At 39.8% G+C, this 144,179-nt stretch overlaps 1 protein-coding gene across 1 annotated transcript; it reads right to left on the bottom strand.

Annotated features, from left to right (window-relative positions):
• Positions 1–1,797: 1,797 nt before the first annotated feature.
• Positions 1,798–120,928, bottom strand: NXPH2 (neurexophilin 2). The gene is made up of 2 exons (XM_044768978.2): positions 120,760–120,928; positions 1,798–4,289 (listed from the first exon to the last, which is right to left on the bottom strand). Exons 1-2 carry the CDS (start codon positions 120,808–120,810, stop codon positions 3,546–3,548), a joined length of 795 nt encoding a protein of 264 aa, XP_044624913.1. The 5' UTR covers positions 120,811–120,928; the 3' UTR covers positions 1,798–3,545.
• Between the last annotated feature and the right edge of the window lie 23,251 nt (positions 120,929–144,179).

Consider the following 144,179-nt stretch of genomic DNA (forward strand, 5'->3'; position numbering starts at 1 on the left):
TTGGATGGAGACAGAATTAGCCAGTTGTGGAATGTTTAAAAGGTAGCAGTCATGTGTAAAATGTAGCATGTAGTTCCTGGGTCATATAACGTAAAGAAGAAAGGTGTCGCAGAATAAAGATTAAAGAAAATAAAGTAACATATATCAGGTGCTCTTATGAGTGGTCATGTCAGAGAAGCACACTCCTTATTGCTATGTTATTCTATTTTTTTGAGGAAGATTAGCCCCGAGCTAAAATCTGCCACCAATCCTCCTCTTTTTTGCTGAGGAAGACTGGCCCTGAGCTAACATCCTTGCCCATCTTCCTCTACTTTATATGTGGGACACCTGCCACAGCATGGCTTATCAAGCAGTGCGTAGGTCCACACCCAGGATCTGAACCAATGAACCCCGGGCCGCCAAAGCAGAACGTGTGAACTTAACCACTGTGCCACCAGGCCGGCCTCTGTTGCTATGTTAGTTTAGATCATGAGGATGTGTTGAAATTTCAAGTACACAGCAGTAAGAAGAAAATTGTTTCTTTTTTACTGATTGCTGCTTTGCTACATGCTGTCCACAGGTTCTCTTCTTTCCCTTCCAGATTTTACAGTACGTAGCTGCTGTGATGACATTGTTCTTAGTCATGGAAATGTGGTCTCTTTTCTGATTCTATGTGTTAATGAATAAAAAGATTGTTTCTGCTGAGGAGTGAAAACATCTCAAATGAGTTTGATTTCTAGTAAACAGCAGGCCTACAGAGACCCTGAGAAGATGCTGGACATCTTCCTGGAGATTAAATTTTGCTAGTTTTTTTTTTTTAATTAAAAAAGTTTTTTTTATTGAGATATAATTGACATATAACATGATATTAGTTGTGGGTGCTCAATCTATCAGTCTAATTTTCATTTTTAAAAGGGTCTGTTCCTTTAACTTTTGAACAATTCCTGACTGTAAAATTAGCTAACATGAATGTCCTTTTCCTCAACTGCAGCACTCCAAGGCAAAAATGGTTTTGCAGAAATGTGTGCATTTGCATGTTGAAGTGGGACCTGATTTATACTGTGCCAAATACCATTACTGACAGTCATGTAGGCTTTGAAATGAAATTATGACTTAAAAATATACATGGCATATGTTCTATTCCAATTAAAAAAATGTGCCTAGGGAAACTTTCTTTTATTTTTTTAAATTCCACAAACCCTGCTAAAACCTAAGAATTGTGTAGACTGATTTACAGGGTCTTTTTTCTTTGTATGGACGTAATGTTTACATCACTCAACTTTTGAACATCAGATACTTTTAGATGGCATTTCATGTTGTCACAATAACAACAGCAATCATAACGGTAGCTCACACAGAGTTCTTACTTGATGAGAGGTTACATTCAGAGGGCTTTATGTGAATAATCCTTTTACTTTACTTTATCATCTCTAAGCTGCTCTATTTAAAATGTACATACAGGGGCTGGCCCTGTGGCTGAGTGGTTAAGTTCGTGTGCTCCGCTTCAGTGGCCCAAGGTTTCACTGGTTCGAATCCTGGGTGCAGACATGGCACCGCTCATCAAGCCATGCTGAGGCGACATCCCACATACCACAGCCAGAAGGACCCACACCTAAAATATACAACTATGTACCAGGGGGCTTTGGGGAGAAAATGGAAAAATAAAATCTTAATAAATAAATAAATAAATAAAAATGTACATACAGAAAATCTTAATGTTCAGTCGATATTACACACACACACACACACACACACAAAACGCTTGTGAGGAAAAGAAATGAGAACAGTTTAAAAAAAAAAACCAAACAAACCCTGAAGTCATGTGACAGATTTACCAAATTCTTTTTATTTACATAGAAATGTGTACACATACTTTCTCTGTACACAGAAAATTCTAAGTATATATACATATATGGTTCCCACATATTTTACAATAAATAGTATTTTAATCTTGTTTCTAGATGAAAATAAAAAGATGTCTCAAAATATTTCACACCAACCACAAAGTTACAAAAGCACCCGATGAACTCAGAGCAAAAATTTCAAGCCTGTACTACCACACACTAAGCCTAGTACAATTTTTACAAAAGACAAAATCAAACACTGTGCAGCTATCAGCAGTCAGAGGAAGGGAATGGAGACGCAAACAGAGAACGGAGCTGTTGGCTTTTTGAACAAGGTGGTCAGAACATTTTTGTTGATTAGGACTGGTCTTCCTTCAGTCCTCAATTTAATGTGTTGCTTGAACCGATATTTTACAGAGAAGAAGGGGAAAAATGTTAACCTCTATTGTAAACAGAGTAGCCATTCCATGAATCTTACAAGTTCTAGAAAACTTTTACTGGTCAGCCAGATCCTCCTCCTGTGCTCATGCAAAGGGATCGTGCAGTTCTATGATACAGGCTGACCATCCACCGGCTCAGACAAAGGGACAAGGGCCCCGACTGTGCAGCAACAATAACTTGGAAGTAATCTCAAAAGCCTGGTAAGTCACGTATCTTGGTTATTAGCACTTAATAATAATTAGTCATCTTTAAATATAACTCTTTATTTCCACAGAAGTTCATCCCTCATTCAAATAATTAACTAAATGCAAGAACTTAATCCAGGAGGCTAGAATAATGAATCCATAATCTTGGAATTTCCTCCCTCCACTTCCAATTTTTTTTTTTCCATTCTAGCTTAGGAAACAATCTCTTCCTCTCAATTTCAGAGTAGTTTTATACATGTATATAAAATCACACTATCAAATTATAGAATGAGTTATAGGTTATATAGATTTTATGATATTTTTGACAATCTGACAGCACTGAATTTGGCAAAGAAATCTAAAAGCATCAGGATCTTCATTACTGTTGAACTGACATAATATATCCAGATTTGCTTTCCCGATACACTAATATTGCTACTCAGATGACACTGTTAAGGATGGTGACCAAGACGGGGCTAATTGTTTAAATCACATTCCACTCAACTTGAGCTCAGATAATAATGTATTTAGTTCCACAGTGGCACTGTAACTTCGCACAAGTTTTGAAACAAATTTTACCCCTTCATCTCTCCTATCGATAACAGCACAGACGTGGGGGAAGAGGCAGCAATGAAAAAAGAATTCGATGTCAGAAATCCAATTCATCTATCAAATGCAATCTTTTCAGTTTCTTTACTGAATCCGCTATTTCTAAGGTAACCTTCCAAAACATATTTCAAAGGCAGGCTCATCTCAAGAGCAATGTTTATCACATGCATAATTCGGTTCTTTCCTGTTACATGTTGCTACCACTGATGCTTCTTTTAGAGGAACAGCGTTTCGAGGACTTAGCCATCCTATAAGAAAGTGATGGCTTCATGAACAGTTTGACTCTTTAGATTAAGGTACTTAGGAATGAAACAAACACGTGTCACATTTAAAGATGTTTCTTTTTTTTTAATTTGAAAATCTTATAGGGAACTAAGGGTCACTGGCAGAAACAAAAGGGATCCTTTACCATGAAGAGATGGGCTTGGTTCTCAGTCATTCTAATTAAATATATATCCATCCTTCACTTCTACCACTGTGGAAGGACTCAGCCAGAAGATAAGTATGGAGTCTCACTATGGTAATTGTAGTCAGGACAGACCTTTTGCACAAGTTTATAATCAACACTGTAAAAGGCAATGTAAATGCAAATGACCTTGAAGGGTTTGGAGCACAACCAAGACACGTGGCTCTGAGTCTGCTCCTGGTAGCAGATCTTCGATGGGTCAAAGTTGCACAGGGCGGTCTTCTTCGCCCGATCTGTTTTTTCATACTCAATGCGACAGTTGAAAGATTTGGATTCCTTGGTCTCCAAGGTAGACTGCGGGGACACTTCAAATTCCACCACTTTGGAGGGGGGTACCAAACTCACTGAAACATTGCCCAGGCCTGTTGAATTGTGTCGGAAATAAACACTGAAGGTTCCATTTCCATGGTCAACAATTTTCCCCGTGATGAGGAGGTTGAGTTTTACAGTTTTGATGTTAGAATGGAAGTCACCCCATCCAAACATTTTCTTAAATTTTCCAGTTTTTACTATTGGCCTCCGTTTAGTTCTTGCCAATGGCTCCTGAACCTCCGTGATGTTGGCCAGCCAATCCCAAAAGTTTTCCATGCTGTCCGCATATGCCAAGTGTCCGGGCTTTGGGACTGGAGACTGCTTAACAAACAGGCGCAGAGGATTGATGATCCTCGAGTGCACCACGTTTCCGACCAAGGTCCCTGGAGCATCTTTGTCTTCCCAATCCAGCCCCTCTGTGGCATGCACCACTCTTTTACTGTCACAAAATAGCTGTTTGAAAAGAAGAAAGAGAAATAAACTTTAGATAAGGCTTTCAGCATAGACGTACTAAAGCCAAAGCACAAGGGAAATTCTTGCAATATTATTTGGATTCTTGCTAATAGCATTTCACACACACAGCTGGGCTCAACAGTGTAAAAAGACAAGAAGTGAATTCAAGCAAAGTAAAACTGTGAGTACAAAAATTAAAATGGTGAGATTAAGAGGAGAGTATTTCGTTTTAATGGGTTGATGTGGTTTTAGTTTCTGTTCCCTAATCTTTACAATTCTATCTTTCCAGATTGGGAAAAGTAGTATATTTTGGTCTCTCACTTGACAAAACCATTAAATTTGTGAGGTCTTTTCTTTCAGATAGAATTCAGCTCTAGAATGCTGAAGGTTTCTACTGAGGAGCTAGAAACCATCTGAATATAAGATATTGATGTTGCTTAAGTAAAATCTTAAGGATATTATTATATCTAAAGGCTTATATCATATAATTTCATAGCTTTTGATATAATTCCATCTGAAACTTGTAACCAAAAAGAAGCGTGGATAGAATTAGGAAGTTCTAAAAAAGTTTTAGTTGAAAAAATAAAATTTCAAATTTAGTTGCCTTTATAGAAACAAAAATAAATTGGAAACATATTTTGAATTAATTAACAGGCTGTACAGGATTTAATAAATTTTATTATAAGTGAATTATATCCTGAAAGATAGAATTTCTAAGAAAGAGTTATGTGAATGTGTTTTCTGAATTTCACAGTATTTTGGTTCAAATCATACCCACTGAAACATAGCATTTTATTTGTATTCGATTTTTCTTTTTCTTCTTTTTGTGGTGTAAGAGTCCCCATGATTTCTAAAAATCATTCAGTTAAGTGAATATGGATTTTGAGGGGCAGCATCATTATATATGAAACTGTTGCCTCGAGTGAATATTTATGGATAAGTTATAAAGTCTGGAAAACAGAGGTTTCTAGTGGAAACACACATAGCCTCTTATCTCTAACGGCACAAACCATTCCTGTAATGATTCTCTAGAAAACTGTCAGCGTGATGAAAAGGATGGCAAAGAAGTGAGGCTGTTGTTTATGGATTGTTTCTCCAATCCTTTCAAACTTAGCAGATCACCTGCTAAAACTAGTCTCAGATTACTACAAAAATTATTGCTTTCAATCCAATTTTGAAAGGAAAAAAGACATAGCCTGGATTATAAATATTGCACTCGACTATATGGTAGAGGTTAATAACATGAGGTTATCTTGTATATATTCATAAAAGTTTAGAAGTTAAAGCTTCAGTAGAGCTCTCTGAAAAGTGTTTTCACCTGTACCTCATCCTCAAGATCACCTGAGAGTAGGAATCCAGGGACTTCAACGTATGCGTGGGTTTTTCTTCTTTTACTGCTTGGGAGGGGGGTACATATATATATATATTGGCCTCTGATTAATTTCCTGAAGATTTATCTTCCTCATTTCCAGTATTTTTTAAAAATTCTTTTCTCTTCACTGAAATTACTGAGGTTTGGCAGAAGGGCAAATTGATATGAGGCACATGCTTACTATTTTGAGAAACTAAATCTGTACTATCCTTCTCTCAGCAGCTTACGCATTCCGAGTTGATACTTCTTTTTCACTCCTGGTGTTGAAAGGCTGGCATAGCCACCAGGAAAAGAGAGATCATTACTCAGGATTTCTAGCTCAAAATATTCTGGGTGTTTCTGATACTGTAACTAGTGCTTTCTATTTTGATCACTCTTAATTATGATGTGCAAGAACCTCATTCAGATCAATGGTAATAGCCCACAGAGTTCAGTACCAACTTCAGTAATGACATGAGATGCAGCCTGGTCCAAGGGATGTGTCCTGGCCCTGTCTCTCTTTCTCTCTCTCTCTCTCTCTTTCTCTCTCTCTCTGTCTCTGTCTCTGTCTCTCTGTCTCTCTCTCTCTCTCTCGGGCCAAGGACACATGGACAGATAAGAAGCCCCTTGCTGACCGAAGTCCAATTTCTCTTCCCTGTAATTATGACTCTTTTTGCCCAGAGTCTATTATCTATTTTTCACCTGTATCCCGTATTTCATGAGATGCTCCTTGCTTGGTCCCTGCTGACAGACAGACCTCCCACTTGCTGAGAGTCTCTGGTATGTAAGAGCTCATTTACTTGCTGCTCTCTCGCCCCCTATTTCATACAACTCCCTCACTTCTTCCCTCACTCTTGCCTTCCTTCCTCTCTTTCACAGGGTAAATTCCTTCTGACATTTTCTCCTTTTAGCTGCTGCTGCTGCTTTTTTTTACATCTCAATTCTTAACGTATACACATCACGCTGCCTATTAATACTGCATTAGCAGAACTAAGATCCATTTTCCAATAAAAAATATTTTTCACCCACAAGTATAAAAACACTCTTTGCTACCGGCAGCAACATGCTTTTCTTTTTCTTAAAATGTTTGTTTTACATTACACATTTTTCTGAATTTTTTCCTGCCTGGATCATTTCTCTTGATTTATTGCTTTGCCCAATTTTCTCCTTACTTTTTCGCTATTGAAAACCTATAAACATTGAACCCATCATTCAACAACAGGTAAGTTTTGCAATCATGCAGTCTGAAGGTAACTGGTATTGGTGCATTTTAGAATACATGATAGGCCTCTCTATGAGATGGACATTATGACATCCCTCTTTTATCTCAAGGTCTACTGTCATGATGGTTCTGAGGTTACTCAATGATAATGTTAATAATAATTATAATTATTATTTTTTTTTGAGGAAGCTTAGTCCTGAGATAACATCTGCTGCCAATCCTCCTCTTTTTGCTGAGAGAGACTGGCCCTGAGCTAACATCTGTGCCCATCTTCCTCTACTTTACATGTGGGACACCTACCACAGCATGGCTTGACAAGTGGTGCCATGTCCGCACCCGGGATCCGAACCAGTGAACTCCAGGCCACCAAAGTGGAAAGTGTGAACTTAACCACTGTGCCACCGGGCTGGCCCCAATAATTATAATTACAAATGGCTATTTACTGAGACTTTTTAAAAAATCTGAAGATTTTCTTTCTAATAATTTATGTTTTAACAGAATATTACCCAAACATATGTGACTCACCCTAAGAAATACGAGAGGAGAAAAAATCTTAGTGATTATTTGCTTTTAGAAAGGCTCTGTAATGCTTCAGAAAAGATTCCCTATACGAGAATTCAAAACAGAATTTGATTTCTAAAACATAGATTCTAACACAATACTCTTTGGGGTCAAATCTGCCCAAGGAACCCTTGATTTTAAGGTTGGTCTACAGAAAAAATAATAAAATTTAACTAAGAGCACAGATCTATAATTGTTCTCTCTGCCAATGAAAACACTGGCAGTTCTTTAGATCAAAAGATAGATGTGTATACATATATTTAAATTTTTTTTCTTTGCCCTAGACCATCACATTTTTAACTTGCTTTGGCAACAACATTAGCCAAGCTGAGAAAAGCTGTGTATAACTTCATCTGTTTATTACTTTAAAATACATGGACAGTTCTCACAAGGGCTGACTTCCCACTCTAAACCCAAATCTCAACAAGCTATCAGGTAATGATGTATTGGTAGAAGAGTATAATTAAAAGGGTAAATGTCTTTCTAGTTGTCTTAAAGAACTGACAATTGTACCTCCTCTCTCTTTGGTGTAACTTGTCCAGCCCTCCCCCTGGCTCACTATTTAAAAATGCATCACTGCTGAGAGGACACTCTCTCCTACACCAGGTCCATGTGGATGGTGGTATGAGCTAACTCCTCAAGGCTCAGGCTTAACCTCAGGAGTCCTAATCGGAGATGACTAGGTTTGGGATGAGCCACAACCCTGCCCCCTACTCATCCATATACTCCCAATATGGAAGCAGCATGGCGAACAAAGCACAGGATTTGGTGCCTGATGATCTCATCACCCTCACTTAAGTGTCTGACCTGAGCCCCTGTTTTCTCACTTCTATCTCCTTTGCTGGTTGATTATAAGGACTAAATAAAAGACTGGATGGAAATTACTGAGCCCAACCTGTGGCAAAAGGCATTCAATGACTGATGGTTCTTGCATGGTCCAATGGATAGTCCCATGTTTCCTATTCAAGAACGGTCTTCAAAGGGTTATATGAACTGCCAGGCCTCCAGGAAACCAATTAATGCTTAATCAAGCAACTTGTTCAGCGCCATACGATAAATTAACAACTGAGTAGAAATCAACCTTCTCAACCCCAGAGCATCAATCAAATGCTGCCTCGTGTTTTCAGTCATCTGGCATCTGAGTCATAGTCAGATCAAAGGCACAGGTGAGCTCTCTTTGCCAACAAAATATGTTTGCTGATCCTTGATTTCAACCAAGCAAATGAGTCAGCAAAGGGAGCTGTAAGTACATAGTGTCTGGCAGGTGCCCTCACTCCTGAACGATTCCCTGATACACATGCAGGGAGAGGACTGTAGGTGGCTGGGAACCTGCTGGCAAACCACTCTGTCCAGGGCAGGGTTGTTAGATGTTATCTACAAAACACAGGGCTGCATCCTTCCGGTTGCTTTTGTACTTGCTGGGGCTCCCGGTGCTAATGTCGATATCACTGCTGTCTTTTGTCCCATCATATTACAATAATAATGCAAAAACATTTAACCGCTAGCACAAAATGGAGTTTAAAAAAGGGTGAAAAAGAGGAATTGCTGTGCTTTATCTGTTTGAACATTCCTTGATTTCAACACATTTATCAAAGCTTAAGTAATTTATGTCTTGGCAGGGTGTATCCATTTCACAAAGCACACACATTAGCTAGATACAATGATATCATATTAGCTGTTTTTGCATCTTACAGAGGAGCTGAAAAAGATTAATAAAAGCTCAAACTTTCATCAATTAAATGAAGCAGGTGGAAGGAAGGGAGTCGAGGAAGACGACTATTTCATTCCAGTTCTTTTGTTTTTAGGGAGAAAAAGCTGACAGGTTCAAATCATTCATCGTAACAAGCTGGAGTCGAATCTCACTGATAATTAAATGCCTTTTTTTCCCAAGAGGCAGAGAAGCTGTGATGAATTTTATAGTAGCAGATGTGAGAATAGTCACGAATTATGGAAATAATTTATAAACTAAAAAGCATCTTCTCTGCAAATACTATATCAGGAGATCATTTTTTCAGCTGTATCTGTATATAATTTTAGTTTACAGAGAAGTTGTGTAGTACAAAGAGTGCCCATATACCCTGTCCCTAGTTTCCTATAATGCCAACCTCTTGCATCATAGTACACTTGTCGCAACTAATGAACCAATATTGATACATTATTATTAATTACAGTCCATACTTTACTCCGATTTCCTCAGTTTTTCCTTACTGTTCCTTATCTGCTCCAGGATCCCACCTAGGATCCCACATTACATTTGGTCTTGATGAATCCCTAGGCTTGTCTTGGCTGCAACAGTTTCTCAGTCTTTCCTTGTTTCTGATGACCTTGAACGTTTTGAGGAGTACTTGTTAGGCATTTTGTAGAATGCCCTTCAATTTGAGTTTGTCTGATATTTTTCTCACGCTTAGACTGGCGCGATGGGTTTTTGGGGAAGAAGAACACAGGGTAAGGTGCCATTTTCAACACTTCATCTCAAGGGTGCATGCTAGCAACATGACATGACTGTTGATGTTAATTTAAATTTCTGACTTAGGTAGAAAAGATCCTTTTTTTAAAGTTTTGCTTTCAGAATTCTCACAAGGCTTATACACTTTTGTTATCACAAGCTTAGTTTAATTTACATTTAATTTTGTGGCACTTGGTTTAGGATTGATTTTTTTGAAAAAGTCAGGAACTCTCAAGCATTTCAATTTATAATTCTTTACCGCATCACTGAATCATCTAAAATAACCTGAGTTGTTTAAGAAACCATACATTATTTATAAATTATTCTGGCAATATTACACGCTATAAAGGTGTCTGTCATTATTACCATTATTGCCATTTTATTTTTATTTAATATTCATTTCTTAAAAATTGGCCCCATTTTGATAATTGGTAGCTCAATAAAGAAGAGCTTATTCTATAAATATCTTACATAGGGTTGGAATGACTTGCTGACTGTATTAGATTCAAATGTCCCTTTTCTCAGTTTTGGAGCCAGTCCATTGGCCTTGATTCTACACATTCAGTGAGTCAGGATCAACCTTTAGATGGAGCTTTCTTTGAAGCTCAACCTGATTACCAAAGGGAAGGGAGCCAATGAGAGAAACCCTCATAAATGAGGGTTCTATATTCGTAGTCCTCTGGATGCTGCAGCACCATGAATGTTACTTGGTGTTCCTTGGGATCCAAGACAGTCAGATCTTGGCCGTAACTACGGGATAACCCTTTTCTATACATCCATTACTGTGATAGCTTCGCTTCTTCCCTGTAGCTTCATGTGGGGCTGTGTTGTAAACTGCAGAGTGGGGTGGGGAGATTTCTCTACACTCAGCGAATACTAGAAAGGAAGTGAAGGGCATTTAAAGTTTTGAGCTTCTGGGGTTCAAATTCCGTTCAATATATATCACACCATTGCCAGTCCAGGTAGCTCTATCCTCTAGCAATCCCACCAGGTGGTCTTTTTCTTACTGGAAGAGATACCAGCAGAAGAGATGTCACTCCCAGCCTTGCTGCCTCGGGCCGATGTTTCACAATTCTCATTGACACGGGTATTTAGCACATATTGACTCTTCACTTACATGGCACCAGGGGAGCAGGAGAGGCTTGAATTTCCTAAGTAACTGAAGCTTAGCACTTAGCTCTCCCGATTTAGTGAGAAGAGATTAGATGACATTAACACACCTTTTTTAAGAAAGTGGAAAGTCTAAGACAGTTTAGAAACACTTCCACAGAAAAATTATTTTATTTTTGCAGGAATAAGTTTTTTGCTTCACTAACATTTGCCCATACCTGAAATTATATAAAAGCTACTGTACTCTTCCACTATACTTGCAAATTATGGACTCGGAGGAGAAGCGGAGTGTCCCAATCAAGTCTGTGTACGGTAGAAAACAATCTGTTGGCACATCCTTCCGGTGGCTGAATTTATCCAATCAGAAGAATTGTGCCAAGAGGGAAGGAATGAATGAAAGAAGCAGCAGCAATGAACTCAGTCAGAACAGGTAAAACCAAAGTGGGAAGGAGTGAGAGGTGGAAACAGCAGTGCTTTGATTTACTGGAAGGAGTTGGGGTCAGGAACAGTGGAATGGAAATGTGGCACTGTCACTTACAGTCCTATCTCCCTGTGCAAGCCATGTCCCTTCTCTCAGCCTGGTCTTCTCAACAGTAAAATGGTGAAAAGAGAAGATTGGAGTTGCACTTCAAAGAGACAAAGGAGACTGCAAGGTGGAAAGTGAAATAGAGTGTGTGTGTGGGGGGGCGTCAATGGGCAGGAACATGTGTAAGGAGGTGAGTGCTGCAGTCCAGAGGAGGAGCGAGGAGACCCAGAACTGTGGTCACAAATAAATGTGTTCTTTCTTTCTCTTTTTTTTTTTTTGGTGAGGAAGATGGGCCCTGAGCTAACATCTGTGCCAATCTTCCTCTATTTTGTATGTGGGATGCTGCCACAGCATGGCTTGTTGATCGGTATGTAGGTCCACACTCAGGATCCGAACCTGCAAACCCTGGGCCACCAAAGCAGAGTGTGCGAACTTAACCACTATGCCACTGGGCCAGCCCTAACATGCATTCGTTTTTAATCAGTGATGAAACACATATTTATCAAATGCCTTCCAGGGGCAGCATGTGTGCCCTAGGCCCTGGGAGCACACTGCTGAACAGGGCAGATACAGTCCCTATCTTCATGAGATTTGCAGAAGAGCAAGGAAAAGAAAGATTAAATAATCACACTTTAATAATATCTCACTTAATTACAGTTGTCATAAGGGCCTGGAGATATATTCATACTGATATATACATATCAGTACAATAGCAAGCAAGGAGCACTAGTTCTAAACAGGGGAAGCAACCGTGCAGGGAGTGAACAGGATTAAGTAATTAATACCTTTATTCTGATGAGCAAAATGAAATCCAAGATTCACTAGCTGATAGTTGATAATGAATGAATTAGTGACAAGAAAACTAAATACCGACCTTGGTATTTATATTCCTTTTTTCTTATTCCAAATTGTATATCGATTTGTTTATAATTACAGAGAGTGTGATAACATTATAACACAATAGTTATATTTTTTCTAGAAATAGAGCCTAATTTTTTTCTTTTCTTTTCTCTTTTTATTTTTTCCCAGCTTTATTGAGGTATAACAGACAAACAAAATTGTAATATTTTTAAGTGTGCATTGTAATGATTTGATATATGTTTACATAGTGAAAGGATTTCCACCATCAAGGTAATTAACAGGTCCATCACCTCACGTAGTTACCCTTTTTTTCGTGAGGGCCCTTATGATCTATTCTCTTAGCAAATTTCAATTATTCGATACAATATTATCAATTATAGCCACCATGCTGTACAGCAGATCCTCAGAACTTATTCATCTTAATCTGAAAGTACACGTCCATAAAGAGGCTCCAGTGTTGGGTCACGTTGAAGTCCTGACTTGGAGGTCCAGCGCCTGGAGGAGACAACCTTGGCAGGACTCATCTTTCATCCTCAAACCTCCTAAGACCTGTTGAAGATTTATAATATATATTTCTTGGGTTCTGGGACAGTTAGACCTTTGCCATAATTATGGTAGAACTCTTTTCTATAATTCTATATAACTAATACAATATATATCAATGCTACTTGATAATGAACTAAGTATGCTCTGGGTAAATAAGAATATTCTGAAATAATGTAGGTTTGCCTTTATGTTTATAGGTGTGTTAAAATATGTGAATACACGTTCTGCTTTGGTGGCCCGGGGTTTGCTGGTTTGGATCCCGGGTATGGTCATGGCACCACAAGCCAAGCCATGCTGTGGCAGGCGTCCCACATATAAAGTAGAGGAAGATGGGCTCGGATGCTAGCTCAGGGCCAGTCTGCCTCAGCAAAAAGAGGAAGATTGGCGGTGGATGTTAGCTCAGGGCTAATCTTCCTCAAAAAAAAAATAAAACAAAAAATAAAAAAGTAAAGAATTTTAAAAATAATATGCGAATAGATAAAAAATCTGACCAATGTCTATGATTTTCACAAGAACTTATGAATGTTCTAAATGAAAGATAAAACAAAACAACCTAAAATTTTTTCTGTGATCATGATATTGAAGAGGCATCTATGCTTCAAGAGGATGTTTTCAGTTTTCTGTGTTTACACCGAATGTAGAATGTTTACAGCCTATACTGGTTTACCATGAAACACTTGCCGTAATAGATATAATACACAATGCATAGATTGAATAGATCACCTACTATTAACAAGGAAGGCCATACTCTTATCTATTTTATATTACACCAAAAATATATAGACCTCTATCCTGAAAGAAAAAAATTATGACTTCCAGCATCAGGAAGAATGAGCTGAATGCTCCAAACTTGTGGATTTGTAACAAGCTGGGAGAATTGGCTTTTCTTTAATAACAGGACTGGAATATGCCACAGGAGATAAATTGCTACAGATCTGTACAAATATTTTTTAAAGGCAGCTGGCTTGCCCTCCTTGGATACCCTGGAAGCATTTATTAATGTTCTTTCAGAGTGACAATTGTTAAGCGCCAGTTTGAAAGAATAACTGTTTGTTTAATAGATCTGTTTATGATGTTATTCATGATGGAATCCATATAGCTAGCCATTAATTATTTCACTGGGGGTATTAGTTTAAGCCAAGAACCCCGAAGTGACCAGTTATACAATCTAGAGGTGGCTTGCAGATCCCATTACAGCTGAAGAACTATAGAACCAATAATGAAAGGTGGTCTAAAGCCTCATTTTTGTTGCTTATATATAGCTTACATAATTGGATTGCTTTAACAATTCTCTCCTGTATCCTGTGGTTAAAACTAAAATGACAACCTGCTCAGCAGAAAACAAAAACAAAACAAAAACCCAACCTTGTCATGATTAACTCAGCATCCCATTACATTTTTTGCTTGTAAATGAATCTTGGAAAGCATTTTCTCTGGGTAGAAATTTTACAGAACATCATCCCTGTTGTCAAAACAGCAACACACATCTGCTGGACAACACACAATGCTATACTGATGATTAGCAGTATGGCTTGCCCTAAAGTCCTATTTCTTGTGCTCCATTACAGAACTGTCACAGCAGATTAAAAGAAGAACGACATAGAGGAAATGAAGAATGACAGAATCAAACATATATCAATGTATTAATTGCACCTATTAATAATTTGTGGCATAATGTGGCATTGTTTCAAAACTCATTTTGCAAGTCGACAAACAAATGATTGCTTAGGAGAAGAAAGCTAAACAGTGGATACCCTTTCTGCTGAGAACAGCAAATTCATTTTACCTTCCAGTTATCTTTGAATAGCTACCCTTTACATTTTTCTAAATTGATACAGGAACTAACAGGAAACATAAATGTGAAGACAGAAATCTTAGCAGTAAGAGCCAAAAAGCTAGATTGCAATGCTTGGCAGTAGTGTTATCGCTAAGGTTAAATTTGGCAATTCTTATTTTATCCAGATCACAGTAACTGGAAAATCAGTGACACAACCTCTGAAAAAAATCATACAGACACACATACTCTGACACACAGAAATGTCATATGTAGAAACACATGTGTGCATGCACATGCCATAATTTCTGTAAACATTTAAGGAAAATGGTGTGAAAGAAAACGTAGATTTCATTTTGTATCAGCAAGCTGAATAAAAGGGGCTCCTTAAGAAATTATGAATAGTCTAGAAGCAGACGGTAAAGATGCCTCATGGTAGGGGGCTGCTAAATGTTATGACATCGCCCAGCACTCCTGAGTAAAATGGGCAGATTGCAGTCTCATTTAATGCAAGTTTTGCAAAGTCAAACAAGGTATTCTTTTGATAATCTAATAGATAGAAACAGTCCTTTGGCTGTTAAGGAATAAATGACTCAGCATGGTAAGTGGCACTGTCCCCTGTCACCCAGGCGTCCTTACAACCCCGTCCAAGCTTTCGATGAGAGAGAAGAGCTTCACATGACAGGAACAGATAAATACTTGTGAAATATAATGGCCTGGGAGAGACAACATGGATCTGTGTCTTGACTTCTAAATGTTGGCACCTAAAAAGGAAAGTTGCAACAGAGGAAGAGCAGTCATGTGAGCCATGGAAATGCCAGCTATTGTTTTTCTGTTAGTTTAGGCAGAGTTTCAAAGTGGGATGAAGAAACATGGGGGTTGGGAGGAGGCAGGAGACAGGGGTTAGGAGAGGTGCACGTGTGTATGGCTTTGTATTTTACCAGCAAATCCATTTGATGCTTCAATCATCAGGTGCCATTAACACAGCAGTTAGCACATACTGCCTGTGATGGTTAGTTTTATGTGTCAACTTGGTTAGGCTACAGTACTCAGTTACTCAAACACTAATTTAGATGTTGCTGTGAATGTGTTTTGTAAATGTAGTCAACATCTACCATCAGTTGACTTTCTTTTTTTCTCCCAGTTCAATGTCAGCATTTATTGGTTACATTCTTTCACCAAACATGACATCTGTTAATTTAAAATGATTTTTCAAGCTTTCTTAGGCACATAGTATGATATTTCATTTAAATGTAAACATTCACAGTCTATTGGGGACTTTTACAGGATCTTACATAAATATGCTGCTTTATTATGATCCAACATAAATATGTTTTGTAAAATCAAGGACAGTTTACATGCTATAAAATATCTATTCAATAAAAAACACAAATGCATATTACTTGTGTATATGAAACTGATAATTGTGTTAAAATTATTTTTTAAATAATCTTTCCTGATGGTTATACTGAGAATTACAGAGTCTTCGTAAATCATCTCATCTGATTCTTACACCCACTTTGTGAGGTATGTAGGGCAGTAAATAGCCTTAGAGAGCTTACGTGGCTTGTTCAAGGTCCAAGTATCAAGAGGCAGCAATAAATCTAGAAATCAGGTCTTTCGTGTCAGGTCATTGCTCTTTCCATGCTAATACCCTAATGGACCTGGCACCAAAAACCCTTGATTAATATATATATGTAACATAATATAATATATTTGTCTTATAAATTTCTTCTCATTACAAAATTAAAAGAAGTTTATTCTAGAAAATGAAACTGGGAAAATTGAGGAAAATTAAAGTCTCGCAACAACTGTTAATATTTTAATATTAACTCATATTTTTCTCTGTGTAATATAAATAATACATATTTTATATATTATCTTTATTTTTAAGACAAATATGTTATACTTAGTTACAACATAATAGTTCAAGTTTCTGGAAGATAAAATCTTGCTATTACTAAGAGTAAAATCTAAATTCAAAGAAGTGCCAATTTCCTCTAGACTTCCTCCCTAGATCTTGAAGGACACTTCACTCTTCCAGCGTTTGTCATCAAAGTCTAAATCAGAAGGCTCTTGGATCATTCTGGGAAGGAGTAAGCTCACTGTTCCCTAGGCCTGCTGGGGTGGCAGCTCCGCCATGGTAGTTCAAGGAGGTCTTATGAGCCCAGGTCTTTGCATCCATGGCTCTGCCCTCAGAGTCTTTGTTTCTTCATTTTTACCCTTCTCTATGCCTTTCAGTCTAGGCTGGCAACATTTCTGGTGGTATGAAATTCTCAGAATCTTGTCAGTTTCCTGTGTAATTCATGGGGACCCAAGCCACGTACAGGAGCCCCCTCCACACATCTTTTCTGGATAACCTCATCTCTCTTTCTGATTTCTGCTCAGATGGTTGATTGGATCCATGTGTCACACACTCAATGTCTTTAGCAAAGTTGTCCAGCCACCCCTTTGGTGTTTTCTCCAGAGCAATCAATTAACTCTAAGTAAAGGAGATTGTTCTGGATAATGTGAGTGGGTCTCATCTAACCAGTTGAAATGTGTTGAAAGCAAAACTGAGGTTTCCGTGAGGAAAATAAAATTCTGCCTCAAGACTGCAGCATCAACTCCTGCCCGAGAGTTTCCAGGGCCTGCCCTATGGATGTCGGACTTGCCAGCCCCCACAACCGCAAGAGCTAATTCCTTGAAATACAGCTCCTTAGGTATCTGTTTATCATTCTCAATGCTACTGGTTCTGTATCTCTGGAGAACTCGGATACATTGCTTTTTGATTTTAATAATTGTGTTCACATGTGAAAATCTTATTTTCATGACTCAATCATGCCTGTTGCTTTCTTATATTCTCCATAGAACCTAATATAGGGATACTTGATGGTGACTTCATCACAAGTTCAGTGTCTCCATGATGTCCCCAGAGTAAACTGTGAAAGTTCAGATCACTGCACTTGTCATGTTGTTTACTAGTATTATTTATTTTTTACTTGACTCTCCCTCTTGTAAACTACTTGATGGCAGCTACTCTATCTTGCTCTCCTTTATGTCTCCAGCATTATCACAGAGATGGATTCACAATAAGTGCCCAATAAAAACTGAACACATAAATCTGACTGGCAGTCTGTAACATCCTGGACCTTTCACACCTTTTTATTTCCTTAGGCTTTACTCTTAGGCCACTTTGGGAAATGTTTTGAATCTTAAATAAAATTTAGTCCATAAAGTAGTCAAGTAGGAACAATAGTGGAGATTGGGGATGAGGAGTTTTGGGAGAATGGAACTGAATAATAGGTAATGATAATTTGAGAAGAATAATGAAGGCCAAATCAAAACATTTTAAAATCCTATTTGAAAGAGTTCGTAGTAACTATTAAAAGAATTAATTTACAGAGTGTTATAAAAAAGACAGAATTCTATTACCGTCAAGTAGTAATCATTACCATGACTTCGTCCACCACCTTGAAGCTGCTATTAGCTCACAGATCTCCACCCTTAGCCCAGGCTTTATCTGGAGTTCAAGATCTATATATCCAGCTTTCTAACAGACAGGTGCACTTCAATTGAATCATGAAAAGTATACAACACCAGTTTCACACTTTGTAAAACAGAGTATGATTCCTCCATGATAGTGTAAGAGGCAGTTAAAAATAAGGCTAAGAATTCTAAAAAATGGGAGAAGGGTTTGGAGGACATCATGACTTCTTTGCCATAACTCAACTGACTATAACTCTTCCTGATATAATCTACAGAGCTGATGTTCCGCTTGCACAACTCCATGAACTTTTGTACTTTGCTGACAACCGGCACAGCTCGGTATAGATATTGGGAGCTTTATTTCAGCCATTGGATACTTAGCTAAGATCGGTTGTGGATTATTTCTTGGTGTCTGCAATAATTTGCAAACAATGTCAAAATCGAAGTATCTTCTGTCGCTCTGGCAATCTCCTGGTAGCCTCCCCTCCATTCTCTGCCCCCAACACCTCTCCGCACACCTGGTTCAGAAGGCCTAGAAAGGTCAGACAGGACTGTTCTGGGATGAGGAGAAGGTTCAGGACCACAGGAGGTGGCCCAGGCTCTGCCTTGCAAACATTTCGTGTCAAGACGCACCCATTAGGCATGTGGCCCAGTGAATATTCTAAGATCTGATTGTGATCCAGTTGTGAGCCTTTAAACAGCTCCCTATTACTGAGAGCAGTGTTTCCACATTTTCAGAGCAGTACAACCTTTTTACCCTAAAGTAAGCTTTTGTAGGATCTCAGGATATATAAGAGATGCCAATGCCGATTATTAATGCACAGTTTTATATGAGTTCAAACATGTAACAATTATGATTATAGGCTTCATGAATGAGAGCAATAAGGACATTAAAATAAACATGAAATTTGAAATCAGAGGTGACAGATGATCGTTGGAATCACATCAACCTCAAAATAGTTCACAGCAGCATTTCCTCATGAAGTGTCTATGACAGTCTGATGCACTTGGTCACTCCCTACCTTTTGGGCCCCTACCACTATGCTCCTGAACCAGCTGGTCTCCTTTCATTAGGCTAAACTCCTCAAGGATAGTGACATTTTCTTATTCTTTGTTGTATTCCAAAGGCCCCGCACAATGTCTAAATGAAGTACACACTTAGTAAAATATGTTGCTGAAAAAGTGTAACCCTCCCCCATAAAGCACCAATCTCATTTCAATATTTACTTAGTGACTTGGTTAAATCTTCCCCTGAGGTTTTATGTATTGCAGAATCATTCCTGGCCTGTACCCAAAGGATGACATATTTTAAAATGATGGGGGAACAAATTCATGAAGTTTAACTGATTTTCGTAGGGAACCTGGAGAGAAGAGCTGTGCTTGAGCAAGGAACAAAGTGGGATGCCAAAAACAGCTCCTAAGGAGGTCCTGGCAGCTCTGGCCCTTGGAGACTCAGGAACAACCTCAGCCTCTGGGATCCAGGAGGGAAGGGTGGTTGGGCTTGGCTGAGGGGCATGGTCAGAGTCAGGAAGGGACTTGGAAAAAGTGGGGCTGGGGCTTATTCTATTTAAACAGAGACAGGGAGAGAAAGATTACTATGAAGAGTGTCCTCCAGCATCCAGGGGAGAATCAGCACAGCATCCACTGAATTGCCAAGGAGAGAATAAGCTTTTCCAGGAGTGTCCATGTCAAAGTAAAGGACTAAGGAAGAAGTTATTCAGGTAAGATACGGAGATCTGATTATTTCAGACTAAACGTGTTCTGGACCTAAATCACACAAGTGAATGTTCCATTTTTCACTGTACTGCATTTGGCTTTTGTAGACATATTTAAAAACCTATTAAATAAGCCAGAATACTTAATAACCAGTGGAAATCTTCTGAATGTGTTATTGGGGAAGGAGGAGCAATCAGTGCTTCACTAGCTCTTTATGTATAGGGGAGCATTAAGACAAGATCTAATCAGCCTGTCAATTAATCTTGGCTCACCTTGGTGCTTACTGAGCAACTATGATGTACAGACCACGCAGGTATCATTCCCTAATGTAAGAACTTTCAGTGGAATGGATGGGGCTGCTTGAAGTGATGGCAGAGGGAGGAAGTGGTCAGAAAACAGCGTTACCCAGAGACTCAGAAACTTGAAATATGAACTTATCCTCAACAGTGTCCACCCCTCATGTGATGATAGGGTCATTTGTGCTTATTTCCCTTCTGATTTCCCTCTTGCAAACACAGTCTCCTCCCTCTGTCACCTAATCTTTTCCATCTAGTGTGTCTCCATCCACTAGTAACTCAACCCAGAACCTTGAGTTATTCTTGAGCCCTCCCTTGTTTTCATCCTCCCACATTTAATTGATCACTAATTCCTATATTCTATTCCCAAAGCTATTTTAAATCTGTCTACCTCTCTTCACCTCCACTATCTCCTCCATCAACAATGGGAGCTCTCTCTTGGACAGTTTCAGAACCTCGTGTCTAACCTTGTCCTTTCAATCCACTCTCCACACAGCATCCAGAGTGACCTTTACACAACCAGGCCCTGTCCCTCCACTGCACAAACTTGTCAGGGTATTCCACTGCACTGAGAATAAAGTTCAGACTTCTCAAATGGTGAAGAAGGTCCTTCCAGCTCTGCCTCCTCTGCCTTTCCAATGTGTGCTCCACTTACTCCTATGCAGTAGCTTCTATGACCTTCTTTCAATTCCTCTTGAAAACCATCAGAGAACTTTGCTCATGGTTCTCTTAAGGCATATTAATATTCTGCCTGTTGTAACTCCTCTCACTAGATTGCAAATTGCTTTGAATCTCCTATAACATCCATTCCACACCTATCTTCGGGGGCACCTGTACGTTCCAGGCACTGGGGTGGACAATGGGATGCAATAGTGAATTAGACAGTCACGGCTCCTGCTTTATGGACCATAGTGTCTAGTGGAGGAGATCGACAGAAAATTTGTAAACAAATGCATTTACAAAATAAATACAAACTGTGGGGGATGCAGGGAGGAGAACTAATAGGAGGTGCACCAGCGATTAGGGTGGGTCACTTTAGAGCAGGTAGCCTGGGAAGATGGTCCTGAGGAGGTCTAAGCTCACATGGGGAGAATGAGTTGGAGCTCGCTGCAGGGACAGTACAGAAGGAGTGTTGTGGGCAGACGGGCAGCGTGTGAGAAGCCTCATGGCCAGATAAGGCTCGGTGAATCCCGAGAGCTGGATGAGGCAGTCAGTTTGGGGTGGAGGCACAGAGGGAAGGGCACAATGTGATACTGCAGAAGGAGGCAGGGTCAGATGATTTGGACATCAAGTTGAGTGTGTCACTTGTAGGAAGTGTTTAATGAATATTCATTTAGTTTTCATGAGGCAAATATACTCCAACTGCAGAATTATACAGGTTAAGAAATTGAGGCCCTTCAAATTAAGAAACAGATCTAGAACTGAGGTCTCCACATTCCCAGTTGAGTGCTCTTTCCAATATTGCCACAGACAGTTAAATGCAAATAAAGACCTGGAGGCAGACTTGTGACGTGATTACTCAGCATCTTAAGATGATCATGCCAGCTTCTAGCATGCACAGATTGAATGTGATTAATGTGTTCGTTGACATTAATTGTCTTTTTTGTGTGTGTGTGTGAGGAAGATTGGCCCTGAGCTAACATCTGTGCCAATCTCCCTCTATTTTGTATGTGGGATGCCACCACAGCATGGCTTGATGAATGGTGTGTAGATCTGCACCTGGGATTTGAACCTGCGAACCCTGGACTGCCGAAGTGGAGCATGTGAACTTCACCACCACCAAACCACACCACCGGGCCAATGTTGAAGTCTCTTATCAGAATGCATGATGGCTAGTCATAGGTTTCCTGAATCTATCTTCATTCTAAAAGCAAATATGCTCTCTGCCTGAATGCTCCCTCTTCCCCAAACTCCTTTTGTCTAAATACACCCATTATCAGGGAAGATAATCATCACTATTGTGACCAAATTATAACTCTCTAATATAGGCACTCGTGGAACCTGAGCAGCCAGGTAGGAAGCTGAATTACTCTTCTAGAGAGACCATATGTAGAGGCTCTGAAATTACATGGAGAAGGAAAGGAGCCCGGCTGAGTCCAAGTTACCAGCCACCCCTTTCCAAGTGGGTGAGTGAAGCCATCTTCAGACCAATTCAACTGGCAGCTGAGTAGCTCCAAGTGATCCCAGCGAATGCCTCTTGGAGCAGGAGAATCACCCGACTAAGCCCGTCCAAATTTCAGATCCGCAACATACACTAAATCAGCTGTCACTTGCAGACATCAAATTTTGAGGGTAGTTTTTTATGCAGTCAACAGCTGGAGCCTGGAGGACATGTGTAACTCTGTGAGGAGAGAGATGTAGCCACAGTGCGCAGGTGCTGAAGAGATCATGAGAACTTTGTTGAACAAAGTTGTCTCTGTGTGGAGAGATCTGCAGAATTAGCCTGGATGGTTCAGCCCTGAGTCATTCTGATTTATGGACCCCACACAAAGCCCTGGGGTCTGCCTAAACCCTGCCTGTAGGATTTCATAGCCCTTGTCGAGGCAGGTTCTTGAAAAGTCCAGACCCAATCCCTGGGCTCCCCTGTAGCCGATCACCTGAGTCCAGGCCGCTGGTGTGACTTCCACAAGATTCCAAGGTTGTGTTTACACCACCGAGGAACCAACGCTAGTTCCTCATCAGCCACCATACAGTTTGGTCCATTTATATATTTCAGTGACGTTCAAAATATGTGTAAGAGAAGCTTTAATAACTATACTCCAATGCTATGTAACCATCTCTCTATTGGCTGTGTCTAAGAATTCCTATCTGTCTTGGGTCTTAATCGGGCACCTTTGTGGCCTGAAGAGAATTCCTTTTTTTTTTTTTTTTTTAGGAAGATTAGCCCTGAGCTACTGCCACCTATCCTCCTCTTTTTGCTGAGGAAGACTGGCCATGAGCTAACATCCGTGCCCATCTTCCTCTACTTTATACCTGGGACGCCTACCACAGCATGGCTGGCCAAGCAGTGCCATGTCCGCACCCGGGATCAGAACTGGCCAACCCTGGGCCGCAGAGCAGCGGAACGTACGAACTTAACCGCTGCACCACTGGGCTGGCCCCTGAAGAGAATTCTTAAAGGTTAATCCTGAACGGAGGCCTAAAAAGTAGAAAATGACTGAGCACACACGGTTAAGCCAGACCAACAGGAAGCAGGTGAAATTCATGATTTCTGGGTTTTACTTACTTAATATGCACACAACAGACGTCATTTTATACATAGCTTATTTGATCTTTAAATATATCTCACTTCTCATCTTGATATGACCTAATTCTAAAAAGTGTGTGCCTCAGAATACTTGGAGATTTGTAATATTTATAAAGGAATCACGTCAAGAGCAGAGGAAGCAGCGGATGAAACAATTAGAAGAGAGCTGGTTTCTTTAGTCTGTTGTCAGAAGCTCAAGAAAGCCTTCTTTCAAATAAATTAAACTTTCTTTTCCTTCTTATACTGTGGATGTAAGTTATATTTCCATTTCATGCATATTCTCTTTTTTAAAAGAAGTTGCAAAGAAGGAATGAACGATGAAAACATTTAATACCCCACTTGCCTCTTTTCCATATTATCTCCTTTTTAATGTCTTTGCTTCATTTGCTTTCATGGTTTGCCCTGTGAAGGTACTTGTTTCTCATGCTTTGTCTCTTAACACAGCTGAAACACTTGGGAGCTGCCATCTGTTCTGGCCCCCGTGGTCAATTAAAAGAAGGTTAAAAAATATAAATGCGGATCACCCATTTCCTCACCAACTCACTGTCACAAAAGTGTGGGGCTCTTTCTGTTACTAGCCTTTGGTCAGGCTAAAAACGTAAGGTGAGGTCCACACCTGCAAGTAGGTTGGATTGGCTATCATAAAGATCAATTCAGATGCTCTGATGCCCTGTGAGTCTTCAGTATTAGGGATTATCTTCTGAGACAATCGATGAGAATGAGGACCAGGATGTTCAGAACTCACAAGTTCCACAGCGCAGCCTTACTGTGTGCGCCACTGAAGTATCCTCCATCAGTGGTGGTACTGGCGGTATGTGGTTGTCATATAACTTTGAGATTCTTGACTGCATTTTTTTTCATCAAAGGTGTACTACCTTTAAACAGTGAGCTATGAGAGCTGTTCTGGGATATCTGAAGGGCTGTCCAGCAGAAGCCAGGTGAGTTTCTTAGCGGGTTTGCTCTAGGTCTCAGTATGGAGATAAGAGGTAGGCAGACTGTGGCTTGGTAACAGGAAGGGATTTCTAACCATGAGGACTCCCCATCGACAGAACAGCCTGCACCTATGATCGTGTTATGGGTTGAAATGTGTTCTCCTAAAAAGATATGTTGAAGTCCTAACCCCTAGTACCTGCAAATGCAACTTTATTTGAAAATACATCATTGCAGATGTAATCAAGTTAAGATGACATCATTAGGGTGGGCCCTCATCCAGTACGACTGGGATCTTTCTAAGAAGAGAAGAAAAAACTCACAGTAAAATATCATGTGAAGATAGAGATACACAGGCACAATCTCCAAAGACAGAGGCAGAATTGAAGTTATGCTGCCGCCAGCCAAGGAGTGCCTGGGGCTACCGGAAGCTGCAGGAGTCAAGGAAACATCCTCCTTTAGAGGCTTCCGAGGGAGCGTGCTCTTGCCAACACCTTGATTTTGGACTCGTAGCCTGCAGACTGTGAGAGAATAAATTTCTGTTGTTTTAAACCACCCAGTTTGTCGTACTTTGTTATGGCAGCCCTAGAAAACTAACACAGATCGTGAATTTTTCTGTCCTCATCACTCAACACGTTGAAGCAGAGTATCTGAGGTTATGAGGGAAATTCATAAACCAACTAAGCGTTAACTCAGACAACTTCTCTATTTCTCCCAGTCTCAAGTTACTTTCATTTTTAACACACTTTTTTCTGTCGTTGTTGAGGAAGATTGGCCCTGAGCTAACATCTGTGCCAACCTTTCTCTTTTTGCTTAAGGAAGAGTGGCCTTGAGCTAACATCTGTCCCAATCTTCCTCTATTTTGTATGTGCAATGCCACCACAGGATGGCTTGATGAGTGGTGAATAGGACCGCACCCGGGATCTGAACCTGTGAACCCTGGGGCTGCCGAAGTAGAGTGTGTGAACTTAATCGCCATGCCACCAGGCAGGCCCCATCATTTTTAACATACTTTTGTATGGTCTGCAAATGATATTTGAGGTTTTAAGATCACATACCCACTACCACCATTATTATTTAAAATTGTTGCTGAAGTTCTGGCCAATTCAATAAAGCATAAAGAAAGATAATTGGGAAAACTCCTGGCAACAAAATGAGTAAATTATCATTACCCACTGAGAAAAATAAGTTGCATACATAGGAGATCCAAGGAAATCAAATAAAAAGGATTCCAATTTGAGACTCGTCCAGCAAAGTGGCTAGATAAAAGATCGATAAGCAAAAATAGTTTCCTATATTTTAAGTGTTAAGATGTAACTTGAAAAAGATACTGTTCATGGCAGAGACATAAAGTTTAACATAGGTAGAAATGACCATAACACAAATTGTCGAGGACCTCGGTGAGGAAATTTACAGAACTCTACCAAGAGAAACAGAGGCAGTGTACTTTAAATGGTGACACATCAGGTGTTCCACTGGGAAGAATGGCTAGTGTGAAGGTATCACTTCTGCCCAAATAAATGTACATATTTCATGTAATTTGCTCTAAAAATCACAACAGGATTTTTTGGACAATGTGATAAATGATTTTAAAGTCCATTCAGAAATATAATAAATATTAAACACCTCTTGATATCAGAAACCTGACTAATGAAGTTAAAATGCATACACAAAGGATAAACTATTTTGAGTAAACATGATTGAAAAAAGCCTCATAGCCTTGTCATATAAGGAGATTTTATGTATCATTAAGAAAAGTGGTAAAAATCACAATGGAAACATACACAAATGATAAAAATACATAATTCACAAGAAAAGACATACAAATAGCCAATGAATATGGTGATAAACAGATAGATATCCATTTAAAAATAATGATATAATATTTTCCAATAACTAAGTTGGCATAGATTTTTTTTTAAAGCGAAACAACCAATGTTGAAGGTTGGGTAAATGCCTTCAAAAATAAACAGATGCTATCGTTCTAGAGAGAAATTTAGGCATACGAATCAATAGTTTTAAAAACTGTGATACCTTCGAACCCAATATTCCATGTTTAGGAATTTGCCCTAAGGCAAAGTGATACTCTAAAGTACTGGCACATGGAAAGGCATATAGATCAATGAAACAGAATAGAGCCCAGAAATAAATCTCTATACATAGTCAATGGATTTTTGATAAAAGTGCCAAAGTAATTAAATGGGGAAAGAGTAGTCTTCTCAACAAATGGTGCTGGAACCTCTGGACAGCGACACACAAAAAAATAAACTTGTTACACCATACACAATAATTATTGAATCTAATAATTACATTATCATCATAATTATAAATTATATTATCTAGTTATTGGATCTAGTGGCTCTTAGACCTAAATGTAAAAGTTAAAAACTATAAGAATTCTAGAAAAAAAATAGGAAATAATCTTCAAGACCTTGACCAAAGCAAAAGTTTCTTAGCTGGGATATAAAAAACAGGAACCATAAAAGAAAAAAAAATTGGTAAAATTGTACATCTTCAAAATTAACGTCTGCTCTTTGAAAGATGCCGTCAAGAAAATGAAAGAAAAGCCACAGACTGGGAAAACATATTCACAACACATTTATCTTACAAAGGGTTTGTATCCAGACTATAGTAAAGAACTCATTCAACTCAATCTTAAAATTAAAACCACATGAGATAGCACTCCATACCCACTAGAATGGCTAAAATTAAAAAGACAGACAGTATCAAATGTGGTGAAGCTGTGGATCAACTAAAACTCTTGGACATTACTGGTGGGAAAGTAAATGTAAAAGGCAACTTTGGAAAACCATCTGGCGGTTTCATATACAGTTAAAGATAAACCTATACTGAGCCCCAGCACTTTTATTCCTAGGTATTTACCCAAGAGAAATTAGTATATATGTCCAAAGACTGTAACACAAATGTTTAAAGCAGCTTTATTCATAACAGCCCCAAACTGAAAGCAATCCAAATGTCCAAATAATGGACAATCAAATATGGACAATTAAATAAGGGATAATCAAATGGAAAATAATGGATAATCAAATTGAAAATAAAAACAATATAACTATTAGATAAAAAAATAATTCTCTATAGAGAAATATAAATGGATAATTTCATACAATGGAATACTACTCAGCATAGAAAGGAGCAAACGACTGATTCAGAAAATAAAAGAATATATACATACATACATACATACATATACATATATATATAGTATGATTCCATTGATACGAAATTCTAGAACAGGCAAACCTAATCTATAGGCAGATCAATGGTTGCTTTTGACCAAGGGGTTGGTTGTGGTGCTGGCCACGGAGGGAGCTCAGAGAAGTTTTCAAGGTGCCGGAAAAGTTCTATACCTTGATTGTGGTGGTGATGATACACATGTACACATTTGTCAAAACTCTTGGAACTGTATTTTTTAAATAGTTTAATTCTATTTTATGTAAATTATACCTCCTAAAATTCATTAAAAATTTAAAAGAAATGCACACAATTTATGTACAAGCATGTTAATTATAGCATTATTCATAATGGCAAAAATATACAGTATTTACATTTAATGGAAGTATGAAAATATAATTTATATGAGGATTCATTAAAATAATGTAAATAAAGAACATTTAATAGCATGAAAGATTAAATACTGCAAAGTGGGTAACAGTCATACACTTTTGCAAAAAGAACAATTTATACAAACATTAAAAATTATTGGCAGAACATACCAAAACACTGACTGGTTGTCTTGGGATAACGGATTCTTGGCATTTCTTATTTTCTTCTTTGTACTTATCTCTATGTTTTATTTTCTACATTAAACCTACATTACTAATTTGAAAAAATAAATAATGCATGCTATTGAAGAAAAATATAAACTAATAGACAATAAAAGTAATTTTCTGTAAAGAAAATATAAATGAATAATATTAACATTCGACAAAAAGTTCAACCTCATTACTAACCAAGCAAATACAAATTAAACAACAGATGCTTTTCTGACTAACAAATTAGCGAACATAAAATGTATGAAAAAAACAAATACTTTTTCAGAATAAGAATATCTACCACTGGAAAGGATATTTCCCCCACTTTGTTAAGACAATATAAATTAGTACAGTATTTCTGGGAAGCAATTCATAATACACACAAAAAGTCTGAAAATTCCTCATTCCGTTTGACGTAATAATTACACTTCTGAAGCATTTGCCTTAGGAAATTTTCCAAAATGCCAACAGTGATGTATGCACAATGATGTTCACCACAGTGTTATTTATACTATAATACACTGCAAGCAATTGAAATCTCTAAAAATTAAAAAAAAAATTAAATGATTTTGATATATTTATTTAATAGCTTATTAAGTGGTATTTAAAAATGATATGTGTCAATAATGTAGAGGGATGCTTACTTCTGTAATGTTAGGTTAAAATAGCTCCCAAATAAAATTCTGGAACTAAAATATGCCCAGAACAAGGTTAATGAATTCAGGCAACTTGCTATCTAAGGCAGAATCATTTATTCTTCTAGTTTCTCGTGAAATCGAAAAGGGTAATGAATTTTGCAAATCAGACTAGTTCAATGCCTGGACAGCAAACAAAAGGCATTTTAAAAACTTAGATTTGTATATTTGATGCCTAACATAATACCTGGGACATGATGGTTAATAAATGTTCATTACAATGAATAGAAATGAAAACAATATTGAAAATGTGTATGAACGCGTATGGACATAAACATATACACACATATATACACACCCGATATAAAGCAATCTCCCAAATTCATCAACAGTATGTAATGAAGTTTCAACTTTAAAAGTAGAGAAAATTGAAATGAATGCAAATCCATTTTATAATTGCCAATAAGTACAAATTTAATCTTTTGTGGGCAGAAGGAATAAAAGTGTCTACTGAGATGCAAGTACTGGCCTCTAGCCCCAGGAGGAAAGAGCAACAGAAGGTGCTTTCCCTCATCCAATCAAGACTGGCCCAAGGGTGGAGCTGTGAAAACAGAGAAAGTAAAGAAACAATACGACCCGGGTTCCCAGTTGATACCTTGTGAACAGTTCGTTAAGAAGAATTATCCTTAATAGAGCAGGGGAAGAGAGGGCGGGACATTCCCCTCTCTGCTTCGGGCTTTATCTAGAAGCTACTTCCTGTTAGAGCATCATCCAGTGGCTGGGCTGGCAGCTGGTCCAGGGCCAACAGTGAGAACAGGTGAATAGGTTCAAGAGGTAAGTAGGTGAAGGGAGCTTAGCCTAAGGTGGGGGCGGCAGCGGGGCAGATCTCACTGTGTCCAGTTTCTGAGAGTGAAAGATGCTAGCACAAGGGGCTATTTTCTGCAGGGTTTAGAAAGTCAGAGCTTTGAGGGAGCAAGGATCCTACCTGATCCCAGCCAGTTGCCTGCTGGGGTGCAAAACACCAGCTGTGGAAATATGTTCACGTTTATTTTCTAGTTAAAGGCAACCTTTAATTCAAAATCCTGCAGGAGGCCAAAATATCCTAAGATATAAATTGAGGCTTGTGTGCTAATACATGGTAGGTCGCCTCAATGCACACTCTGTGTAATCATGCAACCTTGTTCCATGCATGTGCTGGCTGGGTCCTTGTGCTGGCCTGCGCAGCTGGAGGACCTTACCGACTTCTGTTTTCCCTATTTCCCAGCAAGTCACGTAAGGCAAATGTAATAACTTCATTTTGCAGATGAGAGATCAGGGCACAGAGAGTTTAAGCAACTATCCAAGTTCCCCAAGCAAGTGAGCCCTGGAAAATAAAGAGAGCCCGGCTCCTTTTATTACCCCTACAGGGATGTGTGTAATAGTCCATTTAAATCTAGCGTTCAAACCATTGTTAACACTATCTATGGCTTTTCTTTTAATTGAATAGGTTGTATAACAACCAAGCCTTTAGTAAAATACATATTTAGCACTATAAACATTTAAAAGATCAACCTCAACAATTCAACGATCTTTTCATCTACTAACACCTGGTTTCCAACCTTTCTATTTTGCTGAAACAGTTTATGATATTGCTAACAATTACTGCTGGGTATCAGGCCACATAAATATTTAATGATGCCATTAATTTCTGAAAGGGAAAAAGAGAACCTTGACATTAGGTTTAAAGGGATAAGGAATTTATTTGCCTATATCTTGCACTGATATTTAATTTGAGGTTTTTGGATTGAAGCCTTAGATCCATGATTGATTAGGATTTGACATTGCTCTTTAGGCATTTCTGTTCACCTTTAAATATGGGCTTTGCCCTGTCGGGTGCAGCACATAAAAACTGGAACGTTCAACTCTCTATCAGATCAGCACCTGCTGACCATCCATCTGTTGGACCTGGTTAATACCCTCCCTCTTCCTTTCTTGAATGCCTGGGAGATTTCACTTTACATTTGCTAAGATTGGTTCATTAAAATACTAATTTTAAACTGTAATTATCTGTTGGTTCTCATTGGTGGTTGAACCACAGTGGCGCTGATATCTTCTAACTGCAGGAGAATTTCACATCTGTTCTCATCCCCTGGAGCCTCAAGCAAGAGTTACCTTGGCATTGGCAAGGAGGCAGTTTGAAAGAGATGCAGAGAGCAGTGTTTTAAGACAGCAACAAAGGCAGGCAGGAAGAATTGTAAACATGGTAAATAGACTCAATTGTAAAACTATTCATGATAATACCTTGTGGGGAAAAAAACAAAAGCAATCAAGTAGGAAGCATAGCACATAACAGTCCTGTTGTCAGGTTGGGAGGATTTTCACCGGCAAAACTGATCTGATTCCTGGAGGATTTGCAATCTGCTGGCCCAAGTGGGTGGGAAGTCGGGTAGGGTGGGTGATTCCTTGTTTTAGGATAAAGGTCAATGACATCTTTAGCCTGGAATGGCATCCACCAGCCTAGGAGTGCCTGTTGGTTGGCAGAACTGAGTTTGATTCTCAGACTTAAGGTATAAGTATGAAAGAAAGGGAAAAAAAAAGGTGAACAGAAAGGATATGAAAAAAAAGAATAGGAATAAAAAGATGGATAGGATAGAGGAAGAGAGCAAGGGGAAGAAGAAACATGTCCCAGGGAGGAGCAGCGGTATTCTTTGAGCTCGACTACACACAAGTGACTGTAGAAAGGAGATAAGAAGAAGGAGCGTGCACTGAATGTTTATTACCCGCCTGGTGGTTAGGGTCCTTGGATCAGATGGGTAATACCTGCATTGTACAGATGAAGAAACTGACGGTTGGAGAGATCAGAATCTGGGTTTGACCCTGTTGTCTGACTCCATACTCTATGTCTTTTCCATTGTGTGATGCTGCTTTTCAGTATTTCAGAGAGATGCAGAGAAGATTAAGACACGAATCCTTTCTTCAGAGCTCATGGCCTAGAGTACAAATTGTAAATTGTAAAGGAATTGTAAAATTCCTTATGCTGCAGAAACTCGCCTCACTCACCTGAGGGCTCCGGCCTGCTCACAGAATCTGTCTTGTGGCATTTGGGGGAATTCACTAGATAACATTTCACTTCTACGTGGATGCTGCACACAGGCACACACAGAGCTGGCTTTCTCACACAGCTGGCTTCCATAGGGCGCAGGTCCTGCCCGCCGCCCATTGGAGGAGAGGAGAGGAAGCAGAGAATGGTCTGTTACTCTGGTATAGGGCAAGACAAGTGTGGAGGAACGTCAGGAGAATTCTCTGAAACGTAGAGGTACTTTCATTTTCTAGAAACTCTTTCTTTATCTTTTAATATATTCCAGACTCCGGTCCTGACTTGAGTAAAACTATGAAGTTGGCCTTTAGTGTCCTATTGCCTCGTGGCTCCCACCCACAGCTTCCACTACCAGGAGAATTACAGAAGATGCAAAATTTTTCGTGAGTTACTTTCTTACTCCACCCGCTCCATCCCCCAAAAACCTGAATAAACTAACCTGAGGGAAAAAAAATCAATGATGGAAGCTAACAAGGAGGCCAGAAGGGCAGACTGCTTCTTTGACAGAGAATATGCAGTGCCTCAAATATGGTGTAAAATGCTGCTGCCTTTGTCTACACAGGAGAAGTCAGTCACCAGGTGCTAAGAACAAAAAAAGTGAAAGACCTTTAAATCTTTGAGGAGACAAATAAGAGGTTTAACAATGGCCAACCAAAGGGAAGATGGAGAAATTCAGCAGGGCCAATGCACTTCTCCTCTACTCGGAGCAAATGAGAGCCAAAGAAAGCTTAATGAGAGCTAAATCAAGGGGTGCTCTATTGACAAATTAATTTGGAAATCATTTAAGAAAAATTGAGCTTCAGCTCTTATTTATATCTGCTGGAGAGAAAGGGCCATGTTCTGTCTCCTGTGTTAAATAACAACTATTTAACCCAGGAACTTAAAGTCCATTTTTCTTTTATATCTCCAGGACCCAGGGACTGGGTTGTTAATAATTTAACTAATTGAGTAAAACCTAATACTTCAAATCTAGAAGCAGGGAAATAAAAATTCAAGATTTCTTGTAGATATGGGATGCATGATATTTAATGCTTCAGAGATCATTAGTAAAAGAAAATATTACAGCCATACACACCCTCTGAGAGTGTAACTAATGAACGTCTCCCAGCTGCTGTTGAAAAATCAGCAGCAGCATCAGTAGCAATTTGAAGACAAAGCACAGCTGACAGATGTTTGAAGGGATAAATCAGGTTGTACAAGGATTAAAATAATAAGTCCCGGGTGCCTTTTAAAGGCAGAGGTGCCACAGCAAACTATTTCCAGCCACTTGAGTACAACTGAGGGACGGACCCTGGGGGTCATTATCTAGCAGCCTAGTAGGAGTCTGAGCGGTACATTACTAAAACCTAGCACAGGTTCTAACCACACCAAGTTTTAAGAACTGCTTTTACTGTTACCTCTCTGTTTTAAGGGAGCCTCAAGAATTCAATCTCGGTTACAATGTTTGGGACTTGATGTGTCTAAATGAGAATCAGGCCAATTTAATGAAACACAAATGAGCGATTTTTACATATCTTGTAATGGATGCTTAGCATGGTGATACAGCTATCGTGAAAAAAATGGCAAACAACCTCCTAATTGAGAAACATGTATTTATTGGGAATCTATTATGTGTCTATTCTGACTTATCATTTAACAAGGTGGGTTGGGGGGGCTTTTTGAAAAATGTAAATGGTTAGGCTTCCTTCCAAACTTATGGAACCCTTGGGAGCTACAGGCTTTCCTACAGCAACACCCTGGATATGACTATCTTACATCACTTACTAAACTGCACTATAATAATCTTAATGCGTGCCAACGATATTCCCTTTGCCCATACCCAATGTGATCCTTCTGAGTGAGGGCAAAACCTGGATCTGAGTCACCTTGTGTCCCTCGGAGCCTTAGACAATGCCTGTGATAGAGCACATTTGATAAAGGTCTAGCATTTACCTATGTGTCATGATATGATGGTTAATTTTATGGTCAACTTGGCTGGGCCATGGGATGCTTAGATATTTGGTCAAACATTATTCTGGGTGTTTCTGTGAGTGTTTTTGAAGGAGATTAGCATTTAAATCAGTAGACTGAGTAAAGCAGATTGCTCTCTTTAGTTTGAGTGGGCCTCACCCAAGCAGTTGAAGTCCTAAACAGAACAAAAAGGCTGACTCTCCCCTGAGTAAGAGAGAACTCTTCCTGCCTGACAGCCTTTAAACTGGAACATCAGCTTTTTCCTGCCTTCGAACTTGAACCGAAATATTGGCTCTCCCTAGGTCTCAAGACTCCTGGCCTTTGGATTGAAACTATACCATGGGCCCTCCTGGGTCTCCAGTTTGCTGACTCACCCTGCAGATCTTGGGACTTGCCAGCATCCATAATCATGTCAGCCAATTCCTTATAATAAATGTCCTGACCAAAAAATGTCTTCAGGCTATTAAAGTGTGAAATATAAGTAGATATGTAAGAAGTTTCATGGAAGGCAGTAACTGACAGACCACTGAGGCTCTCTAAGCCATTAAGCTCATTACTCTGGGTTTGTGTTAGAATCAGTGCTCCTTAAAGTATGATCCACACACTGTCACCAGTCCAAGATAAAGACTTCTGTGTTTAGAAACTTTTATAGCAATTTGACATCGCAACAGCATTTAGAAACTTTCATGGCAATTTGCCATTGTAAAATGACATTGATGTGACATTGCATGTGATTTTTCATTCTACAAAAGTATCAGATTGGAACTTAAAACAAGCAACAACAACAGCAACAATTGGTCATTTACACAGATGGTGTGAGCCTAATCACTCCTTTCGCCCTCCTCCCTTCCCGCTTCCCCTCTGGTAACCACCAATCCAACCTCTGTCTCTATGTGATTATTTGTTGTTGTTGTTATCTTCTACTTATGATTCAGATCATATGGTATTTGACTTTCTCCCTCTGACTTATTTCTCTTAGCATAATACCCTGGAGTTCCATCCATATTGTCACAAATGGCCGGATTTCATCATTTCTTATGGCTGAGCAGTATTCCATTGTGTACATATACCACATCTTCTTTATCCATTTGTCCCTTGATGGGCACCTGGGCTGCCTCTAAGTCTTGGCTATTGTGAATAATGCTGCAGTGAACATAGGGGTGCATGTATCTTTACACATTCATATTCTCATCTTCTTTGGATAAATACCCAGCAGTGGAATAGCTGGATTTGGTAGTTCTATTCTTAATTTTTTTTTTTTTTTTTTTTAAAGATTTTATTTTTTCCTTTTTCTCCCCAAAGCCCCCCCGGTACATAGTTGTGTATTCTTCGTTGTGGGTTCTTCTAGTTGTGGCATGTGGGACGCTGCCTCAGCGTGGTCTGATGAGCAGTGCCATGTCCGCGCCCAGGATTCGAACTAACGAAACACCGGGCCGCCTACAGCGGAGCGCGCGAACTTAACCACTCGGCCACGGGGCCAGCCCCTCTATTCTTAATTTTTTGAGGAATCTCCATACTGTTTTCCATAGTGGCTGCACCAGTTTGCACTCCCACTAGTTGTGTATAAGAGTTCCCTTCTCTCCACATCCTCTCCAGCACTTATTTCCCGCCTTGTTAATTATAGTCATTCTGACGGGAGTGAGGTGATATCTTAGTGTAGTTTTAATTTGTATATCCCTGATAGTTAGTGATACTGAATGTCTCTTCATATGCCTGTTTTTGGCCATCTGTATATCTTCTTTGGAAAAATATCTGTTCAAATCTTTTGCCGGTTTTTAGTTGGATTGTTAGCTTTTTTGTTGTTGAGATGTATGGATTCTTTATATATTTTGGATATTAATCCTTTATCAGATATATGGTTTGCAAATATCGTCACCTATTTGTTGGGTTGTCTTTTCATTTTATTGATGGTTTCCTTTGCTGTGCAGAAGCTTTTTAGTTTGATGTAGTCGCATGTTTATTTTTTTCTATTGTTCCCTTTGACTGGTCAGACATGAAAATATGCTGCTAAGACCAATGTTGAAGAGCGTACTGCCTACATTTTCTTCTAGAAGTTTCATCGTATCAGGTATTGCATTCAAGTCTTTAATCCATTTTGAGTTAAATTTTGTGTATGGTGTAAGATAATGGTCTACTTTCACTCTTTTGAATGTGGCCGTCTAGTTTTCCTAACAACGTTTATTGAAGAGAGTTTCCTTTCTCCATTGTGTGTTCTTGGCTCCCTTGTTGAAAATTAGCTGTCCATAGATGTGTGGGTTTATTTATGGGCTCTTGATTCTGTTCCATTGATCTATGTGTCTGTTTTTGTGCCAGTACCATGCTGTTTTCATTACTCTATCTTTGTAGTATATTTTGAAATCAGGGAGTGTGATACCTCCAGCTTTGCTCTTTTTTCTCAAGATTCCTTTGGGTATTTGGGGTCTTTTGTTGTTCCATATAAATTATAGCATTTCTTGCTTTATTTCTATGAAAAATGTCATTGGAACTTTGATAGGGATTGCAGTGACTCTGTAGATTGCTTTAGGAGGTATTGACATTTTAACTATGTTAATTCTTATAATCTAAGAGCATGGAATACCTTTCCATTTCATTGTGTCGTCTTCAAGTTCTTTCAACAATGTTTTATAGTTTCCAGTGTACAGATCTTTCACCTCTTTGGTTAAGTTTATTCCTAGGTATTTTATTCTTTTTGTTGCAATTGTAAATGGGATTGTATTCTTAATTTCTATTTCTGCAAGTTCATTGCTAGTATATAGAAACAACTGATTTTTGTATGTTGATTTTGTATCTTGAAACTTTACCGTATTCATTTATTATTTCTAAAAGTTTCCTTGTGGATTCTTTAGGGTTTTCTATACATAAACTAATGTCATCTGCAAATAGTGACAGTTTCAGTTCTTCCTTTCCAATTTGGAAGCCTTTTATTTCTTTTTCTTGCCTGATTGCTCTGGCTAGGACTTTGAACATGATGTTAAATAAAGAGTGGTGACAGTGGGCATCCTTGTCTGGTTCCTGTTCTTCGAGGGATAGCTTTCAGTTTTTCCCCATTGAGAATGATATTAGCTGTGGGTTTGTCATATATGGCCTCTATTATATTGAGGTACACTCTTTCTATACCCATTTTATTCAGAGTTTTTATCATAAGTGTATGCCATATCTTGTCAAATGCTTTCTCTGTATCTGTTGAGATGGTCATGTGATTTTTTAAAATGATTTAATTCAATTCATTTGATAAATTTCTAATGTGTAGCAGTTAAGCTCCATAGTGCTTAGAGTGTGTTCTGGTTCCTTTTTCTTTTTTTTTAATATTGGCACCTGAGCTAACATCTGTTGCCAATCTTTTTTTCCTTTCTTTTTCTTCTTCTCCCCAAAGCCCCCCAGTGCATAGTTGTATACTCTAGTTGTAGGTCCTTCTGGTTGTGGTATGTGGGATGCCACATCAGCATGGCTTGATGAGTGGTGCTATATCCATGCCCAGGATCTGAACCGGTGAAACCCTGTGCCACAGAAGCAGAGCACACAAATGTAACCACTGGGCCATGGGGCTGGCCCCAATTACACGATTTTTATTCTTCATTTTGTTACTGTGGTGTATCACATTGATTTATTTGTGGATATTGAACGATCCCTGCGTCCTTGGAATAAATCCCAGTTGATCATGGTGTATGATCTTTTCAATGTACTGTTGTATTCATTTGCTAGTATTTTGTTGAGGATTTTTGCATCGAACTTCATCGGTGATACTGGCCTGTAATTTTCTTTTTTCGTCTTTTCCTTTTCTGGTTTTGGTATCAGGGTAATGCTGGCTTTGTAAAATGAGTTAGGAAGCACCCCCTCCTCTTCAATTTTTTTCGAAGAGTTTGAGAAGCACAGGTATTAAGTCTTTGAATGTTTGATAGAATTCACCAGGGAAGCCGTCTGGTCCTGGACTTTTATTTTTGGGGAGGTTTTTGATTACTGCTTCAATCTCCTTACTGGTGACCAGTCTATTCAAATTCTCTATTTCTTCTTGATTCAGTTTTGGAAGGTTGTATGATTCTAAGAATTTACCTATTTCTTCTAGATTAGCCAATTTTTTGGTGTATGGCTTTTCATAGTATTCTCTTACAATCTTTTGTATTTCTAAGGTGTTTGTTGTAATTTCTCTTCTTTCATTTCTAATTTTATTTATTTGAGCCTTCTTTTTTTCTTGGTGAATCTAGGTAAAGGTTTTTCAATTTTGTTTATCTTTCCAAAGAACCAGTTCGTGGTTTCATTAATTAATTTTTTTCTGTTGTTTTTTAGTTTCTATTTCATTAATTTCTGCTCTGATTTTTTTCTTCTTTTTTCTCCCCAAATCCCCCCAGCACATAGTTGTGTATTTCTTTTACTTGTGGGTCCTCCTAGTTGTGGCATGTGGGACGCCACCCTAAATGTGGTCTGACGAGTGGTGCCATGTCTGTGCCCAGGATTCGAACCAGTGAAACCCTGGGCTGTCAAAGTGGAGCGCACAAACTTTACCACTTGGCCACGGGGCAGGCCCCATCTGCTCTAACTTTTATTATTTCCTTCCTTCTACTGATTTTGGGCTTTGTTTGGTTTCCTTTTTCCAGTTCCTTTAGGTGTATTGTTATATTATTTGTGATTTTTCTTATTTGTTGAGGTAGGCCTGTTTTTCTATAAACTTCCCTCTTAGAACTGCTTTTGTTGTGCCCTTAAATTTTGGCATGTCATATTTCCATTTGTCTCCAGGAATTTTTTGATTTCTCCTTTGATTTCTTCATTGACCCAATCATTGTTCAGTCACATTTAGTTTAATCTCCAGATATTTGTGGCTTTTCTGATTTTCTTCCTGTAGTTGCTTTCTAGTTTCATACCTTTGTGGTCAGAAAAGATGCTTGGTATTATTTCAATCTTCTTAAACTTATTGACACTTGTTTTGTGTCCTAATATGTGATCTATCCTGGAGAATGTTCCATGGGCTTTTGAAAAGAATGTGTATTCTGCAGTTTTTGGATGGAATGTTCTATATATAACTACCAAGTTCATCTGGTCTAATGTGTCATTTAAGGCCAATGTTTCTTTATTGGTCTTGTGTTTGGATGATCTATCCATTGGTGTAAGTGGAGTGTTAAAGTCCCCTACTATTATTTTGTTACTGTCTATTTCTCCTCTTATGTCTGTTAATAATTGCTTTATATATTTAAGTGCTCCTACATTGGATGCAAAGACATTTAGAATTGTTATATCTTCTTGTTGGATTGTTCCCTTTATCATGGTAGTGCCCTTCTTTGTCTCTTGCTATAGTTTTTGTTTTAAAGTCTATTTTGTCTGATACAAGTATTCCTACTCCAGCTTTCTTTTCATTGACATTTGCATGGAGTATCTTTTTCCATCCCTTCACTTTCAGTTTATGACTCTCTTTAGGTCTAAAGTGTGTCTCTTGTAAGCAGCATATAAATGAGTCTTGTTTTTTATCCAATCAGTCACCCTATGCCTTTTGATTGGAGCATTTAGTCCATTGATATTTAAAGTAGCTATTGAGAAATATGTATTTATTGCCATCTTGTTACTATTTTTCTGGGTGTTTTGGTAGTTCTTCTCTGTTCCTTTCTTCTTCTCTTGTTCTCTTCCCTTGTGGTTTCATGGCTTCCTTTAGTATCATGTTTGGGTTCCTTTCTCTTAATTTCTTGTGTATTTGTTATAGGTTTCTGATTTCTGTTTACCATAAGGTTCATATATAACAACCTACATATAGAGAAATCTATATTAAGTTGATGGTTTCCTTAGTTTGACCTCTTGCTAAAAGCTCTACTGTTTTGCTCCCATTCTCCCACATTTTGTTTTTAATATCATATCCAACCTCTTTGTGTGTGTGTGTGTATCTATTACCCTCTTATCATTGAAATAGTTAATTTTAGTACTTTTGTCTTTTTTTTTGAGGAAGATTAGCCCTGAGCTAACTACTGCCAATCTTCCTCTTTTTGCTGAGGAAGACTGGCTCTGAGCTAACATCCATACCCATCTTCCTCTACCCTAAATGTGGGATACCCACCACTGCATGGCTTTTTGCCAAGTGGTGCCATGTCTGCACCTGGGATGAAAACCGGTGAACCCCAGGATGCCGAGAAGCGGAACATATGAACTTAACCACTGTGCCATTGGGCTGGCCCCAGTACTTTTGTCTTTTGACCTTCATATTATCTTCATAGGTGGTTGATCTGCTACCTTTACTGTATTTGCCTTTACCAGTGATTTTATTGCTTTTTTTAATATATAATTTTCTTATTCCTATTTGTGGTCTTCTCTTTCCCACTTAAATAAGTCCCTTTAGCATTTCTTGTAAGGCTGGTTTCTTGGTGATAAACTCTTTTAGTTTTTGCTTTTCTGGGAAACTCTTTGTCTCTCCTTCCATTCTGAATGATAACCTTGCTGGGTATAGTATTCTTGGCTGTAGTTTTTTCCTTTCAGCACTTTAAATATATTGTGTCACTCTCTTCTAGCCTATAAAGTTTCTGCTGAGAAGTCAGCTGGTAGCTTTATGGGGTTTCTTTTGTGTGTAACCCATTGCCTTTCTCTTGTGGCTTTTAGGATTCTCTCATTATCTTTAATTCTTTGCATTTTAATTATAATCTGTCTTGGTGTGGACCTCTTTGGGTTTATCTTGTTTGGTACTCTCTGCACTTTCTGTACCTGGATGTCTGTTTCTTTCCTTAGGTTAGGAAAGTTTTCAGCTATTATTTCTTCAAATAGATTCTCTGACCCTTTGTCTCTCTCTTCTCCTTCTGGGGCATCTATAATATGGATGTTAGTGCACTTGATGCTGTCCCAGAGGTCCCTTAGACTGTTCTCATTCTTTTAAATTCTTTTTTCTTTTATCTGTGTAGCTTGGGTTATTTCCCCTAGTCTTTCATCCAGCTCACTGATCCATTCTTCTATATCATCTACTTTCCTATCGAGTCCCTCTAGTGAATTTTTCATTTCCAGTATTGTATTCTTCATTTCTGATTGGTTCTTTTTGACATTTTCCATTTCTTTGTTGACGTTCTCACTGAGTTCACCCATTCTTCTCTCAAGATCAGTGAGCATCCTTATGACTTTCTATTGGAAATGTTTGTCAGGTAGATTATTTCTGTTTCATTTAGTTCTTTTTCTGGGGTTTTGTACTGTTCCCTTACTTGGGATGTATTCCTTCATCTCCTCATTTTGTCTCTTTCTCTGTGCTTATATATTTGTATTAGGTAGGTCAATTATGTCTCTCAATTTTGGCGAGGTGGCCTTATGTAAAATATGCCTTATGAGGCCCAGGAGTGTGCTTCCCTCTTGTTGCCAGTTCCAAATGTTCCAGGAGTATCTGCTCTGTGGACTATGTGTGTCCTTCTGTTGTGGCAGGACTGCTTTTGCTGCTGGTGCCCAGGAAGGGCAGGCTGTCCCCCTGGCCAGTTGGTTGTAATGCTCAGCTGTGTGTGGCTGCTATGGACCCTCCAGTCACTTTTTTGGGCATGGGCCCCAGCACAGTTTGCTGCAAGGTCTAACAGCACATTCTTGTTACAGTTTTTCTGTTAAGTGATTAGGCCCCCAGCATGGCTGGTTGCTAGGCTCAGGGACTTAAAATTGCTGTAGGCCTCTGGCTCGCAAGGCTATTGTCAGCTCTCTCAGGATTGCAGTTGAATGGGGCTGGCCCCAGGCATGGAAGCACCCAATTGTTTCAGGCTTTAGAAAGTGGGTCTGATCCCTTATGTGGTTGTTTGGGAAGCACAAGTCTGCTGCACCTGACAAGCTTCACCACCCATAGGGCTACACATCCTGTCAATTTAGCCTTGCCCCATGCACATGCCCTGATCCACTGAGGTGGACCTAGTCGCCCCACTGTAGAGGCCCCACATGCTCCATCAACACAGTCCCACCTCTCAAACACTCCCTAGCCCAAAGAGGCAGACACTCATCCAGCTGCTGAGGTTCTAGGCACCCCACCTATGTGGGTCCACAAGTTGCCCGAGGGCTTGCTGTTGGGTGGGGCCAGTCCCTAGGGTGGGCTGCCTGACCTGGCTGAACTGGATAAACTGATGCTCTAGTGGTTTGAGCCGACCTTGGGCTAAGAGGCCAGGGGAAGAACTCCAATGGCATCTGCCAGTGTCTGTGTCAGCATGCCTGTACTAGGTCACAATAATGGCTGCTGCCAATGTCTCAGACCATGGAGAGATCTTACCTCTCACCAAGATGCACTCAGAGCCTATCAGGTGAGTGTCTTTTCACCAAAGGACTGTGTACCTTTCTTTCTGGTGTTTTTAGGTTGCTTTCCAAAATGGGTGAATTAGTGTGTGAATTAAGAGTAGGCTTTTTCACCCTTAAGTCGGATAGCTTTTCTGGGGGTATTCCCTGCTGTTGTCGGTTGCCACCAAAATCAGATATTATGACACTCGTGTTGGTCGTGCTGAGTACAAAAGCTGCGTATAGTGGTAATGCTCCTCTGCTCAAATCCCCCATTCCTCCAAGGAAGGCTTTGTTCCTTAGGATTGCTCCTAGTCAGCCATGAAGCACCACAACTCATGAAGGTGGCATTTTTTTCTCTCCAGAAAGGAACTTCTGCCTCTTCCACCTCAGTCAGCACTGTCCCTTGTAGTAGGGTTCTTTTTACCCAGTTTTCAGTTCTCTCTCAGGGGTAATTCTTTCAAGAGTAGTTGTAAATTTGTTATGTCCATGGGAGGAGGTGAGTTCAGAGTCTGCCTATGCCACTATCTTGACACCGTCTCCAGAAAATGTGTTTTTTAAAGTTAAGACGAAGCATCAACATTTAGGACTGCCCTTATTTTGGCAATCTAAAAGCTCAAGGAATGTCTTCCACCTAATACTTCTCAGTAGAATTTCCTTAGTTATCGATTTCCCTGCATGGCCATTACAATTCAAGAAGTCACCATTATCTAATTGAATTCCTCACCGTATGCTAACTTTGTTCTACACCATCACTGACAAGTTGGTCACCCTGCCTGTGTTTGAACATGTCCAGTGACAAGTATCTCCCAAGAGAGCCTATGTCATCTTTAAATTCTCTATTGAAATTCATACTGGTGTGAGCTGAAGTTGGTCTGCCTATAATGTTACTCAGTGGTCTGTGTTCTCTCTTGCTCTCTCTCTCTCTCTGGGGTCTTAAGAGAAGAAGCTCAGTGGATCTTCCACATAATAAACCTTCCAACAGCTCAGGACATTCACATCACTGAATTAGCCTCTCTGTAGACTAACTGCCTCTACTTGCCTCAATCATAAGCCACCCTTCAACTCTCGTGACTTCACTCTGATTATGATCCTGTTTCATGGTACACTGACTGCTCACTTCTAGTAGGCTCTTCTCTAGCACCCGCCCACTTCTCTTGAGTTGTTTATGAGATGCTGTTTGGGCCCATCCTGTTTATGCCAGTTATATTGGTCACTTTAATTATGTAATTTAATAAAATATTACATAAGCTGGTAAATATGAGTGAGAAAAGACAGTTATTTACATGAAAATTCAGTTGAATGATTGGAGAAACTTGTGGCAGATGAGTCTCTCAAAATATTGCTGTTAACCTAAGTGAGAGAAAGGAAACTCTAAGAGGAGAAAAAATGTAAAAATTCTAGAAAGATTTGGATTGACTGGAAGACATTCCTCTACTTGCTACTTGCTCTATTAAAAAAAAGGAGCTCGAAATCTCATATAATTCATCAAGTATGGCATTTATTTGGGTGAGAAAATGAAAAAATCCAGTCAAGGGACCCATATTCAGATGGATGATATTCCAAATGTTGTTATACCCAGTCAGAACACATACCTAGCAAATGAGAATGGAAACTAGTCACAAACCACAGATATGGCCATATCACCATGTACTGGCTGAAGACCAGCTCCATCTTCAAAGGAAAAGGCTTGATCCTACATCAAAAGATTTGTCAAATAATGAACATTCATGGTTTAAGTTAAAAAGTTTAATGTGCATTTTATATTTTTATGAATCACTCCTAAAGAACTTCTACTACATGATGAGCTGGAGATGGGATCTGAAAAACAGTTGTCTGACCCTAAAGAGCATTTGCTTGACATCTATGTATATCGCCTGCAAATGCTTTACGCTACCACTTTCTCTTACTAAATACCATGGTCTATTAATACAGTCTAGGGTTGCATAAGCATTCTGGAACGCTTATGCACATTTGGAAAGCTTTCGCCATATTGATGACTCACAACTTTATTTTAACTAAAAGTTTTCCATACTTGCTAACCATATATCCTTTATCCTCTGGTGGTGGGGTTCTTTTTGTATCCAAGTGCCAGGCCTTAAAATTATCCCTTTTAACTTTCTTCTTTGTGGATTTGGCCTATCATTCGAGCCTGCTGAGAGCCTTTTGAATCCTGTCGGCCAACACATCCCTCCTCACTCTCTGAGCCTCATGTCATCAGCTAATTTAATAAGTAAGACGTGGTCTGCCCTTTGAAAATCTGACCTTGTCAGATGCCTCCCTGGGCAGTCAAGCTGATTACTATAGATGCTTCCTCCATTTTCTCCTCACTGGGATAATTTGTGATGGCAATCACAACTCTGGCTGTCCCCAAGGTGCCAGGGCTGTCTTCCAGCAGAGCCTCGTGTGTGGTGCTGGGCCTGTCTCATCCACAATTGCATTTAGTCTAATACAGAAGGTATTTAATAAATGTGTTTAAATCAGAGATTTTCATTCCTTTTCTGGCACAGGATGGCAAGGAAGGCCTATCTTGAAAAAACAAAAACAGCTGCTACTTCCCTTAGCCGTAGGGAGGGAACACAAACCACTTTGCAACTGTCACCAAAGCTGTGACCCTCAACTTGGGAGAAGAATGAGCAGGGACAAATTAAGATGTTTTAGAAAGTATCTGAACGTACAATGGAGCCAGCACTATTTCTTTATCAGGATTTGAATATTGCAACAGACTGTATTGATTGCCTAAATCTAAAAATAATTTCATTAATGGAGGCAGATGCAATGCGATTTAATATGCAAATTAATGCTGCATTCACCAAAAAATATTAAATCACCTCATTTAGCAATTTGACTGAAAACCACTAAGAAAATTCGAGACGACTTTTTTTTCCTTCACAATCTTACTGAAAACTCTTGAAAGACAATACATGTCTTTTTGTTCTGAATATTCTCCACAGCAGTCCAGAAATAGGTCCAAACTAATATGAGCCATAGTGCTTATTATTCTTTGAATGTTGTTCTAAATTAAGGAGACAAGTTGTAGAAAAGTTAACTACTGTGAACTGGAAAGCCTCCAATTAAGTAGCTGGATTCCAACCTCCTCTCAACACAAAGGTTGGAGGACATTTATCAACACGCAGGGAAACTGAGACTGAAAACAAGGGCTGGTTGAGATAACAAAAAACTCTGATTCACTCTCTCCATGTTGACAAAACATACTCTATGCCCACAAACCTAGGCTGTGTCCACGCATACACAAACCAATTTGAAACAAAAACAAGTGAGCGTTTAAATTTAGACCAATTATGGCAGCAAAAGCTGTATTCTCTGGCATTCTCCCAAACAAAAAGCGGCAGAAACCAACACTTCCAATCTTCCCCTGGTCCCCATGTGTATTCTAGCAGCAGGGACTGGCAGTGGAGCGGTGCCAACAATGAGGAAGCTAATCAGACCTCACAGGACTGACTCTGGGCGTCACTGTGGGGAAGCTGCATGTGGGCTGACACTTCCAGTGCGGTCATACAGCACCTCCTTCCTTCCTCTTAGGGCAACAGGGGAGGCTGTGGGGCCCAGAACACCAGAGAAGGAGGAGAGGGAGGGACCCTTAGGAACTGGTAGGCTCAAAGTGCGTTTTGTCTCTCACTCTTAATCCTTCAAGCACACTTTGCAGCTTCTTTTTTTTCAAAATATTTTTATATTGTGGTAAAATATGTATAACCTAGAATTTACCATTTTAATGATTTTCAAGAGTACAATTCAGCAGTATTAAGCACATTCACATTGTTGGGCAACCATCACCACTATCTATTTCCAAAACTTTTTCTTCAAAACAGAAGCTCTGTAACCATCAAGCAATGACTCCCCATTGACCTCAAGGCCCTGGTAACCCTCCTGGCTCTATAAATTTATTTGCCTCTTCTAGCTATTTTTATATAAGTGGATTCATACACTATTTGTCCTTTTGTGCCTGGCTTATTTTACCTAGTATCACGCTTTCAAGATTCATCCATATTGTAGCATGTATCAGAACTTCATTCCTTTTTGTGGCTGAACAACATTCAATTGTATATATGTACTATGTTTAGTTTATCTATTCATCTGTTGATGGACACTTGGGTTGTTTCCACCTTTGGCTATTGTGAATAAATTCTTCAATGAACACTGGCGTACAAGTATCTGTTTGAGTCCTTGTTTTCAATTCTTTTCAATTGTCTTGTTTTTCAATAGCTAGAAATGGAATTACTTGATCATATGGTAATTCTATGTTTAGCTTTCTGAGGAACTGCCAAACTGTTTTCCACAGGAATGCACCATTTTACATTCCCACCAGCAATGTACCAGAGTTCCAGTTTGCTGCTTATCTTGAGACCCAAGCAGAGTGGTTAGTTCAACTGAGATAACCTTGAAGTTTCCTTCAAGCATCCTTAGCATCCTTACCTCACCTAAGAGTCCATGGGTTAAATTTTACTATAACCACTATAGTTTGCCAGCCCTAGACCTACAGTCCCCCACTGGAGTTTCCCTCACTCAGACCTCTTTTTTTATGCCTCAGGCCAATGACTCTCCCACTAACATGGCCTTCACTCACTCACTCTCTGTCTCCCTCTCTGCTGAAGCCCTCTAATCCACCTCAGACTCTAACTTATCCAAACCACCCAGGCTCAACACCTATCCAAGATGGCGTCCCCACCAGCCCCTTCTTCAGTCCTTCCCTGACCTCATCAGGGCCACCCAGCATTTATGCTGATTTCCTCCCTACTCCTGAGTTAATGTTCATCTTGCTGCCATCTTCCTAGGGCCAGATCCCCACTCATTAAAATGAGGTGAGATGCTCCTTTTAACTCTGATATTGCACAATGCTGTCTTATGACGGGCATAATTCTATTTAAAAATCTTAGCCTCCAGAGAAAGGAAGCTGAGTAATTAATGGACACTTCAATAGAAATTTCCTTCACCCTTTTTCTAGCATTCACACTTTCCTTTCAGTCTTCCATCTGCCTCCATCCTACTTGACACCATAGTTTTCTCATGACAGCTTCCAAACTTGTCCAAACTTGTCTTTTTGCCTCTAAATTGCACCTCGGTCGAATCTATCTTGTCAACTGCGCTCATAGTATATCTCTTACAGCACAAATTCTTTTACTCAAACCCTTCAAATGTTCCTCAGTTCTTACTTAATATGATTCCAACACCTGATTCTAGTGATTCAGGTCTCCTGCAATGGTCCAACCCACCTTTCCTACACTATCTCCCACTATTTCCTAGCAGCTGCTGTCTGCCTAGGCTGTGCACGTGCCTCTGCAACTGCCTCATGACTTGGCCTTTGGGTTCCTGTTCACCAAGGGGCTTTGCCTAACGAACCTTTACATCTTGCTCAAGGATGGGGTTTTCCGTGATGACTCCAGCTAGAAGTAAAATGTGTATCCTTTGCTAGTCTTGCACAGTTTGGAGCATTTAGTTTATGTTTTAGCTTCATGTGAAAAGCACTCAGTGAGCTTGCGGTATCACGAGAAGAGGGCAGGTGCCTGGCTGCCCAATGATCTCAATCAGGTCACCCTGGGGCATTCACTAAGGTCAGACTCTAATCCTCAGTCTGGTAGGTGGGGAACTTGACTTTGAACAGCATATGCTGGGCTGAATTGTTTCTTTGGAATGGATGCACGTTACCTGAGCTCATGGAACTGGTGTGTGTGTCTGTGTGTGTGTGTTGTGTGTGTGCATTGCAGAATGCCATTACATTATGAATTTACAATGACAGTCACAGCCTACTTGGATAGAAGCATGTATGCCACATGGTAGAAGAGTCTCTCCCTTAAGGATAGACTTAAACTAGAAGCCAATTTATAACTAGAACATTAAGTGAGTATAGAATCAAAACAAGTTGCTGGCTCCATGAGCCAAAATGGGGATTCCTATGTCACAGGGTCTGAACTGCTCATCTCCTTAGGCCAATGAGCACTGGACTCCGGTGTTCCCTCCTTTCTGGGCTGACTACCTTCGGTTGATTCAATTTTACTCCAAACAGCCTGAGTACAATTCACCACAATATCACCCCCTACCCCCACCCTGCGCAAACACTGCCTGAGACATTCAGGCACCTTTGAGCGTAGTTTTACTTTTCGCCAAATCTGCAGCACCACCCTATCTTTGTTCTAACCTCAGACCAGACTCAACCACCGCGAATGTGTCTAAGTGAACCTTCCTAGTGTAATGCCCAGAAGGCAAAGCTTTTTTCTTCTTTCTCTACGTTCTCAGGAGTTACTTTACTGTTCCCCCATGCACTGATTACTCTGTGCCACTGAGCACAAACTCCGCTGCACTAAAAGTACTTGGGCTCAGTCGTTATTTCCATGGGTGAATGGAAAACTCCTTGAGGACTGGGCCAATGTCTTGTATGTCTGTCTACACCCTACACAGCAGGTAGTCACCTAATATTATCGAGAAAAGGAACAACCACAGACCATCCTACTAAATATTCTGTGATAAATTCCCTCCGGTTCTTCCTTCCCTCAGCTATGTCTACCATTAGTGATTGTCTTGAGACAATTTTAAACACTGGCTGTTCATAAAAATGCTCTGATATGCTCTGAATGAGAAAAGAAGTTAAATAAATTATTAATGCTTCCAGGCCTTAAATAGTTGACTGCAGAGAAACAGAGGCTGCTAAGTCCAAAGCAGCTTCCTGCTAGGAGAAAACTGGATTGCAAGCTACTCGAGATCTGCTTCCACACTGCCAGGTGGCTCTTTGACTTGGAGCTGCATCTGGGCCCTTGACTGCTGCCCTTCCCATTGGCGTCTGATCTCTCTCTATTCAAGCAGCCAGCCTCATAGTTCCAGGAGGACATGCCAAACTTTCTCAGCTGTCTTGCCGACCCAACCAGTCTGATGAGGAACCCTTATGTACTGAGAGTAACCGATTACTTTCTCCCCTGCCATCTTCAGAAGCCTCCAAAGGAAGGGAGACAAAACAAAAACTGAGTGAACTTCGCTTGCTGCCTTGCTGCACGGCGCTGGTTATCTCATGTGCTCAGTAGTTGTCTCCTGATTTCAACAAGGGAAACGGAATGAAAAGGAAAGAACGTGAGAAATATAAAGCCCTTTCCAAAAACTGGCTTTAACTGAACTTAAAGACAATTGTAGAAACCTTTTTTTAAAAAAAACAATTGCAAAATTGGTGCAAGCAAAATCTCTGTTTGCCCAGGATCCCAAGAGAAACGCTGCCACGATGCATGTTCTGTGATGAGGCCGTGGGCCCAGACAATAGGACTGGGACAGAACAGCGGGCACAGGGGGCCCTGCCCAGCCTTTTGTTTCACACAGACTCACAATGTCCCTGTCAAGGGAATCCAATGTGTTTCTTATCTAACCTTTCTGTTTTCAGTGTGAATAACCAAACAATCCTCCAGATACTGATATTTATCTCCTCACAAGATAAATTTTAGTTTCTATTGGCACATTCCTTTCCAGTGCACCATTCTCAAATTATGTAAAAAGAACACAAAAACACAAAACCACAGTTAGTTGGACAAAATAGGCCAGAAAAATCAGTGAGAAGGTGTCCTTCTTTGTTCTTGTTGTTATAAAAGTGTAGAAGTTTAAATATATGTCTTAATGCATAGACCACTCATTTGGACAATAACTATTGCTTATTTCTGGCCTCCAAATTCACACTGGAATAAATGAAATTCATCTTCCATCCCTGCTTCTGTCGCTTGCTCTGTGTGTGTGTGTATGTGATGGGGGTGGGGATTTGCTAAATAAAAGAACAGATAGAATCTCACCCTCAGATCACTGCAAGTATGATAGTTTTGCATTATTGGCTCCTTATTCAAAAGATTCATTCATTCATTTTTTTCATTCATTCAACAAATATTTATTAAGTGCCTATCATGTACCCCACTTGATAATGGATATACCCTCATTTAGCTGATCTTCGTATCCTAAATTTTTTTGAATTTCTAGAAATGGAGTAACCCTTCTCACATAAACCTAAGACTTCCCTATTCCCTGCATCTTAGGAAGAACTTTGGAGTATTTTTGAAGATGATGTTCAAGGAGAGTGCTGGACTCTCCCAAACACAGAGGCAGGAAGCAGGCTGTGTTCACTTCCCCAGAAACTGGAAATCACACACTTTGCTGCTAATGGTATGATGAACAATGAGAGGTGAGGTGCTGAAGAACTAGGTCCATCTCTGGGATAAGTGTTCAGTCATTTGGATTACTTACTTCCACTATGTCCTCCCACCAAATCATCTAATGTGTTTCAATAGATTTATGCAATAGATTATGCACAGGACCAAAATCTAGCACCTGAAAGAAATCAGACCATGGACTAAATAGTCTGACTTCATTTCAAATGTTATAAAACATAAAGGTGTATACACATACAATATAGAAAGACAGATAGATAAATAGATGCTACGTTTTTTTCAAATTGTTGATGTCCATAGCATTAGTTCTGTGATTCCTTTATCCAGAGAAACACACAGAAAATCAGAGAAAGTATTCCATATGTGCAATATAGCCAGTAAAGTTACTTGCAAAGTTAGTTAAAAGGCTTATTAGCACATTTTTCTCACACTTTTTAATGAACATCTGTAAAACACTGTGGCCAAGCAAATTAACTTAGGAATTAATTAGAGATGTTAGAAAAGAGACACTGGACTAATACAAAAGCTATCAGAAAGGAAGCTATTTTCACTATATCAATATGATAACCAGCTAATTACAGTTTATCCTATTTCACCAAACAACTTCTTTCTTCCTATGCTCATTTACTGTTGATACAATCACGTATGGCTCCCCAGAACATTGTTAAAAATATTTCACAGAGATAAGAGCTTCCAGCAACATGGTGGACCAGTATTGTGAGCAATGCTCCTGCTGTAGAAAAGACCCTAGTTAGGCCATGCTTCCTGTGATCATAAAAACCCAAACCACGAGCTGCTCAGAACTGGGAGTAGAGAGGAGCGGCCCGGTTGCCTTGAGGTCTTAAGCCTGCAGCGGTACAGTGAGTCAGATATTGAGCTGTGGGCCAACAACAACACAGGCAGGCTGAGCCTGAGAATCCTGTGTTGAATTGTGACTCTCAGAGGGACCAAATGGTCCCACGTTGTTGCAGACTTTTAGCTCCCCGCAGACGCAGATGCAAACACTCTCCCCCAGGAACGCAGCCTCTCAGGATCCCCACAGATGAAGAATAAAAAGCTTGCAACTGAAGACCACCAAGCACAAGAGAAGGCAAACTCCAGGAGTGAGTCAGAGGAAATGACAAGGAACAGATCTGGACCCTCAAGGACTTCAGGGACTGGAATTGTCAGATATAGAATGTAGAAGAGCTATGTGTGAACAATTTAATGAAATAATATAGGAATCAAAAAAACAAGCTGGAAACAAGGAATTATCAGGAATGATCATGTAGACTTGCAAAAGAATCAAATAAAAACTCTAAAAATGGAAAATATTTTTGTAAAGAGAAAGGCAAAAGTGCCATTAAATAGAGCTAAAGAGAGAATTAATGGACAGAGAGATTTGAGAAACATATCATCAGCATAGACAAGATGGAAATATGAAGGAAAAATTTAAAACTATGAAGCAACGGGAAAGTTCTAGCATATGTCTAATTAGACTCTCAGAAGGAGAGAAAAGAGAGAATGAAGGAGAAAAAATATTTGAAGAGATAATGCCTGAGAACTTTTCAGAACTGATGGAATGACATTAATCTACAGAAATAATCTAAAGAGGACAAATAAAGCAATTCCATGAGTAGACACATCATAGTGAAATTACCGAACACCAATGACAAAGAGGAGATGTAAAATCTGGAAGTGAAATTTGAACCAAAATATGAGTTATTCAGCAGTGATAGAAACACTGATGTTCTGCCAATTCTAGGTACACTCATCCAGACATGCTGAAAAGAATGCTATTTCATTATAGATCCACTACAGTCGTTTCGTTTTTTACTTGAATCTCTGTATATTTATTATAATTGACTATAAGCTAATGCCCTCTTGGCACAAAAGGGATCTACTGAGTAGACTTAGAATTTGATTTTTCACTCTAAACTCATTTTTAAAAGAACAGAGATTATTTTATACTAGACACATACAACTATCCAGTTCAGTTGTTTAGAGCAGGGTTTCTCAATCCTGGCTGCAACTTAGAATCACTGGGGAAGTTTTTATGATGCATATAACATTGCACAAATTCTATGTGCAGAGCTGGGTGAATTATAACATAGTGACACACCCCTGGTGCAGACTGGCTCACCAAATGCTTTCTCTCCTGAATTGGAGGGCAGAATTCATCTGTGGTGGTGCTTAGGTGTGTCAACAGGCAGGCTTCCTGGTAGCGCATGCGAGCAGACAGGAGGCTGGGAATCCCACAACGGTCAAGGAAGAAGGGCCTTCTTTGGGTGGTAGAAGGCTTTCCTGTTTTTACTCCTGGACAGAAGTGCTTCCTCTTTATTTTCCTTCACGCTCTGAAGGAGAGGTCTAGGGTTACCTAAATCTCCCTTTCTTTTCTCTCTTAGTACATTAACTAGGACCCTTCCCCAATCTCATCAGTCACTTATTCATTAGAGAATAGGTCTTCAACACTAAGGGCAAAACCCTCCCATGCCAGCTCTGTAGTAGCCTCTGAATATTGGGGTGGGGAGACAGGTAGGGAAGCAGCAGGACTGGCTGTTCTAAATTTAGTTCTTAACTTAAAAATCTTGGTGTTTGCTTGATGACCTCCTCCTGCCTTTGCCCTGACTTTGTACTTGGAGTTTCTCTGGAAGCTTTCTTGAGAAGAACTGCTTTCATTTCTGGTGTTTCTGGCTGTAGTTTTTTCTACCCTGCTTTCTCTCTCTAAAATTTCCTTAAACTTTTTGGCCCACTGCTAGTTCCATTTTTATTTTGCATGATTTATCTTTCTATCACTGTGGCACTGTCTTTACAATATATATCTTTTTTATTATTTCAATGAGGCCATGGGGAATTAGGCCTTTGCCAGACACCGTCTCACGATATCTTGAATAGCCTCTGATGATCAGTTCTACCAAATTACCTAACAAAGCTATAGACCCTGCTCAGAGAACACAGTGAAAGAGGTGTTACATAATGGAAGAAATACTGGGCTGAATGTCACAAGGTGATAGTTCTGCTCCCCATACTGGCATAAACTTGTTAGGTAACTAAGATCAAGTCACCTCCCTCACCTTTCTGGGACTGTTTCCTCATGTCTAAAATTGAAGGGAAATATGTCAATATTTATTAAAATTAAAAATATATTTAACTTTCTAGCCAGCATTCTATCTTTAGAGAATTTACCTTGCAAGTATAACTGCACATGTAGAAAATGACAGACAGATAAGATTATTCATTGCAGCATTAGAGAGAAGGATTCCTTGCTGTAGTATTTGAAACAACTCATGTGTTTCAAATCAATAGGGAAATAATTGAATAACTATAGTATATCCACACAATGGAATACTATGAAGCTCTAAAAAAGGAAGGAGCTTTTTATACACTGATAAGGAAAAGTCTATAGGCCATTTTACTACAATGAAAGAAGACAATGTGAAAGAGCATGCATAAGCATGCACCTACCCTATTACCCAGCAGAGAAACTTCTAGGTCTTCATCCCACATGAGAATCAACTGAAGAACTTTTAACAATACTGATGGCATGGCCTCTCAGGTCAACTGATACAATTCACAAACATGAACAGATAGCAGAAGATCAACAGAAACATGAGGAAACCAAATGGATCCAAACGACCCTAAAAACTCTAAATACTATCCTTAGAAAAATTAGAGAGGCTATTGCATCTACCAAATGAGAATGAATTTTTGGAAATTAAAATATAATTGCTGAAATAAAAAATTCAGTGGACCACCACATATTATAATAGAGTTAAAACCAAGTTATTGATTTGGAAGCTCGACCAAAGAAATTTTCAACAACCTCAAACAAACAAAAAAGACACAAGAAATAAAAGAAAAAGTTTAAAAATATGGATAACGGGCCCAAGACGCTCAATAGTTTTACTAAAAGAAGTGCCAAGAGAAGAGAACAGATAGGAAAGAAGGGAATAATGGAATAAAAATATTCCAGACTGAAGGAATGTAAGAGCCTTCATACTGAAAGTCTCATTGAGGCTAGGCAAGATAAATGGAAAAAAGACCCATACTTAAATATGCTCTGTTGAATTTTCTGGAAAGACAATTTAAAAAATTTCCAGAGAGAGGAAGAAAAAAAGGGTCATCTATAACGGAAGGAGAATCAGATTAACAGCAGATTTTCCATCAGCAACACTGGACACTAAAACTCAAAGGAACAAGACAGTCCAAAAAACTTGCTGGAATAATGACTATGAATTTAGAATTCCATATTTAAACTATTATTTGATGTAACATTTTAAGCCACACAAATTCTCAGAAAGTTTATCACTCTCACAAGAACTCCAAAAGCATTACTCAATAAGGCTCTCCAGCAGATCAAACAAAAAAGACATAATTAAAAAAGAGGACACCATGAGCCACAAGAGTAGCAGCTGAAACGACTTAAGAGAAGAGACGAAAACTCAAAAGAAACGAAAAGAGAAATCACTGGACCTTCATGCTTGGGGCATCGTCTTTTCAGTGGCTGAAGATGAGTGTCTTAACATTATATTTCTTTCTCTCTAAATCCAATAGCATAACTTGGTTCTGTGGTAAATATTTATAAGAGCATAATCTCATTAACGCCTCTTAAATTTGGGTTAAAAGCTTTGCACGAACCTATAGACTAAACATGTAATAAATAATCCTAGTCACAGAGCAGTAGATGTAGGGAAGCAGAGGAGATGCTAGACGGTATAAACTCATTAGATTGCAAAGTTTCCATATTAGGAAGTCAACAGTTACTCTCTAAAGTTGAAACAAACCACGAAAAAGAGGAAAATTTAATTTAAGTTGTAACGGTAACCCCAAAAGAACTACAACACAGAAACGTCTATGTGTTTATTCCTAGGAAAGAATATTGGAAATATGGTAGGAGATACCCTGACTTCTCATTTATGACCCTTATATATGATTTGACTTCCAAAAATATTTTAAAGACCTCCCTTATCAATAAAAAGTTACTTAAATAAATTGAAGTAGAATCATATAATGGAATACTGTGCATCCTTTGGTAAAAAAAGACTTGTGAAGGTTATCCACAATTACATGTTTAATGTAAAAAAAATAAGCCATTGCAGAATTTGCAAAATAATATTGTGTCATCTCCATTAAGGCAAAAAAAATATATATGTGCATGTGTATGTGGAAATGCACATAAAAATACCAGGAAGGAGAAACTATAAACTGAGGGTAATGGGGGAAGGAAGGGGACTCGCAGCATTTACTTTTAAACATTCTGAATTATTTTAATCTTAGGAATATGTACTATATAACATGTATATATTACTTTTAAAATAAATTCTATACTTTTAAATTACAAAGTTAATATGTATTGTGAGTCAACAAACATAAATTTATAAATGTATAGTGTTATTACTTCCTTACTTGCTTCATTTAAAACTCTGAATGTTTAAATACATCATTAAAATTCAAATTATTGTTCTTGTTTTGATAGCCAAATAATGCCAATACTATTTATTAAATAAACCCTCTATTTCCCATGGAATGGAAATGTTCTCATTATCATATAGTAACTTCCCACCTTTACTTATACAAGTTTCTTGAGTTGATTCAATTCCACTGCTCTATTTGCTTTTTCTTTTGCAAATAGCATTTTTTTTTATTACTTTAGCTTTAAAGTAAATTCCAATATGCGGTACTACCTGTCTCACCTCGTTATTCTTTCTCCCTCTTATATTTTTGAGAATTCTTGCATTTATTTTTCCATACGAACTTTCAAATCATCCAGTCTAGTATAAAAAACATATCTTTTGAATTTCTTTGAGATTACATGAAACATACATTATTACTGTAATACAAGTTTTTTCTAAAAAATAAAGAGAGGTCATTTCCACTATAGGAAGGACAATGCAAAGGTCTCCCACTGATTGTATGAAGAACACAAGCAATGAGTGTTCGAGAACCCGATCTTCATTCATAAAACAAAATCCTCACTAATGGAAAATAATGGGCCAGTAAACTTCCTCTTAGGCAGATCATAACAAAACCTGAATGTTCATGGAGGGCTGTGTTCACAGACCCCTGGTCATCATAAACTGAATGAACAAACTTCCACGAAGTGTGGCATCTCTTAGCTCTGAATGGGTGATGAAGGACAAGGCTGCATGGTCAAGACTGAGGGCTGACTGTCCAAGACGGCTGGTGTGGAGACATAATTCCCAGTCTGGTCTTTTTCACAATGAACCACATTTATGTAACTGCAGAATTGATGACCCAGGTCACTGAGGCACTGTAATTACAAAGAGAAAGAAAATGCTCTGCTGGTGAGGGGCTTGCACCTCTGGGGAAGAGATATAATTATAGGGGGAGATGTGTGACATCCAGCACAGTGGGAAGATATACACTGGTGCTGTGGTGAGCAAGTGTGGCTCAGACCTCTGCTCTCCCATTTCCAGTCAGGGGAGCTTGGGCTCTCAGCTTCAATTCCTCTATCTGTAAAATATGCCTACAAATGCTTGTGAGTGGGGCTGTTGTGAGCATTATATAAAGCATCTTGGATGAAGACTGACACACAGTAGGTTCTCAATAGATGCTAGATATTAACAATAATCAGAAATGTACAACAGACAGAAATTGGGCAGAGAGGGTCGTATTTTAGAGTATCTGGAGTAGAAAAAAGTGTTTAAATGTGAAACTGAAGGATGAACACAGGGCATTATTAAATACTTCTGTATTGCAAAATTAAAAGTTGCCAGAAGGGGAAGGTTGGGCAGAGGGCTGAGAAGAGCACAGGAATTCAGTTAGAAAGGGCCTCATCTGCTAGGATGCTAGGTCAAGGAATCCTGATTTTATGTTACAGCAGGTGTTCTTTTCAAAAATGGAGTAAAATAATAAGATTCATGTTTTTATAAAGACCCTCCTGGCAATTGTACAGAGAATGTGCTGGAGGAATTTGGAGGTAGGGCTTTACAGTAACACCGCATGCAGAAGGATCACTGTACCTCAAAAGAAGCATTAGATGATTTTTTTTTAAGTTGCAGTGGGAGATGCAGAAGAAATCTAATAAAAAAGAGTATGCTGAATAGCTAGAGAGGTGACACAAACTATGGGAGTTAAGGAATCCCTTATTAGGCTCAGTCTTGTTCTCTTTTCTTCTCTGCTGAAAACCTAAGATTGACAGAGGCTTAAACTTCCCCTGGCTGTGTAACCTTGTCAGCAAGTGGATAATGTCAGTCAGTGTGCAAGATTTCGATGCAGCAGGTAGATATGAAAGTGCAGTGTGCTTTGAGCATGTCTTTATTGAGTGTGCAGACCCACAACAGCAATGGATAGAACACGGCAGTTTTTGCTTCAATGTCAGCTGCTTGGTTTAGCAGAGAGAGTACAGGCTGCAGAGATAGCCAGACTGGAGGTTATGGTTTATCTGTTCCACTTACACTGGGGGTAAGTAAGTTACTTTCTCTCAGAGATTCAGTCTCATCTGTCAGTGCCTCTCTCATAAAATTTACGTACTTGTGGAAGCAGACAGGACATCAACAATCAAATATATTCCAAAGATGATACGTGTAGTATAGAAGAACACAGAAGGGCGAGGGGATGCAGAGTAATTGAGAACTGCTTTTTATATAAAGTGGTCAATGAAGGTGTCTTTGATAAGGTCCTATTTGAGCACACACTTGCAGGAAGTGAAGAGGTAAGTTTTGAAGATATTTGGGGAAAAGATAACTCTAGGCCTAGAAAACAGCAAGTACAAAGGCTGGCCTGATGTGGAAGTAAGCTGGGCACAGGGGCAGGAACATCAAGGAGGCGTGCATGGTTGGAGTAGAAAAGTGGTAGTGATGAGAGCAGGGAGGTGGCGCAGGTCAGATCATGTTGGGAATTGTAGGCAGTGTGGAGACTCATCCAGTAAGCACAGGTGGGTGTCCAGGCCAGCATCTCCTCTGAGTGACCAGAGAGATGGAAAGCCGTCCAGAGCAGAGCAGAAGCACCATCTGACTTGCTGGAGCATCACTAGAGCTGCTGTGTTGAGTACAGACGGTAGGGGGCATCGGGAGGAGAGATCATTCCAACAGTGAGGAGATTCCGCAATGGGCCAGTAGAGCCAAGAAGAAGGTTCAGACTAGACTAGTAGGTGGAGGTGTTGCAGTGTGGTGACAGTCTGGATCTTTTTAGAAGGTGGTGTTGACAGAATTTGCTGAGGTATAGCCAAGGTGTGACCTTTGGCTTGAGAAATTTTGGCTAGTCTTGTAAAAATAAAACAAAGTAAATAAAACATCTAGAATTTGATAGTTGCTTAAAAAATGAGTTCCCTTCTACCTTCCTTTGAGTTTTTCCCCCTGCATGGCATGTGCAGAACACAGTCAAGATGCCACAGTGGCGGGGAGGGAAAAAAAATGAAAGAACAGTATGAAGACCCATATCAACCAGATGTGAGTTGAGATTTTTCACCAGAAGTTGTCTCCTCATCAGTAGATGCCCAAATCAAAAATGACATGGGAGGAGGGAATAAAATAAAATAAAGGGAAAAAAAAGAGTGGCATAGGGTGCTTTTTCAGCTATTACCTCCTGTCTCCTGTGTCCTTGACCACTTGTTTCCCGGGTGAACAGAGATGGAAAGGTTAAGCACCACATTATTTTCTATCTATCATGAGGGCAAGCAGAGACAAGAATTGCTCAAGACAGGGTCTTTTCTTTCTCAGAACAGCACTGAGGAGATTCATTGCAGGCTTTCACATTAAAGCATAGCCAAGCAACCTAAACAAACAAACGAACGAACTGTGTTTGTCAAGGCTCAAAGACTTAATCCAAGTAGCTTTAATGAAGCCTTGAAAAGCAACAACCGACAGTGGCAGAAGATCTAGTTCTGAAGGGAGCAATGAAAAAAGGAAATTCATTGAACATTATAAATATTGAAAAATGGATGGAAAAACCATGGTTAAGTGTACTTAGCAGAATACCTAGCATTTGAGGAGAAACTTTTTGAGCTTTTGGCTCAAACTTGTCCCTAAAATCTAGTTTTCAAGCCGTAAGGCCTCTCTTCTTCAAGAGAGGTTTTCTTGTTAAGCCAACTGTTAGGGATGTAGCCTTTGTTTTTCTTAGTATCCTGCTTTTTCCTAGCTGTATCTCCATGGAAGACATTGAACCTGGTCCTTTCCTAGGGGTAGACATCTAAGAGGCCCTTCTGTTATACATCATAAAAGGAAACTAACATTTACTGGGCCTCTGCCTCCTGTCAGGTCCTTGGCGCTCAGTTTAATCCTCACAGTACTGCTCTAGGTTGACTGTTATTACTTGCATTTTTCAGAGGTGGTACCTGAGAGGAAGAGAAACCTGATCACTGGCCCCAAGCCTCGCAGCTGTTATGTCATGAAGCTGTGGTATGATTGAGCACAGACAGATGCCAAGGCCTCTCCTCTTTGGCCTCAGATGTCCTTCTCTATCACTGGCTGGTATTTACATTTCCTGAGCCCCTGAGTTTTGTCACCATTTCTCCTAAACCATTCTTTTCACGGTTTATGAATACTTTTATCAGGAACAACTTTAGGTAGATGGAACATGGTATCAACTTTAGGAGTATTGCATCACACTCAGCAGGACTGTTTTCCTCCATGTCTTCAGAATTTGCCAAACATGACCAGCCTGCACCAAGTAATGAACTCACATCAGACCTAACTTCTCCAAATTACTGCTGTCCAACGGGCTCATTACGTGTGTGTGTGTGTACTTACAAACGCTGTGTACAGCTCTGTGGGGCAGCACTCAGCAGACACTGCTCACTGTTGGATATCCATTCCTTTCACCTTAACCACGTTTCCCCTCCAACTATTTATTGTTATTTCCACCTTTAAGAAAAGCATAGCCTCACCAGGGGAAACATTGAGCTCATAATATACGACTGCTTCAGTGCTAAAGTGATTTGGTGAAATGGCAAATCTCCAATACCGATAATTGTGTGTGTGTGTTTCTTGTCCAAATTAGTCTGTTAGTGGCTTAAGAAGAGGAATATTATAATTGGTTAATTAAACAAAGAGCAACAGAGTGCTTATTATGCAGCAAGCATTAGGTTACATGCTCTCTTTGGGACTAGGCACTCATAACACAATAGGATTACACATAGTTGAAAATCAATTTACAAACGGAAGAGGCTACACCAGCAATGGCATTGCTGTGATTGCCTCTACCATTACCGTGCCCTCCCTTCTTCTGGCATTCCACATTATGGACGACTCACTGTTTTTTGTGTTAACAAATGTGAGCACTGAAAAAAATGAGCTAAGACATGGCATGATTAAAATACAATTTGTATTTGCTTTGAAAATGTAGTCTGAAATGTAAACATGGACTATGTCTATTCCATAACAAAAGAGTTGAGAGGCCAGTTAATTATTGGAATATTTTCTCCTACTATTTTAAACCTCTGCAAGTTTTTTAATGTGTAGGTATTTGAGGTAGTGCACTACAAATATTTACTAAGTGGCAGATTTTTAAATTTTTCATCCGCTGCTTTGTGTTAAATGGACTCTGCATCCCCAAATAGATGACAAATTTTTACCCATCCTCCAAACTCAGATTTTATCATATTTTACTAGTGTCCCAATCTGGGAGAGATACGAGGTCATTGGGGGAGGATGGAGAAAGGAGATAAATTCACAAAGCTATGATTTCTTATACGATATGAGTGTCTGATTCAGTTAATGCTTGTTGACATGAAGGCAAATAAATCATCAATAGATGCTAAACTGTGTCTCTTTGCTTTAGGTAAAGTTCATGAACACAAATCTTTTTTTCACAGATAGTTTTAATTCAAGATTGGGGCAAAAGGATGTTATAGGCTTATGTTATGTACTATTTGGCAAATATTTGGCATTGTAGATACACTGCTTTCTATTCTTGAGTTTATGCCACATTTGTTCCACCAAACTATGTATATAGTTGTTCTTTGTATTTCAAAAAATAGTCATCTGATAATGAAGTGTAATTTTTGGCTTCAATGATAAGTAGCTTACTCTGACAGTCTCTTTCTGTTTTTTTTTTTTTTTTGAGGAAGATTAGCCCTGAGCTAACCACTGCCAATCCTCCTCTTTTGCTGAGGAAGACTGGCACTGAGCTAACATCCATGCCCATCTTCCCCTACTTTATAGTGGGACTCCTACCACAGCATGGCTTTTGCCAAGTGGTGCCATGTGCCCACCTGGGATGTGAACCAGTGAACCCCGGGCCACCAAGAAGAGGAACGTGTGAACTTAACCGCTGCACCACTGGCCGGCCCCTCTGTGCTTTTTTTTATGTTCCTGCATTAAAGAACCCATTTAGTGTGTGTAAAGAATTTTCCAGTGCACAGGTAAGAAGTATTACCATTATTCCAGTATGCCTGCTTCTAGTATTTACTGTCATTCACATTATCTACATATATATTCTTCTTTCGCAGATGTATGAGTTTGTCTCATCTTTGCTACAATTTCCTGACTGTAGACTGATATTGTAACTACTTGCATATTGACTTTTTCTTCTCAGTACCATTCATAACATCTCCCAAGGTACAACCAACTTAGAGTTTAATTAACATAATGTTGATATATTTCCCCCTAGATTGTTAACCAAGACGTAGAAATTGTGTTACTAAAATGAACTATTATTACTGCTATGCTTTCCTTAGGCTTTCTAGAGATTAAAACTATTCAATCCACACTGAAGTGAGTTGCTTGATTTGTATCAATTGTAAAAAATAAAAAAAGGAAAATACACAAAATATCTCCCACACAGTATGAAGACCAAATTTTATTGGTTGAGTATATGAGACATGTTTTCATGTTATTTGACCTAAATAAATTTCTGCTGAGTGTATTTACTCCTAACTTTTGTGTATCCTGACGAAGTTTCTGGAAGACAGAGACTGAAGTTACAATGTAAGGCTAAGTGAGTAAAAATATAAAATAGTAGTTGCAGGCTCAGAGCTCTAGAGTCAGGCTGGCTGGGTTTCAAATCTGGCCCCCGTATTTCCTGGGTAAGTGACCTTGGGTAAGTTTCTTAATATCTCGGTTACAGGTGGCAGTGTTTCTCCAAAATTCATATGCTGAAGCCCTAACCCCTAAGGTGACTGTACTAGGAGTCAGGGCCTTTTAAGAGGTAATTAAGATTAAATGAGGTCATAAGGGTAGGCCCTAATCTCATAGGACTAGTGTCCTCATGAAAAGAAAAAGACACTAGAGCTCTCTCAGTGAGCGCCGAGGAAAAGCCAGGTGAGGGCATAGTGAGAAGGTGGCCATTTGAAAGCCAGGAAGAAAAGTCTCAGCAGAAACCAACCCTGCTGGCACCTTGATCTTGCACTTCTGGCCTCCAGAACTGGGAGAAAATAAATTTCTGTTGTTTAAGCCAGCCAGTCTGTGGTATTTTCTCATAGCAGCCCCAGCCGGCTAATACAATCTCTAAAACTGAGTTTTCAATCTTCTGGGTACAAAAATAACAGATATCTGAGAAGTAGTATTTAGATTAAAAAGAAAGTCATTTCAGTCACTTAGCATAATACTTAACATATAGAAAGATCTCAATAAATATTAACTATTAATATTTTTAACAAGAGGGTGCTTAATCCACTGGAAGTCAAACAGAAGACTTACCTGAAACACACTCTTCCTTAAGGCACACATAATGCTTATAAACATAGAGTGTAAATAAAACATTCCTATACAAAACACTGCCACAACAACCATGTACACACATTTATTCTCTGGTAAAAATATTTGCCATTATCTAGACATCAAACTGTGCAAAATAAAGCCAAAATTATAGATTAAAATGGGAAAAATCAGTGAAAAAACTCACATGTGACTTTACAAGACACTTTAATGACTTCTGTTTTCATTTTTCAGTCTAAGTGTTGGGAATCATGTAGACATAAAGTTTTGCTAACTGGTTTAAGCCATTTCCTGGTAGCTATTAAGGTATCTTATGAATCTAATTAATTTTCTAGGGTTAAATAGATCAGAACTTTCCTTAAATTCCTTTTTATACATATTGGCCCAATTATTATACAAGATTATCTGCTTTTCAGAGAAAGCCATAGATTACTGTATATGGGACCATTCTCCAGATTTTCAGAACTCTCCTTACGTTTTGCTAAATATTTCACTAGAGAACAGGTTATACCTGTTGTTCTTAAAAATAAATGTTATAGGGCCAGGCCCATAGCCGAGTGGTTAAGTTTGAGCACTCTGCTTTGGTGGCCCAAGGGTTTCGCTGGTTTCGATCCTGGGCACAGACCTAGCACTGCTCATCATGCCATGCTGAGGCACTCCCACATAGTAGAACTAGAAGGACCTACAACTAGAATATACGACTATGTCCTGGGGGGCTCTGGGGAGGAAAAGAAGAAGAAAAAAAAAGATGGGCAACAGATGTTAGCTCAGGGCCAATCTTTAAAAAATAAAATAAAATGTTATTCCTCTTTTAAAAAATGAGGTTGTGGGGCCAGCCTGGTGGCATAGTGGTTAAGTTTCTGCTCTCTGATTCAGTGGCCCAGGGTTTGCAGGTTCGGATCCTGGGCAGGGACCTAGCACCACTCATCCGGCCACACTGTGGTGGCATCCCACACAAAATAGAGGAAGATTGGCACAGATGTTAGTTCAGTGACAATCTTCCTCACACATACACAAAAAGTGAAGTTGATATTGAATTCTGCTTAGAGTTCTATTCTTTTCTAGATGCATACAGAGTTCTAATATTATTCCAATTATTTTCCTGGACAAATTGGATTTATTTGTGCTTTAAAAGAAATGATATTTCCTCTTTTATAAAGTGAGACTGATACTCAATAGATCTAATCTTATATTATTTTTTAATTGAAAGCACAGTTTTTAGTACACATTTGCCTTCTTGGTGTTCACCTTCAACTAGAGAGGAGCAGTGGGAAGTGGAGGCCTTGGAAGTTGGAGGTGACCTTCTAGACATTTGTTTTTGATAGTTCCAGGTAATTGCTTTCTACTCTGCTAGTGTTAAATGAGAAAAATATAAATAATAATTAGGGGGTATTTTTCATTTCTGGATTATTGTTTTAGGGGATATTTGCTAAACCCCATTTAAGGAAAGTTCCAAAGATGTTTTATGTATCCAAAATAAAGCTTTTGATTTGCATTCCTCTTCCTATTTCAATCTGTATATCCTTGTTTTTCCCACCCCAGTAAATAACACCATTAGGTTCTCGGGCCAGAAACCTGGCAGTGACACTTCATACCTTCAGTTCCATCCATACTCATGTTCAGTTCTTCATCAAGTCTTGTCAATTTTATGGTCAAACTCTTTTGCACCCATCTATCACTCTCTATCTTCACCACTACGTTCGTCCAAGCCAACAGTTTTGTTCACCTGAACAGCTCAGTTAGCATCATCACCAGTCCCTCTGCTTCTTGTCCTCCCCTTCTTCACAGCTCCTTTAGTGCCTTTTAAAAACATAAATCAAAACATCACTCTCCTGATTAACCTCCTAAAACTTTCCTGCTGTGCTTAGAGCACAATCTGAATTCTCTGCCATGGCTGAAATATCCTCAGCAGTTGATCCCTGCCTACCTTCTGCCATTCTCTCTTCCTACGTGATACCTTGCCACCACGTCCCAGCCACAATGGCCTTTTAGTTCCTTAAACTGCCAAGCTCCTTCCAACATGTTGCAGTTTTAAAACACGGCCCCATCTCTTTTGAAACTCCTTCATGAGGAAGTGGCGTCCATGTCTCCTGTTTGAGTCTGGGAGGTTTGTGACTACTCTGACCAATAGAGAACATGGAGACGTGAGGTTATGTGATGTATTAGTTTGCTAGGGTTGCTGTAACAAATACCACAGACTGGGTGGCTTAACTAACAGAAATTTATTTTTTCATCACCTGGAGCCTGGACATTCAAGATCAAGGTGCTGACTGGCAGGGCTGGTTTCTTGTGAGGCCTCTCTCCTTGGTTTATAGACAGCCGCCTTCTCACTGTGTCCTCATATAGTCACCCCTTGGTCTCTGTTGTCTGTGCCCTCATTTCTTCTTATAACGACACTAGTCATAGTAGAAGGGCCCAGGCATATAATCTCATTTTACCTTAATTACCTCTTTAAAAGCCGTATCTCCAAATGCAGTCACAATCGGAGGTATTGGAAGATAGGACTTCAGCATATGAATTTTGGGGGAACTAATTCAGGCCATAACACTTCCGAGGACAGGTTATAAAAGGCTAGGCATCACCTGTTGTTCACTCTTGGGGCCCTGAACCATGACATAAGAAATATGACTACCCTGAGGCACCACGCTATGAGGAAGATCAAGCCGTTGGACAGGCCGTGTGTAGATGCTCAGGTTCTTGGCCCCAGCTGAGCCAAGCCTTCGAGTCATGCTGGCCCAAGAGCCAGACATGGGAGTGAAGTCCTAATAACTCCAGCTGATTTCAGCCCCTGGCCCTTCAAGCTACCCAGGTATTTTGAGTCTTCCTGGCTGATGCACATACTTCGTGGAGCAAAGATGAGCCATCCTGGCTGCACCCTATCCAAATTCCTGACCCACAGGACCCATGAGCACAATAAACTGGTTGCTGATTTATGCTACCAAGTTTCAGGGGGGTTTGTTAGGCAGCAATTGACGCCTGTAACACCATCTCTGGGGCTTCACATATGTTCTTTCCTCTCTCTGGAATGCTATTCCCTCTGCTCCTCATCAACACCCTTTGAGTCTTGCCTTAAACACCACCTCCTTAGAGAGGTCTCCTCTGACTACCAACGTAAAGTGTCCCCTTTCATTTGTCTTAGAGTTCCTGTTTTTCTCCTTCAGAGCATCCATAAACATTTAACAGTATTTAATTATTTATTTCTGTTATTCAGTTTCTGCCTCCTCCATGATACTATTCACTTTTTAAGAGCAGGAACCACTTTTCATTTGTTCACCCTGCAGAGGATATGGTCTATGTGCTCATATTAGGAGGCTGTCAAACATTTATGGAATAGATAAATGACTATGGGTTCAGTATTGCTCTGTCCTTGTTGAAAAAAATCATTGAAAGTAAACTAACCGGATTTAGGAAGAGGCTTGGTTAAATTTAAGCAGTGCACTTTTATTGAGTACCTTCCCTGGCTGCTCTAATCCAGGAGCTGATGGTGAAAGGACAACCAAGGAAATCCCAATGTTAAGTAAACCCTCTAGAGGAGAGCACTGTGGCAAACAGTCTGCTTTTTGGCATAGTCTCCTTAGGATTTTGGTGACTTAAGGCACAAGTCAAGAGCGATCAAACTACAGGCTAAAAATGCTCATCTCTGTCTGCACTGGCTTGGTGAGGTGGCTTCCAAGTTCTCCCATAAATACCAGGCTGAGCCTTTAGAAGTCTATGGACACTAAAAATTACAGATTTAAGTAAACTTGTAGATAGATCTGTTAGAAACTAGGGAGGTCAACCATGGAGAGCACTGGAGGCTCAGGGCCCAAGGAAAGGGCTGGAGAGCCAGGTCTCAAGATGAGCATTCTGGAATAGAGTGAGCAGGGTCATCAAACCATCACAAGGAGGTGGTAGCATGGCCTTAACAAGTCCAGCTTCACAATTCCTAAGAGTCATTTCCTTTTGAAACACTATTTCCTTTTCAAAACACTGTTTTACAGTTGTTTCTAGCTATTTCTCTCTGTTCTCATGAGTTATACATTGTCTCAACCTATGATCTGCATGTATGCACCTCTGCCAAAATCTGAGAACGATGTCTGTGTAGGCCGCTATGAGTGGGCAGGTGTGGATGGGTATATGAATTAAGAGGAAACAAAAATAAGAAAAATGCGACTAATGCGGCAAAGTAGGTTAAAGAACTAGCTGATCGCTTCCAGACATCTTGGTTTAAATCCAGAGTATGTCAAATTGGAAATAAGAAACTAGGAACTACATTGCTTTCCAATTTTGCTGGTCTCACACACATTGTGCCAGAAGGAGGGCTCTGGGATCAGGGATATAATCATCTCGAGCAATCAAAAATGTTTTTAGAGTCCTGTAGAGAAAGTGGGCCCATGGAAAATAGAGGAGAGAAGGAGGTCAGGAAGCTGCTCAGGTGAGCTGTCAATATGTCCAGCACTGGAAGTGTGTGATGTACAAGTGGAGCTTTTAAAAGGTACCTGCATGGTTAGGTAAGGAGAAAAAACTGGAACACCATGTTAAATCATAAAAGTTCTCCTTCTCAGGAGAAGGTCTCCTCTAAAATTCTGTCAAAGTCAGACTTGAGGCTGTAGACTTCTTTCTAAATGAAGGGAAACCTCAGGCTCTCTCAGGTCTGTTGGCCCTGCCTTCTGATCCTTGTGCCTCAAAGCTTCACCACGCAGGTCCCACCCTTCTCTTGCCTTGTCACCTTGGCTTTCTGAACATGTGCTGTGATCTCTTTGATCTCTCTTTCTGAGCCCAAGGTCTTTCAAATGCTCCTTCTGCAATTCTTCTGATTGTAGTTTGTGGCCTTGAACTTTTATTCTGAAGTCCTAATAACTGGCCCTTCGTAATTCTGAATAATATGGCTCTTTCTAGTTCCATGCTCCTTCTTCCTACTCCACTTTTAGAGGTTTGCTCACTCCTGTTGATTATATACGTCACGGCACATTTGACTTAATGCCAAAACCTCCAGATTAATTGTGAGGCAAATCACAAATATTTGGTATTGTGCAAAATAAACTTCTAAGCAATTGACTACAATTCCCTCTTTTCATGCAGCTTCTGTGACTTCCTGCTCTTAAATCATCTCTCGTCCTGTGTGACAGGCACAAATCCTTCAAATACCTTACAGGACATTTTCTTTTCTTTTTTGGGGGGGGAACTTTAGAAAAGTGAATTTACTGAAGTAGCCTGTGTTGTATGTCCTGAGAATTTTCCCATTCTATCAACATGGCCTATAATGAAATGATTTGAAGGAGAGGTTCCCTTAAAAATGATTTTTCTATTGACTGAAAAATTTCTACTAGTTTCTTTAGTATGACTGATCCAGTGATAAGCGTATTTAAAGAAATCAAGATAAACAGAAGGCCATTTTGTTAACTGGCAGTGATTTAAGAAAGAATGAATGGAAAAATTACAGAGATTTAGAGAGAACATGATTTAAACAGGGGTTGAATGAACATCCAGACATTTCATTTTTGTATAAATCAAGAGGGAAACCATTTATCGAATCTGCAGATAACTCAAAATTGGGAGAGATTATTAACATGTCGGATTACAGAAGCAAGAATCAAAAAGATCTTGACAGGAAAGATAGAAAGAGTTGAAATTAATGGAGAGAAATGTGAAGTCTCACACTTAAACTTGAAAAAAATTTCTTCAGAAACTGTCATTTCACGTGAAAAAATATCTGTATGTTTAATTGTCTTCTAGCTACAATGAAGTCAACACAGGGATATGATATCTAAGAAAGCTCTCACGACTTCTGGCTGCACTATAAGAGCAGATCATACTGGGTCATCAAAGGAGGTTACTGTACCTACGCAGCTCAGACCACATCCTGACATTCATACTTGATACTAAATGAGCTGTCTCCAGAAGATGTTGACCGGGATCTGGAAGTGTCCTGAATAGTCAGGAAGAGTGGAAGAATTTGCAGTTATACATCAGGAAAAGAGATTTCAGGGAAAATAGGAATTCTGTTTATATATTAGAACAAATGTCAGGTAAAAGAAGAATGAGACGTTTTGGGTCATTATAAAGGGTAGGTCTAGAATTCATGCAAGTTACTGAGAAGCAGAACTCAGCTTGGGGATATTCAATGCAATGAAAGCTGAACTGTCTATCATGTTCTGAGCATTGTGAACACAAAGATAAACAGGGATCAATCTTGGCTCTCCTGCTTATATTTTAGAAGGAGAGGCAATGAGATCAACAAAGTAAATATTCAATGTGCTAGGTGGTAGAGAGGAAGAAATGGCCAAGTCAGAAAAGCTTTATGGAGGAGAGAGTGCTTGAGCTGAATCTTAAAAAGTATGTACTTCTAGGGGCTGGCCCCGTGGCCGAGTGGTTAAGTTCGCGCGCTCCGCTGCAGGCGGCCCAGTGTTTCGTCGGTTCGAATCCTGGGCGCGGACATGGCACTGCTCGTCAGACCACGCTGAGGCAGCGTCCCACATGCCACAACTAGAGGAACCCACAACGAAGAATACACAACTATGTACCGGGGGGCTTTGGGGAGAAAAAGGAAAAAATAAAATCTTTAAAAAAAAAAAAAAAAAAAGTATGTACTTCTAGTGGATAGAGGGAGAGAACGCCAGATAGAAAGGTGGCAGCAATAATCTAGAGGGAGATGAGAGCAGTGGTGGGAGATTTGGAAGAGGTAGAAGGCATAGGACTTGGTGGCTGATGGGGGTGGGGACGTAGGATGAAGGAGAAATGCACCCAGGATGATTCCTGGGATTTATATTTGGGTGCTCGCATGGCTGATGGTACCACTGACAAAGAGAGGCAATATGGTAAACAGGGTGTGTTCAGGGATAAGAGGAGACAGAGAATTCAGTGTTGGGTAAAGTGAGCCTGTGGTAGCTCAGAGGCATCTTGATAAAGATGTAGAATAAAGAGATAGAAATCAGAAAAATGGTCAAGGTCAGTGATGCAGATTTAGGGGTCATCAGTTTGTAAGTGGTAATTAAAGTCTTCATAGAGGGTGGGTGATCTGGGTGTGGTAGAGAGGATTTTACTAAATGAGAAGAAGGCCAAGAATAAAATCTTGGGGAAGTCAATAGCTTGAGGTCAGGCAGGAAAGGGGGTTGTGTCCGGTAAGAAGCTATGTTTAAACATCAATATGTGCTACTCTGGAAAACCCATGATCATTAACGTCTGAACTTGGAGACGTTGGTTTTTACAACTTAAAAGGTCATTAGTCCCCTATGATTCTGTGAATAAGAAAAGACCTGAAGGTTGAGACTGATTTCTGCAGGAAGTTTTAGATCCTAGTATGGACCTAAGAATCCTATTATGGTGTCTTTGTTTCTCACTTTCCCATGTCTCTCATCCCCACACATTTTAATACACATTTCAGAGTCCGTCTGACTCTGGAACATCTCTGCCTCTCTGAGTCCTTCTCTCTCAAGTCAAGAGCAGTGGCTTTGGATTAGCCAGAACTGGATGCTTCCTCCAGCCCTTGAAATTGCTGGGATCCTAATCAGTATCTATAAAATGCTTACGTGATTTTCAGGCAACTAATAAGTAGAGCACTGCTTTAAATCATTATGTAGTGTGTCATCTTTTGAAAGACACTGCCAGTCTGATTTGTGATTAATAACTTAGTGATCAACACAAAGGAGCTTTTCTATTGTCTTATTAAACAGAACATCTTCATTCTCACCTGGAGCCATGGTTCAGTGCAGTAGAAAGCAAGCAGAGTTTGGATTAGGTTTGGGGTTCCAAATTTGACTTCATTACTTTCTAGAACTTATTTTCTTCATCTGTAAAGCAGGAATGATATGTAGCTCATGGGGTTGTTCTTATAATTAAAAAAAATGGTCAAAGAAAACACTTGGAATAATGTATGACACTTAGTGGACTCACCCCAAAGAGTAATTGCTACTTCTAATTTTATTTTGGAAAATATATTTTCATCTTCCTTCATTGTGTGCAAAAAATTTTTATTTAGCCTTTAGAGATATACCTATTACCTCAGTCCACAAGGATAAAAGACTAGGAAAAAAACATTGCGGTTATTCAAAGGATTTTCATGGCACTGATAAATGGGTCTTCTGTCCTTGATCACTTCAGTGCTCATTATAGAAGCACCTCTGTTCTCTTTCTCTTTTAGTTTTGTTCCTACAACAAAGGAAATCAGAGCACCTAAGTTCAATGCAGTGCAATGCAACTCCAATCCGACTACACTGAAACAAAGAGTCACAACCGGGGGGACTGTCTGAATTCACTCCCCTTGCTCTGCCTGGTTAGTGCTGCCTGCAGGAAATATGTTATTGCTCATGCCACATGTGGTGCAGCATCAAAGGGGGCAGAATCGGGTGACCCGGGAATTTTTCTATCATTGGTGTCTTGGGGATGGACAGACCTGTAACACCATCCTCAGAGATCTTCTCTGATTGCAATTCATAGACTTACTAGGCAGTACAGGGGAAGTCAGCAAACCCTGAAAGACATCTAGACTCTAACAACTAATGAACTCCTAGGAAGCAGGGTCTTTTTATTTATTTATTTTTTTGTGTGAGGAAGATTCCCCTGAGCTAATATCTGCTGCCAATCTTCCTCTTTTTTTTTTTTTTTTGCCTGAGGAAGATTGTGGCTGAGCTAACATCTGTGCCAATCTTCCTCTGTTTTATGTGGGATGCCACCACAGGGTGACGTTGAGTGGCACTACGTCCACGTCCAGGATCTGAACTTGTGAACCCTGGGCCATGGAAGCAGGGTGTGCAAACGTAACCACTATGCCACAGGGCAAGTCCCTCAGGGCCTATTTTTTTTTAAGAGGAGAAACTGCTTAAAACAATGGGTTAAAGTCCACATTGGATATAGGATGGCGAATAAAATTGCAATTATCACTTCCATGGATGATGTTTTATTGCCTGAAGGGCACAAACAAAGTACTGTGTCAATCATAAAAATAATAAAATCAACAATAAATCAATAATAAAAATAAAATAACAATAACCATAACCACCACCACAATAAGAATGATGTACTTTCATTCATGCAACAAACAATTATCAAATTCATCTCAGATTCCATATTAGATTGCTACACTAAAAGGCACTAAGGGGAGAAGGAGGGCCAAAGCCCCTTTGTAAGTGACACTAGCAGACATATCTGATACCAAAATTTTATACACACACAAAATAATTACTGGCTGCAATGATCAGGAGAGACTTCTCATGGGAAAGCAATGAAGTAATGGTGAGGAATTATTTTGGAAACAGAATATGAGATGAGCTAAGGTATGGAGGGCACAAAGGACGAAGAAGGGAATGGCCGAGGGAGGAAAGGACAAGAAGTCCCAAGTGCCTGCCACACTGGGTCCCTAGAGTGGCATCACATTAGGCAAGGCCAGAGGAACATGGCGGGAGCAGGTTACTGAGGCCCTTGCATGCCAGGTTCAGGAACTGTGACTTTCCTCTGCAGTTGAGTTGATGAAAAGCCATCTGCTCTCAAGTAGGGAAATGACATTTGATCAAAAGTATGATGCAAGATTAACCTAGCAGGAGTGAAGCCGCCCCAGGTCCTTTTTAGGAATGAGGTAAGATCTGTATGTATATATAAGGAAACAAAAAAAATACACATAAGCCATATATATATGTATATAATACAGTGGCACTGTACAGAATGGATCAGAATGAGAAGGAAAAAAAAATCCATAAGCAGATGGGAGATGTAATTCTTTTTTTTTGAGGAAGATTAGCCCTGAGCTAACATCTGCTGCCAATCCTCCTCTTTTTGCTGAGGAAGACTGGCCCTGAGCTAACATCCATGCCCATCTTCCTCTACTTTATATGTGGGATGCCTGCCAAAGTATGGCTTGACAAGTAGTGCATAGGTCCACAGCTGAGATCCAAACTGGCGAACCCCAGAATGTGCGAACTTAACTGCGCGTCACGGGGCCGGCCCCAGGAAGATGTAATTCTTGACCTTAAAATTATTTGGATATATAGACTCTGAGTTGTTTTTGTAATTGTTGTGGTAATCTTGCCTTAATCCATCTATATTTGTTCACTAAAATCCTCTTGTGGGAAATGGCACAAATTTGCATAATGGCTTTCTATATGCACAGAAAAGAATCATGCAACTGGCCCATGCAGGGCCCAAGCCCACGCTCAGGTCTTGCTTTAGGGCCCTGACAGCACGCGCGGCCTGACCCACTGGAGACCATGCCTGCCACACTGCAGCAGGAAAGGGAGAGGCAGCTCAGGAACAGCTTTTAGTAACTGAGGAGGAAAGGGTCCCAGGACCACAGAAGTCTTTAACATAAAAGTCTGCTCTTTGAAAAAAGGAGGTAAGAGCAGGAGGTAAAGTATTATTTTTCAACTTTGTGGCTGGAGGTGCTCTGTTTTTCTGTTTACTCTCTTAATCAACATGCCACCCAGGGGTCCAAGTGTTCTTGAACTCCGCTTGTTTGCTTGCACACTTTTTCCGGAGATCAGATCAAAGTGTGATGAGGAGTTCTAGCCATGCTGAAATGAATCAGCTAATTAAATTAATTTTATCTCGGGTATATTACTCAGTCCAATTAAGTTACTAAGTCAATCACATCAGAATAAATCAACCATATTGTTACATAATTCTTTTTAATAAACAGAGTTATAATTATATGAAGGCAATTTTGAGGCTACCATATGCTACAAAGCAGGGAACCTAATTTACTTCCTTGATTTGAAGAGAAAAACTCACTCATGTGTCATAACTTTTATCATCCAAAGTTTTAATTCTTACTGCATTGTAAAACTTTAAAGTCTCTTGCTTGCTTATAGATCACACTGTGAATCAGTTCACAATGGGGCTTAAGGGGGACAGGGAGGCTCTGTAATAGATTTGAAACAATGTGCATGAAGCCACACCACAGATTCTGCTACAGCAGAGTTGGAAACAAGCCCTGATTCCATTCGTACTTTTGAACGGCCAATATCAGTAGAGATGTGAGTGGGGGTTGGGTGGGAAAAATACACGCCGTGAAGCAGATCCTTAGAGTGAATAGCCATGTTGGGACAATCCCCTTGCCTCCCACCTCCCTCTCCACATTTTCCTGGCAAGTAATAGGCGTTGTATCAACTCCTGGTGAAAATGACTTATTTTAAAATATAACAGAGCAGAAATTCACTGAACAAATCTGAGAAAGGGAATGAAAACCCCTTTGCTTGACAACTTGGCCTGATCCTCCATGAATGCTATTGATGGTTCAGCTTTGTTGTGGATGGAAAGAGTGAAGCTCACGGGGTAATTAGTCCACGGGAGCACGATGCTCAGAGGCAGTCATCGTCTCTGGCCAAGACAGTGCTGGCAGAACTGTGGACACCACTGGCCCAAGAGATGGATGGCCTGCACAGCCTTGCACACACTCACTCACTCAGCCAATCAGACAGGGAGGAGCACTGGGGAGTTCAGCATGGAGGTGAAGAATGTCAGGCCAGAGTCCCTGAGAGCTGCCTTTGCTTACATTCTCTTTGAAGTAATTTTCGAGAATGCTAGACAAATAGGAAATTATCCTCTACTTTTTTTTATATTTCTCACTAATGACGTTCTGCAATTGTATGATCCAAATCCCAGTGATTTCTGGAACAGATAAACACATAACCTTATTTCTCAACTGGAGATGGCACGTCTTGTCATTTAACTAATTTCCATATCTGGAGAAGTAGTATTGCTCATCAGTTACTTGGAGTCCTAAAATGAAATAACCTAGACACAAATTTAACATAAAATAATCTAGATTAAAGCAACAAAAGTAGCAAAAGTTGATGTGAGAGTAAGGAACTTAGTGTATTATGTACTTTCGCTGGTGGTTCCATCCAATTCTATTCTGGATTGCTTCTGGAAATGACTGGATGTCAACTACATTTACTTCTATTTCCTCCCTGCCCTTATATAATTAACTAGATGCAGAAGAGACAGGAGTATAGGATGCCCAAAGCAGAGAAAGCCCTGTATTGCGCTTGATTTGGTCATTAATGGGGACAACGTTGCCACGGTAAAATGTATTATTGCTAATTCATGGTTACACCTTCCACACAAGACAGCAGATTGCTCTCTATTTAGTGGGCCTGCAAAATCAACCCCAAGCCATCATTAGCCCATAATCCTAGCCAACTGCCAGCATTCCAAACGAAAGAGATCAACACAAAATTTGGCTCGAATTCAACCAGATCATTACTTAGGTATTAATTCTGGGAAAAATGGGTGTTGGGCTCAGAATTCAGATTGTTTTATTTATCCTCAACAACTTCAGTGCCGGGTGCTGACAGCCAGCCTCACAGATGTAGGATGCCACTGAGCTAACACTTGACTCTATCTTCAGCATCTCCTCTGTGATGAGGGGCTAGAGCCCTGAAGGAGATGTGGATTTCTCCTGAAATCTAAGTAAGTTAAAGTATTGAGGAATCCTGAGATGAAGCAGAAGCTCTTTAATAAAGCATATTGAAAAAAACAGCGGTTGCTTTTGATAATGAAGAGAAGAATTTGGGTCTCATGGGAAAGTATCAATGTAGTTTTGGTAGGAATTTTCTCACTAATATTTTTCCTGAATATTTATTCCAAAAAACTGTGGTATGACTGTAGAGTCAGATAAAAGGAGATTAAAGGTTTCTTCCCAAGGTTCCCAACACACCATGAGTGTCCACTGACAATGGTGGATCCCGTGATGTATGAATGTGATGGGAGTGTGTGTAAGACACCAGGAGGACACATGGATGAGCAAAGCAAATCTCCCCCTTGGCTAGAACTGTACCTGCTCCTAGTAAGCAGGCATCCCCCCTTTCTGTTGGGCCCAGAGCAAGTCAACTCTATTCGATGAAGCCATTGATGAATCCAAAGAAATAGTGACTTAATTTAAACCCTGACTCAGGTTTTGCAACATCAACAAAGTGTTATTTTTTTTTGCTGAGGAAGACTAGCCCTGAGCTAACATCTCAGCCAATCTTCTTCTACTCTATGTATGGGTCACCGCCACAGCATGGCTGGTGAGTGGTGTAGGTCTGTGCCTGGGATCTAAACTTGTAAACCCAGGTGCCAAATCAGAGCACGCCAATCTCAACCACTATGCCATGGGACTGACCCCAACAAAATGTTTTGGAAGCTCAGCTTCCAAAGGTATCCAGGAGGCATAGAGACTCCATTGAACAGAATGGATTACATCACAATAGAGATGGTAGTGATTCAAAGTAACAAATATTGCTTCGTCTCAGATAAGGCAAACACAAACAGCAACAATATTTTTATCACGCATTTTCACTCTAAATCTGTGCATACTGGTATATTTAATGAGATCAATTCTTATTTGCAGGACTGTTCTCTCTGGTAAATATTTGTAACTTGAATTTCAAAAAACTTGCCAAAAGAAAATATCTGGAGATATATTTCAAGAGAGTTATAACAAGGTCAAAGTAGTTCCTTTTTTTTGTTTGGCTGAAAATTTGCCCTGAGCCAACATCTGTTGCCAATCTTCCTCTTTTTTGCTTGAGGAAGATTAGCCCTGAGCTAACATCTGTGCCAATCTTCCTCTATTTTGTATGAGGGTCACTGCCACAGCACAGCTGATGAGTGCTGTAGGTCTGTGCCTGGGATCTGAACCCAGGAACCTGGGCTGCCAAAGTGGAACACATCAAACTTAACCACTACGCCACAGGGCTGACCCCTCAAAGCCGTTCTTTTGACTGCTTGTGAGAAAGGCAGTTAGTCTGCATCAATTAAATAAGGTCTCCCAAAGCAAGGAGAAATGGATTTATATATGCCATGGGGTTTAAAATCAGAGTCATCTGGACAAGATCCACTTCTAGTTCAAAAAGACTGAAATTAATGTCCATCAACTGATGAATGGATAAACAAAATCTGTTCCAACCATAAATGAAATATCATTCAGTCATAAAAAGGGACAAAGTACTGATATCTGCTATAACATGGATGAACCTTGAAAACATTATGCTAAGTGAAAGAAGCCAGCCACAGACAACCACCCATTACATGATTCCATCTGTATGAAATGTCCAGAATAGGCAAATCCATACAGAAGTAAATTAAGAGTTGTCTAAAGCTGGAGGGTGGGGGAGGAGATAGAGAGTGACTACTAGTGGGTATGGGATTTCTTTTTGGGGTGATAAAAATGTTCTAAAATTAGATAGTGGCGATGGTTGAACAACTCTGAATATATAAACCTGCTGAATTGTACATTTTGAAAGGGTGAATTTTACGGTCTATGAATTGTATCTCAACGAAACTGCTATAAAAATCAGTGAAGCTCTCCTGTTATTTTATTTTTTTACCATGTCTTTAAATATCCGACTCTCTTTATGAACATTATTAGAAGAGGACTGACTTGGTCATAATAAAAATTATATGTTTTCAGGAAGTATAATGTTATGGATCTGTTGTGACTATATAGAATGTACTTTTTTTTTTTTAAAGAATTTTCTCTCCACAAATAAAATAGGCAACAAGTCTTTTACTCTATATAGTACAGATAAATAATCTGTGAATTGACAGTTGACTTAATAATGGATCTCTTTTTTCTTAAAAGAAAAGGACAAAAAATGGCTTTCTCGGGGCTGGCCTGGTGGTATAGTGGCTAGGTTCACAAGTTCCGCTTCAGCGACCTGGAGTCCATGGGTTTGGATCCTGGGTGCACACCTATGCACTGCTCATCAAGCCATGCTGTGATGGCATCCCACATTCCAAATGGAGGAAGACTGCCACAGATGTTAGCTCAGCAACAATCTTCCTCAAGCAAAAAGAGGAAGATTGGCAACAGATGGTAGCTCGGGGCTAATCTTCTTCACCAAAAACAAACAAACAAACAAAAATGCACTTTCTCAGGGGGAGGGTAAGAGGGAGGACAGTCATTTATTGTTATCTTTGTTATTGGTCCTACCATTTCACATTAGTCCTTAGAGGCTTGTCTAAACTGGCTGTTCTACCAGAGTGCAAAACCACTTCTTAGACTAGTCTTTTCTTTGAGTAGCTCAAAGTGTTGGCATTGAGTAGGTGTCCATCTGATCCTTCCTACAGTTACTGATGCCCTTAATCTGCTACTCCTTGCTGTCATCTTCCCTAGGTCTCCCTCCCTCAGGTGTCCCCACCTCCTTCCTTTACTTGAGCCTCCCTTGCTTTACAGACCAACTTGAACATGCTTCTCAATCACTCTTGGACACAACTCTGGTCCTCAAGCTATGGCTTCTTCCACTGAGTGAGGAGAAGAGCTCTTCCTGGCTCCAGGCTCACCATGTGAGGACCGACGAGTCAGGCTCACTTCTTCCCTAGTTGGGTGGGGGATCTCTGAGTGCAGACTGCTGCTTCCAGAGTCTTCTTCCTATCTCCATGCCCATATGCTGTGGACAATTAAATGGTCACATGTTCTTGGAGAGTCCAGGACTCTTGGCCATGCAGCCCTTTAGGGCGGAAGTGCAGAAATGTGTGCTTGGCATGTGTGGTTGGCGAAGCTATGGAACCAGCTGCAGCTGCTGCAATGATGACAAGTGAGCCTGATTCCCACCTACCCCTCTGCTCTTGCTGCTCCAAAGACTGTCAGAGAACCTTCTCAGACTGCCCATTCTGCTTTGGTTGCTACTGCGGCTGGGCATGCCAGGTACCTAGTTTGCTGGGAAAATGGAATGAATAACGATTCTTGTCTTATACTAGAAAGCTGAAGTAGAGTGAAGAGTCATTCTCTAAAACAAGACCAAGGAGGTGATACAACCTGCACAGAATACTAACCGCCTTGTGGTTGGACCAATTCACACTCTCACCCATAGTGTATAAGAGTGACAACCTACTTAAATTCTCCAAGCACATAGATGGATATGAAATAGAATCTTTTTGCTAGTGATAGTTAGCGAGGTTGAACATGCTTTCAAATGTATTGGCCACTGAAGGGTCCACTTCTGTGTATTGCCTATGTGTAGCCTTTGTCTTTTTTTCTTTTTTTTTTGAACTGGATTCTTTGCACCTTTTCTGTATGGTTTTGAAGTCTTATACAAGGAAGTTAATTATATAATACTTTCTAAAAGCAGAAAAAAAATGAGAGAAATCTGAAACTGCGTCAAGAAGAGAATGGATAAATAAACTGTGGTATATTTATAGAGTGGTACACGCTACAGCAATAAAAAGGAAATAGATTACATGTTTCAAAATAGAAAAATCTTGGAAACATAATGTTGAGTTAAACAAACAGCTGCAAATGGATGTTCATTGTATGATATGATTCACATACACTTTTAAAAGACAGAGAACTGTCCTAAATATTACAATAAATTTATTTATAGGTATTAAAGTATGTAACATGCCATGTAAGGACACTCTACAATATCAGGACAGTTATTACCTGTGGGGTGGGAAAGAGGGGAACTGAATTATGGGGGAGGGGGACAGCAGGAAAGTGCTTTTATTGTGTCTATAACATTTTATTTATTAAATTTTGTATACTTCATAATTACAAAATGATGAAAGGGTCATAACCTCACTTGGTGACTATACAGGCATTCTACTCACATCATGGCTGGACACCAAGAGACAGTCAAAATCACCATCCACAGACTCTGAAATTCTGGTGGTAGTGTTGAGGGTCATGGGGTAGGAGGTGAGGAAGGTGGCAGCACACAACTGACTTCTCCCTCCTTGAGTGCTTGTTTGATTGCACTTAGCTGGCACCTTGGGCCCATTCTAGGAAGCAGTAAGGGGATGCTGCACATTGACCACGCAATAGCAGCCAAGCCCACCAAATTCTCCAGTCTCGTCAATTTTGACGTAATAATAGAGAAGGCCTGGGAACCTATGCAGACTTCTTCATGGCCCTCACCAATCCTTCTACTATCTGCTGTGCTTATTCCCTAGTGGGACCTCAAGAAAGGACAAGCTGTTAGATAGAAGAACCTCTTGTGTCCTGGGAAGGGGCAGTTCACTTTGTTTGCAGGTTAACTGGGAATACAACTTCGGCAACTAAGAACCTCACTTGGGGAGAAATTGGCCAAGTCTTTCCATGCTCCCTCATCGTACCTGGATCCAGTCACACAGAGAACCAAAGGTGACCTGTATCTGGGTTTAGGGTCAGTCTGCGACAACTCTCAGGACAACAGGAAGCTTTGGTGGCCAAGCCCTGTCCAGTATGCCCAGCTGCCCACCTGACCAAGACCGCCCCAATGGGTAAAGATACTGCTGATCCTCAGGAAGCTAAAATCCCTTGTAGACAAAAATAATGAACTAAGCATACAGGAAGGCAACAAAAGACTACTGTTGTCTGTTGTTCACACCCTACTCATCCTTGGCTTCTTTCACTTAAAGTCTCATGACCCCATTATCAGTGAATAATTCCCACCATAAATTTCACATTGGAATTCTGTCGTTAGCATTATCTTTACCTCATAGAAGGTCCCCGTGCCACCACTTACTTCCTTGAATTTTTTTTCCCCAAGCAGATTCCCTACAAGGAAAGGTGTTTTTAGACCAGGAGACACTAAGCACAAGTGACTACATGACAGATACAGTGCCTGGCCCTGCAGGTGTCCTTTTGTTTTAAACCTTGAAAGCAACTTTCCTTTAAATATATAGACGCCAACCCAAATCAGGGGTTCATCAAGTACATTATATTCCCACTCACCCAGGGTTAAACATCCCACTACAAAGATAAATCTCAAGTTATTCAAGCATTCTCCTCTTGATAGACATTTAGTTGTCCTTAATTATTTGCTATCATAAACAGTGCTGTGATGAACGTTCGTGCACATTTGTCCTACAACCTCAGGCTTGACAAGGTTATGACAATTCGGTTCCTATTAAGTCTAATGGAGATCTGGCAGGGAGAGAAAACTGGTGGCCTTGCTTAATGAAACTTGCTGAGATGGTGACTATCCTGGGGCTGGTTGTTGCTGGGCACAGAGTTTGAGGAGGGCCAGATTTATGAGGACAGGCAGTCACAGAGGCACATGCGCTAGTTCTGGGACTGTGCTTTGCTACCATCTGGATGGACCACTGTAGACGACCACTGAAGGTCCAGCTGAAACTCTGAATGCAACCCCTAAGGCTGCTGGGGGACCCCACATGGTACACCTGGCCCCAGATTATGACCTTTCCCCTCCCACAGCTGTGAGACCATCGTGGTACTGACCAATCCTTTCTGGAAGATGGCACCACTGTGAGGCTGGAAGCTCTGCTGTACCCTGGATAGCTCTAGGAAGAGTGTGGATCAGAAAGGTGGCCGTAAATCTCACCACATACACATGTCAGTGCACTTTAGGACCTTTTATCTGAAATCAGGCAAATTGTGGCTGGACCCATCCTTCCTGGGACAGTATCGTAGGAAGGAGGGCTGAGAGAGTAGCTTTCCTTCTTGAAGTCTACTCAGCCTGACCACAAAAAATGTATGCCAACCACTCATAACACCCATTATGGATATCAACTGCCTCTCTCTTCTCCAGTTTCAACTAACTGCTTTCATCTATCTGCTTTAGACTTGTTTTCACATCCACACCAACCATAGCTCTTAATCCTCTCGCCCTCAGGCACCCCTTGCTCTGATCATTGGATCATCATTTCTGGACTTGTTTCTCTAGGATGATTTTAACATCTTCACTCTGACATGATCTTTGAGGTTAGATGAATGGGTTTGGAATCAGATGCCATGCATTCCTTTATGGTTTTGTCATTTACCGGGGCAAGTTACTTCATGTAGCCATCCATCCAAAGTTCTATGGATGCTGTTATGTTCCAGGCATTGTGCTAGGTACTAGTGACACTGCAGTGTGTCAGCAAGGAAGAGGGGTGACAAACCATTAAAGTCTGCTTAACCTTGTTAGTCTGTTTCCTCATCTGTAACACTAGAATGAAATGGTTACACCAATCTCAGAGGACTATTGTGAGGACTGCTGTGAAGCTCTTAGCACAGTGTTTGAGAGTGAGTGGTCACTAAGTATTAGCTTGGTATCATCATCAATATCCTCTATAGGTCAACATTTGCAATGAGGCATCTTGTTGCCCAACGAGGCCACTTCCTGCACTGCCTCCCCATCCTGGCCCAATCGTTATTCAAGAATGACAATAGAGCAACAAAAAGGTGCAACAAAAATTATGGTACCAGCAAGAAAGATGTATTGCTGAAATGGACAGAAATGAGCTGGAAACGGAAAATGCCTGCATTTGAGATTTACGCACACGTAATAATATACTGTGGAAGATGTATTTATTACAGGAGGAAGAAGAAATTGCCATACCTAAATAGCGAAAACGAAACTACTACTTACTGACTACTGGATTGGCTTTTAGAAATCAAAGATGGCATGTTACTGCAAACCTAACAATAAGAGGAGTCAAGATACAAAACATCACACTTGAAGTCAGAGTAAGGCAGGCACTTTTTTAAAAAAGAAAATTACGCATTGTGGTCAGCAAGCTTAAGGAGTACTTTGTGATTACGTAGTAAAATAGAATAAAAGAAAAGCAGTTTTGAATTCTCACTTCTACTTTGGTTCTCTTACCAAAGGCCACAATTCCTTATGACAGTTCATGCAGTCCTCAATTTTTGGGTGTGATTAGTAAAGTTATTAATGATAACACCTTATATATTTCTTTATGTTTATCAAATTACTTTCATATACTCTGTCTTATATTATCATTGTTTTTGAATTTTTTAATAAAGGATCCTGAACATATGATATTCAAAGAATAAATTCTTTATTTTAAAAAAACACAGATTTTAATACAAGTTCAAGAATTAGAGGTTTCCCTACATTTTATTTTTCACCTGCCTCTTTATCCCAAGCAGAATTCTTAGTTTAAAAAATAAAACAGTAAAAACATTCAAGGTTCTGAGGACAGCTGCTTGAGCTACAGAGAAAAGAAAAGAGTAATAATTTTAAATCACAAATAGTTAAGAGTACAGTTTATAATGTCAAGATAAAATAATAAATTCTCCTGACATGAAACATTTCTCTTATGAAAACACCATAGTCTAAGTTTTGTCCCTCATACGGGATGAATTTAAATGAGCAAACATTCCTTCACCAACTTAATTTAAGACCCGTGCGGGCGCTTCCTGGTATCTAAATCAAACCAACAGCAGAGCAGGTTGCTTATATAAAGGACGTGTTTTGTTTTTTCATTTCAAAAGATGCTTAGAAGTCAGGTTGAAGCCAGGAACCAAGGGCACCGGTGCCCATTACCTGTGAATCTCAGGAAAGACAGGGGAATAGCATAGCGGGCATCTCACTGATGAGAAGGCATTTTGGTTTAAACATTTTTTCCCTCTTGGTCTTAAACAGAAAACACACAAGTGATAAACAAACAGTGATATTCAGGGTGACATGAGGCTCCTACAGGAGGGAAAGAACAATGCAATCTTTTGTTGCATCCGAAATATAGGTTTTCTTATTTTATTCTTTTCCATGGTGAAGATTGAAATGATTTTTTTTTTTTTAAAGATTTTATTTTTTTCCTTTTTCTCCCCAAAGCCCCCTGGTACATAGTTGTATATTCTTCATTGTGGGTCCTTCTAGTTGTGGCATGTGGGACGCTGCCTCAGCATGGTTTGATGAGCAGTGCCATGTTCGAGCCCAGGATTCGAACCAACGAAACACTGGGCCGCCTGCAGTGGAGCGCGTGAACCCAACCACTCGGCCACAGGGCCAGCCCCGAAATTATGTTTCTTTTTATAGTTCACCATGTCCTATGTTCAAAAGAAACATTTTGTGTTCTGCTTTTAGCATGGAGTAAAAAAAAGAAATAACTTAAAATATATGCAAATAATTTAATTCTAAACATTAATATAGAGTCTAAACATAGCTTACCACATAAGCAAATGAAGAATTAATTCATCATTTTTGGATATTAAAATAAAGGAAGCTCATGAAATTAGACAAAAATCTATATTCCAGATATCATAAACATAGATTGAGCCCAGCAAGTAGAGCTATAAATGCGTACCAGCCGCGTAGGGCCTCATTCACCTGTCTAGTCCTTCCTTCCTTCATTCATTCATCAAACATTTACTGAGCCCAGCTGCAAGGCCATGAACTATGCTTAGATATTAGAGACACAAAGTGAATAAGACACAGTCCTTACCTATGAAGGCCTTATGGACAAGTGGATGATGACAAATCTATTGGACAATAATACGACTTTAAAAATTAAATTAAAAGGAAAAGGAGATGAGGCCAGCCCAGTGGCGCAGCGGTTAAGTGCGCACATTCCGCTTCAGTGGTCCAGGGTTCACCGGTTCAGATCCCGGTTGCAGGCATGGCATCGCTTTGCAAGCCATGCTGTGGTAGGCATCCCACATATAACGTGGAGGAAGATGGGCACAGATGTAGCTCAGGGCCAGTCTTCCTCAGCAAAAAGGGGAGGATTGGTGGCAGATGTTAACTCAGGGCTGATCTTCCTCAAAATAAATAAATAAATAAAAAAACAAAAATAAATAAAACTTAAAAAGAAAATAAAGGAAAAGGAGATGTATGCACAGCCCCAGCAACTTCAAGACAACAACAACAACAAAAAATCTAAATATTACAGGCTGCCGTAGAGCAGAAGTGTTGAGGCCCTCATTGCAAATTATAAATAATAGTGGTGGTTTCTCTTGCCATTGAGTATTTTGTGGCTTCTCACAACCTGCGGCATGGGACAGACTTTCAGCTGAGGCACCTGGCAAGCCTGATTGAATGACAACATCTTCTGGCCAGACAAATGCATCCCTGAACACATTAAAGATAAAGCGGAAAGGAAAAAACATTTTTAGGTTGTTTAAGAAGCATACGGAAGAAACTAACCAAGAGTTAGTTGACTGCACTGAGTTAAAAGAAGAGTTAATTTTATTAAGCATTTTCTAACAAATGTTTTGTTACTTTAAAAAGTATAAAATAAACCCCCTGGAAGGCACTAGACTAGCTTTTAAAACTGTGGTAACTTTGGGGTCAGGCCGGTGGCACAGCAGGTAAGTTTGCATGTTCCGCTTCTCGGCAGCCCGGGGGTTCGCTGGTTCAGACCCCAGGTGCGGACATGGCACCGCTTGGCAAAAGCCATGCTGTGGTAGGCATCCCACGTATAAAGTAGAGGCAGATGGGCATGGATGTTAGCTCAGGGCCAGCCTTCCTCAGCAAAAGAGGATTGGCAGTAGCTGGTGCAGGGCTAATCTTCCTCAAAAAAAAAAAAAAAAAACAACTGTGGTAACTTTGAAAATATATTTACTTGGTGAACGCTGTGTGACTTAACCTTAGAGGAATAAAGTGAAGCTTTCTAGTTTTAGGAAATATGCTTCAAAACCCAGTGTGTAAGCCTCTCGCTAGATAAGGCAGTGAGGTCCTTAAATTCTTCTTTCTGAAACAGCTAGACCCCGCCATTGGCCATTCACAGATGATTTTCCTCATTTTACCCTTTAGTTCAGAGAGGATTCCCTGTAGATAAATTAAAAGTACAATTAAAATTGCTGCACATTTTAGGTTTTACAATGGTGGTTTCATTTTCACTAGGTTCTTTCAATACTGCATTTCAGTATTATTCCTAGCTTTTAAAAATTTTATTTTCAGTAAACAGCAAATTTATGTCTCTCAATCCAATTTTTTTAGAAGCAGCAAGTCTGTTCACATTATAATCTTTCTCATCTTACGGAAAAATATTCCAAGAAAAATGTCAGTCTATTTACATCTTTCAAGGACACAGTCCCCTGTTTTATTAAACTCCTCTTTCAAAGCTGCGTTGTAATACCATCACAATCATCAGGGCAGGCGAAGAGGCTTCTTGCTGACCCAGATATAACGTCAAATGGTATAGCACCAGGATGAGCCTAAGTATCCTTCTTTGAAAGTTCTATCTTACATTTCAACGTCATTGTTTTTCAACCTATTAACACCTAAAAGAGGAAATGAATGGGCATCACTCACTTTCTGTTCCCTCTTCCTGGGAAGAGATGAACTTTCCTTGGGTATTTCCACATCTCGCTTCTTCATTTCACTCTGATCTCAGCTCCAATGTCATGTCAGGTAAGCCTTTTCCTACCTTCTCTATAAAACTGCCCCCACCTCAGCCTCCGCCCCTTCCACCTCTCCCTTTCTTATTGCCCTGGGGTTTTTCCTGCATCACACCTTTTGCTGTCTGACAGTCTCCTGATGGTTTATTTACTTGTTATTCTCTGTCTCTCCCACTAGAGCATCTGCTCATGAGAGCAGGTATCTGTCAAATGAGCTAGGATAGCACGGGACATAGAAGGTACTTGGAAAGAAATACTGGTGCAAAGAATCAATGAGTAATATAGATCACATATTCGAGAATATACCATGCTCTCTCTGAAGCCCAGCTACTCACAGAAACTCAGATGAGAAAGATAATATTTAGAGAAAACAATTTTAGGAAGCTATCTATATACTACCCTTGGTTATCTAACATATCCTCAAAGTGAATTAGAATTTGAAATATACTACAATGTACATGGACTACATTACAATATCACCTCAAATAACTATGTGTGTTGAATTGCCTTTTATTATTATGGCTTCAATCTTTTAGTCAGGTTTTATGAGAAACAACCATATAAATTTTATTACCATATTGGCTGTGAAACTATTGTGAATAATTCTTTTATTTTACCCCCTTGAGATACCCTAAATAATAAATTCTTTCAGAATCTGGAAGAAGGGAAAGTTTTGCCTCTCTGAGAAATAGGTATTATTCCCTCTTCAAAGGAGATATATAATTTAATCACATTTCCTTGTTTTTCTTGGCTTTCAGATAAAATAATGGCAGCTTTCATGATGAATAATAACAACTCTATCAACTTTTATGATTAAAGTATTTATTTATCCCCTCATAATTCTGCTTAGATTTTTTTCATATAATTTCACTATATTTTTTCTTTCCAGGGTATCTTCAATTCTTACTCAAAAGGCTGTGAGGAATATTGGATTTAAATTGTAATACTAAATGTTAAATTTAATACTCAACACTAAATACTCAATTCTAAATTAAGTAACGGACGTCATTGAGATTGTGGGCGGAAAACTTTGGGGATATTTGAGATGCCTAAATTACTTTGAATTTGGTCTCAAAGATACATTACACTATGAAATGCAGGCCTGAAGGGATTAAAAAATAAATTTTGAGACTAGAGTAATAACGAATGATTTAATTTTAGCTAACAACATGGTTTGAAAGGCCTTCTGTCTCTAACAATGTGAAAAGGAAATGTAAAGAGAAAAAGTCCACATAAGATTTCTTTTCCACTCAAATCTTATTTACGTGATATAGAATACAGACAAGCCCTCCATTTTCTCTCAGCATCAGTCTCCTTATTCATAAATTTGAAGAAAAGCACTATCTCTGTGGGGTTGTGGTGGGGAGTGGATGAGATAAGAAAAGTAAAGCATTAAGTGGAATTGCTGGTCTTGAATAAAGGCAGAGGTTTCAGGGGCGGCCTTTTCTCTGATGAGATTAGCCCAGGCACTTGACCAGTTCAAAAGAGACATTTTATCGGAGCACGGACATTACACATCATGCACACCTTAAGCCTGTTTTAAACAAACTTTTTATTTTAGAACAGTTTTTAATTTACGAAAAATTGTGAAGATAGTTCAGAGCGCCCATCTACCAATACCTGATTTACTCTGTTATTAATATCCTATATCAGTGTGGTATATTAGTTGTAATTAATAAACCCATATCGATACATTATTATTAACTAAAGCCCAGAGTTTGTTCAGATTTCCTTAGCTTTTCCTTAATGTCCTCTTTCTGCTCCAGGACCCCATCCAGGATGCCCAGTACCTCTAGTTGTCATTTCTCCTCAGGTTCCTCCTGGCGGTGACAGTTTCTCAGACTTCCTTTGTTTTTGATGACCGTAAGGCTCTTTTCAGGAGTACTGATTAGGTATCTTGTGAAATGTCCCTCCCTTGGGATTTGTCTGATGTTTTTCTCATTAGACTGCATTTTCAGGGGGAAGACTATGGAGCTACAGCACCATTTTAAACCCATTTTATCAAGGGAATAGACTATCAACATGACATCAATGTTGATTTTCGCTTTGATCATCTGGCTGAGGTAGCGTTTGTCAGGTTTCTCCACTGCAGATTAAGTTTTCCCCTTTCCACACAGTACTGTTTGGAAGGAGGCCACTGTGTGCAGCCCGAGCTTAAGAAGTGGAGAGGTACGTTCCCCCTCCTTGAAGGTGGAGTGTCTGTATAAATCAGTCAGAATTCTCCTGCAAGGGAGATTTGTTTATTCTCCCCATTTGTTCATTCAATAATTTATATCAGTAAGGACTCAGATATTTATTTTAAACTTTGGGTAATAATACAACACTAATCTATTTTGTTGCTCACATTGTCCAGTTTTGACCACTAGAAGCCGTTTCACCTGGCTCTTGTGTCCTTTTGACAAACTCCATCATTGAGGATTTTTTTTTTAGCTCTTCCTTACTCTCTGGCACTACTAGATGCTCCAGGCTCATGCTGTACATCTCCTGCCCCAGTTCTAGAATCTATCATATCTCCAAGGAGCCCTGGTTCCTTTTATTGAAAAACGGCATTAGAAACTAAGATCTGATTGCTATGTGTGCTCATTGCTACTGGGGTGTTCTTGCATCTATCAGGGCAAAGAAATATATGTGTGTATACTACCTATCCTATATCTATAAATATTTCTATATCTACAAATCTATAAATAGTCCTATGTAACCATGTATACCTGTCTTAAGTTAAACATGAGTTCATACTGATGTCTTCAACTCTTATACATTACCACATGGATCATTCTAGCCTCCTCCTCTGGTTTATCTGTAAATTCGAATTCCAAAGTGAGAAATCTAGCTCCCACAACGCACCATACATTCACTTAATTGATCTATTCCAGTAGACACGTATAGCGGTATAAGAATTTTTAACCTGCACCCTCATGGGAAACAATTTTATCAACTAGAGTCCAGCGTTTATGTATAGTTTCCTGCCTTTACTTTTACAGACCCTATTTATTTGTAAAGATTCAGGTCAACAACTCCTCCCCCCCACAGCCTCTTCAGTGAAGTTTTTCCAGACATTTGCAATACAGTTAGATTGTTTTGTCATATTCTGCATTCTATCCTAGAATCCCTTGACCTCTCAAATATAGTTTTTTCATTTACATACATGAAGATTTTCTCTGTGTTGCAAAATTGTATGGGCTTTAATAAGTGTGTAGTGTCACGTATCCACCATGACAGTATCATACAGAATAGTTTCACTGCTCTAAAACATCTGTGCTTTACCATTCAAATCCTCCCCTGCCCCCTGAACCTTCAACAATCAGCAATCTTTTTACTGCTTCTACAGTTTTTCCTTTTCCAGACTGTCATATAATTGGATCCATAAAGTATGTGGCCATTTAGCCTGCTTCTGTCACTCAGCAATATGCATTTAAGATTCATCCATATATTTCCATAGCTTGATCACTCAAATTTTTTATCATTGAATAATATTCTGTTACACAAACATACCATAGTTTATCTGCTCACCTATGGAAAGACATCTTGTGTGCTTCCTGTTTTTGGTGATTATGAATAAAGATGCTATAAATATTTGCATGCAGGTTTTTGTGTGCAAATAAGTTTTCAAAATTTGTTAGGTAAATACATAGGAGCTCAGCTGCTGAATCCTATGATAAAACTATGTTTAATTTTGTAAGAAACTGCCAAACTATTTTCCAAAGTGTCTGTCACTTTTTGCATCCCCATCGGCAACGAACGAGAGTTCTTGTTGCTCTACATCCTTGCCAGCAATTGGTAATGAAAGTTATTCAGAGTTTTAGGCATTCTAACAGGTGTGTAGTAGCATCTCATAAGTGTTTTAATTTGCAATTCTCTAATGACAAATGATGTTGAACATCTTTTCATATGCTTGCCATTTGTATGTCTTCTATGATGAGGTTCAGATCTTTTCTCCTTCTTAAAATTGTTTTTTATTTGTTGTGTTTTAAGAATTCTTCATATATTTTGGATACAAGTTCCTTATCAGATATGTATTCAACAAATGTTTTCTTTTGGTTTGTGACTTGTTGTTTCATTCTCTATTAGTGCTTTCCTCGAGAAGTTTTTATTTTATTTTATTTTTTTTGAGGAAGATCAGCCTTGAGCTAACATCTGCTGCCAATTCTTCCCTTTTTGCTGAGGAAGACTGGCCCTAAGCTAATATCCGTGCCCATTTTCCTCTACTTTATACGTTGGATGTTGCCACAGCATGGCTTGACAAGCAGTGTGTAGGTCTGCATCCAGGATCCCAACTGGTGAACCCTGGGCTGTTTAAGCAGAGTGTGCAAACTTAACCATTGTGCCACCATGCTGGTTCCAAGTTTTTAATTTTAATAAAGACCAAATTTTCAAATTTTTCTTTCATGTGCTTTTGGTTTTGTATTTAAAAACTTATCAACAAACCCAAGGTCGCCTAGATTTTCTCCTATGTTTCCTTCTATAAGTTTTATAGTTTTGCATTTTACATTTAGGTTTATGATCCATTTTGAGGTAGTTTTGTGAAACCGTAGGGTTTATATCCAGGTACATATTTTGCATATGAATGTCCAATTGTTCCAGCACCATTTGTTGGAAAGACTATCCTTTCTCCATTGAACTGCCTCTGCTTCTTTGTCAAAGATCAGCTGACTATATTTGTGCAAGTTTTTTTCTGGGCTCTATTCTGTTCCATTGACCTATATGTCCATTCTTGTTCCAATTCCACACTGTCTTGATTACTACAGCCTAACAGTAAGTCTTAAAACCGGGTAGTGTGAGTCCTCCAGCTTGGTTCTTCTTCAGTTCTGTGTAGGTTATTCTAGGTCTTTGCTTTTCCTTGTAAACTTTAGGACCAGTTTGTCAATATCTACAACATAGCTGGCTGGGATTTTTAATTGGTATTGTGTTGAATCTACAGCTTAAGTTAGGAGGAAATGACATCTTAACAATATCAGGAGTTCCAATCCATGAACACAGTATCTCTCTCTATTTAGATCTTCCTTCATCAGTGTTTTGTAGTTTGTCACATATAGATCCTGACATATTTTGTTAGATTTATACTCAAGTACTTCATTATTTTTGGTGGTGTGTAAACAGTATTTTTTTTAAAAATTTCAAATTCCAATTGTTCTTTCCTGGTATATAGGAAAGAAATTAACTTTTGTATATTAACCTTGTATGCTGAGACCTTGCTATACTACTCATTAGTTTCAGGAATTTTGCTGTTGTTGCTGTTGATTCTTTGGGATTTTCTACTTATACGATCACATTGCCTGTGAATAAAGACAGTTTCACATTCTTTTCTAGTATGAACACCATTTATTTCTTTTCCTTGTCTTAATGCATTAGCTAGACTTAATATAAACATTTTTTATTTTGATCAAAACATATTAACATGCCAATCTTTCACTGTAAGGCCAAGACCTTTTCTCTGAGAATCAGCACAATGGTGGGACTTATGGGTCATATTTCTTACAAAAATCACACTTTCTCTAAGATTTCCAATGCCAGTTCCTTTAAGGATCCCCAAAATGAACACACCTGCAAAGTAATCCAGGCGCAGAATCTGCCTGGAGTTTTAGAAAATTTTTTTTCCCTTTTTTCCAGTTGCCTCACCCATGCCTAATTTTCCAGTGATTTAAAAAATAATAATGACTAGCCCTTATTTAATCTTCCAAAGGCATTTAACTAAATTTTTATAAATGAAAATGTCTTTTCCCTCAGAATCAGTTTTTATCCATTCACTATAATAATTAAATTACAGGATCACAATAACAATTAAAGGTGGTATGAATAAGTTGGGTACAAAAGAAAACTAACTTGATAACAGTAACTCTACTGTACTCAGAAAGTGCTCAGAAAGGAATCTAATGGTCTCAAACTCTCAGTGTTTCCTAGGATTACTCAGTACACTTGTCAGAGAGAGTCAAAGACACTAGTTAGGCTGGCATGCCAGTTAAATGCATTAAAAGGTAATTTATTGTATTATTAAATTATAGCCTTAATTTTGGATCAATGAACAAATGAGACAACACTCAGCAGGTATGTGATCCACTCATATTATTAACTAAACTCTCAAAAAGTCTTTTTTATTTTATGGAAGTATGACATCTATAAGCAGTACGATTCTAACAGAAAAGACTGAACATGGGTTTAAACCCACCACAATACAAGGCTACTTGGAAAAGGGGACTAGCAGTTTACAGGAATTGTGCTGAGCACTTGACACCGAGATCTCCACTAATTTAAGCAAGCCTTAAAGTTCTATGGGGCAAGAAATATGCTTTACACTTCCTCATAGCCCCCATTGTGTTGGCTTTGTAATGGGTCAATTTGGCTAGGCTGAACTACACTTCTCAGAATTTTCCTCCTTTTAAATTAGTTAGGCGGGCCACAAAAGAGATTCTTGTGAGATTTGGAAAGCGAAAGGAAGGAAACAGCCATTTTGGAGCTCACACATGTTGTGCTGATCTGCTGCATTGACATGAAGCAGCAGATGGGTCTGCCATCGCTCCACCTTCCCTTGGATTCTCCTCCCTTCTTTCTCAGTCCTGGGCCAGGTGTGTGTGTTTAGCTCTGTGCTGAAGAGCCCTGGCTTCTGTGGGATACCCTCAAACAAAGATCATAGTTAATGAGAGCTGACATAGGTTTCAGTCCACTCTTGTAGGGCTGCAGCTCACGCTTATTGGTTCTAGTCTGCTTGTGATCTCCTCTTCCTGACTGCCTGTCCTGTGGACTTCAAGTTCCAGCATCAGAGATAATAGTCTTACAGAGATTGCTTAACCAGCCCCCAAGCTGCATATGGCCAAGTGCCCATAATGAATCTATTCATACACACACACACACACACACACACACACATGAATGGATGGATATATATTTGTATATGAATGTGTATATATGTGTGTCTGTGTGTCTAGCTATCTATCTAACTTCCCATTGGTTCTGCCTAACTGAACACTGAGTAGCACACACACCAATGAACTTTCTCCCAGAGTCATGTTTCTGAGTGACAGGAGTGTTGGTCCAAGGAGTACTATTGATATGATGTGGCTTTCAACAAGCCATGATGAGAGGAGGGAGAGGCACAAGGATGAATCAGGGATGAGTCTGGTGGACTCTCAGATAGACTCAAGTTTTTAGGGAAATTTCTAAGTCCTAAATCCACAATGTCTCATAAAAGAGGTCAAAACTCTTCTAAGACAAAGAACTCTAGAAAAATGAAAAATCATAATTCAATAAGACTGTACTTCTTTTGAAAAAGCTGGTCGCTGACTTTAAATACTATCACCTGGGTTCTATCTATAATAATATTAAGTATTATTACCAGGAGCTATCCAGGGACCTAGGAAGCCTCTACTTGAAATATGCTCTAACCCAAAGCACCATATTCCTCTATCTTTGTGAAATTACTAAGGAATCATAGAATTTTATGTTTGACCATAACTTTAAAGTTCGTATAATATTTATAGGGAAGTATATTGAAGTTTAGTGATATACTGACTTGCTCAGAGTCACACAGCTAATCAACAAGAAGAGTTCAATTTTCAAGTTCGATTTCCTGCCCCAGGCCAGAGTTCCCTCCATAACGCTGTTTCTGAGCCTGACTCATGTCTCCATGTGATCAAGTCCTGTGAACTCTTAGATAAGCCTTCTGCCCAAAACATGCCCTGCCTCACTAACAAATGTCTTAAGTTTAAGTCATAGGCTTGCATTTGCAAATTCCAGTTCTCAAAATTCAAAGACTCATCCTTAGAGACTGTGGACTTGAAGATCTATTTCTCTGACTGGTTTGCCACGTCTGGAGAATTCTGAAGTCATCAGACTTTGCTTACACCAGCTGTACTTCACCAAAAAACACCAGAGAAAGTTCACTCAAAACTTGTTCCAGAACATTCCATTCTCAGTCTCCCATTCTGAGGGGATGAGAGCTGGTCCAATTCTTGTAATCACAATACATTTAAGTCATGAAAGTGTTTCCTCTGGCTACCTTAAAAGACACAGAACTCACCATCACAAGTCCTGAGACATTTTGCGGCCACCACTTCGTTATAAAGCAATTTATGGCCATATATGCTGGGAGAGGAATAGACTGTCATTTGAAACTCCTTATAACTCCTGAACCCCATAAGACTTTGGTGCATGGTTTTTAAGGACTGTGGAAATAAACAAACAGAAACTTCATTAAAATGTAGTCAGGAGGCCAGAAGGGGAAGCTCTCATACCCTCTGTCGACAGCAGAGCCTAAAAGGAAGAAAAAAGACTTCCTCTTCTTGACCAGCAAGAAGCTCAGCCAATGAAAAGCCTCTACACCTCAAACTCTTTGTTTATGACAGCCCTCCCAACTTGCTCTTCCCCTCTATGAAAGAGTTCTCATGGCTGGCCTCTTGGCATAGTGGTTGGGTTTGGTGCCATCCACTTCGGTGGCCTGTTCACGGGTTCGGATCCTGGGTGCAGACCTACACCACTCGTCAGCCATGCTGTCACAGCATCCTACATTTAAAGTGGAGGAAGACTGGCACAGTCTTCCTCAAGCAAAAACAGAGGAAGATTGGCAACAGATGCTAGCTCAGGGTGAATCTTCCTCACCAAAAATCCCAAAGAAACCCATTTTGTCTAGAGAAATAACTAGTTGTCTGTTTAAGGTCAACATTTTGGTGGCATGACTCATATGAGGATCCAGAGAAGATCCCTGATGACTCTGAGCTGGTAAAAGTTCAGATGTGGTACCCACAAAAGAGCCCATTGAGCTCACTGCTTTTCTTGTCAACTCTGGAGTTTGAGTGCAAATCTTTCTCCTGGATTCAAGTTTCTGCTCTCGCATTTTGAGGCTCTTCAGGCTCTATTCAGGATCTATCTTAAGGCTTGGTCCTTTTCTGGTTAAGGCCTTGTTTTGCTTGGTTGGCACTTCAGGCTGTTCCACTGAAACTGTGCTCATCAGCCTTCGGCCTAACTCCTTTGGGATTGGGCTTTCCTGGTGGAACCGTGCTATTCAGCCTTCAGCCTGACTCCTTCAGGATTAGGCTGTTCCCTTAGAACTGTGCTGGTGTTAAGCCTGCAGGCTGTTTGAGCCATTCAAGCTGTTTGAGCCATTCAAGCTGTTTAAGCTGTTTAAGCTGTCTGAGATGTTTAGGCTGTTTGAAAATTATTCTTTTACTCTAGAGAAAAACCTCTGAGAAATGAGATCCCAGTTATGCAAAGATTTTGAGGCCACCCCCAGCTGAGGGACCCCAGCTGATTTTATGTTTAAAAACTGTGGTCCCTCTTCATGCACATTTCTAACTTAATGAACTGATGTAACCAAAAGTAATTTAGAATACCAATGGCCATTATGGGGAAATTTCAAACTCTCCAAACTTACTTTTCTTAAAACTGCATTGGATAACCATAGCTCTGTAACTTCCAAAATTGAATGGAACGTCTATTTTGATCAGTATTTTGACCTTTCCTAATGTTATTAGAAGTCTAAAATTCCCTCTTTGCAAAATAAAATTTTAAGATTAACTGAGGTAAACAAACAATTAAAGAAAGATAAAATGTCTTCAGAAATCTCATGTTCCTCTTCCCGGGCTTCTTTGTCTCAGGTTCTGCCTCTGGCCCATCCTGTTCTTCTCTGCTAGATCCTTGTGCTCAGGCTCCACCTCCAACACCATTTTCTTCCTTCCCCTCTATACACTCAGTTTCCCCATACTAACTGTCTTGCAAAACTTTCCTTTTCACTGAACCCATCAGAACCTGTCCTTTTAAAATCAAGCCTTCTGGGCCTGGCCCCGTGGCCGAGTGGTTAAGTTCACATGCTCCACCGCAGGCGGCCCAGTGTTTTGTTGGTTCGAATCCTGGGATCGAACATGGCACTGCTCATCAAACCACGCTGAGGCAGCGTCCCACGTGCCACAACTAGAAGGACCCACAATGAAGAATATACAACTATGTACCGGGGGGCTTTGGGGAGAAAAAGGAAAAAATAAAATCTTAAAAAAAAATAAATAAAAAAATACAATTAAGCCTTCTGAGGACCAAAAGGCTAAACCCGTAATTTCTTATATTCCCTGGACTAAAGCTGAAGTGTGAGCCATAGTCAAATTTTCCCAAAGAAACTGAAGATCCTCACAGATTTGCTGAGGCATGTAGTACAGTCATTCAAACTTATCATCCTGGTTTCTCTGACTTATATCAGCTAACTCATATGCTTGTCAGCGAAGGTCAGGCCCAACACTGGATGAAAACTGCTAACTTGGAAAATCCTGAAAGGTTTCTAGAATTACAACCAGGAGACCAACCCGCTGATGAGGCTCACACAATTGCTAGATGACTTCAACAGTCAATTCCTAGGGCTTTCCCAAAGCTTGTTGATTGGAACAAAATTCAGGCTTGTGCACAAAAACCTGATGATAATAAACCTGTTTATGTCTATTTCAATGGACTTCAGATTGTTTTTAAAGAACATTCTGGTCTTCCTTCAGATTTGGTTATGCCTGGGTAGCTTTTAACTCTATGTTAATTCTATTAGCTGAACCAAAACCTTTCCCTTCTAGTAAAAAGGACCAGGATGGAATGGGAAACTACGTCCACTTCAGATTTAGTTAACGTGGCAAACCAACTCTCTTGCACTCTAGATGAGTCACCTAAAAGAAAGATTGCTAAAATTCTTAATCTTCAACTCCAGAAAATACAGGCCCCTAAACAAAACCAAAAACCCTCCCAGTGTCTGCTGTTACTGCAAAGAGCCAGGGCATTGGAAAAGTCAAGTGCTTCAGGGGCCTTCAGCCCTCTAAGCAGCCTTTCCAATGTCCTCCAAATTCCCAATTACTGGGCTCCAACGACCTATAGGGCTCTCCCCAGTCTTCCCTCTTCACTGGCTTCGAGAAACATTTCTCCAGATTGGAGATGAATGTCTTTCAGTCTTAATTGACACTGGAGCCACACTGTCGGTGCTCAACCCCACTACTATAACGCAGCTCCTGCCCTGGAGTACCAAAACAGTTCAAAGAGAGGGCATCTCTAATAAATCTCAAAAGGTTCCTGTGTCTGAACCTACCCCCTTTTATTTAGGTCCTCTGAGAGACACGCACCCTTTTCTCCTTAGTTCCTCTGTCCCTATTCATTCATTAGGCCAAGACTTCAGAGAAAAGTACCATGGCGAAACTTCTTTCGCTCAATGGGGGAAATCATGTAGAATTTGACAATAGCCATCAAAACAGCCAACTAGGTGAATTAAATGACCTTTGACATTTTTTATTTGCTCCATCTCTAAAGGGACTAAAGCTGATGCCAGAAACACTGATCATTTGTCCCTAGTGAGTCAGTGACCACTGTCATACGGGCAAAATCTTCAACTGATACTGGTAAAATTCACAGTGCACCTCCCAACAAGATTGAAATAGATCCCTCAAAATCTCTCTCAAGAATTAGTCAATGCCCTATAAGTAAAAAAGGCCTTCAAGGTATAAAGCTCATAATAGAAGATTACAAAGCTCAAGGCTTCATTATGCCTTTACTAGTCTCTGTAATACTTCTATTTTACCTGTGAGAAAACCCAAGGGTGAAGGGTGGAGGTTCGTCCAGGACCTCTGAGCAATAAACAACATTGTTATCCCTCGGCACCCCATTGTTCCTAACCCTTATACACCACAAACATCCATTCCCACTGGGAGCAAATTCTTGACCGTGATTGATTTATGCCATGTATTCTTTAGCATTACAGTCCATGAAGCTAGCCAATACCTTTTTGCCATCACTTGGGGAAGGAAAACAATTCACCTGGAGAGTAATGCCTCAGGGTTTTATGAGAGTCCCTATTTCTCAAAAATCCTGAAGGCTGATCTGGAAGATAGAAAGTTCCTTAGAGGTTCTATTTGGTTGCAATACATGAAGGATTTACTTCTTGGCTCTCCCTCCCAAGTCTCCTCACAGGAAGACAACATCCACTTGCTAAAGCTTTTAACCTTAAAGGGACAGAAGATCACCAAGGAGAAACTGCAGTTTGCCCAAACTCAGGTTTGACATTTAAGACATCTTATATCAGAGCAAGGGCTACTCCTAGATCCACATAGGCTTCATGGTGTCCCAAGTTTCCCCAAAGCAAAAACTGAGTGTCTACTGTGAGACTCTCTCAGGTTAGTTGGTTATTGTTGAAATGGGATTCCAAATTTCTCTCCATGACCAAACCTCTGTATGTTTTACTAAAGAATAACAACTCTAACCCAATTTTATGGGAAGAACCAGACAACTTAGCCTTTAAGGCCTTAGAGGAGAGCATGATGAACGCACCTACCCTTGGACATCCCAATTATCAGATCCCCTTTTTCCTTTGTGTATGGAAAGGAAGGGAATGTCCTTGAGCTACTCACCCCAAAACATGGGGACCACCATTGACTCACAGGGTATCACAGCCAGCAACTGGACTATATCCACTGTGGCATGGGGATGCCCACCCCGCCCCCACCCCGTGCCTTGGAGCCATTACTGCCACTCCCCTTTTGGTTAAGGCCACTGAAGAAACGATTGTGGGATCCTCTTTAACCATTTCTGTACCTCATGCAGTAAAAGGCCTCCTGAATTCTCATCTCACTCAACAATTTTCAGTCAGCTGTCTCACTTCCTATGAAACCTTTTAACTGTTCCTTACATAACTCTTTACGCTGTTAATAACCTTAACCGTATTACTCTTCTCCCCTCTGTTACTGACGAAGTCCCTCTCGACTGCTTAATCCTGACTTTCTCACAATGATCTGCAGGAAACTCCTTTGGGTAACACCAATGAGAGACTGGCACAATTCAGCCAATGAAAAGCCACTGCACATCAAACTTGCAATTCCTCCAGTGGACTGTTTCTTTACAATAGGCCTCCCAACTCCCCTTCCCTTCTATAAAAGAGTCTCCCTTCCCTTTCTCTCTCCTTTCTGGGGACCTGTATGTGGCTCACCATCAGTGCAGAATCTAACTGCAATTCTTTGCTGATCCCAAATAAATCTATTTTTGCTGGAAAAATAACTGGCTATTTGTTTAAGTTCACCTTTTTTTTTAACCAACATGTCCAATTCATAATGGCTCACAACTGTCTTTGATAATGGCTATTTTTACTAAGGTGGCACATTTCACAAAATATTTTAGTATCCTGCATCAGTTAGGGTACTATGTGGTTTCAAACAACAAAAGCTTGAATACCACAGTGGCTTAAATAGGCAGGGACTCATGAAACAGGAGGTCCTGAGATAGGCAGGATAGGGCTGACACAGATGCTGGACAAAGCCATAGAGACCCAGGCTTTGTCATCATTCCTCTCTGCCATTCTCCAGATGTAGCCCTCTGCCCATGCTTGCTGCCTCATGGTCACAGGATGGCTGCTGTAGTCCCTAGCTACAAGTCTACAATCCAGCTGGGAAGGTGGAAAAGGGGGCAACATGCCAAAGGGCAAAAGCCCTTCCAGCCAAATTTATCCTTATTTTATTCAAACAAGCAAAAGTTTCCTGGAAATAGCACTCAGCAAATTTCTACTCATATAGCATTGGCCATACCAATGTCTTATAGGCCACCTTGTGCTAGAATTTTACAAAGAACAAAGAGGTTGTAGATGGTCATTGTGACAGCCAGCCAACAGTGTCTGCCTCAGACTCCTATGCCACTACTCTTCTATAAGGTGTTACATTAACCATCATTCTGAAAAAGGCCTCAAATTCATAACCTAGTCTAAAACTTTTTTTTCTAAATCAAAAAGTTATAACTCACCTACAATTTATTCATTCTCAAAGACAATTGGGAAAATTAACAAACACAACCCTACATTAGACAAGAACACATATGCATAACTGACACCACAGTAAGATAAATGGGTTACCCACTCCCCAACTACTCTCCAACTAGGGCAATAACAAACTCATCTACAACCCATTCTCCTTTTTTCCCTGTTGCATACTCTTAGTCTGTCCCCATCCCATATCTGCTAAAGTTTTAAGAGCACTCAGCCTGACCCTGTGAAATGGAAAGAACTCTGTTAGAAACGTACCTACCAACGGTGACATCCTGAATTTTATAGAGAGAGTGTGGGGAACCACATCTCATCCACTGCACAAAGGGTCCCTACTTTGGAGGAGAACTGCCGTCAGGATCCTCAGGCAATAATCTATCATTAGAAGCTATAATGTCCACAGAGGAATATTTTCTCAAATGAAGTAGAACCAGCTCCCTTTAGTCTAGTGTTTCTCAAATGTCTCGAAAACCTGCATTAGAAGCCATTTTGGTGTTGCTTAAAATTTAGGCACCTGGTGTCCATCTCCTGAACAGCAGCCCAAGAATCTGATTTTTAGCAATCTTCCCAGGTTTGCTAAACATACTAAACATATTAAAACATACTAAAAGTTGAGAACCAGTTTCTTAGATTAATATACCAGACTCAGGGACTGAGTGCACAGGCTGGCAGAGTTCTCAGTCACCAGACATGGACCTTTTTTCTGAAGCCAAATGCTGATGAGAGAACAGTGATTTCAATTCTTTACAGGAACCAAGCTCAGGACAAAGACCCAAGCTCCCTTTGCCAAGCAAATACCCAGGGCAAAAGCAGCCACTTGACTAAATCAGGCTCTGCCCATACAAGCTTCCAACTGATTAACACTGCTTCCAGGTAAACGTCTATCCTAAGGGAATTTTCAGGGTGCTGGAGCTAGCTCTACCAGAAGCTCAGAGATCCATAGAGGTCCAAAGCTTTTGTCCTCGTTCCTGACCTACTGCCACCATTTGCCCCAAACACCCCCCTCCCCCGTCGCCCCCCGCCCCACCTCGCAGAGCCTATCTAGGCCATTCTAGTCTTCCCTGTCTGTGCTCTGCCAGACCCCAATTACTTATTTCACCAAAGCAGTCTCTAAAACATTCTCTGGCTGCCCATGGCTAACCCCTATGCCAAACAATTTCTTTGTTCTGTATTACCTGATCTCACCAACCACCTGTGGCCGTCAATTGCTCCAGCAATGGGGCAACCTCGACACCTAGTTTCTTGGCCAGGACCCCAGTAGTCAGGGGCCACAGCACACTCCCAGTCACATTTATGCATCAGAGCTTTTCCATGTTAGGTGGCTATATTTCTTTATAGTTTTGAAATTTCTGTGATTTACTAATACATCTGCTGTGCCTCCTGTTGGTTTTCAGCAAGAAGCTGAAGCATGTTCTGTGGCAGAGAAATGAGTGCTATTCTGAGAGAGCATGTTGGAAATCTGAAGGGGGTTTCCTGTGCCATTTGAAGCTGAGAAAGGAGGAACCTGGCTTGGGCTTTAGTACCCAAGTACATCTTCCTCCACCCCCAAAGTTCACTAAAATAAAGTTGGAAAAGAGATTTTCCGGCCGCTTACAGATATAAGAATATTTAACTTTCAAAGATTCTGATTGAAGTACATATCTAAAGTAAAATACGTTTCATCGTGTGCATTCAAATGTATGTATCATCTGAAGATAAAAAAGAAGGCTGGCAGATTCAGCTAAAGAGAAACCTAGGAGCTCAGAGATTTAGAAAATTAAAAGCCAGGCATCTGAAGCTAACCATTTAAAGCGCTTGTAGGTGTTCAAAGAGGGGGTCACGGGAGTAGTGCTCAACACACCAATGTCATCACATTTCAGAGTACAGGGTGACAAAGGTGGAAATCCGAGATTAGGTTTGTTAAAATCCAGAGCAGCGTAAGGGGCAGGCACAACTGGAAGGCAGAGTTTCATTCCTAGATTAGAGAATTAGGGTATATACAGAACTGGAAAATAGTCAGGACAACATGGGTCCCCAGAGGAGAGCTTAGCAGGAGTGTCTGTTGGAAAGCATACGAAGCAGATTCAAAGCAGAGTGTATGAGAGGTGGGAGAAGAGGGCAGACGTGAGGACAGAAATCATGACTTTTGCTTCTTTTATGCCACACCCTCTAGCCTGTCACTGACATATCTGGAGATGAGAGCCTTGAACTCCACTCCATGATATCATCAACAAGGTCAACTCGCGAGAAAAGAAGTCCACAGCTATGGCATTTGTTACATCACCAAAGGAACCAGATTTCATGCCAATGCTGTACATCTCTCTCCATGATTTCACACTCTTCCCAGAAGCCTCTAGCATTTCAGAATTCTTAACGAAAACTTCAAATCTCTCATTAATAACATTCAAAGATGACAGCTCTTGCTCACTGCAGGGACTCACAAAATACGGTCCTTCTATTGCAGCCATTTCATTTAATAACAACTTGGACAGTTGCTTTGGTTCTGCATGTCCCCAATATAAATCCAAAGACAAATAAATAAATCAAAACCAAACACTACAGAGAGAATTTGCTCAATTCCTTGGTCACATGCTTTCACCGTGTTAATTTTGTTCTACGAACGTAAATGCTGTACAATATATAAGAAGGACTTATTATACTGTAATATTTTTGTTGTGCAGAACCCAGAAGAAAAGCTGTTCCTGGATGAAAATGCAAGTACCGTCCCTGAAGGCCTCTATGGGGATGCTGTGGATAAAGAAAGGATGCCTTTATCACAGGGGAGCTTGCGGGCTGTGTCTCGCTTAAACCATAACTGTCTGCAGATAATACTCTTCAACTGAAAGTAGACCAGCTCCCTTATCTGCTGGAAATATGCTTGCTTAGTATAATGAGAAGAGGCACCGATCCCTACAGAGAGCTTGGCTCCTTAGGTCAGGCCACACCTACTTACATGAACCATTAAGTTACATTACATCTATTTATACATAAGATAGGAGAGTTCGGGATATCTCGTTACATGAAAGTTACAGTGCTTACTGGTAGGTAAAGTGATGATTGTTAAAAGCATATCTGGTGTTGGAAATTTTTAAAAGTCTCAATCATGAAATAATCACCTTAATTAACACGAAATAAAAATCTGATACATGGTGATTACAATTTGAAAGGAGACTAAATTAAGCTATACCAAGAAACAGCCCTTAGGATATAAATATCAGCAAATTAAATCTATTACCTCACAAAAATATAAATAAATGAAATGAGATTAACGTAGAAAAGCACTAAAATATCAGAATTAAAACAAGATGAGAAATCTTGATCATAAATTTAAAATTGTGGAATGTCTAAATGCTTATTTTCATGGTATTCTGCTATCAAATGACTGACTCAACTTTAGAAATAAAATTTTTTCCTATGTGATTTATTTTTCTAATTATATAAATATCAATACACTAAAAATGGACAATATCACGGCATATTGTACTAGAAACACGAGTCAATAATAATGATGGGAAGAGACTATAAAGCATTATAAAGTGGATGTTTGTAAATGAACATCAAATTTTATTCGTGGCTATCTGTATTTATTTCTAAAAGGGTAGACAATGAAATCAACCAGTTCCGTGGCTGCTGAGAATACCCTTTCCTTGTCCTAAAAGAAGAAAACAATTGTGAGAGAACCAGACAGAGCAAATGACAGTCTATTTTGGTATGGTACTTTAATCTAGGTGTAGAAGTTTTGTCCCAAAGGATACTTATGATGAGATCATTAAGAACATGGAAAACTAAGGGCCTTTTCCCATATAAATCCAGAGGTCCAAAACAAAGGGGCTTCAGCCACACTTTGAAGGAGGTCAGGGACACTGAACCAGCAGACTAAGGGCTTAGATTTAATTAGCCACCCAAATTTCTTCTCTTTAATCCGTTATAGGTAGTTTTCCATTGGCTTTGAAGCACAGCCTATCAGGGGGTTACTGAGTGATCTCTCCCAACAGTTTATTCATTCATTCATTGGATGCCTACTCTGTGGTTGGCTGTGATATTACAGAGATTGACATCCACATTCTTCATAGATTTCACTTGAGTTAAGTGGAATAGACAAAGACGTGAACCTGCAAATACAATGCCATGAGATAAATGCTACAACGGAGGTGTGCACAGAGGGTGCAGGAGTCCAGGGAGAAGCACTTAACACACCTTTGGAGGGCAGTCTGCAAAAGCTGAGAAAACCCCTCGTGACCTGAGGCATTCTCCCTCCAGTGTCACCGGCAGTGTAATCACCGTGGCTGCAGCTCTTTCCCGAGGGGCTGGCTTATATTCCACCCAGCAGGGGCAAGGCCTCCAACAGCATCAGAAATTCACAAAGCCAAAGGACATCTAAGAGACCATCTGGTCTAAGGGTTCCCAAATCTGGCTGGGCCCCAGCATCACCTGGTGCCTTGGCCCCAGCCCAGAGACACTGATGTCACACGCTTGAAGGCTATGAAATCGCTCTCTCACTGCGCTGTTGCAGCCAGCCCAGGGACCTGCATTTGGAAAACAATGAATCCAACTACCTCAATCTTCAGAAGGAAAATTTTAGAGGAAATTCATACCTACAGAACTGAAATGACTCCATCAAATTTCAGGCATATTAGGACAGCCCTGGTAAAACATCTGGCAAAGAAATTTTTAGCCCAAGTACTTCCAAAAAGTATTTCCAAGGCACATGACGTAAGTCATATATAATAAGACAATTTGTAGCTGTATTCAAGATTAAGAACTATATTTAAGGGTAGAGAAAACTTCAAGAAAATTGGGTTTAGTTCAGGTACTTGTTGCAGTTGAGCTATAAACTAGCTCTGCTCTTCCTGGTAAGAAAAGTAAAAAAGGAAACACCGAGTTGAAACTCTCATTCTTTAAATAAGGATACTTGATTTATCAGGAAAAGAGATTTTTGTCCCTAGGAATAGATTCAAAGGAAAAGCTTAGCATAGTGCCAGCCCTACACAGACACTTAAACTGTTGAATGAAGGAATGAATGAAAATATGAATATAAGCGTTACCAAAAAATGTTTTTCTATGGCCATTTCCTACATTAAACTTTGATAGATGGGTTATTTAGGCATTTGTAGACAGTGACAGTAGCGTGATATAGATCCCTAACTTTAAAGGTAGAGATAAGACATCCTTCTGCCAATGAAAAGAAACCACTTTGGGCTGGTCCCGTGGCCTAGTAGTGAAGTTCAGCATGCTCTGCTTCAGCAGCCTGGGTTCAGTTCCCGGGTGTGGACCTACACCACTTGTCAGTGGCCATGCTGTGGCAGCGACCTACATACAAAATAGAGGAAGATTGGCACAGGTGTTAGCTCAGGGACAATCTTCCTCAAGCAAAGAGGAAGATTGGCAAAAGATGCTAACTCAGGGCAAATCTTCCTCAGCAAAAAAAAAAAAGATACTACTTTGATGTGGTGGGGAAAGTTCAGTAGGAGAGTGTGATCTGTGTGTACGTATGTGTGAATGTATAAAGGCAGGAGCAGGAAGGCACTGGCCAGCCCAGTATGTCTGTAACATACCCACTCTGAAAGCTACAGAAGCCTGTGCAACAGCCCAGCTGCAGTCCACTGTGGCTCTCACTTATCCTAATAAGTAAGGTCATTACTTATGCATAGCTATAATTTCATGAAAATATTCTATTTCAAGTTTTAACACCAAGGAGGGATTCCGTTTACTTTTTTATTCCTGTTTTTCTCTGGGGGACAAGATGCAACCCTCATAGTATACCTTTGTAGTTATTTTTTTTTTAAATGAGAATTGCCTTAAAAGAGAAACTTAATTAAAAATGCATTCCAATGTATAAAAAGTGATTCATATCATTTATGAAAATAGAATAACTCACAGTTTACATTTCAGTGAACTTGAAAATGCCCAATTTTTCAATAAAAAGGAAATTCATTCTAGCTCGTAGGAATTGAACTTAATAGTTTTAAGCTACTTTTTAAAATCTCAAAAACACCAGATCAAATTTTCCACTCAATAGTGCTGCCCTTCAGTTTTGATATCCATAAAATAATCTGGGCTTGTGATAAACTCTTGGAAGAATGCAATCCCCCTGTATTTTAATTGTAACACATATGCATGTCAAGTGTGATTTAGTTCACATTTTTGTTAAACAACTATTATTTATGATCGTCATTTTCAGTTTTATTTGCTATCTTCTACAAAGTGATTTTTTTCCTCATTACTGTGTTTTAAAATATGGAAATTCGAAGGCTTTACTAAAACTCTCCAAGCCAGCCCTAACAACTGGTAAGATCTGTACCTGAGGCAAAATAAAACGTGTGAATTTCTACTAGAGAGGGAAATCTTATCCAGGAGGGGAATATCAGGGCAAACACTGATCATTCATTTCCCTTAAAAAGGAAAATCTGTCAAATAGAGATGTGTGCACTGGGCACAGTGCTTGACAAAGTTGGCATTCAAAAAGTATTGGTTGAATTGAATTGAACTGAACTGAAGGAAAGCTGCCTGAGATGGAAAAAACTGTTAAGAAAGAAACTTAGTCTATGCAAAATACTGACCCCTCCCCCCCCCCCCCCCCCCCCGACGGTTCAAAGACAAAGCACTGGATCAGATTAATTAGGAGAGGCCAAAAGGTCACTTGGCTCAGCTTCTCACAGCCAGGAAGCCCCCACAGCGGCGGTTCTCAACCAGAGCGTGTTTGCTCCCCAGGGGACATGTGTCAATATCTGGAAACATTTTCAGTTGTCACAATTGGAAGAGTGTGCTACTGGCCGGGGATGCTGCTAAACATCCTACACAGAGGCACAGGACATCCTTTTTTCCCCTACCCCATCCCCAACACAAGTAATTATTCAGCCCAAAATGTCAATAGTGCTGAGGTTGAGAAACGCTACCCTACAAGCATGACTCAACAGATTGCCTCTGCTTACCCATTTTCTTTAACTTTATTGAGGTACGGCTGACATACAAAACCCTACACATATTAAATGCATACAACATGATGAGTTTGGAGATGAGTACACACTCATGAAACCATCACCACAGTCTATGCCATGGACATATCCATTATCTCCTAGTGAAGATGCACTCATGGCCTCATGAGCATGTCTCTACAACTGCTGGGCAGCTCCCTCTGCTAAAAAGACCTCCTCTATTTTAAAACCCACAGAGTAATAACATCTGTCAAAAGGGCTACAGAAAAAGAAATGCACAAAGAGAAAATTACATTTTAAGGTCTAAATGCCTTTTCCAGATGTTAATATTAAATTTAATCTTCCTAATTTATTTAAATGATAGAAGAAATGAAAGTGATACTGGCTCAACACAAGGTTGACATAAGGGAAGCCATGTTGTAAAAAGGAAACCATATTGTAACTTTAAATGACCTCTGACTAACTAGCCCAGATATGCTCTGTAGATTTTGAGGACCCTCCCAGCTGCTTTATGATAACTTTGTTCTTTTGAATTCTTTAGGAATGTGATGACCTCCAGGCAGAGAGCTATGCTGATAGCCATCATCAATGGCAACTGAAAGACCAGGGTATAGGGTGTTGCTCCATTCTCTGATGCATATCTGGTAAAACAAAGGACTGTTAGGAACTAGGACCAGATGTCTGCCCCACCCAGAGACTAACCACTTCCCCAACCTGGTGACTGGCCCCATATAACTGGCCTGTAGTCTTTGTTCTGGGAGATGGTTCTTTCGGACATGAGTTGACCATCTTTCCTCTTGCTAGCAAGCTGTAATAAAGTCCTTTCTCTCCTACCACCCTGCCTCCTGACTATTGGCATGTCTTGTGGAAAGCAGACGAGCCCACATGGGCGGTAACAAAAGCACACTGTAAATAATTAAATTTACATACTGAATTTTTGTTGGTTGTATTACTTTTAATTCTTCATCTATTTTTTAATTTATTAACATTCAACAGCTTCTCTTAACTTCTTACTGTGAAAGATAAGGAAACTGGCATGCTCACCTGTCTTTGCCTCTTGTATTCCCTTTACCTCCAAATTTTTATTAAATATTTTAGTTCATTAATACTTATTATAGTTACATTCCATTCTTGAACTATATTTAAATCACTCATGTTTCGTGTATAAATACATTTTAAATGCAGCAAACTAATAAACAGCATTTGTAAAACTGAAATGATTTATATGGAATTCCCTGCAGAGCCAAAATGTGACGGGACCACAGAGAAGGAAATGGAACCCCACACCTTCCCAGGGTCAGAGGCTAACGGGTCCTTCTCTAGCTTCCTTCACCTCTTCAGATACCACTGTATCCCACATCATCTCCTTGTCCTATATTCCCCCTTGTTTGTGAAGTACCTCTTTGAGGATTTTTCCATATGGAGTGAGTGGTAACTCCCCTGAGATCTTCGGGTGCCCCAAATGTCATTGTTGATTTTCTCTGATTTTCTCTTCCTCTTCTTCCTCCTTTTTCTTTCATATTTGATTTTAAATTTGAATGTCAGTTCAATATCCCTTCTCCCTCAGAACTCTGAAGGCATTGTTCCACTGCTTCTCACACCCAGTGTGGTTAACGAGACATGCTTGTTTTGTCCGTAAGCTATCTTGTTTCCCTGAAAGCTCTTAGGATGTTTTATTTTTATTTCGGAGTTCAGAAATTTTACCAGGATTGGTTTAAAAAAAAAAAATCAGCCCTTTCAACACTGTTTCTTTGACTGTCTTCCCTCCCCTTACAGCCTCGTTACCAGTTTCTGGGGTTCCTCACTGGATTTTCTAGATTTATCCTCTGTGTCTCTTCACTGTTCTCTCCTATTTCTCATTTTTGTTTTTTTGGCTCTGTCATGGCGGATTTCCCTGACTTCACCTTAGAGCTCACCAGCATGGTCTTCGGCCCTGTTCTTTTCAATCTTTTCCCCAACTTTTTAATTTTGTCAGTTATATATTTCATTTCCAAGAATTCTTTCTCATTACCCAGTTGATCTTTCTTCATAGAAGCCTGCTCTTATTTTCAGGATGCAGCACTTTCTTGATTCTGAGAATATTAATTAGGAATCTTTAAAATTGAAATCTGTCCCCTGTATTATTTGTTTCTGCCAAGGTAGATTCTATTTGTTTCTCTTTATCCTTCTTTTTTTCTTCTTCTTCTGTTTGGTTTTGTTTTGCCAATGATTTCTCTTAAATGCTCTCTAGTTGTCTATGCCTATTTATGAGTGAAAGACCACACTGATTAATACAAAGAGCTAGAATGGGTATTCTCTGTCCGTGTTTGGGTCTCTTTGTCCAACAGAGCTTTTCCTTAAGGGGCTGTGCTGATCACAGGTTCTCTAACGGGAACATATCATGTTGATTTCTTAGGATGTGTGGAACTGTTCATCAACATGTTCCACCCTTCTTGGGGCTGGCCCCATGGCCCAGTGGTTAAGTTCGGTGCACTCTACTTTGGCAGCCCAGGTTTGGTTCCTAAGTGTGGACCTACACCACTAGTTAGCAGCCATGCTGTGGCAGTGACCCACATACAAAATAGAGGAAGACTGGCAACAGATGTTAGCTCAGGGCTAATCTTCCTCAAGCAAAAAGAGGAGGATTGGCAACAGATGCTGGCTCAGGGAGAATCTTCCTCAGTAAAAAAAAAGAGTTCCACCCTTCTCAAGCCAAGGCATATGACCCAAGCCAACTAGGCTCTCTCAACCAGAACACGACATCTTAAAGGAAGTAAAACAAAGACTGGAGAAAAAAAAGATTGACATCTATTCATCATCTTAGTTAATTGATATTTTCTTGATATCTAGACCTTTGATTCTGCTTTAGACACGCCTGCCTGCTTCTCCTTTTTTGTGAGCTACCCTGTTTCCAAAAACAACTTCTCTGCTTATGCTTGTCAGAGTTAGTTTCTCTTGTGTGCACATAAAGAACCTAAACTGTTGCAGGTGGAAAGGAAAACTGACCTTTGTTAAGCTAATCCTAGGTACTAGCCACTTTATATTTTTGTATGTAATCATCATAACTCTATGAGATAGCTTATATTACCATTATTTTATGAGGAAAGGAACTAAAATTAAGTAGACTTATTGGCTTGTCCAAAACACCAGAGAAAGCACTGGAATCCAAGTCAGTCTGACATCAATACTATGCTTTCCCTTTACTCTGAAGTGTTCATGGAGTATTAAGGACACAGACCTGATTGCAGTTAAGAAAATATAATGAAGGCCGGCCCAGTGGTATAGTGGTTAGTTCACACACTCCACTCTGGGGGCCTGGGGTTCGCTGGTTTGGATCCTGGGCACAGACCTACATACCACTCGTCAGGCCATGCTGAGGCAGTGTCCCACACAGAAGAACTAGAAGGACTTACAACTAGGATATACAACTACGTACTGGGGCTTTGGGGAGAGAAAAAAAAAAGAGGAAGATTGGCAACAGATGTTAACTCAGGGCCAATTTTCCTCACCAAAAGAAAAAAGAAAGAAAAGAAAATGCAATGAATATTGGATGAGAGATTTAAGGCTGGGAAACCAAGAAGAGAAATTTAGACTCAACATGTTAAGAAAAAGGGAATCACAACTTCATTCGTAATAGTAGAGTGGCACAGTAAATCAAAGGAGAATTTAAGAAAGATGATTCTGTGACATGTGGAATGAATTTAGAAAGCTCACATTGGAACAAAGTAGAGGAGCTACAAGGCTGCCATAGTGATGAAATGGCAGCAGGTGGAGAGAAAGAAACAGTTTACAGAGGGATTTGGAAGGAAATTTCATAGGACTTTGAGACTGAATGGGTATTATAAGGGATGAGGAAAGATGAGCCAAAGTGACGACAAGATTTCCAGCCACAATGAAGAAAGCTGAGCGAATGTATTTACTCTGCCTCACTCCCAATTCCCAAAGAAATGAACTAGGAATGCAAAAGCAAGAATGAACGCATATTGGTGCTAGAAAGAAGAAAGGGTGTCAAGAGTCCACAAAATTTGAGAATCTCTAGAAGACATAAAGAAGAGCGAATCAAAATAATGGAAAAGCAAATGTGCTTAGCAGCCTGCAGCCAAACAAAGGCAAATGAGAACAGCGTCTGAGCAGTAAGCTGGCATTTGCCCCCCACAGAGTACCCTCTTCCCACCACCAAGCTTGGTGCAGGAAGAGCTGGGAACACAAGCAGGTATTAGGGCGGCTACACTGAGCAGAAAGAGGGATGGAGTTCTCCACACTCACCACTTAACCTGAGTCTTCATTCAGCCTGGACCGCTTAGTAAACTAACTATGAAATCTGCCACAGAAGGTTTCTATTTGCAGTGATAGACCCAGAGAGAGAAAAAGGGCAGGCCCTAGCTACTACTCTTCCAAAACAAGCCAAACTTAAGGAAAAAAATAGGGTGCAAATTCACAGGTATGGAGTAAATTTCTAAAAATTAAGGTAATAGTATATATAATTACATGCTAAATAAATGTGAAGATACACAAAAAATGCATTTCTTTTGCAAAATGCAAAATTAATAAAAGGGATCCAATAAGAGTTAAAAAGAAATCTGAATGGATAAAGAGCCATAAAAGAAATGAAAAGCTTATTAAAAAATCTCTCCTAAAACAAAAAAGCTCAAATGGATTAAAATGATTCCCAACAAACTCCCAAGGGAAAAACAATTCTCAACTATTTTAACTTCTCCCAGAACGGAGGGCAAAAAAATAGAAGGCTCTCTAATTATGATCCTAGAATAATCCTGATGCAAAACCTGACATGTTTCACTTTTGCTATATTTCACTTATGAATATAAAGTCAGCAGTGTTCCTAAATAAAATACTAACAAAATAAAAACACACATATCAGTGTATTAAAATATAGATAATTCAACTTTGTTCAAACAGCTTAACATTAGGAAACCTATTCATAAATAAGAAACATAAGCAGGTTAACATTTTTTAAATATACGATCGTTTTGGGGAATGCTAAACGTGTTATTTGAAATCAACCTCTATTTTCGACGTAAGTTTATTTTAATCTGGAATATAAAAGTATATTCTTAATTAGATACATTATCAGAAACTAAAAACAAACATCATATTTAGTAAAGTTTACATTAAAGTTTGAACCATGAAAAAAATACCCATTTTCACAATGTTACTCAACAATTCTATCCAGCATTATTCTATCCAGTACACTAGGAGAATAAATCTTAATTTAAAAGGCATAAATGTTAAGTAGAAAGAGCTAAATATAAGATTATTTACAGGTAATATGATTGTCTATACACAAAATCCATGACAATCAAATTAAAAATTATTAAACTAATAATCCAGTTCAGAAATAGAACTAATTCAAACACAAATATACTAAAATAAACAGCTTTCCTATATTCCAGCAAAAAACAATTTTAAAATTCAGGCAGAGAAATGGTATCCACAACAACCCCACAATATATAAAATATCCAGGAATAATAAAATAAACAACAATTGTGCAAGAACAATATAAAAAAGAAACCATAAAAGTTTGAAGTCTTTAGGAAAAAAAAGAATCGAAAAATGGAGAATTATTTAAAAGGAAATTCATAAAATAAGAAATACAAATGGTTCTTAAATATGAAAACATACTTCACCTTCCTAATAAGTAATATACAACACATTTTAAAAACAACGAGGTGTTTTCCTGGAGTAGATTGGCAAAGGTTAAAAAAAAAGAACAAACCACTCTCCAGGTAAGGATATACGCACGCCTATACACTAAGTGGTAATGAATTTTCATATAGTCATTTACGATAAAATTTATATTTATCAAAATTCATATTGTACATTCCATCATTGAACTAGTATTTGCAATTCCAGGAATTCACTTTATAGATCTACTCACAAATGTACTAAAAAAATTCAAAACCATCAAAATATTAACTAATAAGAGACTGATAATTATCAATGCCACGAAATACCATGAATCCACAAAAATGTAAGTTGTCCTATCCTGTAGAAAAGTGGCCACAATATATTATTGCATTAAAAACATGTTACAGAAAACATTGTGTTGATATAATTATGATAAAAGCACACATCACCATATCCATAAAAGATTAAGCTACTAACAGGGATTATCTCAGTGTGAGATGGTGAAAGCACGCAGGGGTGAGAATGACTACTTTAAAAATTTCAGAATATTACAAAAAATGCAAACAGAAATCTTATAAGCAGACACAGAGACAAGGTCTGAGTGCAAGTGATTTATAATGAAGCGCTTCCAGGGAAGTATGGGGAGGAGTGGGGCGGCAGGTCAGAGAATGAGAGGAAGCCATGGACGTGCACGAGCTCAGACAAAGACCCCTTGAGGGCAGCTTCAGCCTGCTCCCACGAGGACACCCCAGGGTATTTGTTACACTTCAGAGCAAGGGTGTGGGCTTTGCATGCCCTGGCATCTGGCTCTTTGTGCTTTCTGGCGAGGTGCGTCCAACACCTGGAGAATCCTGGGGGGGAGAGTTAGAAGGCTACAGATGCCAAGAGTGAGAATGGAAACCAAAAAGGGAGGGGGGTGCATAGAAATGCTGAAAAGAGATTCCCATTTGTCCTTAGAAAACGAGCATTCAGTGGCCCTTAATAGAAATGAAGGCCTTTCTCTCTCTTCTTGTTCATTTTTTCAGTCTGAAGTGGTACACTTTGAGATCCTGAGAAATGGCAGGAACTCTCAAGTCCTCTGCCGATTCTGACTGGAACCAACGTTACTCGGCCATCAACTTAACACTAAAGCTATATAAAAGCTGGAGCACTTGGCAACTACACTCCGTGAGGCTAAATTTTAAACAGAACTCCTGACTAAGGGACAGGATTCAAGAATTTGTTTATTCTGTTTAACTTGTTTGACTTTATGACAAACTTGTTTAAAACACTCCTAAAATGAATGAGTTGAGGTTTCTATCTCAGTGTGGTTGCTGAGCAGAACGTGATGTTTCCTAGAAATGTCCCTCAAGCCCACCACTCTTGGTGTCAATGAGGGATCTCACAACCTTCTGCTACAAACACATGCTGCCATGACCTAACAGCTGGACCAGGTGGACAATTCAAGTTTCACCTTTTCACCTTTTGTGTGGTCTACAGTCTGTCTCGGAAATCTTCAATGCTTTATTTCTTCATCCGTAAAATGGATGCAATAACTATCGCTCTGTTACCTTTCAGAGCTTATGGGAAGATGAACCATGAGGTCACAAGCATGAAAGAATCTTGTAAACCATGTAGTGTTTTACCAAGTCACTTGTAGGAACAATATACCAGACATTAAAGAGGGGGAGATGGAGATCTGAATCCATCAGTGTTGGAAGGCACTTGGTTCAGGACAAAGGTGTGCAGCTTTGGACATGTTGAATCTGAGTCGGTAGTAAAACACCCAAGTCAAAATGAACAGTAAGCCATGGAGATACGGTCTTGGAGCCTGAGCAATAGGGTAGGAACAGAGGTTCGAATTTGGCAGTCCTCAACATGGGAGCAACAGGTCATCCACAAAATGGAAAACACACCTTTGAAAACTTCACCTCCCTTTTCATTTCTGTAGCCACATTCCTTATATTGGTCCCAGATGTCTTCTGTTGGGATTATCCAAATGCAAAACTTTATTAATAAAATTATCATTATTACCAATTGTTAAATGATTCTTTAGAGTCCCTATTATCTTATTGTATACATTATCTACTCAAAGTATTGTGCATATTGTCAAAATCAATCAACCACTTTCACTGGTAAGTCTACACACATAAACAAGGGCTAGAACTCTGGAACGGAAATCAGAGGGACTTTTAACAGCCATATAAATTACACACATGGTCTCTCCCTTCAAGTAATCTAGACTATTCCTTAAATTACTTACCATTTTGAGTGAATAAATACACATGCTACGTAACAAAGTAAAACTGATGAGATTTTAAAATTTTCAGTATATATGACAATGCTTAAAAAAGCACAATCTTGCATATTCTTGCAAGTGCATATTCTTCACACGAGTGTTTTCATGACCTTCGAATTACTTTATTTGGCCCCAAACAACAATATCACAAAATCAAGGCTCATTTTTAAAGGCATTTACATTGTTTAAAGGATATTTGGAATGAACCCCAGGACTGGTCAGTCTGTTTTGACTGGCTTGTCTCCTAACGTTAAGACCATTAACAATTTTCTCCATCTTCGACAGGTCTCACATGCCAGTTCTTTTTTGGTTTTTCTTTTAAAAATTTCATACCATTTACAACTGAACTCCTGAAACCTTGGAGTTAGTTAAAAGTATTCCTGATTTAAATAGGCTGGATTCTATTGAGGTGTACAAAAGTTACATGCTAGTTTTCTGGTTGAAAGTACAGTGTTAAACCATAATGTTGCTTATCTTAATAATTAGAATTTAACTGAGAGTCAATTTACTTTCTATTTAAATTAAAGCAATGACTAGATGTAAGCAGTCTACAATTTTAAAACGGTATATATAGAAAAAGTCCTGAATACACCATTTTAATTTAAGTTTTATTGATTTTGTTGATTATATGCGTTGCATAAGTGCTCATCAATTCCTTTTGCCTCGTTTCACTAAATTTTCCTTTTCCCTAAGCAGGGATAACATTAATCAGTCTTGCAGTGTTTTAAATCTACTCTAAATATATGTATCATTTGTGCTGTGGTAAACAGCATAAATTCCATGTAAAACTTATATTTAAAAAAATAATGTTTGTATGTAAGACATATTTGAAATTGTACAGTAACTAAAACTGTAATTCATTAAAAAAATCCAAAAATACTGTTAGTATATATATAAAAAAGGAAAGAGATGTTAGAAATCATTTTTCATCTACTTTATCATTAATGACTTCCTTTTACAGATGAGGGGTGTGAGGCTGTTAAATGACCTGCCCAAGACACATACACACATGTGTGTGCACACACCCGCCCCAACACTCTCATTCTCGGACCAGCTCTAATGGTACTGCTATGTTCTCAAGGTCTGCTATAGTCTTAATGTAAAGTCCGGGTCAAAACAGTCAGTAAATAGTCATTGAATGTGCAATTTATTTAGAAATAGATCTCCAGTCTCTTGACACCAAATGCATGGTTCTTTCCAATACACAAATGGAAACATTTAAATTGTCCTCCTTTATCCTGTAGTTTTATTGCGAGATTAGAATGGGATAAACGATGTGAAGGAAACTTGAAAACAGGTAAGTACATGCAAATCTGAGACAGCATTATTATCACCGTAGTTTAAGTTGATAAAACTTCCCACTTCTATTACCATAGGTCTATAAATCTAAGAAAGGCAAAATTTACAAGAATGGCAATTTTAAAGACAACTTTTAATTTCTTGAGTGATCTGGCTAGGAAAAAAGACATAGTTCCTATAGCTTTTGGGTTTAAAGAAAGAAAATTTTATTGTTAACAGTAGTTCTATAAAGAAACAGAATTCCTTATTCTATATTGATTTTACAGGATAATGAACCAAACAGTTATTTGAAAGTTTTTATCTAGATTTTCATAAGTAAAAATAACATAAAATGGAAGTTTTCAATCAATCATACGTTAGAATTCTTTCTATACCACGAAAATCTATACTGCAAATTTGCTTTAGATCCTTTTTTATTGAGCGGGATTTTGAAATAAAGAATGGAGCTGTCATCAATACGACTGGTCACTTCACAAGTAATAAAAAATTCAAATAGACTATTAGCAAATAAAGACTCATAAAAACACTGACTAGGGCATCTGAATTTGGCACAATTAAAAATACTCATGATGAAATAGTGTTACAAAATCTTAACAGTGCAATAAATAGGTTAACTGAGAAAAGATTATTAAAATAACTTAAACATATTACAATTTAAATTATAACCAGTGTGCAAGAAAAATATGGAAATTAATTTAAGTCATCATCCTGCATACTCTAAGAACACCTAGAGAGTAGCCTCACATGGATGAGTGCTCAAAATCATTTGGACCAATTTTTTAATTTTTTAAAGCAGCTTTAAAATAACTGATTCCCAAATCAAGATATTAAATGCCAACTTCTAGCTGGCAATAATGCTTCCGGCTAAGATAGAAATGAGATTCTTTACAGAAACGCTGACACAGCTCTAACTGTAGGCACTTGAGTGTGCGGCTCTAATTCTTTTTTCAAATCTTACCCAGCAAAGCTTCAGGTAAAGGAGTCCACAGAATGTGTAAACAGTAAGGGACAGTCCTAGAGCTTTGACAAAATCACAAATCTGTGACACATTTCTATTCATCTTTGATTGTGAGTGCTACGTGACTAAATCATTCAAAATGTACTGATTAGCTCTTTAATAGATAAAAAGTGGGCAAGATATTATGAAAATCAACATTTCCTAATTCATTCGATTTGCAAGAGCTACACATTTTAAGCTGACAATGTAAAACCTCGAAAAGGTTTTTCCAAAAAGGCTTCCGCCTTATTTAGCATTTTGACCATAAATCAGAAACAATAAAAAAGAAAATTAAGAAAAAAAATTACAGAACAAAGATGAAGAAAGCTTTTCTTTTTCATTTGGAAATCTATTAAACTATGAAATAAGTTGCCAAGAAGAGTCAGTTTCCTATGTGGAAAGCACATAAAACTGAACCAGATAACATAATCTCAGAAGAGGCCAAGGGAATACAATTTACACGGGAGGTGTGTGGCTGGGACAGAGGATTTAATTGTCTAATCCTAATCCTCATATTTAAAAATGTCTAAGATAATGATCCTTTTAATGAGGAGGTAATTTTAAAGCCCAGCCAACTCTGCCCTAATCACGATAGGGTGGTGTTTCTTCTCCTCCGCATTGTTATCCAGCCAACACATGACCATCGATCCTACACTGGGAAATAGTGTTTTGATGTTTATTGATCAAAACCGTACGAGGGAAATTGTGATTTATGAATGGAAGACTATCATGAGTTATCACTTCTTATAAATACAGAACTGGGATAAGCATATGTTAGGAATATCACATTAAACAAATACTAAAATTATTAATTTGTTAAGGTAAACAAAAGTATCTTTAATAAGTTTATGTGGGTCAATACTATATAATGAGGATGAACTTAAAATTGTAACATCTTGCATCACAATATTCTGATTTTGTACGATTCTAAAAATTTGCTAACTTGCATCACTTTTAATTTCTATTTTACTCGAGTAACTCATCATTATAAAAGAAAAGCAAGTTGAAATGTATAACGAACTTATTTTAAAAATCATCGCTAAATTTTATCTTAAACTCAAGCTAATCATCCATTTAAATTCAAATTTAATCTTTCACAATCTGCATTTTACTTAAAGGCAAAATTCACACTTATTATGAGTTATAAATTATCATGCAAATCTCTAGGAAGTTGTCAACTGGGGAAGTCTTTACCTTGTATCATGGCATGAAACAACACTCACTTTATTATAATATTAATTTCAAATGCTAATTTTCTCTTCATTAGATGGCAGAAAAGAAATAACGTGCTGTTAATATTTTTATAAAGAATATGCTTCTGAATAAGAGTTTCAGAGAAAATAATACATTCAGGACTGATATTTAAATTTTGCAAATGCCTAGTAATCCTATTAATTAGGTATAGAAGTCTGTTAAACACACTGAGCACAGGCCAGGAAAATCAGGCAAGGCCAGGTCACATAAACACACACTTCATAGGCTACCTGCAGTTTTATCAAGGCAGCTTATTGTTTTCTTAAAAATTTTAAATATGACAAAAACATGTACAAACATTTCAGTTATTGTAAAAGCATTATATGGCTCGTGACTTATTTGGGCCCAACTCCCTGTGACTGCTTTCAGATGAAACAAGGAATTTTCTTAAAATTAAATTTTCAGTATTCCCAAAGGAATCCACTACTCATTAAAAATTTTTAGCATCTGAAAAAGTATGTTCTTCAGGCTAGCAGCGCAAAGGGAAAAGTAAAATCCAGTTCCAACAATTACCCAACTTCGACTCCCTCCCCATCAAGGGCAGATTTACTAAGTACATGCGGGTCCTAGAAAATTAAAAGACTAGTTTTCAAATCTAGAAAACATTTCATCTACTTGCTGTTGGGATTTACCAAAGAAGTCCAATGTCAGCTGAAAAAGGTAGAAAAAAACTAGGAGCCATCCAAAGGGCCAAGTGATGATCTGTCCTTTTGGATACCAGCTGGGGTGGGGTGCGTGGAAGGGTTGGGGGAGATTTTAATTTGGGTCTACCCTGTTCAGCCACTCTGTTTTCCTTTCACATCCTAACCCCCTCGTGTTATAAGGCTGGAAACAGCTCCAAGAATGTAAACAGCCTTTTATTGTCCAAAAGGATGGCAGTGTAAGGAACATGGCTTATCACACAGCTGCAGCTCCCACCTCACTTACCATGATAAAGTGCTCCAGGAAAAAAACATTACAACCCAAGCACAATCCCAACACGGATTAGAATTGGACATAAGCTTCCTTAAAAACTAATCAATCAATCCATGCTGTAATATTAGAATCTGGCTCTTAAGGAGGGTATATAATCCCTTCAAGATGTATTTCCTGTTCCTTATTGACTACGGTGGTGTGAAAAAAAGAAATCTAACATTTCCAATACAGTAACGGATAGGAGAACTTTTTCCCAACACATGCCCAAATATACCTCCTCATCTTTAAGTCAAACACAGTGAAGAGATACACAGTTCATGATCATCGAAGGCAAAGTTAAATTAATGAACTAAGAAATTCATGCAGATATTCTGAAGACCCTACCTGAGCACCCGACTTCCCCAGGCTGTTAGAGTTTTACTTCCAGACCATACAAATGCTGCTTTGTTAGATCACCTTTCATTGCAACCCAGAACAAACATTTTAAAGAGCAAGTGATACTAAAGACTAATATGGCCTATCTGTTGCATGCATAATGCCTTGGATGTAAATTTATTTTAACACGCAGTATTGTACATAGCCAGTATGTGCAGGCTCATTCAAGGACATTTGGGAACATCACTGCATTTTCTTCTTGATGCCACTGAAGAATTTCTCAGTTAACACTGTGCAGGTGAAGCTAATCTCTGCTCTAACAAGAATGGACAGGCCCTTCAGTACCCTCTCCCCTTCTCTAAGACCTTTGAAAGTCCCTTCCATCCTCAAAACTTGCTAAGTATGTCTGCCTCTACAATATCATACGTATCATAGAGAAACTTTCATAACTTACTTGATCTTTCCCTTTAAAGGGTAATAAGAGAGAGAAGAAAAAAGGCAGGCAGAAAAAAAGAAGGGAGGGAGGAAGAAGGAAGGAAGAATGGAAGGAAGGAAGGAAGGGAAGGAGAGGGGAAGGAAGGAAGGAAGGAATCATCATTCTCTACGTGGCTGGTTTTCTTAACCTTGTCTTAACAGCCCAGAGCTAACTGGATAAAGTCTTAAGTATGAGGACGAAAGAAAGCATGGAATCTGGAGAAAGCTCTCTTAATAGCAGCGTATCAAGATTAAGTGCCAAGAGAGCAGAAGAAATCCGTCACAGAGGCGAACTGAGCCAAAGCAGTCCCCTTTTATAATTTTACTTTAAAAGTTGTCTTCTTGAAGGTCTTACTCGGGATCTCCCTTAAATATAATGAACTAGCAATATATACAGTATATAGGTATATTTCGGAAGGAGAGCGTGGCGCCACGCGGGAAAACAAGGACAGATGAGAGTTACACCGGGGACAGTCGTCTCTATAGAGCCTCGCTGGCGAACCCTGAACCACCTTCTACTACCCTTCCTAGTCCTCAGCGCCCCCTGAGTCGTCCAGACCAGGCGGGAGGGGTCTTCGGAAACATGCAGAGGTCCTGCGTGGAGTTGGGCGTGAAAGTTACATCCTGTGTCCCCGCCGGCAAAAAACCCCATGCCAGTCCCCAGCGCCAGACGGAAAACGAAGAGAAATCCAATCGCCCCTAAACTCAGTCTTCTGCCTAAGTTTTCCCCCAGCAAGGCGTCACTAACTGGCCCTGCGAACGAGGATGCACGATGCCATGGTTTGTAAGAAGTGTCTGTAGGCATCTGGGCAAAATACCACGTGAAAAATAAACCCCACCAAGCCCCTCAAATCCTGGGCTGGAGGCAGGTCTTTCAGCCCATCCTCATCATGTCCCTCTACCTTCATCCCTTGACCGCTTCGCAAACCTCTTCCTTCTCCCGCACCTTCTTCCCGGCCACTTCCTGCCTACTTTACCCCAGCCCTCAAGTTCCAATCCTTGCTAACCCCCCACGCGCCTCAAGGTCCCACTATTCCATTCTCCGATTCTTCTCTTCCAGCCCCTAAGGCAACCCCAAACTCCCTGCACTCCGCACGCCCCCAGTCCCAAGTCCCAACAGCCCCAGGCTCCGCTTCCGAGTTGGGCACCGGCGGGGTTTTCCCGCCGAAACCTGTCCCCAGCGCGTGGGGCGCGCGGCGGGCCGGGCACTCACCAGCTGCAGCAAGCCGGGGACCACCACGAGGGGCAGCGGCCGCAGGCGCATGGTGCCGGGTGGCGCGGCGTCTCACGAGCTGCGCGCCCTCGCCTGCCTCTCGCGCATCTCCACTTCGGGGGGCAGGACTGAGGACGCCAGGGACACAGTGCGGCGCTTCCCTCCCGGAATCCGAGCGCAGCGCCGCGCCGGCCGGGTGGGTGGGCGGGAAAAGGGGAGGGCGCGGGGACACGCGGGAGGTTCTTCGGGGGCCCCCGCGCGCCCCTCCTTCGACGGGGCTGGCAAAGGAGCGTGCGGGCCGCTCGAGCTCCGGCACAATGCGCGGAGCTCCAGCGGCGGCCGGGGGCTCCTGCGTCCTGGGGTCGCCCGCGGGCCAGAGACTGCGACTCGGGCGCTTCAGTGCCGGGTTCCCGCGCGAAGCTGCTTTGGAGATCCGGCCTCGCCGTGCGGCTGCCCGGCAGAGCTGAGCGCGTCCGGGAGCCCGGCGAGGCCCGGCGCCTCCTCCGCCCACGCCCAGCAGAGGGCCGGGCCGGGTGCGCGGCTGGGCCAGGCGCACTGCCCACTGACCCGCTGTGGTTTTGCTGCGGAGATGGGAGCCAGGGGGGCGGGGGTCTCTCTGCGCGGATGCGGGAAGGAGTATGCCCGGAGAACACCCAGGGAGTTTCAGGGGAAGGCGATCGCAGGGTCGTGGGGCGGGGTGTGGGGGGCTGAGAACAAGAAAGGCTGGCGAGGGGAGGGGAGGCGGGGTGCTGGAGCCCGGGACGCCCGGCAGAGCGCCCTACTCTGAGGCAGAGCTTCGCTCGGAGAGCCCCGAGCAAGGGGTACAAAGTGTGGTTGGCGCGGCTGGAAGGATTTCTGGAAGTGGAAAGTAGTGGGAACCGAGAGAGACCTCGAGGGGGAGTAGGGATGGGCAGGGCTGTGAGGAACCGAGCTAGTTTTAATGGTCCCGGCTTATTCCAGTTTGAGGATGGTATAGACAGCTGGGTGTCCAGGAGACCGGCAGAGCTGCCCTGCGAGGACCTCCCGCCCTGGCGCGTGGGGAGAGGGATAAAGAGAGGAGACCCTGCCGCAGCTTCCTACTCGGGAAATCTTGGAGAGGGGAATCTTCCAGGGCGGGCAGGGCTGCAAAACTGCAGCCCCTGTGAGCCTCACCCTCGTGTTAACAACTCTCCATGGGAGAGATCCTTAATTTTTAACTATCTCTGTGCTGGACACTCGTGTGGAAAAGTCAAAGGACAATGGGGCTTACAGACTCTCACAATGTCTACGGTGGAGGAGAATTTAGACATCATCCATCAACCCCTTTATTGAACAGATGGAAAATCTAAGGTCTAGAGAGATAAAGCCACTTCTCCAGGGAGGAGTCTCTAGGCAGCTGCTTCCAAAGCATACGCCAGGCAAGGCTACTTCCTACCTGCAGAAAGGCAAAGCTCTTACAGAACAAAAACGTATTGAGGCAAGTGAGTAGAATTGCGATTGGTTTCCAGCCGTTAAAATGTAAAACACAACAAAAAGTGAAATTTGGGTAGGGATTTTAGGGAAAAAAAATGTTTCCTTCTCCTCCCCTTACTACCTCCCACTCCAAAACAGAAATGAGGAGGGAGTTTGTAAGTGTTGAAGGGTCTAGGACCACGTTTGCAGCAGCACAGCCTTCCTCCTGGGTCCCAAGAGCAAGAGGATTGACTTGGGTAGGGCAAGGTCCCGCCCTTCCTTTCAGTGGATGTGCCAAGATTGTGCAGATGGGAGGGAGGTGATTCCAGAGTGACTTTGAGAGATGTTGTCCCTCAGGCTACAGGTAGGTTGTCTCCCTAATACAAGTCTATTCCATGTGTGGAAGGAGAGAAGCGAAGGCCCTATATCCTTCCTAACCCTTTGCCAAGCCTGACCTGGGGGTTCTAGGGCCCTGTGCCAAAGGATGCACCAGTTCTGTCCCACCCCTGCTTGTCCTCAGACTTCCTATTCCTGGCAACAGACTCTTAAAAAGAAACAAAATCGTTGTTTAGTATCTAAATCTATAACTCACCCCATACAGCTACCTCTCACCTCCACAAAAATTCTCTCTTAATCAAGGCTTAGAGCCCACTTCTAGAAAGTTATTCTGTCCTAGGAGTATAAGTAAGATAATTTCAAAAAATGCAAGAGATCTTTATGAGTGGATCTTCTCGTCCAACTTTGGTTCCCGGATAGGGCTGCATTTTATTTACAAACAATCTTTGAGAGATGAGAAGGACTTAATAGGAAAGGGTTTGGCAGATATAGAGGAACTGCTTTGTGGAGAGGTCCTGCCAGAGAGGAAGGGGGGCAAACAGCTTTGCAAGATGCAGTACCTCGTTTAGACTCAGTGTCTGCCTGAGCCTCAGCTGACTCATCTGTAAAACCAGAAGGTGAGTCCCTTCTTGGTTTAGTTGTTTCCAATTCTGTTATCAGTGACTCTCTAAATGAGGACTGCGTGACTTCACACACTATTGAAATAAATAATTAAGTGATTTAATTACTGGAATACTTCACTCTTTTCTTTAAATTTGTTCATATTTCTTAGACTTTTTCTGCGCTTTTGGAAAACTTATACATAAAATTTGAAAGTGGAACCTAAACTTGACATCTGTCCTAGTAATACTAAGTATTCTCACAAAGGAACACGCTGAAGGGTGTTGAATTCCAAGCTAAAAGCTGAGGGATGCAAGAGAACTTGTGTGTCCCATTGATCAGGCTGTGTAATAGAGAAGCACCAAGGACCCCATTGATTAAAGTCTGGTATTACTGTGTTTATTTATAAGGTGACTATTGATAATTTACTGTATTCCCCAAATGTTGGTGTACACACTATGGGAAAGTCAAGGAAGGAAGGGAGGGAGGGAGAGAGAGAAGAAGCGAAGGGAAGGAAGGAGGGAGAAGTGAGAGAGGAAGGAAGAGAGAAAGATAGATGGAAGCTTTTAGTATGTTGACTCTGTCCTTTAGAACATACAGTCTAACCAGAAACACGGAACAAACAAAACACAGTAGACAATATAGACAAATATACATTTCAGTGCTGCCAGGTACCATGGGAGGAAAGAAAGATCATTGTAGGCCAACATGAATGCTTCATAGAAGAGATGAAATGTAAGCTGGCTCAGCTTCCAAGAATGGCCAAGATTAATCTACATGGGAGAAAATGGGGAAAGCCATTGCATGCAGGAGGAACAGCATGAGCAAAGGCAGAGTGGAGGCAGTTCATATGACGTAATTGAGAGATGGACAGTAAGTAGACCAGACTGGCTGGAGGAAAGATGTTGAGGAAAAATGAGAGGAAAGGTAGATTATGGGCTAAACTGTAAAGATCTGGGAATGCCAAGCTAAGTAGTCTACCTTGATCTTCAGGAAATAAGGAGTCTTAAAACTTTTTGGAGTAGAAAAGTCATACTTGGAGTAGCATAAAGATAAATGCAGTAGTAACATGCAGGATGGTCTTGAGGAGGTTGCATGAGGAGATCGTCATGGCGGTTGGAAAGAAAAGAATAGAGAGACAAGGATGCAAGAGCTATTATAAGGGAATGGTGAACTGAACTTGGTGTTGGAATATTTTAAAACTTTCCTGGCCTATTAAAGGATTCTTTTTTTTTTTTTTTCATATCACCACTTTCTCTCTTAGAGGCAACTCAACAACTGGAGAATCAGATCATTGCCTTTTCATTTTGCAAGGGTGGTTTTTGCAGTATGAGGGAATTGAAAATGGTCTTTTCATATAGACAAGTAGCAGAAAGTGGAACCTACCAAATTTTACTGCCATGTGATTCCATTGTAGTCTTTTAAGAAGGTAACTTATGGGGATATTGTCATTGCTTAGAGAGCAGATTTGTCAGCTTTGGCTCCTCTGGACCATTAGCTTTCTTCTTGTGCTTCTCCTCTATGCTTTCTTTCTCCCCCTTTTACTGTTCATTAGCATCATTACCAGAAAGTGGATAAAAACATAATATACAGTAGCATTTCAGAGTGGATGTTACACCAATTTTGGATATTAACCAATTTTCTCACTTTTAAGGTCATGTGACTGGCTTCGTGTCACCTGGAGAGGTGTGGGCACATCTGAAACTCGACTCAAGACCTTCAGTTTCTCGGTGTGGTGCTCCTTCCCATTCATCACTCTGCCTCAGGTATTTTTCAACTGGCCAGCAGTTATAAAAGTTTTGATGCAGTGAAAGAGTGGACCTGTAGCTAATAAGAGTTGTGGGGATGATCTATGGATGATAAAAAGCCCCAGAATCTATCTTATTATCAGGAAAAGAAGTTTGACTGTACTGAGCCCGAAGCATTGATCTGGTCGTAATTTTAGAAGGGTGAGCGATAAGGAGAATTACATAGCATGGGGCTACTGTGCAGCCTCAGAGAAGTGGCATTCAGGGCTCAAGAACATGAGACTGCTTACCCTGAGGATGGAGGGAATTCTCAAGGAGCCTTTGGACCTCTAAGACCTCTGTAATAAGACGCTGCTGGGCTTTTTGGCAGCAATTCTTAACAACCAAAATCCTTTGGGGTTGCCACTTTTGTTGAGGACTTGAAGATTCTTGAATCACCATTTAATAAAATATGATGCTGTGTTACATTGACTCTCAACGCTCTTGAGCGGTAGGCAATGCACAGCTCCATCCCACCGCAGGTGGAATCACTGGGGACTAACATCTCTAAAAGTAGACTTGAGTGTTGTTATTTTCTGCCCAGGAGACTTCACCATACAGCTATGGTTGAGAACTACTGCTCTACAAGAAATTTCTCTTTTTCTCTTTTCTTCTTTCCCTCTCTCCCTCCGTTCCCCTAGAGAATTGTAACCCCCACATTTGGAATGCACTGAAGTTTTAATGGAATCTCATTAGAACCTGTTTACACTCTTAGTTCTCTAGGCCTTTTCAGGAAAGAACTGCACATTTTCTTTGTAGATATTTGGGCGTGGGGGATGACTGGGGGATTTGTAAAGTTTTATCATATAAACTTCTCAGTTACTCCAGGTTGAAACTCAAATCAAAGGATTCCTCTGGAGTGAAATCGCTCGTTCTCCACCTTTGGTGGCCACAACACTATCTTTCCACCACCTTTCCAGCTGGATGTTGGTGTGCTGGTGGTTGATGCCACTGTCAGCAGCCAAGAGGAGGGGCCAGAGGGAGGGGAAGAGGCACAGCCTGGTTCCCAGTGGGTCCTGTGATGAGAGGGAGAATGGGTGAAGAAAATAGCACTCAAGACTGACAGGGCAGAAGAGAGATTCTCTCTGAGTGCCATATTACATCTCTACCAAATAAGACTGATTTTTACAAACCTGTCATCATCTTTCCATGTGTGTTTCCATGCATTGTCCGTATACTCATGATTATTTGACTGAATAATCACCTTTTCTGCTTGGACATCAAATATGATGGGTGTCATTACTAGAAACTCATTTAACCTGCTTTGGATGTTGCTTCATATATGGAAAGAAGGTAGAAGAACAGAACCCATAGAAGGTTAGACTTGGAACATCTTGCTTAACCTTTCAATTTATAGATGAAGAAACTGAGGCCCAGAGAGGGAAAGTGACATTCCCAAGGTCACACAGTCAGATCGTAGCAGAAGAAAGCTAGACTCCAGGATCAACGGCTCTTTTGACTGTGCTAGGCTTATTCTGGGGTGGGATGGAGCTGTGGAGTGCCTACTGCCCAATTCACAATGATTAACAAAGGGGCGGCAAAAGAAAAACATATTTACAGAACATTGTCTCAGCAAATCAAACGGAAATTTTCCAATCTGAGAATATTGAGGGTTCCTGGAAGAGGGAAGACAGAAATCTGGGATGAAAAGAGACTGGAGTGAAGCCCCCACCTCCTCCACATGTTAACAAGGCAGTTTTTTTGCAAGTGCCCAGACGCAACTCAGACAAGCAAACAACTACAACAGAAAGGCATTTAATGGCTCACACGAGAGGAAGTTCAAAAGCTGAGAGCAGTTTCAGGCAATTTGAGGCTAAATTAAGACATTTTTCAGCAGCATATTGGGTCAGCCATCCTGAGTGTGTAAGTCCATTAGAGTGGGCTGGGGGCAACTGCTGTAGAAAGCTTGAGGCTGGACCCTGGAGAGCAGGGGGTGAAAACCTATCCTCCCAGGAACTGACTTCTATAAGAGCCTGACCACCTCCCAACCACCACCAATTTTCTGCAGAAAGAATTTGAAATTGTTTCTTTAGTGTTTTCACTGATTCTTTTTCAGATGTCTTTTTCCCTTGACGTGGTCTTTCCTTGCTCAGGGACCTCCAATTTTTCTTTGGTAGATATGTGAATGACTCTCATCTCCCAGCTTCGCACACTCTAGCTTTCTGTATCTGCTTGGATGGCACCTTAACGCCCATCACATTGTTTAATACAGACCCATGCTTGCTGCATCAGATGAACTGAGGTTGCGGCATGCAGAAGATGATTCAAAATCATGGGAGCAGCTCGTTCTACCACCTCCCACCTCTCAGGGAGTATAAGCTGCTTCTTATGCACCATGGAAGCCATCACTTATCAAAATATAGCAGCAGCTACACACACTAGTAGGTTTAACCACAACAAGGCACCATCCACCACCTTCAAGCAATTATGATTCATTTTTTGTTTACAGCCAGGTTCTTAGTTATTTAAACATCACATTCTGGTTATGAACTGTGCTCTTTCACAGGATGGATGAGTCCTACAAGGTGTGGCACTTTGGGTCTTTGTGTGAAACACAACTGGCATGTTCTCCTTGTGGTCTCTCTGGACATCAAATTACCGTTCGAGAGCTGCTTTCATGCTTTACTTCAGTCTGTGTCAAATGAGTATTACTTTCCTTGCCTTCAAGCGGAAATTGTGTTAGGAAACAAGTGAACTAATTCTACCCTGAGAAAGTACAGCTTTACATTAAGAGGTCGCTGGGGTTTGATACAAAAACCCCAATTGCTAAGCATATGGGGTATCTATTTTCCCCCTCTGCTGATCTAAAATGAACTTGTCTAGTATTTCTCTGGCAGAGTAATAATCACACTAAGATTCCTTCTCTTCATTTATTGGAATATCTTGAGTGCTATCTACTGGCCAAATGTGGCATTGCCTCAAAGTGTGAACTTCAGGTAAATTGTCGTAACCCTTTTAAGGATAACTTTTCTAGGGGCAAAATGTATGGCATACATTTTAGCACATAGTGACACATACTCACTGAAGACCTACATTCTTGAACACTATTACTGCTAGGGATCATTCGTTGCCTTCTAGATTGGAAGACCCCTGGATCAGGAGTCATATAAGTTGTAATATAAGTGAAATGTAGTGGGTAGGCAGATGCCTTCCTTGAAGTGGATGACTATGAATAGCCTAAATCTGATTTGCACTTTGCTGAATAATGTGGATGGAAAAAGATAAGCCATTAATTTAAAATGAGCTATACGGAATCAGTCAATAATCCTGTGTCTTCATGCGGACGTAAAGGAAGAAGAGAGAAGTTAAAAAAAAAATTCCTTGCTAGTTAGTTTGCACTCAATAGTAGGTAAAAAGCACATGCCAATACCAAGAGTATTGATCAGAATACTTGAAAGGTAACAGGTTACCAATATTCGGTATGAGTTAAAGTTCATCCAATTTATGCTAAACAACTGTATTTTCTCCGCAGGATCTTTCCTTTTTAAACATCTTGTAAATTATCCAGAGAAGTACATTATGCTTCAATCAGATTGCAGAAAAGAGGAGGGAGCACAAAACAGTCAGTAACTGAGAGTCAAGCCAAGTGATTTGGGAGACGCAGTCACAGAGCCACGGGATCTTACTTATTGTAGCAAAATAAATGATTGTCTCATTTAGGAGAAATAGCTATAAAGGAAGAACCAAGGACAGGAGATCGCTGTTGATTATCAGGAAATAATGAAGAGAAAGGCCTAATGTGTTGACATCAACTTAGGCCAAGATCCAGATTATGAAGCTGTAGTCAACAGGAACTTGATGCAGACATATAGATTTAACAATATACAGGGAAATAGAATGTCCCATCTTAATTTTTAAGTTATTAAAATGCAACTTATGCTGCCTTTAACTCAATTATTTTAAATTATTTATTTAGTAATTTGGAGTTATTTACGTCAGTTCATACCCATGTATTCTACTTCAAATTATAATTTAAAAAACTGAATATCCTGGATTCTGGGATATATACATATATATACACATTCTATGTAATGTATTAAGTTACCTGTATGTTATTAAATAATGATTGATATAAACATTTTGATTGGTAATGAAAAAGAGAAAACATAAGTTAAAAATTCTGTTTCAGCAATAGAATATTTAAAAAATTATATTTATAGGCACAAGCAAAAATCTCACTAATACTTATTTTCAATCATTCCTAAATTGAGCTTTCTATTTTTTTTAACCCCAGGTGCTGTATGTATATTATCACATATAATCATTACGACAACCGTGTAAGGTGAGTATTATCTGAAATTTGCAATGGCAAAGCTGAGGGATAGAGGAATTAAGTATTTCACCCAAGTTCAGTGACCTCTTATGTGACAGGACCCAGGATTTGGACCCAAAGCTCGGAGCTTTCTCTGCTAACCATTTACACAACACTGTCTCCCACTGTGTTGCTGTTTACGTCTTGTCAGTCAAACACCAGCTCTGCCCAAACTACTCTTCCTATTTCTCTCATTGTGGCCAGCAGAAGTGGGAAAAAATGGCAGCATATAGTGTGTGTGTGTGTATGTGTGTGTGGTGTGTGAGTGTGTGTGAAAATATCTGGCACAGTGCCTGACACTGAGTGAGAATCCTCCCCCAAAGCTTGTTATATCTGAATCATGTGAATGTTGTTTTCAACCAGAAAAGAGATATGTTTTATTTTTTTCATTTCACTAATAACCCCTGCGAGGGATTGCTCTGTGTGACTCCGTTGAGCTGGGAACCACATTTCCCAGCATCCTTTTCCCTGTATAGTTCTGTGTTAGAGTTGACCGAAGAGATAGAGATCCACGTGGGATGTAGAAGGCTGAAGCTCCGTGGCAGCCGTTCCTCTCTCAAGGTCTTTGACTTTTTAACAGACAGACGCAGATTAGGCCCAGCAGCTCCAGGCTGTTCTCACTCTCTTCCATCTGCATCTTGCTTTTCTTCACAAATTCTGTGCCTTTGGCCGACAGCTGCCCAGGCCCACCACCAGATGCTTGGTGTGGATCCACAGGAGTGGTGGTCACACAGACATCTTCCTTAGATCACCGCATGGGTTCCCCTTCATGCTCCCATTTGGCTTTTCAGAATATCCTGACTGAACGTTGACTGACATCATCCCTAAGTTTTATCGTCTCTTTATTTACCCAGCTGAAAAGTGTCCCCAGTGGTCACAACTGGTCAATAAGCACCAAGGCCCTCAGTTTCCCTAATGTTGATTGCCTGATCATCTGCTGCTAAAAATGCCTTCCTCAGGGAGGACTGTGCCCCTTCGAGTATATAATGGAATAAATATCACCACTGAGTACTTCCTGGCTTTTCCTTCCTCTACCTAAAGAGGATTCTTCCTGGGCCTGCTGATTATTTCCCTCTCTTTTCCTCCCTAAGGAAAGTCCTACCTTGTCAGACTTCTTGGACCTCAGCGGTGGTGATTCAAGGGTAAATAAGGAGGGAAGCAGCACCAAAGGAAACGTGAGGCAGCAAGGGTTGGAGGAGCTTTCTAAGAGTGGTTAAAAAGAGAGAGGTTGAAGTAATTTTAGTATAGAAATGCAGTGGAAAGGGAAAAAGGGGGATTCTAAAAAATATTTCAAGGACTATATAGTCTTTTCATGGTATTCAAAAAGTTAAGTTAAGAACTTGAGTTATTTTGAAATTAGTTTTAGTCACATGGATTAGATTCTTCAGGTTGTGATCTTTCTCTGGGACTGGATCGTGTGGACTGTGGCTTTGAGAGGGTTATATATGTATAAATAGTCTTCATGAGTATCACATGGTCTCTAAATAGGCAGTAAAAACAATTTACTCAAATCTCTCAAATTTTTAAGGACGACAACACTTTTTCTGAATCCAAAATTAATCTTTTAAGTATTATCCACAGTGCAAAAGTATATTCTAACATCTATAAGTGTTTCTCAAAGTATATTTTCGTGAACCACCTCCCAGGAAATTTAATATATATTTATAAGAAGGAGAAATTCTGGGTTCAAGCAAGCTTGGGAAGCACTAGATGAAACAGAATTAAACAGATTGATTTATTCAAGGACTATATAAAGTCCTTAATTTTTTTCTTAGAACTTCTCAAGTGCCTTTTTTGGGGCTACTGTTGTCAAAAATATACTTTGAGGGACACAGAGAACCACATAGTAGCCATGTCTTCCTGCACACAGGAGAGATTGGGTGGGATCACGGGCAAAGTCCAATGTGTCTGGATTTTTGTCTCTGCACTGAACGTGGGGAAGGAAAAAGTGAGAGCAGAGGTTATGAGTTAGACTTACGTATTTGACCTGGTAAGAAACAAATAGGCTTTTATGATATTTGATTTGATCCTTTAATTATAGTTAGCATATTTCTGCTTTGAGAAAATTAAAATCAGTGTGGAATAGAGGTGGGTGGTTTGTGGTGTTTTGTTTTGTTTTGTTGCATACAGCAAAACACTCTCTTTGTTGTGCATAGCTTCATGGATTTTGGCAAATGCATACAGTTTCACTTCCCTCACAGTTTGCTTATGCTATCCCTTTGTAGTCAACCCATGCCCACAGTCCCAAAACCTACAACCACTGATTTATTTTCCATCTCAATAGTTTCCCTTTTCCTGGGCATCAAAAAATATGTATCCTTTGGGATCTGGCTTCTTTCACTTAGCAAAATGCCTTTATGTTTCATCCATGTTGTTGCACAAATCTATAGACAGTCTCTGTATTGCATCGTGCAGATATTTGGGTGTTTGTTTACCCATTCTCCTGTTGAAGGACATCTAAGTTCTTTGTAGTTTTTTGCAATTGTGAATGAAGCTGTGTGAAGATTCATTTTTCAATGCCCTTGGGTCAATACCTAGTAGTGGGATTACTGGATCATATGTTAAATGTATGTTTACCTTTCTTTCTTTTAAAACCAACAAACTGGTTTCCAAAGTGTCTGTACCATTTTGAATTCCCACAAGCAGTGTGTGAGAATCACAGTTGCTCCACATCCTCATCCCCATTTGATATTGTCAGATTTTTAAATTTTAAACCATTCTAATAGGTGTGTAGTGACATCTCATTGCAGTTTTTTTTTTCCTCCCCAAAGGCCCAGTATGTAGTTGTATATGCTAGTTATAAGACTGTAGTTCTTCTATGTGAACCACTGCCTTAGCACAGCAACTGACAGACAGGTGGTGTGGTTCCGTGACCTGGAAGCGAACCTGGGCCGCCGAAGCGGTGAGCACCAACTTAACCACTAGGTCGTCAAGGCTGGTTCTCGTTGTCTTTTTAATTTGCGTTTTCCTAAAAACTAATGATGTTGAGGAGACTTTCATGTGTTTATTTGCCTTCCATATATCTTTTTTGGTAAGTGTCTGTTCAAATGTTTTGCCTATTTTCTATTTTTTTTTTTTTAATTATTGAGTTTGGCAAGTGTTTATATATTCTTGATACAAACCTTTTATCAGGTATGTGATTTACAACTATTTTCTCCTATTCTGTGGGCTTTCTCATCGTCTTCACAATGTGTTATTTCACAGAACAAAAGTTTAAAATTTTTTGAGTCCAGTTAATCAGTATTTTCTTTTATGGGTTGTGCTTTTGTTGTCATATCTAAAAACTCCTTGACAAACCTAGTGTGATGCAGATTTCTCCTAAAAAGAGCTTTTATACTTTTACATGTTACTTTTAGGTCTATGACTATTTTATTTTTAAAAAATATAGTGTGAGGTATGGGTCAAAGTATTTCTTCTTTTATTTTTTTCTCCTTGAATGTCCAATTATTCCACCACCGTTTGTTGAAAAGGCTTTCTCCATGGAATGACCTTGGAAACTTTGTCAAAAACCAGCTGACTATACTTGCATCATCTAGTTCTGAGCTCTATTCTGTTTGATTGATCTATGTATCTATCCTTTTGACAACGCAATGTTGCCTTGATTACTTTGGCTTAGAGTAAATCTTGCAATCGAGTAATGTGAGGCCTCTGACTATGTTCTTTTCATTTTCAGCATTTCAGACTTGGCTATTCTAGTTCCTTTGCCTTTCCATGTATATTTAGAATCAGTGTGTCAATATCTACAAAAGAAAATAACCTTCTAGGATTTATATTGGGACTGCATTTCGAATCTATAGGTTGAACTGGGGAGAAGAGATGAGGAATGGAGTTTGGATCATCATTTCTTGACTAAAACAACAAAAAAAACGAAATTCAAATCTTCATGTCTCCTTCCTGTTAGAAAGTAAAGCTCAAATATCACAGCCTGACACTCAAAGTTCTCTAGATTCAGCGACAACCTATTTTTCCCAGCCTTATGTGTAGTAACTTTCCAGCCTAGATTCTCATCTCCGCCAAAGCAAATCACTGCCCTTCAACATGCAGGGGTGTCCTCATGCCCGTTAATTCACTCCTTTGCCTCCTCCCAAATCCTGCCTCCCCCTTTATTTCAAATTCATTTTCAAGGTTTAACTCAAGTGAAGCTAAACTTTCCCTGGTTTATCCGATTGACAGTCATACCTTGTTTCTAAGTTCCTTCCATAGATATTGTGAGCACCACTCATTAGACGCTTCTCAAACATTGTGGTGTATTGTTAGTGTCATTTTTATCTGAGAATGTCTTATCAGAAGCACCACCTTGTAAACTCCCTGAAGATGGAGATTGTATTTGTGTTCTTTTCCATCTCTACAAACATGAAAGTATACAGTGTATATAACTGATATCCCTAAGTATTAATTAATTAGAATGAACTAACTTTCAATGTTTGATACACTAATAATAAAATATTAAGACTTATCTAATGTGACTCCACATTTAAATATATGGCCTGGCAAGTGTTGAGATTTGGATAAGGCTGCTTATGCAGTTCGTCTCCGTGGTTCTAAATTGTCGCTTGTATTTTCTCCTCATTCCTCTTATCTCCCCCACTCCCTTGGCATCTGGGTGAGCTCACCTGGGACCTGGGGGTTCCCTGTATTAGATCCTCTATGTGAGGCTAAATTTTCAGAGGCTTTGCTTATTTAATTCTTCTGATCAAGCATTTTCTCTCAACTGTACCGTGTCCACAAAGGTCTCTTCCTTCCTAAGTGATGTTTGGAGATCAGAAAGAGAGAAGAGATTTTGATCTGATGCATTAATCTTTGATGAGACACTAACAGAATTCAGGTTAGGATTTTAGGGACAAGTGCATAGCCGTTGAAGTCAAATAGGCCTAGTTTCAAATCTAACCTCTACCAGTTACCATCTTTGTGACCTTGGGTAGACTGTGGAATTTAAATAAAAACACATACAGCATTTCTACAACAGAAGGAGCACCACACACATTAGTTTCTTTGCCCCTGTTTTTCTATCATCTTTCCCCAAGAATACAGTATTAGCTATTATTTACTTAACATTTTCTGTTTGTGAGACACAGTGCTAAGTGACTTAGACACATTTTCTCATAATCCTTAAAGCAATCTAACTTTTTGGTATTACTATACCATTTTTCACAAAAGCAAGCAAAGATTTAGTTTAAAGAACATTTTGTAAGATCATAAAATAAGGAAGTAGTGAAGTTGGCATTTGAACCTCAATCTGATTACTTCTAAGACCTGGGCTCTTAGTTGCTATGCCATGTCTTGATAGTTACATGCACCGTGTCTCCTTAGAAAATTCATGTGTGGGGCCAAGAACGGGCCAAGAATGAGGAACATTCAACATCGAGCAAACTTGTGGGAGATACATTTGAAGTTGGGTAAATTTTTCAACCGCCCTTCGGACCAAGCCACGAGAAACAGTTACTTGTAACATCCATCTATAATTTATTAAATATGTTATAGCTGGTCAAAATATATTTATTTATTCATAACACTCTGTTGGACTTTTTCTACCCTGAGTCTTTATACCAATTAATCAAGAAGCACTATGAAGTCTTTTATAACACTGTTGCTGGGGTCTGGGGTTATTTCCGTTGACACTTTTTACACGTGGCCCAGCTCGATTACAAGAAGGCTACTCTTCTTCTGGTTATGGAGGAACTGGAGATTGTAGGAAAGGACTTGGCTGTTCACATTCAGAGCTACTGCCTGGACTCCTGCAGCCCTCCTCTGCTGGCTTTGGTTCCCTTCAGTGACCCTTGTGGCTGTGCTTCCCAGAGACCCTTGCGGCTGCTGAGCTACCAGCCATCTCTGAAGGGTCAATCTCTAGGGTCTGACTCCTTCTCTGGCCAGCAGGGAAATGATTTTTGCTTCCTGTGACCAACTGTCACCAAAGATTTTCAGAAAAGTGCAATGGGACTCCTAATGACGTAGTTCTCTCTTCCTTTTGCTTCTCTTTCTCTTTCTGTTTCTTTTTAAATTGGTTTTATTTTTCTCAAAGATTCACATAATTTAAAAAGCTTATTGTTATATAAGATTTATTATGAAAATCAGTAGTCTCATGCTTACCTGAGGCCCTCAGATCCCCACAATCAACCACTTCAATCTATTTTGTCTGATTCATTTTGTATTTATTTCTATTTATTTTTATTTTCCATTTTATTGTTTTTCTCTGTTTTTATTTTTTTTCCCATCTCATTTTTCCTAAATAAAATGATTGTGTTGTCATTCCTCAATTTTTTCTGTGGTAGACATTTTCTATTGACTTTCTACTGTGGAAGATGAAACTATAGCTGGTTTTTTGTTATTTCTCATTTCCTTACCTCTTTAGTGTAATTATATCAAAACCTTGGTTCCATATTCCATTTTTACACTATTATGACTATTATAAATGATTTTCATAGGTAAGTTATTTGGAAGACCCTGATTCCTTTTTCTTTCTTACACATTTTGTTTTTCCTAGAATTAATAATTGTCTCATATTTTTATTTGTTTAAATTTCTATGTACTTGTTGGCAGTCCAACCACAACCACAGGAGTTTTCTGCCCTGCTCCAATCTACTCTGTGGTTTTCCTCTTCTCCTGTGGCCCACAGGGCAACCTGGGATCCCCCTTCCTGTCAGACTGGGAACCCCCTCACCTCCTTCTTGTGTTGGTCCTCCTGTTTCCTTTATGCCATGCCTTTCTTTTTCTTGGTTTACTCTCTTTTACTAATGGAACCTGTTTTCCAGTAGCTTACTAGAAAATGTGCGTGGAGGGTAAAATATTGGTGACATTGAATACCTGGAACTTTTTTTTTTTTTAACCATCTCAATGCATTGAGAGTTTACCTGAATGTTCAAGTTTCAGTTGTAAGTCATTTCTCTTCAGCATCTTTTTTTTTTTTTTGTAAGGAAGATTGCCCTGAGCTAACATCTGTTGCCAATCCTCTTCTTTGTGCTTGAGGAAAATTGTTGCTGAGCTAACATCCGTTGCCAATCCTCTTCTTTGTGCTTGAGGAAGATTGTTGCTGAGCTAACATCTGTGCCAATCTTCTTCTATATTATGTGGGATGCTGCCACAGTGTGGCATGTCAAGCGATGCTAGGTCTGTGCTGGGGATCCGAACCTGCAAACCGTGGGCTGCTAAAGCAGTGTGTGAACTTAACCACTGTGCTACAGGGCCAGCCCCTTCTCAGCATTTTTAAGACATTGGTCTACTGTCTTCTAGCTAACTCTGTTGTGGTTGAGAATTCTCAAGCCATTTTGAGTTCTAATATTTTATTTGTGACTTTTTATGATGGTGAGCATTCCCTGGAAGCTTTAAATCTTTCTGTTTGTCTCGAGCATTTCGTGATGATGTGCCTTTAATGTGGATTTACAGTTGCCCACTGTGCTGAGCTCAGCCCCAGAGAATCTTGTTTCCACCGAGCCAAAATCTTATAAGGTAAGCAATTTTCATATATGAGGTCTTTATAATTACTAGGGTTACTGTTTGCACTTCTACAAATCTTTCTCACTGGGCCACATTTTCTTCCTTAAACTTTTTTCTTCTCCATTTTTTGAGGAGAAAACCCTTTCTAATGCCGCCCTTTCATTTCTGGTCAATATCTCATTTCTCAAATAATTATGCCTTTTGCAATTCTAGCATCTTACCATATTTATATACTATTTTAGGGGTAGGTATCCAACCCTTTACATAAAGCACAGTTTTAACTTTTAAAATTTAATATTTTTCTAATTATGAAATTGATGTATATTCATTGTGAAACATGAAGTTCAATGAGGTTAAGTAATTTGCCCAAAGTAATCCAGTTAACTAGTGTCATATCCAGTGTTCTTACTCATATCCATGCTATTATCTATTCTGCTTTACTATTTTATCCACCTAAGCTGTCTTTTGCGAAAAAAAAGAGCCATATAAGTGGTAATTATATATAAATTAGTATAAAAATTCATCTAAATTTTTTCTTTTTGGTCTTATTGATATTCAAGTTCCAAGTTTATTATAGTATTAGCCAACCATTTCTCAGAAGTAGTTAACTCATTTATGAATTAATTCAACATCCAACAGCTATTACATAAGCACCATGTTCCAGACTCTGTGCGAGGTGTTAGGGCAATCATTGGTGAACAAATGAGAATTTTAGGATGAGAAATTCTTGATTTTCTCATTTTGGATTTTGCATTTGGTTCATCTCTACCTTTCCCACTCAAGAGAGAGATTCTCAAATGCCGAGAGCGGGGTTCTTTTAGTTCCTCTAGCTGTGACACTGGGAGGCAATTCGTTTTTCAGTCTCCTCAGTCTGGCCAGCTCTTGATGGGCATTCTACCAGCAGGTGCTGTTATAAATTACCAGCGAGGTCTGGCGTAGGAAATCAAACAGATATCTTAAATCAACAAGTTTTTGGCTGATTCCCAGCTGTAACAAGACTTGTTCTAAATCATCCTCTATAGTCACCAGTGAGAAATCAATGAGCAGCTCACTGAGATATGTAATGGGGGAGAAGACATAAGTTGAAAGGAAAACAAACAATAAAAAAATTCAATATTTAGTATGAAAGAAAACCAACAAGCTTGCAATGTTATCAGCTGTTTGTATGCTTAAATCTATGCACTCTCTTGATATTTACATGATTGCCTTCCCCTAAAAAACCAAAATAGCGAGATGCTTTGGAGTTCAGCACATTCTGGCCCGAGGACATGAGAAAGCAGGCTTGGTGTGTGTTGTTGCTTTCATTGTTCTGCCACCACGGCCTGGGCTCCTCCAGTGGTAAACACACTGTTTCTTCCATTGCTTGCGAAGGAGTAACACAGAAATGGCTGACTGCTTTTTTTTTTTTTTCCTGCTGAACAACTGTGTCAAGGTTATATTTCGCTCAAACATCAACATTTGGGGGAACTTGGCCTTGAAGCAGTAATTTGTAGTTGGCTGGACCTCAGAATCATCGGTGGCAGGCTTAAAAACTTCAGGTGCCTGGGTTTCACCCCTAGGTATTCTGAAAAACTCCACACATGAATGAATGATTCTGCTGAGCCATCAGAGTTGGGAGGCCCTGGGCAGCATGAGCCTGGCGGGAGGGGCTATGTCAGGGCTTCCTGGGGCCTCTGAGAGTTGGGTGAAGGCTGAACTAGGCATGTCCAGATTAACAGGACAGAAGTGGAGAGGTCACTTCATGGTGGGAATGGAGAGAAAGGATACAAATACCTTTAGTAAATGACTCTAACAAAGCATTGATTTGGTATATCTTAAAAAAAGAGTGTAGGCCAATGCTGTCCAATAGAAACACAATGTGAGGCACATATGCAACTTTAAATTTTCCTGTAGGTACATTAAAAAAACCAGGACACAAGCAGAGTTAATTTTAATAATGTATTTATTTAACTCATAATATATCACAAATATTATCACTTTAAAAGTTAAGCAATATGAAAAATTATTAATGAGATATTTTACATGCTCCTTTCATGCTAAGTCTTTGAAATCCAGTGTGTGTTTTACACTGACAGCGTCTCTCAATTTGGACTCACCCCATGTCAAGTGCTCCAGAGTTGAATGTCACTAGTGGCTTCCATATTGGACAGTGCAAGTCTAGGTGGATGATTGCTCTAAATCCACTGACAGGCGGTTGGCAGAGCTCCAGTAGAGAAGATAATCTGAGCCAGGAATTAGACTTTTCTATGGGAAGTTTTCGGTGTTCTAGGCCTTAGGGAAGAGGTTTCAGAGAATTATAGCTTCAGTAACAAATGGAATTGCTAAGAAAATTGGTGGATGAAAGGGGAAACTGGTCACTATGCAGCCAGGCAGTAGAAAAAACACAGTTGGGAAGATAAAATAACCAGCGGTTGTTTGAGCATGAGCTATGTACCAGGCACTTTTCTATGCACTTAACATATTTTCTTATTTAGTCTTTTCAGGAACCCCATAGGTAGGTTGGGGCCACAGTGTGTGCCTGGTCCTGAGGTGAATGAGGGTGTCCTCTGGAGTTTTGCCATGTGGTGGTCCTGAGATTGGCACTATTAATACCCCCATTTTACAGGCGAGGAAGGTGAGGGCTTTTCTCTCATTTTCTTCACTTTCGTATCCTTTCCCTCCTCTTCTGTTCTCTGTCCTACGGTGACCTGCCTTTGCCCTCATTTCTCTCTGATTTCAGTTGTTGTTTTTCCACTTAGAGGAAAAGAGACAAGGTGGAATACTATATTCTCCATCTTCAACCTCTAGCTTCCTGCCTCCTGCATGATTCACATTTCCTACATTGACCTAAATCTGGTGAGGTTCCATCTTACCACACTGCTCTGGAATAGGACTCATTGCTAAAACCAGCTAGTTACTGATGACTTTTCAGGCCTGCGAACCCTAAACAAACAAACAACAAGAAAACACCTAAACAAATAAAAACAGATATCTCTACTTTATATTGTAAAGAGAGTTGATTTTTTTCTTCTGAATTTGTTATGCCCGAAGCCCAACAAAGTCTTCAGGATTCTCCTTTTTAGCACAGCGGGTGGCTCAAACTCCAGCATCAAGGGAAAGATGGATACCAGGCTTTCAGATAGGATTTCTGCTAATTCCTAAGCAGTCCTTAAACTCTAATTGGAAGATAAAGGAAAAGATCCCTTTACAACGATGCACTATCAGATGACATGCTGCGTGTTTTGAAGGTCATGTCACAGCCCTCTCCACTAAACACATTCCCATGGGTCCAAGGGCTCTCTCAAAATGCACTATATGTTCCTGAGTGACTGTGTGCAATCAGTGGACTTCTTCAAATTGTCCTGGCGGAATACACTGAGAAGGAATAAAAGTGTGTATTTGTATATTAAAGAATGGAGTACTTGGTGAAATGAGGAAGTTCAACTTCTAAAAACATTGGAGGGGAAAAGTAGGCCTGAATTTGCTCTGATTGTTTGTGGCATGTTCTTATAGTTCCTTTTAAAGATTTTAAGGCAGTATGTATTTTTTAATTTCCCCTGGTATGATGGTATACTTATGAATTGCCAGAATATTACTACCTCTGGTTTTCAACCACTCACAATCAACCATTCATTCAACAAATACTTAAGGAGTGCATGCTCCTGGGCTGGCACCACAGGCCAGTCATTAGTTCTCTTGGGCCTTGGCTCTCTCGTGTGCAAAGCAAGTGAATAATGCCAGAATTTCAGGATATTGTGGGGTTAGAAATAACATGTATAAGTGGTATATCACAGTATTTGGAATGCAGCAATGGTCAGTGGGTATTTTTTTTTAACAAAGATAGTAAATCTAGTTAGGCAGAGTAGACATATGTGCAAAAATAAAAATATAATCTATTCTAGGTGTAAAATAAGAGGAATAGCTAAGACTTCAAAGGGAAGAGAAAGCTACAGTTTGATTGAGCTGATATGTATCTCCCACGCTGGTCTGTAAACCCCATGAAGGTGGAGTCCTGCTCTGGTTTGCTCACCACTGCATCTCCAGCATCCGGCACAGAGCCTGGCCCATGGTAGATGTTCAAGTCAATACATTTGGAGAATAATACAAAGTGAGAATTCATCAAGCACCAGTTATGTGTTACCTCCTGTCAGTGCCTTTGGAATGCAGGCAGGGCAAACAGGCTAAGGAAACTCAAGAAGGCTTCTTGGAGGAGGCAACTTGAAGAACAGGTGGAATTCAGAGAGCCAGAGCAGGTGGCGGAAGGGCATTTCATGCATAAACAAGGGTGCAAAAGTTAGAATAGTATCGTTTATTGAGGTGATAGTAAATAAACCAATTTGACCAGAAGAGGTAAGATTGGTGGATATTTTGGATAAATTTCAGAAAGCTTTGAATGCCAGAATTATTTTTCTAGCTAATTACCCTTTGAAACTGCTCTACTCAACAACAGCCCTGTCAAACTCTATAAGCCATGCACATATAGGCAAAATCTCCCTCTGAGGGTTCCCCTGGCCTCATTTCCTTTGTAGAACAGTTGCTGAAGGTCTGTAAGCAGAGATGCAGATACGCTGCCTGTTTTGCATGGCTCGATGCCAGGAAATCTTCCTGCCCAGCTGGGGAGCCCTAGTCAGAACAGATCGCCTTTAAATGCACAATCAAAGCCAGGTCAAATGTGTTCCAGAACAGACTGAGAAACGTGAAGCCAAATATGATAAACTGTGGCAAGCAGTTGGCCGGGAGAGAATTTGGCTCTGCGTGCTCCACCACACATCATTCAGGGCTGGTTTGCTTCTTGATTGTTGGGTGCATTTAAAAAGCAGAACTCTACCCCTCCTACAAATATAACCAATAACTCTTCCATGTACACTGTGCTGTTCCCAGACCAACATGGGCCGATTAACATTAGCATTTGGTATCGTCTGGATTGGCCACAATTAGGTGCAATCCAATTTCTGTGATATTAGCTGGAAATAACTCAGTTATCCCCTCACCTCCTCTAATTCACTTTTTTAATTTCCTTTTTATTTCTCTGCTGTGATTTGATGTCCTGAGTTTTCTCCTAGGTACCACATGCTTCTAAATTCTCTTCATTCTATATCCTTTTTTGTCTTTATTTTTAAATCATAACTTTATTCATGTGCACAAATGCCTAGAGTGGCTCTTTATGTGAGAGTTGCAGAGCATGGTTCTTATATAGAACATTCTGATTTTCTATTATATCTAGACCTTGGTTGGGTTGTGTTGTAAAACTAAACATGAGGAATATAATATGTCTAAAATACAAGCTGCTACAGCCCCAGTGACACATTTTACAGTATGTCCTGAAGAAGGGTATTTTATTTTATTGAAAAAAATTATTTTACTCTAAGAATAAGTTGATCTGGGATAGATGAATTCATAAACCTGGCATCTACCTTTCTCAACAGCTGGAAAATTCTGGCAGGCCTACTTTTGGATCATTAGAAGTATTTAAATAAAAATGATGCCAGATCCTGGCTGTGCTTCTCTGCCCCTATGCTAATAAACGGATATTTTGGACAGCTGCTACTCTTTTGATAGTAGGATTAAAAAATTACACAACATTTTAAATGCAGAGAGAAAGAGAATAACTTACAATAAAAAGGAAAGCTTTAAGAACACAGAAACAAATGTCCATGACTAAAGAAGGAAGGGAATAAACCTCAAAGCAATGTTTAGAATATTTAGTTATTTTTACTGAGTATTATATTGTTCGTAGTTTTTTAGATATTTGTGATCGTTCTCAGCAGTGATTTTTATATTTTCTCTGACATGTATTTCTAGATATTTTTCAGATTCTTTGTAGTAAGATTATGTTTTATAATCAGAAAAATGCAATATTGGGTAAATCATTAGATCTGTGAAACTTCTGCTAGGTTTGGTAGTCTACATTGACACTGTTCCTTTCCCATGGTGTTGGGGTGGGGAGTGGCCGCTAAGCTGAGACTAACTGTGTTTCGATGACCTGGGGCAAGTTGTTTACATTCCTGAACCAAAGATTCATCATCTCCAATCACCGGGAGCTGCCTGTTCTATCTGGGAGACACTAGTCACATAAGGTCATTGCACACTTGGTATGTGGTTAGTCTGAACTGAGATGTGTCGTTAAGTGTAAAGTACACATTGGGTTTCAAATTAGTACCAAAAAATGCAGTGTTTTATGCATAATTGTTTTTATATTACTTACATGTTGAAATGAATATTTTGGATCTATTGGGCTAAATAATATATTTTTAAAAATTAATTTCATGTGCTTTTTGATGTTTCAATATGCCAATTAGAAAATTTAAATTTACATATGCGAATCACATATTTCCATTGGACATTAATTTAGAGGATGTAAGTGTTTAATTTAGTGATCTCTAAAATCCTTCTAACTCAGCTGTTCTATGAATCTAGAAGAGCATATAAACAATGTGTCACGCTATAAGACAGAGGGAGGATGGAAATATCATTTTGGAATTAGTGCAAAACAACCCATGGATTAAGTTTTGGGGAATAGGAATAATATAACTTTGCATAGGCACTTGAAACTACCTGAGGAAAATGTTTGAAAACAATTTAAGGAAAACGATGGGAGGAAAATGTGAGGGAAAAAAATGAATAATGACACCTCATATCTAACATAGGAAGACTCACTCTTACTGACTTCTGCTTAACCAGTTAACTTGACTAACTGACAAGCTCCATCTTTTTCTGCAAAACATATTATACTGACTGAGGCTTGCAGGTGCGCTACCTGCTTATCTCAGGGTTAATGAGGCGCCCGGAAGTTATGCACCTGTCGATTGAGTCCTAGACTTACCAGGAGTCCCTTGTGTTGGTTCCCAAAGCTGTTTATGCCAGCTGTACTTGTCATTGTAATTATATAGCTTAATAAGACACTAAGTAATTGATGAAATATAAGTGTGAAAGGGACTTGTTCCTATGAAACATCAGTTTGATGCTTTGGAATCAATAAAGCCAAGTTGTCAAAACATGGTGTCAAGTTATGTCTGAAAGTTTTTATGGGAACTGTAAAAATCTACAAGGATTCTGTCCTCAGTTTGCTTCACAGTGTTATTGAGATCTATGAAAAACCTGGACATTACAGATGATGCACTACGAATGAATGAAAAATTCTAACTACTCTTTGTCCTTATATCAAAAGATAATGCATCTATTTTTTGTATATATTTTGAGACAAACGCTTAATGCATATATATGTCACGTTGTATAATTCCCTGCTGTGACCACTTTTAGAATGTGACTAAGTATTGTTGCTGACCGTGTTCAATCAGATGTCTTCTAACATAGTCCTGAGTTGCTCTCATTCCCCTCGACTCTATTTTTATAAGTGATTACTCCTCACTCCCAATCCTCTTAGTTTCCCATGCCTAAATCTGTGGTGTTTTCCACAATCCTATTGTGTGACAGACTGAACTTCTAATTCTAGAGGCTGGTATCCATCCTAGGCATGATCCAGCCTCAGGCTAACTCTGCAGGCTTATTCCCTCTTCAGGATCTCCTGTTCCAGGGAAACTGAA

The sequence above is a fragment of the Equus asinus genome, chromosome 4 (assembly GCF_041296235.1).
Source record: "Equus asinus isolate D_3611 breed Donkey chromosome 4, EquAss-T2T_v2, whole genome shotgun sequence".
Lineage (NCBI taxonomy): Eukaryota > Metazoa > Chordata > Mammalia > Perissodactyla > Equidae > Equus > Equus asinus.

What these genes read in the sequence shown, in the direction of transcription:
- NXPH2 (XM_044768978.2), bottom strand. Translation starts at nt 120,810, where the DNA reads ATGCGCCTGCGGCCGCTGCCCCTCGTGGTGGTCCCCGGCTTGCTGCAG. An exon ending in TCCCCGGCTTGCTGCAGCTG is followed by an intron (nt 4,290 to 120,759) that starts GTGAGTGCCCGG and finishes CTTTTCAAACAG; the next exon opens with CTATTTTGTGACAGTAAAAG.